The sequence below is a fragment of the Silurus aristotelis genome (assembly GCF_946808225.1).
Source record: "Silurus aristotelis genome assembly, chromosome: 5".
Classification (NCBI taxonomy): Eukaryota; Metazoa; Chordata; class Actinopteri; order Siluriformes; family Siluridae; genus Silurus; species Silurus aristotelis.
In genome coordinates this window covers 4,348,611-4,471,368 of record NC_139578.1, presented here as the reverse complement: position 1 = coordinate 4,471,368, position 122,758 = coordinate 4,348,611, and the positions used below count along the sequence as shown (strand labels likewise).

At 37.2% G+C, this 122,758-nt stretch overlaps 2 protein-coding genes, 3 long non-coding RNA genes and 1 pseudogene across 12 annotated transcripts; 4 read left to right on the top strand and 2 right to left on the bottom strand.

The window, feature by feature from the left end:
• The first annotated feature begins 8,449 nt into the window (after positions 1–8,449).
• On the top strand, positions 8,450–97,673 carry LOC310726375 (uncharacterized protein). Of its 5 annotated transcripts, none has more exons than XM_083541896.1 (5): positions 8,450–9,047; positions 9,466–10,043; positions 96,014–96,112; positions 96,877–96,936; positions 97,022–97,673. In XM_083541896.1, exons 2-5 carry the CDS (start codon positions 9,995–9,997, stop codon positions 97,282–97,284), a joined length of 471 nt encoding a protein of 156 aa, XP_083398022.1. In that variant the 5' UTR covers positions 8,450–9,047; positions 9,466–9,994; the 3' UTR covers positions 97,285–97,673. The 5 variants fall into 5 exon arrangements, 1 of the variants encoding a protein (XP_083398022.1); XR_014533704.1 differs by lacking the exons at positions 96,014–96,112; positions 96,877–96,936; positions 97,022–97,673 and adding exons at positions 10,546–10,612; positions 10,707–10,985 and having other exon boundaries at positions 8,453–8,756; positions 8,929–9,047; XR_014533705.1 differs by lacking the exons at positions 96,014–96,112; positions 96,877–96,936; positions 97,022–97,673 and adding exons at positions 10,546–10,612; positions 10,707–10,985 and having other exon boundaries at positions 8,456–9,047.
• LOC310726402 lies at positions 11,112–74,454 on the top strand. Of its 2 annotated transcripts, none has more exons than XR_014533735.1 (3): positions 11,112–11,229; positions 61,712–61,966; positions 74,275–74,454. It is a non-coding gene; the product is annotated as an uncharacterized lncRNA (long non-coding RNA). The 2 variants fall into 2 exon arrangements; XR_014533736.1 differs by lacking the exon at positions 74,275–74,454 and adding an exon at positions 62,060–62,442.
• On the bottom strand, positions 17,457–18,699 carry LOC310727028 (hatching enzyme 1.2-like). The gene is made up of 4 exons (XM_083543082.1): positions 18,544–18,699; positions 18,199–18,339; positions 17,993–18,110; positions 17,457–17,854 (listed from the first exon to the last, which is right to left on the bottom strand). The coding sequence occupies exons 1-4, from the start codon at positions 18,659–18,661 to the stop codon at positions 17,467–17,469; spliced, it is 765 nt and encodes a 254-aa protein (XP_083399208.1). The 5' UTR covers positions 18,662–18,699; the 3' UTR covers positions 17,457–17,466.
• LOC310726416 lies at positions 55,364–57,243 on the top strand. Its single transcript, XR_014533751.1, has 3 exons — positions 55,364–55,513; positions 55,667–56,327; positions 56,828–57,243. It is a non-coding gene; the product is annotated as an uncharacterized lncRNA (long non-coding RNA).
• Positions 92,587–95,766, top strand: LOC310726399. 2 transcript variants are annotated; one of them, XR_014533729.1, is made up of 4 exons: positions 92,587–92,654; positions 92,821–93,004; positions 93,382–93,494; positions 95,315–95,766. It is a non-coding gene; the product is annotated as an uncharacterized lncRNA (long non-coding RNA). The 2 variants fall into 2 exon arrangements; XR_014533730.1 differs by having other exon boundaries at positions 92,595–93,004.
• Positions 97,674–100,207: 2,534 nt separating the features above from the next.
• On the bottom strand, positions 100,208–101,359 carry LOC310725757 (hatching enzyme 1.2-like; annotated as a pseudogene). Its single transcript has 4 exons — positions 101,244–101,359; positions 100,937–101,080; positions 100,731–100,848; positions 100,208–100,593 (listed from the first exon to the last, which is right to left on the bottom strand). The product of its transcript is annotated as a hatching enzyme 1.2-like (transcript).
• Between the last annotated feature and the right edge of the window lie 21,399 nt (positions 101,360–122,758).

Sequence of the window (122,758 nt, the reverse complement as noted above, 5' to 3'; positions counted from 1 at the left end):
GTCTTCACTGGTATCAACAAAAACCTGGATCAAGACCAGAGTTTCTGCTGCTGATTGATGAAACAAGTGAACATGTCACAGAAGCTCAACCACCAAATCGACGATTGTCCATAAAACTTGACAAAACTAATAAGAAAGTGGATCTGCACATCTCCTCTGCTGCTGTATCAGACTCTGCACTGTACTACTGCGCTCTGACGCCCACAGTGACAGGAAACCCAACTCCACTGTACAAAAAGCACTACACATGACTGCAGCAGATTCATGCTTTTCTCACTAGATGGAGCTGTTTACATGTTTACCTCTGCATGCTCAAACTCCTGTCTATAATTTCAGCTTCTTTTTGAAGATCAACAATCATTAGGGTAATTTGCTGATGTATTTTATTTGTAAAACTTAAACTTTCTTTTATTTTCCTCATTAACAATAGATTTGGAAAAAATAAACTTGTATTAGTTCAGCAGTGTTTCCTACACAGGTGTTATTGAGGAATTCACAAATATATTGTGCCTTAATTAAGCACATGAAATTCAGCAGGAGATGAAGCTGAGACTAATCTTTCAAGTAGCCTGGATCAGTAATGTGTCCTAGAACTTTATGGAACACTGTAATTTTTGATGAATTTTATTTAACTGGAGCATCGTGATTTGATAGATTTATCATTCATACTTAGGATTTATCTGAAGTGATCAATCCATCAACTGGCATGGAGGGGAAAAGAAAAGGAGAATCTGGAGGACATGAGAAAAACTACAAAATAAAATGAATACGAAAGGAATTCAAAGCAATTAAAACATGCAATAGTTTACTCATTTTATTATATCTTTTAGTGTAGAGCAGAGATGCCCAAACTAGGGTCCGCAGGCTAAAGTTGGTCCCTGTTGACCTTTGATTTGGCCCATCATGTGTCATATATGGTAACAGGATAAAAAAGAGGAAGGAGGATGCCATTGCCACATAGATTCATAACTAAGTTACCATCACTTTTTTGTTTAAATTTTTAAGCTGCAAAGAAATTGCAGTATCTTCTTCTGTGAGCAAACTTTCAGTCAAAACTTTTGAATAATAAGGACCAGCTTCATGTCTCTCATTAGAGGTCACTGATATTGCAGTCATACGGCTTTATTGTTTATAGCTTGAATTATTGTTTTAAACTCTATAGTACTGTTAATGGAATTGTTTCTATGTTTGCATTGTGCTGATTCATTGAACTAGAAAGTGCAGAAAATAAAACTACATTAGCTGTTTTCTATTTATTTATTATTTAATATCTAAATATAATGAATTGATAAATGAAGGGGAATCATAGCAACTTTACATTTAATAATCATTTTGGCCCACAGTCCTCAATCAAGTTTAATTTTTAGCACTTCATAAGAAAAAGATGAGGTGTAGTCACATCAGTTCTGACATCAGGTTGGGTAACAATCCATTATTTTAAAGATTTTATTAAAATCAGTGGTAAATGATGATAATAAAGTTTAGAATATGCTGGTAATAATGAAGGCTTTGATTTTAATATGCAGCATTTAATAATGACTTTGATTAAAATGTGGACAGATTCCCCATGTGATGCTGAATGTAAAACCAGTGTGTTTCAGTAAGAATCAACAGTCTGTCAGTAACATTGGTGACTCTGTCATGTGATGCTGTAGGGAGGAGCTTCATGAACTCTAATCATGTTAACTGGTTAGAGCACAGAATATCTTCATTCAGCTAAAACCATTCATCATGTTCACTGTTATATTCATGTACCTGTGGATTTCTGTAGGTGAGTTATACATAGATTAAATTCTTGATGTTAAATGCTGATTCAATCGTATTTTTATTTTTATTTGTATTTTTTTATTATCATGCCTGATGCATGTAGTTTGAGCTTGATTGTGTAAAGGTTAAAAACATTATGTTTTTTTCTCTATGACAGGTGACTCCATGGCAGATTCAATAGAGCCACTTTTTACTCATAAAGTTGTAGATGAAGGTGATAATGTTACTCTGTCCTGCAGATACAAAACAAGTGCATTAACAAACATCAACCTGCACTGGTACAGACAACATTCAAAATCTAAACCTGAGTTCCTTCTTATCATTTTGCAAAGTGGAACTCTAGCTTCTGAAAAACCGGCACGAATGGATGCTAAAATTCGTGAAGATCAAGTGGATCTGATCATCTCCTCTGCTGCTGTATCAGACTCTTTACTATACTACTGTGCTCTGGTGCCCACAGTGACAGGAAATCCAGCAGCACTGTACAAAAACCTTCACACTGTTGTGTTACATTAAAGACAAAAAAATTAAATCGAAGTTCAATAATATTAAAGGATTAAATGTTGAACAAAGAATATCATTAGAAATAAAAAGTTGGATAGTGTAATAAATATATGTTAATTTTGTACATTCAGGATTACACTGCTTATTGGATGCTAAATACAATGATTTGTTTTAAATCAATGTTAAAGTATTAAACACAAAAAATCCACAGATGCAAAATGGAAAACCACAAATTGTACCCCATAAAAATCCACAGACGGCAGCAAACCATTCTAATTGCCCTCAGACATCATCATCAGCACCATTCTAACCTGACCCTACCAACCTCTGCACTCATTAATTTATAAAAAGCCCAAGTGTCTTCAACTCTGAGATTCTTGTAAGACACAACAAACACATCTGCCAATCAAACTATTGTATGAAATCAAGTATTGAAAAAATTTAATCACCTCGACAAACCTCATCATTAAAAATGCACAAACACACCACTAACAAACTTTTATATGTATTTTTAGTTTAGCATTAAAGTAACTACATCAAATATTATGAATCTTTTAATTCCTTAATTATTTCTATTATGCTCATATGATTGACTGTAAATGAAAAGAGAGCTCCTTTTAGACAGTTTATCTTTGATTGCATTTTGTACCACCAGAGGTTCCATTTTTACATACGTACAGTATACACATCTTCACACTCGAGAAGAACGTAGATTCTGTGTGTAGAAACGTGTGTTAGTAAACCTGAATCAATGCAAGGCAGGAATGGTAGTGAAATTCTTGTAAAACTGTGTAAAAGTAAACATTATGAAACTGCACATCTTTTGCTCATGAGTAGTTTCAGTTAATATCAATAAATTAAAATTAGTAAATGTGGACGGATTATATAGAGAATTTTTATATACACAATATCACTTTTTTAATAACCTGCTCAAATGCTTACCGTGTATTTAATTACAATCCAGTTACCAAATGCAGGAACACGAAAAAATGTGATGCAGTTAGCGTTTTAAACTGTGGAACAGACCTTTTAAAATAATGTGAAATCAAGCTTGCAGTAGTTTAATATAAATATGCAGCTGATAACCACAAAAACAAGCATTGGGAATTTCCTGTTTCGTTCATGTGATTTCAAGTAGTGTCATTTAAATAAAATATAATTGCCTATATAAAATAATAATTCATGAACTGTTACATATTAATTTGCAGCATTAGTTAATCTATGATGCTTTACTGCCATAGAGAAATGTTTATCACGCTACATTTTACACTTGAATCAGCAAAGGTGTAAGTATTGTAAGTTTGTAATTTCATAAGAACAGAAAACCAGAAGGAGGGACTGAGGGATTGATGACAGAATCGTCATGACTACACCTCAGTAAAAGTGGGCGGAGCTCGATGTGGTGAGATACAGTTTAGACAGTTTCACAGAGATACTGACATTTATATCTACTGCAAGACACAACCATCATGTTCCTCTTCTTTCTTTTCATAGTTGTTCAAATCATTGGTAAGTCTTTTATATTCTACACAAACTTTATGTGGATGCTGGAGATTTGTACTGAAACATAAACATGATGATGTAAAATGATGTTCTTAATAAATGACATTAGAAATATTTGTTGTTGTAATGTGTTTACAGCAGGAGCTGTTGGCAGCAGCATTACACCAGAACAAACCATGATATCTTCACCTGAAGGCAGTAACACCACACTGACCTGCACATATGATCAATCTGCTAACAGACTCTACTGGTATCGACAAACGCCTCAATCAGGACCAGAGTTTCTGATTATGATTCTTGTATCCACAAATCATGTCACTAAAGCTGATCAACCTGATCCACGACTATCAATCAGACAGAAAAATGGAAAAGTAGATCTGGAGATCTTTCCTGCTGCAGTATCAGACTCGGCACTGTACTACTGCGCCATGGAGCCCACAGTGACACAAAACTCATACACACTGTACAAAAACTAAAGCTTGACTCTATATATTGTTTTTGGTCAGTAGGGGGAGCTGTTCACCTGTTTCACCTAAATAAAATTTTGTTCCCAGACTCTGGTATGTATTTACCGTTAAATATCAACTATCATTTATTTGCCTACAGTAACAATCAATGAACTTCAGTTTAAGTTCAAGAACAAAATTGTGTGCATGTGTGCATGAGAAATGACTCTTCTGCAAACTCCTTATTGCACATGCAACTCTCTATAATAATAAATACCAACAGGATTAATGAAGCAGTGCTTATGTGAAGTATGTTGTGCATCCCTGAAGCTCACAAAACAATATTTCTGTTTCACCATGCTTCCTTTGACAAAGTAAAATGAACTTTCACGATGGCCCGATCTTGCAACATCACGACCCCGATGCTCCGTTTGTGGTATAGGTGGATGCCTCCAGTTGCAGGATTGGAGGCGTGCTCTCTTAATGCCTTGGCAACCCAGACAAGCTCCACCCAGGCACGTTCTTCTCAAGCAAACTGACCATGGCGGAGGAAAATTATAATGCAGGGAACTGAAAATTAAAATCCATTAAAGAAGCCCTAGAAGAATTGAGATATTGTCTTGAGGGGGTCGGATAACCGTTTCAGTTGATCACTGACCATAGATCTTCGGAACCCGAGCCAACCTCACATAGCACAGGGCACCTGGAGATCCACCGCACAACCAAGCTCATCCAGAATACTTTCTAGTGGCAATCATTAGTCTTTGACTTCAAGAACTATTATACAGAATCCTCACAGAGCTGTGTTCAGAAACGACTCAACTCTACACCTTACTGTACATAGTGAGATACACACCACTGATTCTCTTTATAATAGCAGGTATTTACTTTTCAATAATAAATTATTTACTTAATCATATTTATGTTTGATGCATTAGGCTATTTTTATATGTTTTAAGTGCTTATAAAATTTACTACAAAGATTTATTTTTTATTTTCTGTTTTACAGCAGGCTGTTTTGCAGATAAAATTGGACCGACTGATAAAGATGCCAACATCCTCAGGATAGAAACAGACACTGTTACTCTAAAATGTTCATTTGAGACTAAAATTGAAAGCATTTATCTTCACTGGTACAAACGATATCCTGACAAAGCACCACAGTTTTTATTATTTAAAGGTGCAAGGTTATATAGTGGTGGAAACACTCCTACTGACACTCGATTAGAGTCCAAAACAACCAGAGACTCTACTGAACTTATTATCAGAGGTCTAAAGATCTCAGATTCTGCTCTCTATCACTGCGCTTTTAAAGTAGGAGACACAGTAATACAGAGTCAGTGAAAGACTGTACAAAAACTCATCAAAGATATTTTCTTTACCTTCTTGTTATCAGTGATCCACAAACAGGAGAAACATTTGTGGTAACAGATGCAGCTGAATGAAATAGAAAATAAGAATAAAGAGGGATTAAAGATGCCAAACACCAAACACATCAATCACATTACAATCACAAATATACAGTTACTATACACATGTGGAATTAAATTAATTGACATTTTCAGTTGAGTTTTTTTTCTGATTCATTGTAAGTGATCTTTCTGCCTTTTCTGTATTCATACGCATGTGTATATAAATGCTGGATGTAAACTGCTTTTTACTTCCTGAAGGCAGAATTGAAGACTGAAAAACTCAAATGAGCAGAACTGAAAAGTGTAAAAATTGTGAATGAAAATAAAAATTGTGTCATTGTGCTAATATCTATTGACTCATCTGTATAAATTCATGGCCTTTTAGTGTTAGTGATTTTTATTAATGAAGTAAACTGAATAAGCAAAATGAACGAGTTGTGATGAATATGAATAAATATGAGTGGGCGGAGCTACATGTGGAGACATCAGAGACAATCTCACATACACAACCCTGATATTTATTTCTAAAGCTGGAGGTCTGAACTAAACACTCAGGATCACAATGTTACTCCTCTTCTTACTTTTCTTTACTATTGCTGATATTGGTAAGTTTTATATTACGTGAAATTATTATTTTTAATTAACAGAAACCACTTAAATGTATTATTTAAAAAAATGGTCATGATAATATTGTATGTTTTTTTTTTTTTATAGTAGAAGCTGCTGATTTCAGCATTAAACCAGAAGAAACCACTTTATCTGTAACTGAAGGCAGCAACATCACACTGTCCTGCACATATACTGGATCAGTTGATAGACTTCACTGGTATCAACAAGAACCTGGATCAAGACCAGAGTTTCTGCTGCTGATCTATGAAAGTGGTAATCAAGTCATAAAAGCTCAACCACCTCATCCACGATTGTCCATAAAACTTGATAAAATTAGTAAGAAAGTGGATCTGATCATCTCCTCTGCTGCTGTATCAGACTCTGCTCTATACTACTGCGCTCTGCAGCCCACAGTGACAGGAAATCCAGCTGCACTGTACAAAAACCTCTACACAGTTTTGTTATATTGAAGGCAGTTCTGGAAATTGACATGCCTTTGTTGGGGGATTCTACATTTATCCCTCTCAATATAAAGAGTTGATATCATTGGCACATTTCGCATCATTAAAAGAGAGCATTAATCCTTTAATAATTATTTTTCACTGGTCAGGATCATGGTGACTTTAAAGCCTGTACTGAGATCTGCTTAGTGTGAGGTGAGAATACACTCAGAATTGGATGTCAGTCTTCTGCAACACCCTGCACAAACCCTTTCACACACTCATTCACACGGAGGGACTTTTAATCCCAGCAAATTTCCTACTGTCATGTTTTGTTGGAAAACCACACATACACGGGGTGAAAACACAAAACTGCACACAAAACTGCACACAAACTGACAGTAACTTCACCTCAGCATCAAACTAGGAACCCTGGAGCTGTGATGCAGCAACACTACTCACTGTGTCACTGTGCTGCTACTTAATACATCACATTCTAAGATTTGTACATTTATTTTACTTCATGGATTTTCTTTAATGTGGTGTTACATTATACTTATACATTTGTAACCTCATGCTACAATTCCATGTAGCCAGAACACTAAAGACAAGACTCGCCTCAATCCTCATAGCAGAATTTTACAGTGAACTTGAGTTAAATTCTTTTTAATCTTGTCTAGACTGTGTGTCTGCAGTGTAAACTGTATGATGGGTAAAGAGCAGGTGGTGAAAACAGTAACACTGTTGGAAGATTTCTAAATCCTTGTTAGCTGAGGCAGAGTGCAGACTACAAGAATTAATCTCAGAATCACTTCCTCTTTCATACTACATGACTTTATGTTAAGGTTTTTCTCCTTAGTGAACACAAGATGGCGCAGTCACTTATCTTACTGTGGGAAAAGTACTAGAGCTCCACACAACCCTGCTCACATTCTCTGATGATGAATCCTCATTTTCACAATAAAACCTCTGTGATATAAACTACAGCTGTTCTTCTATCATACACACTGCACTAATATTATCCTCACTCCTGCCCTGATTACTCTTAGTAGCTCAACTCATTTATAGAGACACCATTCTGATAAAACTACACAACTGTCCACTACACACTAAACTGTCATAAGAATAAATACTCATTAATACTCATAACTCATACTTTTATTAGAGCTGAGCATCAAGAGTTTTAACAGTCATTAAGAGGGAAGTACAAAATATCTCTGTTAATCTCCTTATTCTCAATTAAGCTTATTATTTTTCTAATTCTTTCATAAAGTAATATATCTATTATACAGTAGCTGAAGTTCCACACTAAAATCTATAACTAATATATTTAGCCATGTAATTGTTATTATATGTTTTAATACCCTAAAATAATGTATTTAAATAATTACACCTGCTCACACTTTGTGTTTGCTGTCAGTAACATTGGTGACTCTGTCATGTGATGCTGTGGGGTGGACCTTCATGAAGCTTTATGATGTTCACATATTAGAGAACAGAAAGACCTCAGAATATTTTCATTCAGCCAAAACCATTCATCATGTTCACTGTTATATTCATGTGTCTGTGGCTTTCACTAGGTGAGTTATACACTAACATTTTGTTACTCAGAAACTTTAATAGTGATTTATCAGTGTGAGTGTGAGTCAGACTAATATAGTTTTAAATGTAAAACCCATTATGTTCTCTTCTCTATGACAGGTGACTCCATGGCAGATTCAATAGAGCCACTTTTCAATCATAAAGTTGTAGATGAAGGTGATAATGTTACTCTGTCCTGCAGATACCAACCAACCATCGCTACAGGAAACTACCTGCACTGGTACAGACAACATCCAAAATCTAATCCTAAATTCCTTCTTTATATTTCTCAAAGAGGAGATTTAAGTCCAGACAAACCCCCAGGAATGACTGCTAAAGTTGATGATGGTGATAAAAAACAAGTGGATCTGATCATCTCCTCTGCTGCTGTATCAGACTCTGCTCTATACTACTGTGCTCTGCAGCCCACAGTGACAGGAACTCCAGCTGCACTGTACAAAAACCTTGACTCAGTTTTGCTGTATGGAAAGCAGGTCTGTCAGTCATGTTAAGTACATTACATGCATTTTATGGGGAACTTTTGCTTCTTCCTTTTCTAATTTGTAAAGAGTGATGTGAATTTGTCATTTATTCAGTCTGCATATTCCTTTTTTTGCATGTACTATTACTATAAAGTTTAAAAGGTTTGGTTGTCGTTGTGCTTAGATCTTTCTTTAGATACTGAGATCATGATCAGTCACATGCTGTACCTCAAATTAGCCAAATGTTTTACTTTGAAAGTTGACTTTTAAAGAGAAGTTAAAGCAGTAGCACTGATCCAGCAGGTGAGTGAAGCCCATCATCTCTGCCTCACAGTTCTGCTATCACACCATCGACATTCATCATCTACTGCCTTAAAAATGAACAATAAATAAACAAAGATAATAAATAAATTACAAAAAGACATTTAAATCAGTCATTTGTTGATGGATGGCAGGTTATAAGAGCTCTATCAAGTTCCTATCATGAATCCATCTTGCACTCAAAAAACAAACAAATAAAACACCAACTTAGATTCCACCCCAGTGCACATACACATAGCCTTTAAATCACAGTCAAATAGGTTTTGGTCTCCCTGGTTTAGACACTAACAGCCAGCTAGCTCTTTTACACACTGTACTCAGTCATCCTAATATGCTAATTATGGTTTTGGTGAAATTTATTTTCCTGAGGAGATTTTATTTTTTGTACTTTGTCACATAGCAGTATATGGGACTGTTAACGCTAAATCAGAGTGCATTGTGGGTACACAGGAATGAATGAATGTAGTGAGCGAAGCTGTTTACTCAGAATTGAGACACCACTACAAAATGGCTGATACCCTCTATAGTGCACTATGTAGGAGATAGGGAGCGGTTTCAGACACAGCATGTGTCACCTTCACAGCCAGCAGCACTCTGATGACCTGCACCTGTACTCAATCACAGGTCAAGTATTTGACTATTTTATCACCTTCACCTCACACTTTGTTTTTGTTGCTTGTTGAGACCAAAACTTTGTGTTTTACAAAGTCTTATCAATATTCTATTTTTAATCATAATTTTCCAATTTTATGTTTTTGAAATTTCCTGAGCATTAATATGATGTTGTTCTTGATTATTTTTTTTTGTTTTCCCTAAATATATTAATTCACTTGTGTCTGTCCCTGTAGCCTAAAACGGACATTCTCACTATCCAAGACAAGTGTATTCATATGAGGGGGAATCCAAATGAAATTCTCTGACCATTATCTATGAATGAGATGTTGGCCATATCTCCCAACAGATTACAGGAAAAGAAGGGTAAGTATATGTCTTTCTTTAACTGTTATAAATTATAAATTGTGTTTCATGTTAAATGTTTATATATTTTAATATTTTATTACTAGCAGCATGATCAGGTGAGGACAGGAAGCAATGTAGGGAAAGCTTTTTATTTGTATTTATTAAAATTTGTAGTGGTCAGGTGGAGGACAAGTTACTATTTCTATTATTTTTTTCATTCACTTTGCTATTAGGCAAAGCAAAAGAATGGTAAATTACCTCTGCATTTCCTCTATTACAACTTTTAAAGGAAACTGCTCTTTACAAAATTGTAGTTCTGAATTGTAAAATGATCTGCTCTGCTCTCGCTTTTGACTCAGCCATTCTTTACAAGCTGTTACTATTTGTTTGGCTTTTTTCTTCTATAACCTTATTTTAAAACAATTAGTCAATTTATATTGCTATTTTGCACTGATGACTAATTACAGTAACCGGCCATACATTGGCCTTTCCTCATATTTTACCAATTCTATTCTTTTAGTTTTATCTGCCACACTGTCAACACCACCTGCTAACTGCAGGATTCTGCTGCAATATACAGTATGATGGTAAGTCACTAGATCCATACAGATTTCTTATGATATGTAAAGCTGAGAGTTGTACCATATTCAGTAATAATGCTTTGCTATCCACATCTTTTAGGTAATTTAACATCCTGGTGAAGAGCAGTTGGTACCAGGCAAAGTCCAGGAAGTTGGTGTAGGATCTCAACCATATGGACAATAGGGCAATTCTTAATGTTCTAATCATGGAACTGCTTCTGCTCCATGAAAGCCAGCAAAAAGTATGAAGTAGAGCAGCTTCTCACAGGCCATGTGGGGACTCAACCAGGAGAGTACTTAGAACTAGAGTATTAGTACTTTTGAACACTATGCACATCCCAACATTTCTGTTAATATAAACAGCATATTGTGTATTTTACTTCTACCACAGCATGTTTTGTATAAATCTACATTTTACACCACATAATTTCTTTTCTTTTACTACCATTCACTTAAATATTTTGTTTGTGAGAGAAACCATAACATGAAATTAAGCATGTTCTCTCTTTTTTTGCAGTTTGGAGACTTATGTCCTTTTCCCCAAGAGGTCATGTGTCTCTTGCAGACACCAGCAGGTCCCCCACAGTCAGAGGATGGTCATGGCTCCATGCGTGTACACAAAAGTAAAAACTTATTTGGGAATTGTTAGATACTTAATTATATTGCTTTTCCAGAAACCCCCTCGAATATTAACTACCGATGGAACTCCGTTCCAAACTCCAAGATCCTCACCAGTCTGAATTATAAGACACATGTTCCACAGAGACTGAAAAGCTACATGCTGCTGGATCTGCCAACATGTCATCAGTCCTTATCCTTCTTTATAGTTTATTCCTGTTCATTCTCCTACCTGGAATGTGTTATATCAGGTGACTTGGAGGGGATCCACATCTGTTTCACTCAGACTTTCCATTGACAGCACTTTAATTTTTTTTTTCAACTTGTAAGAATGCTATCAGTGTACATTCACATGCTATGTTGGTAGTTATTAGCATTACTGATGATTAGTGATAGTATATAGTTTATTTGATCCTGTTATCAGCATGCTCACACTTAGATCATTTTTTTTTTCCCATCAACATGTTGCAAAGAGAAAAGTGTCCAGTGCTCCTGTCCTTTTCTCCACTTTGGATCTGCCCAATTCATCCTGCTTGCCTTCCTCTAGATGGAGTCTCTTTAATTGGGTTGTAAAGTTAAATATATTTCCACATGACCAGCCTAAAGATCCATTAGGTTACTGAGGAAATCAAGAACATTCTACTACAATGGCTCAGGACAACAGGCTGCATTTAATCGCCCATCACTGCACACCTTTATGATGGAAGTGTAATGAATGGACATTTGATGCCACCCAAATAAGGATCAGTTCCCTTATGAATCTGGTTCCTCTAAAGAGATTATATCCTCATACCATCTCAGGAAGTTTTTCTTTGCTACCGTCACCACTGGCTCACTCATTAGGGATAAATGTAAAACAAACCAACTTTAACATTCCAGCTTTATAACCCCTTTCTCTCTGTAAACCTGTTTTTTGAAATGTCCATTGTTAAAAATGCGTGCGTGTGTCTGGACAACAGGTGAGGTCTGCTGACTCTGCAATCTCTGCTGCGCATGGTTGCTGGAATGATTGTTGCAACAGGTTGCTGGAAAAATAAATGTGAGCAATATTACTATCTTTAGGATGGTGGCCAAAAGTAGCCCGCAGCGGTGCTTGTAGTGTATTTAGCCCGACTTTTCAAAATTAATGGACCCCAGAGACAGCTGTGTTCATGTATATGACTGCCAGATGCTGTTGCGGTATAGGAATCATGCAACCACAAATCAGCATTATGTTATTCAGAATCTCTGCTACGAAGACCAGGCCCTCAGCCCTCTGTCACCTGCAGCCGGTGGCCTGGAGAGGGGGTGTCGGAAGCAGTGCTCGAGGAAGCAGAATCGCGGCAAGCAGGTGGGTATCCATGCAATCCTAAAGGCTAATCCTAGCCGGCCGGCTCTCCCGTCATTTCTACTTTCAAATGTCTGCTCCCTGGACAAAAACTTGTATTGCATCCGACTCAAAAGAGGCTCGTCATGAGGAACATCAAGACGCAGCCTCCATCTTCACTGGACCCTATGCAGTTTGGGTATTGTCAAACGCTCCACGGACCAGACGATGCTGTCTCCACAACCTTTCCTCTGGCCCTCACCCACCTGGACAACAAGGACAAGTACGTATGAATGCTGTTTATAGACTTCAGCTCAGCATTCAACATAATCATCCTTCAGCATCTGATCAATAAACTGGGCCTGAACACCTCCGTCTGTAACTGGATCCTGGAGTTCCTGACTGGGAGACCTCAGTCAGTCTGGATCGGGAACAGCATTTCCAGCACCACCACTGAGCACTGGGGCCCCTCAGGGCTGTGTGCTCTGCCCACTGCTGTTCACTCTGCTGACTCACGACTGTGTAGCAATGCACAGCTCGAACCACACATCAAGTTCGCCGATGACACGACAGTGGTGGGTCTCATCAGCACCAGCCTGGTGTGGAGCCAACAACCTGTCTCTGAACATTGACAAAACCAAAGAGAAGGTGGTGGACTTCAAGAGAGCGCAGAGCGGTCATTCTCCACTGATCAATGGATCCTCAGTGGAGATCGGCAAGAGCACCAAATTCCTTGTTCATTTGGCGGATAACCTCACTTGGTCACTCGACACCAGCTCCATTACCAAGAAAGCCCAGCAGCCTCTCTACTTCCTGATAAGGCTGAGGAAAGCTCATCTCCCTCCCCGCATCCTAACCATGTTCTACAGCGGGACCATTGAGAGCATCTGGAGCAGCTGCATCAATGCCTGGTTTGGGAATGGCACTGTCTCGGATCACAAGTCCTTACAGAGCATAGTGAGGACAGCTGAGCTCAGTCTCACTTCCTGTCCATCATGAACATTTACACTAAATGCAGCATCCACGAAGCCAACAGCATTGTGGAAGACCCCTCGCTGCACAGAGTCATCATTCTGGATCCACTGAATTGAGACTGATTGTCTCCCGAGCAAAACCAAAATGTAGGAATTCTCAGTCTGTTTGAGTAACCTGATTAACATTTAAATTAAATGAGACTTAATGCACTGCCAGCACCTCTGATCTAAAGATAGGACTGTTGAATATTTAGATCTCTCACGTCAAAAGTAAACTTACTATAAACGAAATTATTACCGACCAGGAGTTTAAAATGTGTTTGACAGAAATGTGGATTAAACCAAATGAATGTGTAGCATTAAATGAAGTGAGTCCTCCTGGGTATAGTATAGTATACATACACCAACCCCGTCTAAATGGCAGAGGAGGCGGAGTCGCAGCTATTTATAATAATAATCTAAGCGTCACAAAAAAAAAACACAAATGTAAAATATTTGAATTTCTTTACACCAACATAAAATATTCAGTGCCTAAAAGAAGGTCTATTCAGTCAATTCCACTAATTATTATTTTCTCATAGAATTTGCAGATTTCATCACAAATTTAGCTGCTACTTTAGACAAAGCATTAATTATTGGTGACTTTATTATTCATTTTGATAATCAGGAAGCCTCCTTAAGAGCAGCAGTTGTGCATTCTAGATTCAGTTGGAATTAATCAGAATGTTCTAGGACCCACTCATAGTGGTGGACACTCTCTTGATTTGTTAACATTTGGACTAAAAATAAAAAACTAATTCCACAGTCTGAAGCTATTTCAGATCATTATCTCATCTCTTTTAAATCTTTTTAAAAGAGGCAGATTAAAATTTAGTTATTACATTACTACCTCACCACGTTATCGCGTACTTTCACGTCAGCTACAGCAGCGCGTTTTATCAATAATCTTCCAGAAATTATGATATTAAATAGATCTCCGTCTGACCCCGCAGAGTTTGACCGGACCACTGAATACCTAGAATCAATGTTGCGTTATACTCTAGATGATGTAGCTCCCCTTAAGACCAAAATGATCAGGGAGAAAAAATTAGCACAGTGGTATAATGATCATACGCACACCTTAAAACAGAACACTCGGAAATTAGAACGTAAATGGCGTCAAACAAAATTAACAGTATTTCAAATACAATGGAAGGAGAGCCTCCTTAATTATAGAAAATCTCTGTGCTGCTAGATCAGCATATTTCTCCACCCTTATAGACAATAACAAGCATAATCCTAGATTTTTATTCAGCACGGTAGCAAAATTAAGGGGAAATAAATGCACTGCACTAACATGCACACCATCATTAGGTAGTTTGATTTTTTTATAATAAAATTGAAAACATCAGGCAAGAAATCTAGACGGTTAATATAAATCCAAATTATTTTACAAGTAACCCTGTAGACAGCAGTGTAATTATAACAATCAATTCATGAGAATGACTTAATTTAATTAATTTCCTCTTAAAAATCATCAACCTGCATTCTCAATCCCTTGCCTACAAGTTTCCTCAAACAGATAATTCCAGAGGTAATTGAACCTGTTTTAAAAATAATAAACTCTTCCATTAGCACAGGCTATGTAACTAAATCCTTCAAATGGGCAGTTATCAACCCCCTAATTAAGAAATCTAACCTTGACCCATGTCAGCTGTCCAACTACAGACCAATATCAAACCTCCCCTTTATATCCAAAATTTTAGAAAAGATTGTAGCACAGCAGTTATGCTCACATCTACTTATGAATAACATTTTTGAAATGTATCAGTCAGGATTTCGGCCTCATCATAGCACGGAGATGGCGCTAGTTAAGGTGGTAAATGACCTGCTATTGGCCTCTGATCAGGGTTTTGTCTCTTTACTTGTTTTGCTCGACCTTAGTGCAGCTTTTGACACCATTGATCACACTATACTGCTTGCTAGACTTGAGAACGTAGTTGGAATAAAGGGAACAGCTCTCTCTTGGCTCAGGTCTTACTTGACTGATCGCTATCAGTTTGTTGATGTAAATGGTGAGTTCTCCACACTCTCTGAGGTAAAGTTTGGTGTTCCTCAATGATCTGTCTTAGGCCCACTGCTTTTCTCTTTATATGTGCTGCCTCTGGGTGAAATTATACATAAACATGGTATTCACTTCCATTGCTATGCTGATGATACACAGTTGTATATTTCAGCAAAACCAGATGAGAGGGATCAGCTTAAGAATGTTGAGAAGTGTGTAAAGGACATTAGACAGTAGATGCTTGATAACGTTCTTCTGCTCAACTCCGATAAGACGGAAGTACTTTTACTAGGACCACATGCAGCTAGAAGCAAACTTTCCGATTACATAGTATTTCTGGATGGTGTTTCTGTTTCAGCGTGTACGTCTGTCAGACCATGGTGTTATTATTGAACTGGAATATTTGTATGCTCTCGTCCCCTCACTCTCACACGTTCACTCAGGTTTGTTGACGGAGGTGTGGTGGGTCGTCTCTTATCCCAGAGATCCCTCATGTTGGTGTTACCGTCTGGTTCTCCCTTTGAGCGATGCTGCCATAGCGAATCTTGCCAGAGTCCAGACTGCACAGTGATATTAACTTGCATACAACAATAAAGACACTTAATAATCCATATCCTTCTCTTCCTATCACCCTTCTTCTCTCTCTCTCTCTCTCTCTCTCTCGGCCGAGTTAAACATGCTCCTGAGGCTCCAGTGCCCACTGTTCCTGCCCCTCTCCCTTCCGTGGATCTTCCCACTTCGTCCGGCCTGCCTCTGGATAGTGTTATCTTCGAATGGAGGCCACTCTGTGCAGTTTGGGACGGTTTCTCATTAACGCCTTGGGTGGTTCCATGAAATTCCGGAGTAAGAACAAGAGCTTTGAGGATGGATTGGACTGTAGTTAATGTCAACAGACTGCTAACTTGACTCAGGACTACATTTTGCTTCACCATCACTGTACCCCGCAACGTTGTATATCTGCTATAAATCGGCATTTGGTGCAACCCAGATGAGGATGGGTTCCCTCTTGAGTCTGGTTCCTCTCAAGGTTTCGTCCTTATGCCATCTCGGGGAGTTTTTCCTTGCCACAGTCGCCACCGACTTGCTCATCAGGGACAAACTTACTTATAAAGAACATTTAACTTTTTATCACCACATTATCTGTGTAAAGCTGCTTTGAGACAATGTTCATTGGTAAGTGCTATACAAATAAAATTGAATTGTATTCTATCAAGGTCTCAAATGTTTAATTAAAATCAAGCAACATGATCAATTAGGACACGAGCCTAGGACACTCTGGAGAGACTATGTCTCCCGGCTGGCCTGGGAACTCCTCGGTGTCCCCCCCGGAAGAGCTGGAAGAAGTGTCTAGGGAGAGGGAAGTCTGGGCATCTCTGCTTAGACTACTGCCCCCGTGACCCAGCCTCGGATAAGCGGGAGAAGATGCGATGAGATGATCAATGAGGCACAGCCTTGATCAGAGACCAATACCAGTTTATATATATTACCACTTTAACCAGCGCCGTCTTTGTGCTTTGGTGTAGTGTAAATCCTGACTAATACATTTCATGATTATGTAGTCATGAGAAAAACTTCTGTGCTCGTATATTATGTTATGAAATTAGACACCTCTAAGTTCTGTTTAACTGACACCAAATGACATTCAATAAATTCACTAAACACAAATGATATTCAGGTCCATGATGATTTGACAATAATTGTTGTAGATTTATGATTATAGGAAACAGATTTCTGTTGTTTAGATTTAAGAAATAAAAGTACATAGTAAGCCAAACATGATTGTAGACATTTTATTGCATCATACATATGCATACATACTTGGTTACCACAGCGAGTGATGTCATCACTGTGTGTTGTATTTTTAACAGCAATACGATTTCAAAGTAAATTTAAATCAAGGCTAACATTCTGGACACGTTCAGCACTTGTAGAGAATGTTGATCCTCTTAATGTCGATAGTGGAAAGCTCTTGTCTCTGTCCAATCATCACAGAAGGATCAGGAGTAGGGGTGATGGTGTCCAGACCATTGATGGAGAAAGCTGTGTTTCCATAGTGCATCACAGAGGAGTAGTCGTACGTCGTGTTGAGGTTATTGGTGTTCATCAAATCAAAATTAGATGTTGTTGCTGGGTCGATGTTTTCCCAGTTGATGATGACATATTTATCACGGTCGCTTCGAACGTGCTCGTGGTAGAAACCGAGTGCATGGTTCAACTCGTGCTCGACGACGCCGTGGTAAACACAGCCCAACCTGCTGAGAGAGACGACCTGAGAACCGCCTGTTTTGCCCACGTAAGAGTAGCAGCTGAGAGGAAAGAGAGCAGATGTAATGAACTGACTGACACTAATGTCAACATACAAGAAAATAATTTATAAAGTATAAAGAACGTCAAAGTCATATCAAGCATGTATAGGGAATGTTAAACAATTTAATGAAGCTCACCCATCATTGTTCTTGATGCTTATGTAGTCAGTTTCACTTGTTCTGGGAACAAAACGAATGCAGGTTTTGTTGTGGAAACTCGCCATGGCATTGGCAATTACAGTTGTATCAGAAGAAGCTGTGAAGAAAATGGCCAATGCATTAATAAGAAATAAGTCAAGATGTGATGTACCTGAGTAATGTGAATTAAACGATATATTACTTACAGAAATCTGAGCTCAATGTGTAAGGAACCTTCACCAAGCCATTTGAAGACTTTTTCCAAAAACAGTTGTTGTAGAGGCAGACCAGAGAGTTCCTACTTCTTTTTGCGAGTATGTCTCCCTCCAGCAGCAGTTCACTGGATACTTCATACAGCGAAACAAAAAGTGATAACCTGCTGATGATTTAGAATCATATACAGTTCTTTGCCGATAAGATTTTGGCCACTGTCACTGATGCACACAACATTGAAACAAAAGAAAAAACATCTTAGAGCAGGTTCTATTCCCAAATGTACATAGCAGTTATGATGCTGGTCACGTGTGGTTGAGATCAGCAAGTTATCAGACCTTTGTTAATGGTGAGAATCCTAGTTGTGATGTCCTCCCCGTCAGGTTGGGTAAGATAGAGCGCTTGCGAGAAGCCAAGCAGCAGGGCTATAATGGAGATAGAAGTTCTGGACTCCATGAAGCTTCAGTGTGTAGAGGTGATCTAGATGCTCCTTCACTGTTGCTGGATGACTGCATACTGCCATACCTGATGTTTTATACACATGGACACACAGCAAAACAACATGGTGTAGATTTTTAGGAATTAAGGGAAGGCATTAGTGTTCATTGTCTAGTGTGTGGAACTAAAGGGTGGACCCTCTGAACAAGACTTACTTTAATACTGTACTGAAGCTGTGCTGGATTCAGGAGATTGTTTAGAGATTCTGTACTAATGGATGAAGTGTAGCTCTCAATGTTTGATTATTGGTCAAATTTCAGTGTCAATATCAAGACAGTGACATGTGTATGTTTAGGACTTACTGTTTACGTCAAGATAAACAACCTGGAAATCTTACAACGTGTTTTTGGACTAATTCTCCATTCTTACAAGGAGAGAAATGTAACCTCTATTGATAAGGAGGAAACGCAGTTTAAATGCATCTGTTGTATTTTACTATACAGAAACAGGACCTGCACATTATATTTATTTAAATATCCATTTAATTAATCAGGTAGAGTCAGTTGGAGTTGCTGCTTTGGCTATAATGGAATCTGTAGAATTACTGGCCATATTCAGCTCTTCTGTCTTGTGAACTATTCATTATGTGAAGCTTTACCCTTTTCCTTCCTCAACTCATTTATTTTCCCTTACACAAATACAGTAACACATGTCTTTTTTCTTACAGATGCTTCTCTGAATTGGGCAGAACAGTTGGTGTTCTGGTGGTCAGTCTGAGCAGATGTGGTTGTGGTTACTATGTTATTGTACCATGGTAAGATTGGATATTGATTCTGGAAAGCAAATAGTAGGATTTTTAGGCTGTTTATTATGAGTTAAACATTAAGCTCTTTAAATATACAAACCACTCCCTAAAAAGAGCAACAACGTCAGCTGACTTTAGTTCAGTGGTGGGCTGTCTGCTGGCCTAAACACTCTCAGAAGCACTGACCTTCATTTACAACCTAAATTCTAATATTTGTTCCATTAAATTGTATTAATTTATTCCCAACAGTTTATTCTTTTCATTTAGTAGTGTTTTTCTTGGCTGCACTGTTTCCAGTATGTGTATGTGGATGTTAGATTTTTTGTCCAATCAGATTTCAGCCTCTATGTGCTGCCATGTGAATCTAATCTGCCCAGGGCCTTCACAATCAGTACTGCTGGCCTTTTTACCTTAGTCTCTATTGGTAATAAATCTATTTCTTAAACCAATCAGATTTCAAATTTACCTCACAGGATACAGAATACAGAATAACATCAGCATTTTTCCGTCCTCTGATTGGTTGGTCAGAGCGAAACTGTTACAGCCAAGTTCGACTGGCAAAACATGTCTGTAGTGCTCTGCACACAGAAGAGAAATTTATTTGGGCTCGGAAATACTTAAAAATATATTTTCAAGAAAAGCAAGACACCATGAGCGGTACCACTGAGGAGTGGTGCAAATTATGAGTATGCACCTCTGGTGAGTAGGTTGTATTGTATTAATTTTCAAATGTTTTTGTCATATTATTAGAAAGTTTTTAATCTGAGCTGCTCCAGATGATGTAGGTGGCACAGTTGCGGTTGTAGTGAAGAGGTGTGGAGCTTGCTTTAGTAAAATGGTATTCACCCTCAATATGAAAAATGCCTCTCTCTCTGTAATGGCATGCATTGTTATACAGTGGAACCCGGTTATCTCGCCCTCGGTTACCTCGACAACCCTATTAAGTCGACGTTTTTGAAGTGGAACCGCCAAATTCTCGCATTTTTTATCGGTTATGTTGACTTTTTTTATGTCGCCGAACCCTGATATCTCGAGCACAAGGGGGGAAAAATTTGCCATTTAACGTCGGTTATCTCGGTGCAGCCGCAGAAGAACTCGCGGAAGTGGCGGAAAAATCAAGGCTTACAGCTGCTCCAGGTGTTGTATTGTATACTGGTGAATCTCTGCTGTTAGTTAGTGCTAGTGTTCGTAGTGTTAGTAGGGGCGCGGCGCGGCTTTGGGAAGAAAAGAGCAGCCGGTGAGAGAGTGCCGGTTGGAAGACACGTACCAGGAAACGCATGAGCGATAACAAGCGGCCGAGACAGCACCTGACATTCTGAAGGGGGCTGAAGGGGGCGTGGCAGGTGGATTCCTGACAGATAAACATGTACTGTATGTATTTTTATAGCATGCCTTCATCAAACAAATCGCAGCAACGCTGTTGTGTAAAAAAAACCTTTAAAAACACGTGCATGCACATTCTCATTTATTAACGCACATCATGTACATAAAGAAATTTCAAGCACGTTAGTATATTGCCGCCATTTTGATTTTCGTTTATCTCGATCATCGGTTACCTCGATGCTTTTTGGCAACCCCCTAGGACATCGACATAACCGGGTTCCACTGTATTGTGTTTTTGTATAGTATTGATGGTTTCTATAATTGTGACGTGATAGTGGTGGTATTGAGAGGTGAATTAAGTCACACTGATTAATCAATTCATCTGGGTACTCAGAACTTACAGATAAAAATCTAACTATATATATTCGCTATATCAAGATCAATAATAATTTAAATTGCAGAGTTGGGATTTTGAAGGCATTTTATTTGGTTTTAATGGTTGTTCAAAGACAGGACTGCTATAGTATTTCACATCAACTTGGGCAACATTGACCCAGCAATAGATTATCATTTGAACTTAAAGAGCAAGCATCTGACATCGGCATCTTGAGGATAAACTCACTCTCCAACTGCTAAACTTGTTCCGAATGTTTGGCTTGTTTTGTATCATTGTATTGCTACTACTCTTTCTTCTCTTAACTTCATGGTGTGACTGATCAACTTTATTCCCATGTAGTTACTGCATCTCCCTTAATCTTAAAAATTGGTATCAGCACACTCATTCTCCATTCCTCAGGCATTCTCTCACCATCCAAAATTTTGTTGAACAATCTGGTTAAAAACTCCACTTCCATCTCTTCTAAGCATCTCCATGCTTCTACCGGTATGTCATCTGGTCGCCCCAACTTTCCACTCTTCATCCTCTTAATAGCTTCTTTTACTTCCTCCTTAGTAATCCCCTCCACTTCCTGCTTACCAACTCAACATCATCCATCCTTCTCTCTCTCCTATTTTCCTCATTTATCAGCTGAAAATTCTCCCTCCATCTTCTCAACACACTCTCCTCACTAGTCAACACATTTCATCTCCATCCTTTATTGGAACTTGCAGCACATCCTCCCAGCTCGGTTCCTCTGCCTGGCCAATCTGTTTAAATATTTTTTTTCCTTCCTTAGTGTCCAACTTCTTATAAAGCTCCTCATATACCTTTTCTTTGGCTTTCGCCACATCCCTCTTTACATCTCCTTGTACTCCTGCCTACTTTTCTCATCTCTCTGTCAATCCCAATTCTGTTTTGCCAACCTCTTTCTTCTTATACTCTTCTGCACTTCCTCATTCCACCACCACATCTTTGTCACACCAAGTACCTTTGTAGCTGTCTCCCTTATCATTTCTGTAGTACTTGCCCCATCATCCAGCACCACTTCACCACCACCGAGCCCCTGATCTCTTCCCTGAAACTCACACTACAGTCTTCCTCCTTCAGGTTCCACCATCTTATTCTTTTTTCAGTCCTCACTTCTTCTTCCCCTCCAACACCATTCTACAAACCAGCAACCGATGCTGTCTAGCTACACTGTCCCCTGACAACAGTCTCCAATGTCTTTCAGGTTTCATCTCCTATATAGAATAAAGTCCACCTGTGTGCACCTTCCTCCACATTTATACATCACCTTAAAATCTTAATTTTTTTATGCTTCATTCTTTTAGCAAAATTTACAATTAAAGTCTGCGCCAATCGCCATTTTTTCACTCCTAGGTTCACTCTCAACCACTTCATCTAATTTTTATTCATCTCAAGACCACTTGTGTTGAAAAGGCACTGATGACATTTATCATGACCTTATCTACTTCCAGCTTCACGTTCATCACCCTATCAGAAACTCTCTTCACCTCCACTTCCTTCAGGATCACCCCTACACCATTTTTCTTCCCATCCACATCATGGTAGAACAGTTTAAACTGCCTTCAAATGTCCCTGGCCTTACTTCCTTTCCACTTGGTCTCCTGAACACACAACATATCTACCTTTCTCCTCTCAATCATATCAGCTCATAAGTGTCTCCCTTTACCAGTCATAATACCAGCATTTCACCTGCGCACCTCCAAACTCCTCCACTTCTCCTTTTCAGGATTTTGCCCTATACTAGACTACATTTCCAATCAATCATTGCACCTCCATGTTTCAAGTCACATGATACACTTATCACCCACATCTGTTTCCTGTTTTACCTAATTAGTGTTGTCTGGATGTTCTAATCTTTTCTCAGCTTGCTTTTATCCTTCCTGAAATGTCATTGTTTTCCTTAAGTTTATGGATTTCTTGTCAATGTTTCATATTAACAACTTTTTTATTTAGTTTTTATTCTATATTCTCCACAAAGCAAATACTTCTCTATGTTATGATCCTTATTTAGCAATAATGAAATAAATGCCCTCAAATCATAAGAAGAAAAATACATTTTCACATAAAAAACTTTCATAAAAAATAATTCATTGCTTTAATGAGTATCATATTTAAATTTCAAATAGAAAAATAATTTTACAGCAGCACTTCCTGGGTGTGGCCTTCTAGAGACGTGTTCCCTCATGTGTAAAGTTCAGCACATACAGCACTATTATACAGAATCCTCACAGAGCTGTGTTCAGAAATGACTCAACTCTACACCTTACTGTACATAGTGAGATACACACCACTGATTCTCACTGTAGCTACAGGTCATTCATATTCATCTGTAAATTCAGTGTAAATTTTTTAGCTTTAGTCTATTATTTTCTTAAGACAATGTTTCAGTGTGCTTAAAAATTACTTAAGATACTTAAACTACTCCTTTATTATTTTATTCTTTACAGCAGGCAGTTTTGCAGATAAAATTGGGCCAACAGATGAAGATGCCAATCGGAAGGAATCAGAAAATGTTACTTTGAAATGTTCATATGAGACAAATAGTCAATACATCCGGCTTTACTGGTACAAACAATATCCTAACAGTGAACCGCAGTTTTTACTGTATAAAGGTGCAAGGTCAGAAAGTTCTGAAAGGAGCACGTCTAATGATTGTCGATTAGAGTCCGAAACAACCAGAGACTCTACTGAACTTACTATCAGAGGTCTAAAGATCTCAGATTCTGCCCTCTATCACTGTGCTCTTAGAGACGTAGCACAGTAATACAGAGTCACTGAAAGACTGTACAAAAACCCATCAAATATATTTATTTTACCTGCTTCTTATCAGTAAAACACAGACACAAGAAACATTTGTGGTAACAGATGCAGGTGTATGAATTAGAAAAGAAGAATAAAGAGGAATTAAAGATGCCAAATACACATCAATCACATTACATTCACAAATATACAGTAGATTTACTCTTTACATGAGGAAATAAAAAAAAAAAATTAAGAAAGAAATCTGTTCAGTTTTTTTTTTCTGATTAATTGTAATACTTTTTCCTGCCTTCCTTCATTCATGTGCATGTGTATAAAAATTAATGTAACTTTGCTGGAAGTGAGCAGCTTTTTATTGCCTGAAGACAAATCTGAAGGCAGAAGACCCACAAATGAACAGAACTGAAGGCAGCTGCAGTAAAGAATCTCAAGGGAGGAAACTCAGTATTTGGTGATGTCCATGGGTTCCAGATTTCAGTCATTTACTGCGAAGGTTTTACATTTAAATATTTAAATAATCCATATGTTTATAATTATATTAGTTTGTATAATTTGTTTTGAGGCTGTGAAAGGGACTGCACAAAAAAAATCTTTGTAAATGTAATATTATATCAAACTCCTTAAATTAAAGCTGAAAGTCTACAGTTCAGTATCATCATTATTGTTCCCTTATTATTCAAATCCACTGTGGTGGTGTACAGAGGGGAAATTATACAAATTGAGTCAGTGTCCAAATATTTATGAAGTCACTTGTATTAATTCATGGCCTTTTACTATTAATGAATTTTATTACTGAAGCTGACTGAATAAACACAATGAATAAATCCTGTAACACAATAATCTGTCAGGCCGCTTTTACAGTATGAGATGAAGCAGAGTTGTGATGAATATGAATAAATATGAGTGGGCGGAGCTACATGTGGAGACATCAGGGACAATCTCACATACACAACCCTGATATTTATTTCTAAAGCTGGAGGTCTGAATTAAACACTCAGGATCACAATGTTACTCCTCTTCTTACTTTTCTTCACTATTGCTGATATTGGTAAGTTTTATATTACAGATGAAATTATTCATTTTTAATAAACAAAACAGATTCCACTTGAATTTATTATTAAAAAAATTTGCATGATATTATTGTTATTTATTTTATAGTAGAAGCTGCTGATTACAGCATTAAACCAGAAGAAACCACTTTATCTGTAACTGAAGGCAGCAACATCACACTGTCCTGCACATATACTGGATCAGTTTACAGTCTTCACTGGTATCAACAAAAACCTGTATCAAGACCAGAGTTTCTGCTGCTGATTGTTGAAGGAAGTGAACATGTCACAGAAGCTCAACCACCAAATCGACGATTGTCCATAAAACTTGACAAAACTAATAAGAAAGTGGATCTGCACATCTCCTCTGCTGCTGTATCAGACTCTGCACTGTACTACTGCGCTCTGACGCCCACAGTGACAGGAAACCCAACTCCACTGTACAAAAAGCACTACACATGACTGCAGCAGATTCATGCTTTTCTCACTAGATGGAGCTGTTTACATGTTTACCTCTGCATGCTCAAACTCCTGTCTATAATTTCAGCTTCTTTTTGAAGATCTACAATCATTAGGGTAATTTGCTGATGTATTTTATTTGTAAAACTTAAACTTTCTTTTATTTTCCTCATTAACAATAGATTTGGAAAAAATAAACTTGTATTAGTTCAGCAGTGTTTCCTACACAGGTGTTATTGAGGAATTCACAAATATATTGTGCCTTAATTAAGCAGATGGAATTCAGCAGGAGATGAAGCTGAGACTAATCTTTCAAGTAGCCTGAATCAGTAATGTGTCCTAGAACTTTATGGAACACTGTAACTTTGAGGAATTTTATTTAACTGGAGCATCGTGATTTAATAGATTTATCATTCATACTTAGGATTTATCTGAAGTGATCAATCCATCAACTGGCATGGAGGGGAAAAGAAAAGGAGAATCTGGAGGACATGAGAAAAACTACAAAATAAAATGAATACGAAAGGAATTCAAAGCAATTAAAACATGCAATAGTTTACTCATTTTATTATATCTTTTAGTGTAGAGCAGAGATGCCCAAACTAGGGTCCGCAGGCTAAAGTTGGTCCCTATTGACCTTTGATTTGGCCCATCATGTGTCATATATGATAACAGGATAAAAAAGAGGAAGGAGGATGCCATTGCCACATAGATTCATAACTAAGTTACCATCACTTTTTTGTTTAAATTTTTAAGCTGCAAAGAAATTGCAGTATCTTCTTCTGTGAGCAAACTTTCAGTCAAAACTTTTGAATAATAAGGACCAGCTTCATGTCTCTCATTAGAGGTCACTGATATTGCAGTCATATGGCTTTATTGTTTATAGCTTGATTCGTTGTTTTAAACTCTATAGTACTGTTAATGGAATTGTTTCTATGTTTGCATTGTGCTGTGATTCATTGAACTAGAAAGTGCAGAAAATAAAACTACATTAGCTGTTTTCTATTTATTTATTATTTAATATCCAAATATAATGAATTGATAAATGAAGGGGAATCATGGCAACTTTAAATTTAATAATCATTTTGGCCCACAGCCCTCAATCAAGTTTAATTTTTTAGCACTTCATAAGAAAAAGATGAGGTGTAGTCACATCAGTTCTGACATCAGGTTGGGTAACAATCCATTATTTTAAAGATTTCATTAAAATCAGTGGTAAATGATGATAATACAGTTTAGAATATGCTGGTAATAATGAAGGCTTTGATTTTAATATGCAGCATTTAATAAAGACTTTGATTAAAATGTGGACAGATTCCCCATGTGATGCTGAATGTAAAACCAGTGTTGTTTCAGTAAGAATCAACAGTCTGTCAGTAACATTGGTGACTCTGTCATGTGATGCTGTAGGGAGGAGCTTCATGAACTCTAATCATGTTAACTGGTTAGAGCACAGAATATCTTCATTCAGCTAAAACCATTCATCATGTTCACTGTTATATTCATGTACCTGTGGCTTTCTGTAGGTGAGTTATACATAGATTTATTTAATTATGTTAAATGCTGATTTAATAACCCTAACCCTAACCCTAGATTTAATTTTTTATTATGGCCTGATGCATGTAGTTTGAACTTGATTGTGTTAAGGCTAAAAGCATTATGTTCTCTTCTCTATGACAGGTGACTCCATGGCAGATTCAATAGAGCCACTTTTCACTCATAAACATGTAGATGAAGGTGAAAATGTTACTCTGTCCTGCAGATACAAAACAAGTGCAACCAACAGCTACCTGCACTGGTACAGACAACATCCAAAATCTAAACCTGAGTTCCTTCTTATTATTTTGCAAAGTGGAACTCTAGCTTCTGAAAAACCAGCACGAATGGATGCTAAAATTCGTGGAGATAAAGTGGATCTAATCATCTCCTCTGCTGCTGTATCAGACTCTGATCTATACTACTGTGCTCTGGCGCCCACAGTGACAGGAAATCCAGCTGCACTGTACAAAAACCTCTACACACTTTTATTACACTGAAAACAAATAAACTTCTAAATTTCTCAAAATTTCAGTCATTTGCAGCTCTTTAATCATAATTTACTGAATTCTTGTTTATATAGTAAAGACTATAATACAAATTAACTGATGTACACTGTTTACTAAAACTGGTATTTTTTTTTTATTATTATACAAGAGCAGTATTAAAAACAGATATCAATCCTTTATGGGTAAAATGTATCTATTCATCTATTCATTAATTCATTTTAAGGAACCACATACAGTAATTCAGACCTGTAACAATATAGAGTTCCTATAGTCCACCTACTGGCATGTGTTTGCAGGGAAGGAGTACTTCTTGATTAAGAAATTTGCTAAATTAAACTAAAGAAACCTACAGTAAAAACAGTGAGAAAACCGAGGGTCTGGTGATGCCTTTGGATCCCAGACTTCATGCAGTTATGACTGCAAAGGATTTAAATTCTTATATTAAAAATGCTAAATAAATGTATAATTATTGTAGTTTGACCACACACCTGTATGTGGAAAGTTAATAAGATAGTTATGTGTTAATATTTATTAGTAATCCTAAGAGTGTTACAGTCTTTCTCCAGAGGAAACACAAGATGGCGCTGTCAGTTATCTTATTGTAGGCCACATACTAGAGCTTCATACAACCCTGTTCACATCCTCCAGAGATGCTGATGACTTTAATCATGAATTTCTTAATATTCTCTGTAATATTGTTTGTCTCCTGCATGGAAAAGCACATGATGGTGCAGTAAATGAAATGGGATGAGATTCTGTTGTAATGGAGGTTTAACCCTAAACACTTCTAACTTTACTTGTGTACACAATGTTCATGTTTAAATGACAACCAACATTAATGGAATCAGATATAAAACTTTCACTTATCAGTTTTATTAAAATGTCATCTGCTTTCATCAACTGTAAGTCACTTTGGATAAAAGTGTAGATGTAATGCACAACGAGGAGGAAGAAAAACGAGCAATAGACATAAAACAGCCAGTTTACTGCATACTGCATTTGCAATGAACAAAATAATAATAATAGTAAATAATAATAAAAAAAAAAAAAAAAAAAACTTTTTTATTTTTTACTTTTTTTATTATTATTATTTTATTTTTATTTTTTTCTTCTTTAAATGTACTTAGGACAGATTATCTATGTGAGTCTGAATGTAGAGTCTGGATGCATCAGTAACTCAGCAGTCTGACAGTCACACTGGTGACACCATCATGTGATGCTGTGGGGTGGAGCTTCATGAGCCTGAATGATATTAACATATTAGAGTACAGAAAGAATATTTTCATTCAGCAAACACCATCATCATGTTCACTGTTATATTCATGTGTCTGTGGCTTTCACTGGGTGAGTTATACACTGACTTTTTGTCATTGCAGTAATGTGTTAAAGTCGTTATTAATTAATGTGTATTGATGAGAGAATGTATGAATAAATAAAGCCACCTCAAATGTAAATCTGGTTTAATTATTTCAAGAAAACATTATGTTCTCTTCATAAAGCCATGGATGAAGGTGAAAATGTTACTCTGTCCTGCAGATACAAACCAACCACCTCTTCTAAAGGAAACTACCTGCAGTGGTACAGACAACATACAAAATCTAAACCTGTGTTACTTCTTATTATTTCTCCAAGTGGAACTCTAATTTCCAAAGTCTCAACAAGAATGGACTCTAAAGTTGATGATGATGATAAGAAACAAGTGGATCTGATCATCTCCTCTGCTGCTGTATCAGACTCTGCTCTATACTACTGTGCTCTGGTGCCCACAGTGACAGGAAATCCAGCTGCACTGTACAAAAACCTTCACACGGTTTTGAAATAAGGAAAGAAGTTCTGCTGATGATTTTGTGTTATTTGCATGCAATCAGAAAGGAGCAATTTCTTTCTCTTGTAAATAAATGGAGTTGGATCTTTCGCATAAAAGTCTGATAAAGTGATAAACGTGAAGTTGGAAGTTGAAGGGGTGATGATAAATGTCAACAGTGCCTATGGTCCACAAGTGGGTTATGAGATGGAGGAGAAGGAAAAAATCTGAAGTGAGTTAGATGGAGTGGTGGAGAGTGAACCTAGGAAAGAACGATTGGTGATTGGGGCAGACTTTAATGGGCATGTAGGTGAAGGGAACAGAGGTGATGAGGAGGTGATGGGTAGGTATGGCCTTAAGGAGAGGAGGAAGTGAGAGCAGCAATTAAGAGGATGCAGAGTGGAAAGTCGTTAAGACCAGATGAAATACCAGTAAAAACATGGAGATGTTTAGGAGAGATGGCAGTGGAATTATTAATCAGGTTGTTCAAGAAGATTCTGGAAGGTGAGAGGATGCCTAAGGAATGGAGAAGGAGTGTGCTGGTACCGATGTATGTATATGTATGTAGTTTGTTTGTTTCTGTTGGTGTTTAACATTAGTCATTGTAAAGATTGTTGTAATTTGCTTTTGATTCGTGACTGCAACTACACTTTATATAATAATAATTATTATTATTAATGAATAATTATATTATTATTATTATTATTATTATTATTATTATTATTATTATTATTATTATTATTATTATTATTATTACATTTTATATTGTTATAAATTTTTTTTGATTTGTGATAGTAGGGTATCTGCAAGAATGAAAGGGAAAGTTTATAGGACTGTGGTGAGACCTGCGATGTTGTATGGATTAGAGATAGTGGCATTGAGTAAAAGACAGGAAGTGGAGCTGGAGGTAGCAGAGCTGACGATTTTAAGGTTTTCGTTGGGAGTGACGAGGATGGACAAGATTAGAAATGAGTTGATTAGAGGGACAGCACATGTAGGATGTTTTGGTGACAAGTTAAGGGAGGCGAGATTGAGATGGTTTGGACATGTGCAGAGAAGGGACATGAATTATATTGGTAGGAAAATGCTGAAGATGGAGCCACTAGGTAGGAGGAAACGAAGAAGGCCAAGGAGGAGGTTCATGGATGTGGTGAGGGAAGACATGCAGGTAGTTGGTGTGAAAGAGGCAGATGTAGAGGACAGGGTGGTATGGAGACGGATTATCCGCTGTGGCGACCCCTAATGGGAGCAGCCGAAAGAAGAAGAAGAAGAAGAAGAAGAAGAAGAAGAAGATTGTTATAAATTTTTATTTATCAATCACTTAAGACATTTGTTCTTTATAAATGCACATAGAAATGCATGTAACTTCGCTGGATGTCAGTTAATCCAGTGTCTTTTTTTCAGGATCATGGCCATGAAACAACTTTATCAGCCCCTGAAATCACATGACTTGGTCACATGTCTCTGATCACTCACACTTGTTTTTTCTCACCCTTAATTAACATATACAGTATATTTAGGCTCAACTCACAGTTTGTATCAGTATCTTACATGTTCTGACACAAGCCTTTCATAAATTCTCCAGCAATATATTACTTTTTTTTTATATTTTTGCGATGAATAAGTGCATGTTATAAAGGCACTAGATGTTATAAAATGTGACCTTTTCGAAAGCATTATAATGGAAAAATGTGACATCTTTGATTGTTGTGTGTTTGTAAAACAAGACAAAGACCAACTACAAAATAAAATAAACAACAAATATCTGTGCAGAAATGTCGAGTTGTTGAGAGGTGAGAGGAGAATGATCAGACTGACTGACGGTGACAGAAAAAAGCTTTTATATCTGAATAAAGCATCTCATTGCACAACACATACAACAGCAGAAGAACACATTAAGTAATAACAAGAATCTGAGGCTACACTGGAGACTTTCACAAGATTCTGTGCTGAACAAATATATTATAAATAATTAAAATATGTAAATAAAGTTTACTTATTGAGGGAGATAAATAGTGTCTTTGTTCAATCTAAAGACACAACACACATCTCTAACTCCAGCTGGGAATAAAAGGTGAAGTCAAATGCAATGTGTTGATCAGGAACAGTGGAATAGTTGTGTATTGTATTGAAGACTCATAAAGTGATGATCTGTACAGTGTTACACGACAACAGCAGCACTTCCTGGGTGTGGTCTTCTAGAGACGTGTTCCCTCATGTGTAAAGTTCAGCACATACAGCACTATTATACAGAATCCTCACAGAGCTGTGTTCAGAAATGACTCAACTCTACACCTTACTGTACATAGTGAGATACACAACACTGATTTTCCTTATAATAGCAGGTATTTACTTTTCAATAATAAATCATTTACTTAATCATATTTATGTTTGATGCATTAGGCTATTTTTATATGTTTTAAGCGCTTACAAAATTTACAACAAAGATTTTTTATTTTATTTTCTGTTTTACAGCAGGCAGTTTGGCAGATAAAATTGGGCCAACTGTACAGGAACAGGTTATTCATGTGATGCTAATTGCTAAATCAACATCACATCTGTCAGTAACATTGGTGACTCTGTCATGTGATGCTGAGGGGCGGAGCTTCATGAACCTTTATGATGTTAACTGGTTAGAGCACAGATATATTTCAGAATATTCTCAATCAGATAAAACCATTCATCATGTTCACTGTTATATTGATGTGTCTGTGGCTTTTACTAGGTGAGTTATACATAGATATTTATTACTCATTCAGAAATATTAAATTTTTATTTAATCAATAATTAGACAGTGTAGTGATGAAAAAGCTTAATATATGGTACATACTAATGTATGTAGTTGTAGCTTGATTGTGTAAAGGCTAAATCATTATGTTCTCTTCTCTATGACAGGTGACTCCATGGCAGATTCAATAGAGACACTTTTCACTCATAAAGTTGTAGATGAAGGTGAAAATGTTACTCTGTCCTGCAGATACAAAACAAGTGCAACAAGCAACAACCTGCACTGGTACAGACAACATCCAAAATCTAAACCTGAGATCCTTCTTATTATTTTGCAAAGTGGAACTCTAGCTTCTGACAAACCAGCACGAATGGATGCTAAAATTCGTAAAGATGAAGTGGATCTGATCATCTCCTCTGCTGCTGTATCAGACTCTGCTCTATACTACTGTGCTCTGCAGCCCACAGTGACAGGAAATCCAGCAGCACTGTACAAAAACCTTCACACTGGTATGCTAAACTGAAGACTGCCAACAGGGGGAGACTGTGGCTTAGTGATTGGTATGTTTGCGTTACAACTTTAAGATTGAGGATTTTTATCTCCACTGTGTGTAATGAAATTGTTTCCACTGTGCTTTAGAGGTTTCCACCAACACCTCAAATTCAAGACATGCCTTGTTGGCTAATTGTTACATCCACATGACCTGTATTATGTGAATGTGAGTGTGTATGATTGCACAATACAATGGGCTCTACAAAGCATTTATTTTCTTTAAACAAGTGACTAAAACAGGTTTCTTCACAAGTGCAGTGTTCAGTGTGAGAAAGTTTAAAGGAAAACATATGTATTATTTCTTAAACATGTGTTGGTTTAATAATGAGTGTGTTTTATTAATAATGTGTGACATGTAATAAATTTGTCTGCAGTATGAACAACACAATACAGCTGCGATAAATAAAATTGGTTCTGGTCAAGTTCTCTTCTAATGGAGGTCTTTGTGAGAGCGATATTGTAAATACTTAATTTTACTTAATTTACCTTGATTAAGATTTATTTATTTATTTATTTATTTATTTATTTATTGAAATGTCTTTGTAATCACACAGATTCATGTATAAATAATAACTCACAGTCATGAGATATGAATCATCACCACCACCTCACGTCAATGAATCACCTCAGATAAAGTTCAATTTAATAAAGCAATTTAATTATTACAAATCCAAAATATAAATCAATCACATTATAAATATACTAATAATAACTTGCTGTATTAAATGATTTATTATGACCTAAATGAGGCTGAAAACTCAGATACACCACTTATAAAAACATGAACACAGATTGAATTATTAGATCATGTTTTTGCAGACTAGAATGATTTCTGTGCTTTGAGTTCAGGGCAGGTTCCCCATGTGAGAGTGAATGTGAAGGATGTTGAATGAAGAATCAGCCATCTGTCAGTAACAAATTTCTATGAAGCAGTTTTAAGATTGTTAGATAGTTGTGTTAAAAGCCCTCTAGAATTTTTTTTATTTTAATTAAATTTTAGACCTTTTCATTTTAGAAACTATTATTGGGCAGTGGCAGCTCATGGAAAGGGGCAAATGGGGTCAAAACCAGCCATACATATCATCCATTCCACAAATGTTCATCATAAAGTCTTCATTAACAGCACTTCCTGAACTGTATTCTCATCATCCAATACAGGTTTTAATAAAATCATTTAAATAATGGTTTGTTTCCAAACCTGATTCCAGAATTGACATGACTACACCTCAGTAAAAGTGGGCGGAGCTAGCTGTGGCGAGATACCCTTTAGACAGTTTCACAGCGATACTGACATTTATATCTACTGCAAGAGAGGCACCATCATGTTTCACTTATTTCTTTTATGAGATACAATCATTGGTAAGACTTTTAAAAAACACAAACTTTATGTGGATGCTGGAGATTTGTACTAAAACCTGAATTGGTGACTGACCTCCTAAAGTACATAGAAATGTTGTTGTAATGTGTTCACAGCAGGAGCTGTTGGCAGCAGCATTACACCAGAACAAACCATCATATCTAAATCTGTAGGCCGTATCACCACACTGCAAATATGATGCATCAGCTGACTGTCTGCACTGGTATCGACAAAAGCCTCAATCAGGACCATTTACAAATTAAATCACTAGAGCTGAACAAACTGACCCGAGGCTATCCATCAAACTTCAGGAGGAGAGCTGTTCACCTGTTTCACTGAAATACAGTTTCATTTCCAGACCCCAGTATTTACAGCATCAACTATCCACAGTATCAACTAATTAAAATCAACTAATCTTCTACCTGCCTGTAGGTAATGTTTAATGGCTAGTTAGGTGAGATTAAGTCTGATGCAGTGGGCAGATTATTAAAAGTGAAATAGTCGTGTGTAAAACAGCAGCACTTCCTGGGTGTGGTCTTCTAGAGACGTGTTCCCTCATGTGTAAAGTTCAGCACATACAGCACTATTATACAGAATCCTCACAGAGCTGTGTTCAGAAATGACTCAACTCTACACCTTACTGTACATAGTGAGATACACAACACTGATTCTCACTGTAGCTACAGGTAATTACTAGATGTATTCATTATTATCTATGTAAAGAAATTAAACTATGTATGTCTTTAGACAATGTTTTACAGAATTACTTTATAAATGTATTTATTCATTTTTTTCTTTATTGCAGGGAGTTTCGCGGATAAAATTTTGCCGACTGATGCCAACATTGTTGGGAAGGAAACAGAAACTGTTACTCTGAAATGTTCATACGAGTCAAGTGTTGAATACATTCGACTTTACTGGTACAAACAATATCCTAACAGCACAATACAGTTTTTACTGCTTAAAGGTGCAAGGTGGGCATATGAAGAGCACAAACCCACTGACACTCGATTAGAGTTAAAAACTACCAGAGACTCTACTGAACTTACTATCAGAGGTCTAAAGCTCTCAGATTCTGCTCTCTATCACTGCGCTCTTAGAGACGTAGCACAGTAATACAGAGTCAGTAAAAGCCTGCACAAAAACCTAACAATGGTTTATATGAAGTGAATAAAACCACAGATTGAAGATAATCCTTTTATTAGTTTATCAGTCAACCACAGACAAATACAAATATAGTGGTAGCATGCAGCTGGAAGAAATTTAAAAAAATAAATAAATAAATCACACAAAATGTTTCTTGAATAAAAGTATTGTTTTGACTATAACAAAGCCATTATGTCAGCTGTTACTGGACTGTGTCATTTTTTATTAGAATAAATCTTTTCTGTTCAGTTTTCTTTATGAATCCTTATAATCATTATGTCTCAGTTAAACAATCAGTCACTAAAGTAATTTATTCTTCATGAATGCACACACAAATACATGTTACTTTACTGGATGTCAGTTAATGCAGTATCTTTTTGTCAGGATCATGGACATGAAATTTCTTTACCCATCAGCCTCTGAAATCACATGACTTGGTCACATGTTTTTGATCTCTCACACTTGTTCCTTCTCACCCTTAATTAACATGTATAGTATATTTAGGCTCAAATCACAGTTTGCCTCAGTATCTTACATGTCCTTTAACCTCTTAGCCTTCAGCACAGATTTTGGGACTCACAGCTGAAATGCTCTACCTAACTTTAAATGTTAACAGTTCCTACGCACGTGCTGCTTCGGCCAATAAGAGTTTATAAAAAGTAATAAAACTAAGATTCACACACGTTGAGAAAAAAATCCTCCCATATATCGTTAGAATCCTGCACTTATTTTTCATCAGTCATTTTGTTTCCATAATGCTACTGGCTGGAAATAAAAAGTTTGAAACGAGAGGCGGTGCATAAAATAAAAACATGAGACACCTGCAGAGAGAGTAGAGACTCACTATATTCTACCAGCCATATTTGTTTTTTACCAGCAAGATACGAAGGGTATTCCGAAATATATAAACACAAACACCAGCCGAAGTTCTGCTGATATCATATGAACCATGCAACAGAATAGTCATGACTACACCTCAGTAAAAGTGGGTGGAGCTCGATGTGGTGAGATACAGTTTAGACAGTTTCACAGAGATACTGACATTTATATCTACTGCAAGACACAACCATCATGTTCCTCTTCTTTCTTTTCATAGTTGTTCAAATCATTGGTAAGTCTTTTATATTCTACACAAACTTTATGTGGATGCTGGAGATTTGTACTGAAACATAAACATGATGATTCAGTTTGTCCTTAAGAAATGAAATTAGAAATATTTGTTGTTGTAATGTGTTTACAGCAGGAGCTGCTGGCAGCAGCATTACACCAGAACAAACCATCATATCTTCACCTGAAGGCAGTAACACCACACTGACCTGCACATATGATGACTCAGCTGTTTATCTCCACTGGTATCAACAAAACCCTCAATCAGGACCAGAGTTTCTGCTGATGATTCAAATATCCACAAATTATGTCACTAGAGCTGAACAACGTGACTCAAGAATATCCATCAGATTTCATAAAGACAAAAAGAAAGTAGATCTGGAGATCTTTCCTGCTGCAGTATCAGACTCTGCACTGTACTACTGCGTCATGGAGCCCACAGTGACACAAAACTTATACACACTGTACAAAAAGCCTTATTTCTCTCCCAGTAGGGGGAGCTGTTCACCTGTTTCACTTAAATACACTTCTCTGTCTTAGTTCCAGGAGATTCATGTTTATTTGACATGGTTGGACATCAACAATCATCATCTTACACATGCTAATAATGTGAATTGTTTAAACAATTAATAAAAAAAATGTCCCTATAGTGGATAAACTTATATACTGTGTACTAATAATGTACTATTTAGTATCAATTTATATCTTTAAAGCTGTTTTGAAACAATGTGCATTGTTAAAAGTGCTTTAGGAATATAAATGAATTAAATTGAAGAAATCAACTGAAAATGAATCTTAAAGTAAAAATAATGTGAATAAAGGAATAAAGATGTAATACTTCCATTATTATAAAAATCCAAAATAAAGTATTACATTAAAAATAGGGTTTCATTATAAACACTAATTATTTGGCATCTTACAAAATAGCACTTGATCCAGCACACTGATGTTACTCAACTTCATGTACCTCAATAGAAAGAAAGAAAGAAAGAAAGAAAGAAAGAAAGAAAGAAAGAAAGAAAGAAAGAAAGAAAGAAAGAAAGAAAGAAAGAAAGAAAAGGACATCGTTTTATGTTTGCTTTTTGCACTTCTTAAGTTTTATAGAAATTTCACTACCAAACATTTATATTTCTGCGAAAGGCCTCAAACTTCCAAATACAATTAAAGTCAGACGCAGTGTGTTGATTATCATTTTACACTGATACAGTAAAGTAATGATCTGTATATAGTTACACTACAACAGCAGCACTTCCTGGGTGTGGTCTTCTAGAGACGTGTTCCCTCATGTGTAAAGTTCAGCACATACAGCACTATTATACAGAATCCTCACAGAGCTGTGTTCAGAAATGACTCAACTCTACACCTTACTGTACATAGTGAGATACACACCACTGATTCTCACTGTAGTTACAGGTAATTCACCTGTAAAATCAGTGTATTAGTTCATATTTAGGTTTGATGTTTTAGTCTATTTATTTCTTAAAACAATGTTTTAGTGTGCTTACAAAATTACATGTTTATGATTTTCTTTACAGCAGGCAGTTTTGCAGATAAAATTGGTCCAACAGATGCAGACGCCAACAAGAAGGAAACAGAAACTGTTACTCTGAAATGTTCATATGAGACAGGCAATGAAATGATTCGGCTTTACTGGACCAAACAAAATCCTAACAGAGCTCCACAGTTTTCTCTGTATAAAGGTGCAGGGTTATGGGAAGGATCTGGGAGCACAAAAAAATAAAAATTACTAATTAAAATTAAAAAATAAATATGTACAACCTTTACATTAAAAAATGAAGCAAGTTCAGATGTCTATGAATAAATATGAGTGGGCGGAGCTACATGTGGAGACATCAGGGACAATCTCACATACACAACCCTGACATTTATTTCTAAAGCTGGAGGTCTGAATTAAACACTCAGGATCACAATGTTACTCCTCTTCTTACTTTTCTTCACTATTGCTGATATTGGTAAGTTTTATATTACATGTTGAATATTTTTTTTAATGAACAGAAACCACTTAAATGTATTATTTAAAAAATGGTCATAAAATTATTGTGTTTTTTATAGTAGAAGCTGCTGATTTCAGCATTAAACCAGAAGAAACCACTTTATCTGTAACTGAAGGCAGCAACATCACACTGTCCTGCACATATACTGGATCAGTTTACAGACTTCACTGGTATCAACAAAAACCTGGTTCAAGACCAGAGTTTCTGCTGCTGATTGATGAAAGCGGTAAACAAGTCATAGAAGCTCAACCACCTCATCCACGCTTGTCAATAATACTTGAAAAAATTAAAAAGAAAGTGGATCTGATCATCTCCTCTGCTGCTGTATCAGACTCTGATCTATACTACTGTGCTCTGACGCCCACAGTGACAGGAAATCCAGCTGCTCTGTACAAAAACACTGTCACAGTTTTGTTATATTGAAGGCAGGTTTGGAAATTGACATGCCTTTGTTGGGGGATTTACGGTGGCCGAGAAGTGCAAAACACATTAACAAATCCGAAAACAAATTAACAAATCCGAAAAAACAAAAAAACAAATTAGAAAACACTAACAAATCCAAAAACAAAATAACAAATCCGAAAACAAATTAACAAATCTAAAAAACACAACGACAAGCCAGACAAACCGGAAAAGGTAGGTATAGTTTGCGAATGGAAACTTACAGATCAATCGACAAGACACCTGTCAGTCAAGATATACAGGTGAGTGACAGGTGTCTCGTCCAATGATCTGTAATTTTCCATTCACAAACTATACCTACCTTTTCCGGTTTGTCTGGCTTGTCGTTGTGTTTTTTAGATTTGTTAATGTGTTTCGTGTAACGATTCAGACAAACCGGAAAAGGTAGGTATAGTTTGTGAACGGAAACTTACAGATCATTGGATGAGACACCTGTCATTCACCTGTATATCTTGACTGACAGGTGTCTTGTCCAATGATCTGTAAGTTTACGTTCACAAACTATACCTACCTTTTCCGATTTGTCTGGTTTGTCGTTGTGTTTTTTGGATTTGTTAATGTGTTTTTAAATTTGTTAATTTGTTTTTGGATTTGTTATTTTGTTTTTGGATTTGTTATTTTGTTTTTGGATTTGTTATTTTGTTTTTGGATTTGTTATTTTGTTTTTGGATTTGTTAGTGTTTTCTAATTTGTTCATTTGTTTTCGGATTTGTTAATGTGCTTTTGGATTTGTTGTTTTGTTTTTGAATTTGTTAATTTGTTTTTCGATTTGTTTATTTGTTTTTCAATTTGTTAATTTGTTTTTGGATTTGTTAATTTGTATTCGGATTTGTTAATTTGTTTTTGGATTTGTTAATTTGTATTCGGATTTGTTAATTTGTTTTTGGATTTGTTAATTTGTTTTGCACTTCTCGGCCACCGTAAAAACTACCAGAGACTTTATCACTTTTAGAGACATAGCACAGTTATGGAAAATTACTGAAAGGCTGCACAAAAACAAAGATATTTCCTTTATCTATTTGTTATCAGTAAACCACAAACACAAGAAACATTTGTAGTAACACATGCAGGTGTATGAAATAGAAAATAAATAAAGATGAATTAAAAGATCAGCAACTAGACATCAATCACATTACATTCACAAATGTAAACTTACTATACTATACATATATGGAATTCAATTCATTGACATTTGCTGTTCTGTTTTTTTTCTGATTTAATTTAATTTAACTGATACTTTTCTACTTCTTCTTCTGCTCCCATTAGGGGTTGCCACAGCAGATCATCTGTCTCTATACCCCCCTGTCCTCTACATCTGCCACTTTCAAACCAACTACCTGCATGTCTTCCCTCACCACATCCATAAACCTCCTCCTTGGTCTTTCTCTTTTCCTCCTTCCTGGTGGCTCCATCCTCAGCATTCAATAAACCCAAACCATCTCAATCTCGCCTCCCTCACCTTGTCTCTAAAACTAATATTAAATTAATTTAAAAATAATTATATAATATATTAAACTTATTAGTTTAGTGTCTGTGAAAATGAGGGGACTGTGTAAAAAAAACCACAATGTAAATGTAATATTTATATTATTCTACTTAAATAAAGCTGAAAGTCTACACTTCATTAACATCATTATTGCTTCATTATAATTAAAAAAATTGGTGGTGTACAGAGGCGAACATTTTCAAAATCGTCACTGTCCAAATATTTATGGAGACACTTGAATGAACGCATGGACTTTTAGAATGAATTAATTTCATTGATGAAGCAGACTGAATGAACAAAATGAATATATCCTGAACAAAATAATCTGTCAGGCTTTTACAGTATGAGATGAAGCAGAGTTGTGATGAATATGAATAATTATGAGTGGGCGGAGCTACATGTGGAGACATCAGAGACAATCTCACATACACAACCCTGATATTTATTTCTAAAGCTGAAGGTCTGAACTAAACATTCAGGATCACAATGTTACTCCTCTTCTTACTTTTCTTCACTATTGCTGATATTGGTAAGTTTTATATTACACATGGAATTATAACATTTTGGAAAGACCACAAGCACAATTGGCAATTAAAATACCCACATTTGTATAAATCTAGAAATGTCATAGTTTCATGCAGAAATATTTTGTTTTTGTTAAAAAGATTTTTCCCAAATGTGAACTATGTTGAATAAATACACATAGTTCACTTATCTAAATATATGTGCTTTAATTCTTACATTCTATAAAGTAGTCCGTTGTAAAAAGCACTATAGAAATAAACTTAATTGAATGGTTTTTATGTTTATTCTTTTTTACCACAGGCAGTTTTGCAGATAAAATATGGCCAACAGACAACAACATCGTTAGGAAAGAAACAGAAACTGTTACTCTGAAATGTTCATATGAGACTAACAGTGATAACATTTATCTTAACTGGTACAAACAATATCCTAACAGCACACCACAGTTTTTACTGTATAAAGGTGTAAAGTCAGCAAGTGGTGATGACTACAATCCCAGTGGATCTCGATTTAGTGCAGAAACAAACTCAGATGCTACTGAACTTATTATTAAAGACCTACAGATCTCAGATTCTGCTCTCTATCACTGCGCTCTAAGAGTAGCAGCAGCACAGTAATACAGAGTCACTGAACAACTGTACAAAAACCTAACCTTTGAAGAAACCACAGAAGATGACAGATATTTCCCTTAACCATTTGTTATTAGGTAACCACAGACACACACAAAAAATGTGGTAACATTCACAACTGAAATGAATAGAAAATAAAGTGAACAGGTGAACATTCAACACAGTAAATTCACAATTCAACATCTTTGATGCTCCAGAACATATTTTAAGAAAAATATCGAAGTGTTAATTCAAGCTTTCAAAATGCATTTATCCAGACTGCTTACACAATAAATTGGCTGTAACTGTGTGTATATTCCTGCTCTGTGCTCCATTTTAGTGAGAGAAGTTTAAGATTCACCACAATCCTGACCAGGAAGATGAAGGATTGAATGTAACTATTGTATGAATATGTTTCTTAAAGTGTCAAGTCAAGTCAAGTTTATTGCAATAGGACTTTCCACAACGGACAATGTCTCAAAGCAGCTTTTCAGAATTTAAGAGTTAAGGTGAACGATGTGTATATATCCCTGATGAACAGCCACCATCATAACATCTATAGGAGGTTTTCTTAGCCACAGTCACCATGACTTTGCTTTGCAACTTTAAGATTATGAGTTTTGTATCTCACTTTACTGTTTGTGCTGAATTTGCATGTTTAGCCATTCTTTAGAGGTTTTCTCCACCAGTCCAAAAACATGCCTTGTTGGCTAATTGTCCATATGATGTGCAGTATGTGAATGTGTGTGAGTGTGTATTATTGTGGCCCCTACGAAGCAATTTATTGTATTTGTAAACTGGCTTTTTCACAAGTACAGTGTTTCATCTTCTGCTCTTTTGCACAGTGGTTAATTTGAGAAATAAATCTTAACAATTTCTCAAAAATATACTGGCTTTAAAGTTACCATAACTTTTTTTGTTTGTTTGTTCGAATTTGTTTAAGCAGCAAAATCTTTGGCAGCACCTCCCTCTGTGAGGAGACGTTCAGTCTGATGAATTTAAAGAAGAATACAGTAAGAGATAAATTAACAAACTCCCACCTACATAATATCCTGAGTTTCCCTGAACTAGAAATGTTGAAAAGAAAACTGCATTAGCTCAGCATTTTTCCATTTCATTATTTCTAAATATTATGAATGCTTCTTGCAACTGCGCCCCCAAGAGGAACGCTGATGAGTAGAGAAAAGACTATTGGGAATCATTTTATACATATTTAGGAACAAAAATATATTAAAATGTAGTTCAGTAATTCTAAAAGAGACGCCCTGATGACCTGCCACTGATTTATAGAGACACCATTCTGATGACACTGTTCACTTCAGACTGCACTGTCATTAGAATAAATACTCATTAATATTCATCTGTTATTATTTTAACAATGCAAAGAAGCTGCTGTGTCTGAAACACTGAACTCACAATGGTGACTCTGTCATGTGATGCTGTGGGGTGGAGCTTCACAAACCTTCATGATATTACAGAATTAGAGCACAGAAAGCCCTCAAAACATTTTCATTCAGCTAAAACCATTCATCATGTTCACTGTTATATTTGTGTGTCTGTGGCTTTCACTAGGTGAGTTTTCTTTTTTTCATTTTATAAATATTACATGTTGAATTTAAGTGTAATTGATCTTTTTAGTCACAAAAAAAAAGCTAAATGTGTGTTTGACTTATGTAATAATTAATTACATAATTATGTTAAAGTTTTAACATTGTTTTCTTCTCTATGACAGGTGACTCCTTTGCAGATTCAATAGAGCCACTTTTTACTCATAAAGCTGCAGATGAAGGTGATGATGTTACTCTGAGCTGCAAGTACAAGACAAGTGATACAAACACCTACCTGCACTGGTACAGACAACATCCACAATCTAAACCTGTGTTCCTTCTTTATATTCATGAATCTACTAAATTGAAAAGTTACTCAATTCCACCACGTCTGGATGTTGAAGTTGATAAAAATAATAAACAAGTGGATCTGATCATCTCCTCTGCTGCTGTATCAGACTCTGATCTATACTACTGTGCTCTGCAGCCCACAGTGACAGAAAATCCAGCTGCACTGTACAAAAACCTTTACACTGTTTTGTTATACTAAAGACTGCCAACAGGGGGAGACAGTGGCTTAGTGGTTGGTATGTTTGCTTTGCACCTTTGAGATTCAGTATTTTGAATCTCACTTCCACGGTTTGTCCTGAATGTGGATTTTTTCATTGTGCTTTAAAGGTTTCCTTCACCAGTCCGAATCATGCTTTGTTGGCTAATTGTCATGTCTAATGATCTGTAGTATGTGAATTTGTGTGTAAATGTGTGACAATGTATTGTATTTTTAAATAATTGACTAAAACTAGTTTCTTCACGTGCAGTGTTTCATCTTCTGTTTTCAGTGTAAGAAAATTTGATGGAAAAAATCTGAATCGTTTCTCAAAAGTGTGAGACTTGATTCAGATCATTCACGGTTCCTGAGTTTAATCATCAATGCTTGAGGAAGAACAACCCTGGAATAAAGATCAGGTAAAAACATGTCTAATGTCTGCACCATGTGACTTTTTCTGTAGTTCTGTGTATCACTAAACTTTAATAATAAACAGATTCAATACTCAATAATCTGATTAAATACTAACTACATACTTCCTCACAACTCAATTCACTAATACAGAGAACATCTTAGGAAATGTGATGCAGTTCATCAGTTTCCTCCACAATAGAATATGTTTCTTAAAACAAAAAGAAAATAATGTTACATTTTTGTAGTTAATTATGTTTCACAGTTGAACACCTCAGAGAAAATTATATCTAAATACAATGGAATAAAGAGGCCTAATGAAGTAAAAACATACAAGAATGTCTATATATTAATGGACTCCTCATATTTTAAAGCATGTGCAGCATTTATGAGTCTATAGTGCTGCATTTCCACAAAAAAATACTATCACACTGTGCTGATATCATATTACCCACGATAAGTGAAACCACAAGAAGGCATAATTATAATTTTAGCAAAATTGTTATTATTTCTGACTTGTCATTGTTTATTTATTTGTTTGTTATAGTAGCAGATATTCATCGATACCACCTTTTCAGCATTATCAGAAATATCAATACAACATGGACTTGTCGTCATGACTACACCACAGTAAAAGTGGGCGGAGCTCGATGTGGTGAGATACAGTTTAGACAGTTTCACAGAGATACTGACATTTATATCTACTGCAAGACACAACCATCATGTTCCTCTTCTTTCTTTTCATAGTTGTTCAAATCATTGGTAAGTCTTTTATATTCTACACAAACTTTATGTGGATGCTGGAGATTTGTACTGAAACATAAACATGATGATTCAGTTGGTCCTTAAGAAATGACATTAGAAATATTTGTTGTTGTAATGTGTTTACAGCAGGAGCTGCTGGCAGCAGCATTACACCAGAACAAACCATCATATCTTCACCTGAAGGCAGTAACACCACACTGACCTGCACATATGATGACTCAGCTGTTTATCTCCACTGGTATCAACAAAAACCTCAATCAAGACCAGAGTTTCTGCTGATGATTAAAAAATCCTCAGATTATGTCACTAGAGCTGAACAACATGACCCAAGAATATCCATCAGACTTCATAAAGACAAAAAGAAAGTAGATCTGGAGATCTTTCCTGCTGCAGTATCAGACTCTGCACTGTACTACTGCGCCATGGAGCCCACAGTGACACAAAACTCATACACACTGTGCAAAAAGCCTTTTTCTCTCCCAGTAGGGGGAGCTGTTCACCTGTTTCACCTAAATACACTTCTCTGTCTCAGTTCCAGGAGATTCATGTTTATTTGATATGGTTGGACATCAACAATCATCATCTTACACATGCTAATAATGTGAATTGCTTAAACAATCAATCAAAAAATGTCCCTATAGTGAATAAACTTATATACTCATTTATACATTTAAATGTACTATTTATTATCTATTTATATCTTTATGATTATATTTAAATTACATTGAAGAAATCATGAAAAATAATGTTCTCTGCTGGTGATTGTGGTGACATGAAATCATATGAAATGATGGAATAAAGATGTAATACTTCTATTATTATAACAATTCAAAATAAAGTATTACATTAAAAATAGGGTTTTATTATAAACACTAATTATTTGGCATTTTATAGATTAGCACTTTACTCAACTTTAACAACCTCAAAAGAAATGTGGTAACATCTGAAACTGGAACGAACAGAAAACAAGCATATAGATGAATCAACACAACAGCTGCACACCAATCACACTGAATTCACAAATGTACATTTGTTAGTGCTCCAAAATACATTAAGGAAAAAATTACAGCCATTCTTTTATGTGTTTCTGATAATTCAATGTAATCAATTTTCTTTTCATTTAATTTATGCTTTTATTTAGCCAATATTTTAATTATACACATTTAACCTATTTACTCCAAGTAAAATTAAACTGATAGCCTGATACCAACACATGAAGCAGGATAGGGCCTCACTGATGCTCTGAATGTGTCGATAAAAAACAAAAAAAACATGTATGAGGCAGATTAAGTAGATTTATTGGTGAAGAAGAACTCGTAGGCCTTAGAAATTAGAGAAGACATAGGAGAAAATCAAGGTCAGCCTAAGTAGAAGGTATGGGAGGATAATACACAGGAGAAAGATTTGCAGCTGGAGATAGAAGTTGGAGGGAAGTTAGAGAATAATCAGTAGGAGACCAGTAGGCAAGATAGGGAGAAGATGTGGAATGAGAAGAGAGAGAGGAAAAAGTTGATGCATGTGTACGAAGGTCTTCAGAATCTTCAGTATCGGTCTGTGTCTTGTGGTGGAGAACAGCAGGGAGGTCAGGTGAGGTCTGTGTGCACATATCACGCGTAAAAGTACGCTGAACGATGCGAGGAGGCAGGAAGGGGTTTTCTGGGTAGAGAGATGCTCAATGAATTGTGCAACCTCGGTGGCTTGGGAGCAGAGGTGGTAAAAGTACAAAAGTACTTCTGTAATTTTATTTCCTGTAAACTTTTTTGTAAATTACTAAAATACATTCCATAATGGGTATAATTCTTCTCCTAGTCTGTATATTTATCGATATCATACAAATTGCCCTCTGCACAGACATAGATAACTGCTTTTTCACCTGGTTTTCTTAAGTCTTAAGCATTTAATTTACAGGTGCATCCCAATAAATTAGAATATTATTAAAAAGTTTATTTAATTAAGTTATTCAAAACAAAGAGTGAAACTCGTATATTATATAGATTCATCACACACAGACTGATATATTTCGAGTGTTCATTTCTTTTAATTTAGGTGATTTTGGCTTACAGGTAATGAAAACCCTAAATTCAGTATCTCAGACAATTAGAATATTGTGGAAAAGTTGAATATTGGAGACTCATGGTGTCACACTCTAATCAGCTCATTAAATCTAAACACCTGCAAAGGTTTCCTGAGCCGTTAAATGGTGTCTTAATCTGGTTCAGGCTACACAATCATTGGGGAAGACTGCTGACTTGACAGTTGTCCAGAAGAGGATCATGACAAACTGCACATGGAGGGTAAGACACAAAAGTTCATCGCTAAAGAAGTTGCTGTTTACAGAGTGCTGTGTCCAAGCACATTAATGGAAAGTTAAATGAAAGTTAAAAATGTGGTAGAAAAAGGTGAAAAGAAGCCCATTCAAGAATTTGGGAAGATTCACAAAGAGAGGACCGCAGCTTGAGTCAGTGCTTCAATAACCCATGGGCTACAACTGACTCATTCCTTGTGTCAAGCCACTCCTGAACCAGAGACAACATCACAGATGTCTTACCTGCGCAAAGGACAAAAAGGACTGGACTGTTGCTCAGTGGGCCAAAGTCATCTTTTCAGATAAAAGAAAAGAAAACTTTGCATTTTATTTGGAAATCAAGGTCCCAGAGTCTGGAGGAAGAGAGGAAAGGCACAGATTCCAAGTTGCTTGAGGTCCAGTGTAAAGTTAGCACAGTCAATGGTGGTCTGGGGAAACATGTCATCTGCTGGTAGTGGTCCACTGTTTTTTATCAAGTCCATAGTCAGCACAGCCGTCTACCAGAAAGCATTAGAGCCCTTCATGCTTCGCTCTGCTGACCAGCTTTATGGAGATGCTGATTTCATTTTTCAGCAGGATTTGGCACCTGCCCACACTGCCAAAAGCACCAAAAGTTGGTTAAATCACCATGGTGTTGGTGTGCTTGACAGGCCAGCAAACTTACCGACCTTCTCAAGAGGAAAATGAGAAACACAAAACCAAAAAAAATCTGGACTTCCATACCACCTCAGCAGTGCCACAGACTGATACCACGTCGAATTGAGGCAGTAATTAAAGCAAATTGAGCCCCTACCAAGTAAGCCAGAATAATAAAAAAATTAACAAACACTTGAAATACACTCACCGGCCACTTTATTAGGTACACCTTACTAGTACTGTGTTGGACCCCCTTTTGCCTTTAGAACTGCCTTAATCCTTCGTGGCATAGATTCAACAAGGAACTGGAAACATTCCTCAGAGATTTTGGTACATATTGACATGACAGCATCATGCAGTTGCTGCAGATTTGTCGGCTACACATCCATGATGCGAATCTCCCATTCCACCACATCCCAAAGGTGCTCTATTGGATTGAGATCTGGTGACTGTGGAGACCATTTGAGTACAGTAAACTCATTGTCAAGAAACCAGTCTGAGATGATTCGCGTTTTATGACATGGCGCGTTATCCTGCTGGAAGTAGCCATCAGAAGATGGGTACACTGTGGTCATAAAGGGATGGACATGGTCAGCAACAAAAAAGGCTGTGGCGTTGACACGATGCTCAATTGGTACTAATGGGCCCAAAGTGTGCCAACAAAATATCCCCCACACCATTACACCACCACCACCACCAGCCTGAACCGTTGATACAAGGCAGGATGGATCCATGCTTTCTTGTTGTTGAATGCCGAATTCTGACCCTGCCATCCGAATGTCGGAGCAGAAATTCGAGACTCATCAGACCAGGCAACGTTTTTCCAATCTTTTATTGTCCAATTTTGGTGAGCCTGTGCCAATTGTAGCCTCAGTTTCCTGTTCTTAGCTGTCAGGAGTGGCACCCGGTGTGGTTCTGCTACTGTAGCCCATCCGCCTCAAGGTTCGACGTGTTGTGCGTTCAGAGATGCTCTTCTGCATACCTCGGTTGTAATGAGTGGTTATTTGAGTTAATGTTGCTTTTCTATCAGCTTAAACCTGTCTGGCCATTCTCCTCTGACCTCTGGCATCAACAAGGCATTCGCGCCCAGAGAACTGCCGCTCACTGGATATTTTCTCTTTTTCGGACCATTCTCTGTAAACCCTAGAGATGGTTGTGCGTGAAAATCCCAGTAGATCAGCAGTTTCTGAAATACTCAGACCAGCCCGTCTGGCACCAACAACCATGCCACGTTCAAAGTCACTTAAATCACCTTTCTTCCCCATTCTGATGCTCAGTTTGAACTGCAGCAGATCGTTTTGACCATGTCTACATGCCAAAATGCATTCTCTGATGATGAATCCTCATTTTCACAATAAAACCTCTTTGATATAAACTACAGCTGTTCTTCTATCATACACACTGCACTCATATTATCATAACAATAAATACTCATTAATACTTCATTAATACTCATCTGTCATTACACTGCATTTATTCTCTTCTCTTCTCTTCTTCTCTTCTCTTCTCTTCTCTTCTCTTCTCTTCTCTTCTCTTCTCTTCTCTTCTCTTCTCTTCAGGTCGAGGCCTGTAAAATAGAGACACGACTAAAAAAACACAAGTTAAATATTTCAGAATCTAATTACTTGATTATATTTTTTATATATTAAAATGTCAGATGCATTTCATAATTTTATTAATTTCAGTTTTTGTTTGCTCAAATGTGCTCAGGACAGGTTCCACATGTGATGCTGAATGTGAATGTAAATCCAGGATGTCAGTAACATTGGTGACTCTGTCATGTGATGCTGTGGGGTGGAGCTTCATGAAGCTTTATGATATTATAGATTCAGAAAACTGAAAGACTGTAGAATATTCTCATTCAGCTAAAACCATTCATCATGTTCAGTGTTATATTCATGTGTTTATGGCTTTCACTTGGTGAGTACATTTTGTATTTTATTAATATTACATTTTGAAAGTGAATGTGATTATTAGTCTCTGTAGTGAATGTGGGTTTGATTATGTAATTCTGGTTTGATTGTGTAAAGGTTTAAAACATTATGTTCTCTTCTCTATGACAGGTGACTCCATGGCAGATTCAATAGAGTCACTTTTCACTCATAAAGCTGTAGATGAAGGGGATAATGTTACTCTGTCCTGCAGATACAAACCAACCAGCTCTTCTACAGGAAACAATCTGTTCTGGTACAGACAACATCTAAAATCTAAACCTGAGATCCTTCTTAATGTTATGCAAAGTGGAACTCTAATTTCCACAACACCAAGAATGGATGCTAAAGTTGATGATAAGAACAAACAAGTGGATCTGATCATCTCCTCTGCTGCTGTATCAGACTCTGCTCTATACTACTGTGCTCTGGTGCCCACAGTGACAGGAAATCCAGCTGCACTGTACAAAAACCTTCACAGTTTCTGCTATAAGGAAAGTAGTCATTTACATGTTATCAAGGAGCATTTCTTTCTCTTGTAAATTATTCTTTTGGAACTTGTCTTCATCTAACAGCCTGAAGGTCTCTGAAAAGTAGAAATATTACAAGAAATTCATTTATAAATATAGAATATGTTTTTACTGACTTTTGGTTATACGTTTTACTGTATTTCGCTTTTCATTGTTCTTTGAGTAGCCTTGAAAGACAATATGTATTTTAAAGCCTCCAACTTCCTGGATATTCCTTTCCATCCTTCTACCAGACTCTTCACTCCACCACTATAGCAGACAGTATCAGAACATCAGCCAGAGTTTTTAATGATTTCTTCCTCCAGACAGTCTCCCAAATCCACATTAATATATACATCAATTATATTGTAAAATAATCTATTTAATAAATATTTTAAACACTACATTCATCATCCCAAAAGATAAACATTTTTTGCATTTCAGGTATTTTTTTTTATATTATTATTAATATGCCTTAATATTCATATTTATATTGTATTCCATTTGGAAATCAGCAATCATCTTTTTACCAATCCATCTAATGATCATTGTTTGAACAGTCAATAAAGAAATTCTTTTGAAATCAGTGTTTCATGCGATTGTTTTAAATCCTGTTTTAAAGTCTTTCTCCACAAGGTGGTGCAGTCACTTATCTTATTGTCAGACATGTACCAGGATCCTGCCACATCTGTCAGCAATGTTGAGTTCTTTGATTATGAATTATACTTTGCACAACAATACACTTACACACACTCACACAAGTGAATACACACTGCAACCTTCACTGAACCAAGCAAACCTCCCACACTGTGCACTGTGCACACACTGGTATTACAAAGAGCAGCAGCTGGTTTGTTCCTCATCTTACTGAAATACCTAGAAAAAGGTTGGTTATCGTATTTAATAAACAGGATTTTTTACAGAAAAAATAAATAAATTAATGACAGTACTGTATAAAAAATTCACATAATTCACATAATTATTTACAATGACTTACTTATTCACTTATACTTATTATTACTTACATACTTATTCACAGCAATTTCTGTTGAGGCTGAAGCCCCCAATGCAGCGACACCACTTATAAACACAAATATAACAGAAAATGAAAATATGTAATAATTGAATCAGCTAATTATATTTTTACAGATTAAAATAATGCATTAATTCCGAATGCTTCATTAAGAATCAACAATCTGACAGTAACATTGGTGACTTGGTCATGTGATGCTGTGAGGTGGAGCTTCATGAACATTTATGATGATATGATTAAATAAATAATAATAATATTAATAATAATAATAATAATAATAATAATAATAATAATAATAATAATAATAATAATAATAATACATTTGACAATTTAAAGAATTACAGGTTTGTGCTGAGGAAATTTACATTGTAAATACAGTAATTATTTATTTGAAGTTATATATTTTTGTAAATTGTATAGAACATAGTGAATGTATATGATTTGTGATCTTATTGCAGTCTTGCACCAACCTTTGGACTTTGAGTTACATTTCTGATTATTTTATCATGCTGATTAATAAAAATGTTCAATTCATCTTCAATAGAAAGTATTGATTACTGTTTCTTTTACTACAACATTCACTCAATCCAGGACACATTACACACACTGTGCACACTTCCCTTTAAGCCCTAGAGGCTCACTGACATTTTTATAGTATTACTAAGAGCAGCAGCTGGTTTGTTTCACACCTCAGTAAAATACGATTCACATTTTTCAAATTACACAATTTTCACGCTTTGTGTTTGTTTATTATGTGCTCAGGACAGATTCCCCGTGTGATTCTGAATGTAAAGTCAGTATGTTTCAGTAAGAATCAACAATCTGTCAGTAACATTGGTGACTGTCATGTGATGCTGTGGGGTGGAGCTTCATAAACCTGTACGATGTTATGATGAACATATCAGAGAACATCAGAATATTTTCATTCAGCACACACATTCATCATGTTCACTGTTATATTCATGTGTCTGTGGCTTTCACTAGGTGAGTTATACATTGATATTTTTTGTTATTTCATTTATGTTTTGTGTTGAATTAGTGATAAATGTGTGTGTGGTGATTAGAAAAAGCAGAATTTAAGATTATTTATCCATTATTTGTGCACACATTAAAGGTTAAATGCATTATGTTCTCTTCTTTAACAGGTGACTCAATGGGAGATTCAATAAACCCAAGATTCACTCATAAAGTTGTAAATGAAGGTGATGATGTTACTCTGTCCTGCAGCTACAGCACAAGTGCTACATACAGCTACCTGCACTGGTACAGACAACATCCGAAATAATAATGATTTAAGTGGAGATAAAAGTGACTCCATTCCACCATGTCTGGATGTTAAAGTGGATAAAACTAATAAACAAGTGGATCTGATCATCTCCTCTGCTGCTGTATCAGACTCTGATCTATACTACTGTGCTCTGGCGCCCACAGTGACAGGAAATCCAGCTGCACTGTACAAAAACCAACACAGTTTTGTTACAATATTCCCTCTTATAAAGAAAACACTGTATTTCCATCAGTTCATTGATGTACACTGAGAATTTAATTGAAAATTAAACTTAAAAAATGTAACAAGAACAGCAAAAATATGTACATACAAAAACAAATCAATTCTTGGTGGTAAAACCCCTATCCATTTATCCATCCATCCATCCATCCATCCATCCATCCATCCATCTATCCATCCATCCATCCATCTATCCATCCATCTTCAGTAACACCTTTGCGCTGGTTAGGCACCACACATGTACAGTGATTCACACATATTGACTATTCAGAGTGGCCAAAGGCATGTTTTTGCCAGGATGAAATAAAAAATATAAAAAAACTTTGTCTGACAGAGTAGTTGTACTAAATTTGTCTTATTAGATGATATAATATCAGGTTTGAGGTGACTAACAGGGGACATTATAAATTATGAGTTAAAGGTTAGATTAAGCAAAACATGTGAATGTTAATGTCTCTTGGTTTTGTCTTCACTAGAAATCTAAACTCACACATATTTTATTGTTGTGTCAGTTCGACAATGTAACAGTCTTTAAAAATTTGTTATCAGCATCTTACATGAAACTAAAAAATAAATAAGAACTGATAAATAAAAACTTAAATTAATCTAAACCCACTTTACACCTTATCACTGAAATGTAGTATAAACACACCACTTTAAGCCCTTTCCTTATTGTATACTTTACAAAGCCAAAACCATAAAACACCAAAGAATTTTGGTCTTTAAAACTGCATTATAAGCAACCCAGCCATTAGGGTTGCACAAGCCAATGCACTCTTAGTGCTGGTCCCAAGCCCAGATAAATGGGGAGAGTTGCGTTATGAAGGGCATCCAGCGTAAAACATGTGCCAAATCAAATATGCAGATACAAATCAGAATTTCATACCGATTATGTCGAGACCTGGTTTCCATTAGACAACGGTACCGTTGGAAATTGGAAGATTGTAGTGTAGTACAAGAAGAAGACTGTAGTGTGAGATTCAGGGAGGAGGTCAGACAGGGGCTCGGTGGTGGTGAAGAGGTGCTGGATGATTGGGAAACTACTGCAGGAGTGATGAGGGTGGCAGCTAGAAAAGTACTTGGTGTGACATCTGAAAATATAAAGGAAGACCAAGAGACGGGGTAGTGGAATCAAGTACAGGAGAGCATAAGGAGAAAGAGGTTGTCAAAACAGAATTGGGATCGGCAGAGAGATGAGAAAAGTAGGCAGGAGTACAAGGAGATGTGGCAGCAGGTGAAGAGGGATATGGCAAAAGCAAAGAAAAAGGCATATGAGGAGCTGTATGAGAAATTGAACGCTAAGGAAGAAGAAAAGGATTTGTAGCGATTGGCCAGGCAGAGGGACCGAGCTGAGAAGAATGTGCTGCAAGTTAAAGCAATAAAGGATGGAGATGGAAATGTGTTGACTAGTGAGGAGAGTGTGTTGAGGAGATGGAGGGAGAATTTTAAGCAGCTGATGATTGAGGAACTTAGAGAGAGAAAAGGATGATGTGAAGATGGTGAAGCAGGTAGTGGATAGGATTAGTAAGGAGGAAGTGAGAAAAGCTATGGATGAACAGTGGAAAGTCGGTTGGCCCCAATGACATACCAGTAGATGCGTGGAGATGTTAAGGTGAGAGCATGCCTGAGGAATGGAGAAGGAGTGTGCTGGTTTTCAATAATATGGGAAATTTGCAGACCTGCAGTAACTACAGGGAAATAAAGTTGATTAGTCACACGATGAAGTTATGGGAACGAGTAGTGGAAGCCAGGCTGAGGGAAGATGTGACCATCTGTGAGCAACAGTGTTGTTTTATGCCGAGAAAGAGCACCACAGATACATTATTTGCTTTAAGAATTTTGAGGGAGAAGTATAGAGAAGGTCAGAAAGAGTTGCATTGTGTGCTTGTGGATTTAGAAAAAGCGTACAACAGGGTGCTGAGAGAGGATCTGTGGTATTGTATGAAGAAGTCAGGTGTGTCAGAGAAGTATGTGAGGGTTGGGCAGGACATGTATGAGAATAGTGTGACAGCAGTGAAGTGTGCAGTAGGAATGACAGACTGGTTTAAGGTGTAGGTTGGATTGCATCAAAAATCGACTCTGAGCCCTTTTCTGTTTGCAGTGGTAATGAACAGGTTGACGGATGAGGTCAGACAGGAGTCTCCATAGACTATTATGTTTGCAGATGATATTGTGATTTGTAGTGACTGTATGGAGCAGGTTAAGACGAGCCTGGAGAGCTGGAGGTACATGCTGAAGAGAAGGGGAATGAAAGTCAGTAGGAGTAAAACAGAGTATATGTGTGTGAATGAGAGGGAGGGCAGTGGAGTTGTGTGGTTGCAGGAAGAAGAGGTGGAGAAGGTGGAGGAGTTCAGGTACCTGGGGTCAACAGTGCAAAGTAATGGAGAGTGTGTTAGAGAAGTGAAGAAAACAGTGCAGGCAGGGTGGAGTGGGTGGAGAAAAATGGCATGAGTGATTTTTGATAGAAGAGAATCTGTGAGAGTGAAAGGAAAAGTTTAGAGGACTGTGGTGAGACCTGCGATGTTGTATGGTTTAGAGACAGTGGCATTGAGTAAAAGACAGGAGGTGGTGCTGGAGGTAGCAGAGCTGAAGATGTTAAGGTTTTCATTGGGAGTGATGAGGATGGACAAGATTAGAAACAAGTTTATTATAGACATATAATGCAGGTTTGAAAGAGGCAGATGTAGAGGATAGAGTAGTATGGAGGCAGATGATCCACTGTGGTGACCGTGGCATTTTTTTACTACATAATAAAAAACATGAAGAAAAATCACTCCAATACTTTACAGAATGATGTGCATGTAGATTTTATGTGAAAACTACATGCTTATTGTATTTATATTAGTGATGAAAAAGTTTTTTTATACAACAGCAGCACTTCCTGGGTGTGGCCTTCTAGAGACGTGTTCCCTCATGTGTAAAGTTCAGCACATACAGCACTATTATACAGAATCCTCACAGAGCTGTGTTCAGAAATGACTCAACTCTACAACTTACTGTACATAGTGAGATACACACCACTGATTCTCACTGTAGCTACAGGTACTTCATATTCATTTGTTTATTCTTTGTAATTACTAACATTATTATTATTATAATACTTAAATTCATAAGTTAATGTTTTGGGAATGTTTACAAAAATAGTTTAAAAATTAATTGATATGTTTCTATTTATTTATATTTTCTTTTCTACAGCAGGCAGTTTTGCAGATAAAATTGGGCCGAGAGATGAAGATGCCAATATTCTGAGGAAGGAAATAGACACTGTTACTCTGAAATGTTCATATGAGACAAACAGTAACAACATTTGGCTTTACTGGTACAAACAATATCCTCACAGCACACCACAGTTTTTACTGCTTAAAGGCGCAAGGTCAAGATCTGAAGACTACAATCCCAGTGGATCTCAATTCAGAGCAGAAACAACCTCAGATGCTACTGAACTTATTATTAAATACCTACAGATCTCAGATTCTGCTCTCTATCACTGCGCTCTAAGAGTAGCAGCAGCACAGTAATACAGAGTCACTGAGCGACTGTACAAAAACCTAACGTTTGTGGAAACCACAGAAGATGACAGATATTTCCTTTCCCTACTTGTTATCAATTAACCACAGACACAGGAAAAAAAATGTGGTAACATTTGCAACTGAAATAAAAAGAAAATAAATGTAAACAGGTGAACATTCAGAACAGGAAAATCACAATTCAACATTTTTGATGCTCCAGAACATATTTTAAGAAAAAAATCATAGCCATTGGGTGAAGTGTTACTGGTGCACAATATGTGGAAGTGTAATCATTTGACTTTCTTTACTTTATTCCTTCATTTATTTATTAATATGTCAATTATCCAGTATGTTCAACTGCATGTTTCATGTAAAGAGAAAACTCTTTGATGAACAGATGTGAGTTTTATTCAAACAAATACAAAGAAAAATCTCACTGGAATTTCCTTTTTATTTTATGACAATTTCTAATTATTTGATCATAGTACTCTTTTACTTTTAAGTTTCGATTCAAGCTTTCCAAATGTATTTATCCAGACTGCTTACACAATAAACTGGGTGTAACTGTGTGTATATTCCTGCTCTATGCTCCATTTTAGTGAGAGAAGTTTCAGATCCAAAACTATCATGGAAGATGAATGATTGAATGTAAGTGTGTATACTGTAAATATATTATTCTAAAAGTGTCGTCAAGTCAAGTTTATTGCAATAGCAGTTTTCACAATGGACATTGTCTCAAAGCAGCTTTACAGAATTTAAGAGTTAAGGTGAACGATGTGTATTTATCCCTGATGAGCATCCATGGTGACTGTGCCAAGGAAAAACTCCCGTAGATGTTATGAGAAAGAAACCTTGAGGGGAACCAGATTTAAAATTGAAACCCATCCTCATTTGGGTGACATCAAGAGTGTGATTATAGTCTTTAAAACAATACAGAACACTGGAGAGTGAGAACTAACATGAGCACCGGAATGTAAGATTGTGAGCAATGTCCTTTCTACAGTCTTAAACAGTTATTTGAAGTTATGGAACTAGGCGCTACTGAGCAACTCACAAAATAGTTTAACATTTGTGATCATCAAAGATTCAACACCAGCTTCTCCATGCCAGAGCCTTTAAACACTCAAAAAGTTCCAATGTCCAAACTCCACTTGAGGTGGAATCCAAATGGCACTGGTACGTCTCTAGATGGTTCGGGATGTTTGCAGGGTCGGCATCTACTTCTTTAAAGGTCCATAATCTTCATGAGTTAGGAGGTAACCGGAGCTGGTGCAACCTCGGGATGTCTCGGGATGGGTAGTGTCCAGGATAAAATGGTTACTAAATATGAATGATGGGTAAAAGTGTATAGTAAAGTGAACTTATCAGGAACTAATAATGTGCCAACCTTAAACTAAAGCTGGACTGATGATGATTTGTGTGTTAATAACATGTATTAAACATAATGATTTTATTACAATAATGAGTCAGATAGCAGATAGGCTTGATAGCATCTTTCCTGGGATTACAAAGAAGAACAGCTTTTTTTTTTTCGTCTGAACTCAGATAAATAACTGAGGAAATATTATAGTCAGTAACATTGATGACTCTGTGATGTGATGCTGTGAGGTGGAGCTTCATGAACCTTTATGATGTTAACAGGTTAAATTACAGAAACTTTTACTGAACTAAGAGCCTTCATCATGTTCACTGTTATATTCATGTGTTTGTTGCTTTCACTAGGTGAGTTATACACTAAAACATTTTAATTTCAGAAATATTAAGTAATTAATTGTGTGGTGTTTAGAAACAGTAGAATGTGAGTCTGACTGTATTTCTGGATTGGCCGTGTTCTCTTCTCTACGACAGGCGACTCCACTGCAAATCCAATAAGGTTTTTCTCTTTGGTGAACACAAGATGGCGCAGTCATTTATTTTATTGTGGGAAAAGTACTAGAGCTCCACACAACCCTGCTCACATTCTCTGATGATGAATCCTTATTTTCACAATAAAACCTCTGTGATATAAACTACAGCTGTTCTTCTATCATACACACTGCACTAATATTATCCTCACTCCTGCCCTGATTACTCTTAGTAGCTCAACTCATTTATAGAGACACCATTCTGATAAAACTACACAACTGTCCACTTCACACTAAACTGTCATAAGAATAAATACACATAACTACTCATAGCTCATTCTTTTGATAGATCTGAGCATCAAGAGGTTTAACAGTCATTGAAAGCAATTAAAAGATACATCACTATTCATTTCATTGTTCTGAGTCCTTATTTCTTTTCTAAAATATAAACTATAGTATATATATATATATATATATATATATATATATATATATATATATATATATATTAGTGTAATTGTTAAATTGATTGTGTGTTTTCTGTAAATAACATTGGTGAATGTCATGTGATCCTGTGGGGTGGAGCTTCATGAACCTTTATGATGTTCACATTTCAGAGAACAGTAAGACCTCAGAATATCTTCATTCAGCTAAAACCATTCATCATGTTCACTGTTATATTCATGTGTCTGTGGCTTTCACTAGGTGAGTTACACACTGACTATTTTACTCCAGAAATATTACTAGTGATTTATTAGTGTAATTGTGAGTTTGTGTAAAAGGTTTAATCATTATGTTCTCTTCTCTATGACAGGTGACTCCATGGCAGATTCAATAGAGCAGCTTTTCACTCATAAAGTTGTAGATGAAGGTGAAAATGTTACTCTGTCCTGCAGATACCAACCAACCAGTGCAACAACAAACTACCTGCACTGGTACAGACAACATCCAAAATCTAAACCTAAGTTCCTTCTTTATATTTATGATGCAACTGGAATTAAAAGTGGTTCAATTTCACCACGTCTGGATGTTGCAGTTAATAAAAATAATAAAAGAGTGGATCTGATCATCTCCTCTGCTGCTGTATCAGACTCTGCTCTATACTACTGTGCTCTGCAGCCCACAGTGACAGGAAATCCAGCTGCACTGTACAAAAACGTGACTGAAGACTGCAAACAGGGGGAGACAGTGGCTTAGTGGTTGGTTTTTTTGCTTTGCAACTTTGAGATCGATAATTTGAATCTTACCTCCACTGTGTGTGCTGAACTTGTATGGTTTCACACATTCTCCTAAAGCTTTACAGAAATAAATAGACTCAAAATATATATTTAAAATGTATAGATTATTAGTTTATCCTTAATGAATAAGCCAGTGGATCAAGAAACATAAAGAGAATTATTCTTTATCTGGGTGACACCAAATATCCATTCATTATAGTTTCAGCTTTGTTAAGGTTTTCAACTATTTATTGATGGAGACATGATTGAGCTCATTCAACTTTTAATGAGAATTGAAACATTAAATGTTGGTTGTTAATTATGTTTCACAGCTAAACACTTCAGAAAACAATTAATCTAATTTAAAAAAAATATTAGTTAAGATTGTCTTTTTTTTTTTATTTGAGCCAAAATTATCAAAATTTACAATATATATATATGTGTATGTTTATATATGGCCATATTTTGGATTTCCATATAGGGCATATGCAACTTTCATACACACTCTCTTAGAAACACTAAATATTGTTAAATATCAGCAGGATTCCTGAAAAAGTAGTGCAAATAGTTTATTTGCTCCATGTTGTGTCTCCCTGAGGCTCAAAAAACAAAATGGTTGTAAAATGTAAATAAAAAAATTAATGTTTTCTTTACTCTACTCCAATCTCTCACCATGCTGCTCCACATTGGGTCTGTTTATATACACCACCTCACAGTGCAGCAGCTGCAAAGGAAACAGACAATAAAAGACAATCAAAACTTTTTCACAATTCAAACGACACCGTTAAGAATCTCATTACCTGACTGAAATGTATATGTATGTGTATATAGCATTCATGTGGTTTCATTCATACGTACTGGAAATTAATAAATTATATAGCACTTTTATAATTATTATTAATATTATTATTCCTTAATATTAGGAAGTAGTGAGTCACATTACTACAATAGCATATGTAATGCACATACAAGATATGCTAATAGTGTACACAGAATGGTGTAAAAAACACAATCAAACATTACATGATACGATTTGATGGTGGTAACATCAGATAAGAAAGGTGAAAGGAGAATGTGCAGATTAGTTTGTGCTGAGATTAGGAAAACCTAAACCAAAGCCTCTAAATCAGATGCGGTGTGTTGATCAGCAACACTGTCACTGATACTGTAAAATCCTAGTAAAGTTACACTACAACAGCAGCACTTCCTGGGTGTGGTCTTCTAGAGACGTGTTCCCTCATGTGTAAAGTTCAGCACATACAGCACTATTATACAGAATCCTCACAGAGCTGTGTTCAGAAATGACTCAACTCTACACCTTACTGTACATAGTGAGATACACACCACTGATTCTCACTGTAGTTACAGGTACTTCATATTCATTTGTTTATTAATTTTATTATAGAAAATACATGCTTGTATTAATCTAATGATTTCCTAATTTTATATCTTAGTAATTTGTTTACAAAATCTACTTCATATTTTATTTATGTTAATATATTGTGGTTTGTTTGTTTCTTCTTTACAGCAGGCAGTTTTGCAGATAAAATTGGACCAGCAGATAAAGATTCCAACATCATCAGGAAAGAAACAGACACTGTTACTCTGAAATGTTCATATGAGACAAACAGTAATTACATTGATCTTTACTGGTACAAACAATATCCTAACAGCACACCACAGTTTTTACTGTATAAAGGCGCAAGATCAAGATCTGGTGAGGGGAGCAGTCCTGATGATCATCGATTAGAGTCAGAAACATCCAGAGACTCTACTAAACTTATTATCAGAGGTCTAAAGCTCTCAGATTCTGCTCTCTATCACTGCGCTCTTCAAGTTGTAGCACAGTAACACAAAGACACTAAAAGCCTTTACAAAAACATAACACTGGTATATAGGAAGCTTCTAAAACCACAGCAGATTAAAGGTGTTTGTTTTACCAAATTGTCAGTTAACCACAGACACAAAGAACATTTGTAGTAACAGATGCAGCTGAAAGAAGATAAAATAATAATGAGGGATTAAAACTGACATTTTCATCACAGTAGTTTACACATAAATAGGAATTTTAAGACGTTCCAAAATCTATTTAATTTACATTTCCAGATCTTTTGTGTCAGTAGTTACTAGTCTACACTGTGTGGAAATAAATTCATGAATAATTTAGTTTTTTTTTCTATAAACCACTGTAATTAATTTCCATCTGTTGATTCATGCATTTGTTCATGTGTTTATTATAAATGTATCTGTATATACTGTATGTTTATTTGAACAGACATAAATATGATCTTTCTGCTTCATGTGTGATGTTACTGGGCTTTAAATCCACCACAACCCTGACCAGGATGAAGCTGTTAATGAAGATGAAGGATGAATGTATATATGCAGTTAGAGAAGTGTGACCCTGATAAAATCATTACTGAAATAAATGAATGATAAATGAATGTACAGTTGTTTATGTATGAACTGAACATGGTCTATGTGACTTAATCCTGTTTCTTGTAGTATCTTTTAAAACCTGACTGATCTCTGCATCTGTGTAAATCACATTCATCTCATCAGTACAAACACTGTGACTAACAACATTTTCACCTCTGCCTGTGTTACCTGCTAATGGAACCACAGTAACTTCTGTCTCTCCTGCTTTGTCTCCTGTGGGTTGTTCTGCAGCAGCATCAGGGTTCCTCCCAACAGCTCCAGTCATGACCACAGGGGGTTTATCATGACAGACTCTATCATGGAGGGGGCGGATACATTCACAGTTGTCATGAATATGCATTAACATGCAGAAAAAAGGTGGAGCTTGAGGTGGAGAAGTTCAAATAGTCATCACTGTCATTTATTCTAAAGCTGGAGGTCTGAAGTAAACACTCAGGATCACAATGTTATTCTTCTTCTTGCTTTTCTTCACTGGTGCTGATATTGGTAAGTCTTATACATTACAGCTTAATTTATTATATTTTATAATCAACAAAAGCACAATTTCCATGTGAGTTATTGCCATTTTTTTTATAACAGAGGCTGCTGACATCAGCATTAAACCAGTCCAAACCCATGTATTTTCATCTAAAGGCAGCAACATCACACTGTCCTGCACATATACTGAAACAGCTTATGATCTCCACTGGTATCAACAAAAACCTGGATCAACACCAGACTTTCTGCTGATGATTGATGAATCTAGTGGACTTGTCACAGAAGCTCAACCTCCTCATCCTCATTTTTCCATCACAAATACTAAAACAGAGGAAAAGAAAGTGGATCTGCACATCTCCTCTGCTGCTGTATCAGACTCTGCACTGTACTACTGCGCTCTGACGCCCACAGTGACAGGAAACCCAACTCCACTGTACAAAAAGCACTACACATGACTGCAGCAGATTCATGCTTTTCTCACTAGATGGAGCTGTTTACATGTTTACCTCTGCATGCTCAACCTCCTGTTTATAATTTTAGCTTCGTTTTGAAGATCAACAATCATTAGGGTAATTTGCTGATGTATTTTATTTGTAAGATTTAAACTTTCTCTTATTTCCTTCATTAACAATAGATTTGGGAAAATAAATATTGTATTAGTTCAGCAGTGTTTCCTACACAGGTGTTATTGAGGAATTTACAAATATATTGTGCCTTAATGAAGCAGATGGAGTTTAGCAGGAGATGAAGCTGAGATTAATCTTTCAAGTAGCCTGGATCAGTAATGTGTCCTAGAACTTTATGGAACACTGTAACTTTAATGAATTTTATTTAACTGGAGCATCGTGATTTGATAGATTTAATTTTGTTTCACAGTTGATCACCTCAGAGAAAATTACATCTAAATACAATTAATTAAAGAGGTTAAAAAAAGTAAAGTAAAAATAAATAAACAATGTTTATGTTAATTGACTGTTAATTATTTAAAAGCACGTGCAGCATTTATGAGTCTATAGTGCTGCATTTTCACAGAAAAAAATCATATCACTTTGTGCTGATATCACATGAACCATGAGAAGTGAAACCACCAGGAAAGCACCATCACAATGTTATCATCATTGTTTTATGAGGTGTCTATATTTATTTATTATTTCTTCATTATAATAGCATATATGAATCTATACCACCTTTACAGCATCATCAGAAACTTCAATACAACATGGACATTAAGGAAATTAACACACATCATAACTCTGTATTTTCCTACATTTCATATTTACTTTAATTATTTGATTGAAAAAATAATAAAAATCCTTTTTTGTAATTTTAGGCCAGAATTCACACGACTACAAACTGAGGGATTGATGACAGAATGGTCATGACTCCACCTCAGTAAAAGTGGGCGGAGCTCGATGTGGTGAGATACAGTTTAGACAGTTTCACAGAGATACTGACATTTATATCTACTGCAAGACACAACCATCATGTTCCTCTTCTTTCTTTTCATAGTAGTTCAAATCATTGGTAAGTCTTTTATATTCTACACAAACTTTATGTGGATGCTGGAGATTTGTACTGAAACATAAACATGATGATTCAGTTGGTCCTTAAGAAATTACATTAGAAATATTTGTTGTTGTAATGTGTTTACAGCAGGAGCTGTTGGCAGCAGCATTACACCAGAACAAACCATCATATCTTCACCTGAAGGCAGTAACACCACACTGACCTGCACATATGACGACTCAGCTGATTATCTCCACTGGTATCAACAAAAACCTCAATCAGAGCCAAAGTTTTTGCTCCTGATTTATAAATCCTCAGAAAGTGTTACTAGAGATAAACAACTTGACCCAAGAATATCCATCAGACTTCATAAAGACAAAAAGAAAGTGGATCTGGAGATCTTTCCTGCTGCAGTATCAGACTCTGCACTGTACTACTGCGCCATGGAGCCCACAGTGACACAAAACTCATACACACTGTACATAAAGCCTTTTATCTCTCCCAGTAGGGGGAGCTGTTCACCTGTTTCACCTAAATACACTTCTTTGTCTCAGTTCCAGGAGTTTGATGTTTATTTGGTTTGTATATCAACAATAATCATCTTACACATGCTAATAATGTGTATTGTTTAAAAAAATAATCGATGCATTTCACAACAGTGGATAAAGTTATGGGACTATTTTATGAATTTCAAAATTAATTTTTGTTATCTGTTTATTTCTTTAAAGCTGCTTTGGGATAATGTGCACTGTTAAAAGTTCTTTACAGTACAAATAAAATGAAATCGAATTTTAGAAATCAACTGAAAACAAATCTTTAAGCAAAAATACTGATCTCCGCTGGTGATTTTGATTAAATGAAATAATGAATTTAAGATGTAATACTTCTATTATAAGGATGTAACAAAAGTCCAAAATTATTTCTTAAATTAAAAGTATGGTTTCATTATAAACACTAATTATTTGCCAGCTTATTAAATAGCACTTGATCCAGCACACTGACATTACAAACTTCACATACCTCGAAAGAAAGAAAGAAAGAAAGAAAGAAAGAAAGAAAGAAAGAAAGAAAGAAAGAAAGAAAGAAAGAAAGAAAGAAAGAAAGAAAGAAAGAAAGATTTTATATATATATATATATATATATATATATATATATATATATATATATATATATATATATATATATATATATATATATATATATATATATATATTTATATATATTTATATATTTGTAAATTAAAATATAATGAATTTTATATATAACATTTTATATTTATTTAATATGTTACAAATGCCCAGTTGTGTTTAATGTTAACTCCAGCAAAGTTATAATTTCCGACAGATAAAAATTATTTTTTGGAGGTCAGACTACAATAGAAAGCAGGAATCAATCAACCAATCAACTCAGCACCTGCCAAAAAGTGCTCTTTTCTCTCTGTAACCAAGTATCTTTCCTGTAGAGCCTTTAGGAGGTTTCACATCATCAGGGGTGAATCCTGAGACATTTAAACCTTTAATATTTTATTGGATTTTTTTCTTTCAAACTATATATATAAACTATATATAAAATAATACACAAAAAGGGAATGCGTGTTTATCTGTTTTGTAGGTTACATTCAGAATGTAGCTGCCAGATAAAATGCTGATGAAAAAATTCAAGTTATTTTAAATGTATCTGTAAAATGAGGTTAAAACCTGATCGACCAGTGAACTAAAACTTTCATTTATAGTCAAGTCAAGAGTCAAGAAGCTTTTATTGTCATTTCAACCATATATAGTTGATGCAGTACACCAGGGGTGGCCAACCAGTCAGAGACCGAGAGCCACATTTTTTACTGTGTTACCGCAAAGAGCCACATCATACACATGGGCACAAATTAACATCACTCATCCCTTCCTCTTACACACACACACACACACACACACACACACACACACACACACACACACACACACACACACACACACACACACACACACTCCCCTCTGCTCAGCCAGATTTATTGTAAATGTCACACCAACATAATGACACAAATTGACTCCTACAGTTCTAAGACCACAGGACAGTCATTTTCAACAATGAACATTGTGTGCACTCACACACACAAACTCTTAGTTTAACCAAGTCCACAAACAAAAATATAATAATTTACAATAGAGTTTTTCTTTTACTATGCATGTTACTTAGTGGGACTTTTGGCATTCCTTGCCTTAAACAATCCCCTTCAAATCTGCCTCGTATTCCGTTGTTGCCACTCGAAGCAATTCTTTCACATGTGTGTCAGTCAGAACAGATCGATGCTTTCCTTTTTACGTGTTTCAGGGTAGAAAACACAGACTTTGTGTTTTATTATTTTTTTATGTGCGTGTTCACTTCGCTTGAGTTCAATACGGTATTTTCGTCAAATGTGCATGTGCGTGAGATGAATATACCGCAGGGGGGGGCAATACATTTTTACAAGGGGCCACATGAGAAACCTGAATTGTGTCAGAGGGCCACACCAACGATAATATTTTAGGGATGCACCGAAATGAAAATTTAATTCAAAAGGCAATGAAATCCATATTTTTTTGTGTTATGCCTTTTGCCTTGGCACCATCACTGGAAAACTTTCCTGCCTTTTCAAAAACGTCCTCTACAGACGGAGTGCGCATGCTCAGATTGACTAATTTTCTGCGCCTCGTTCTTCTCATATTTAAAATAGCAATCGGGATGTTTGGATTTCAGGTGATAAATTAAACCCGACTTGGAGAAACTCTATGCAGATACACCCCCTCTTGATATTTCAACATTGCATGTTTTGCAAATCTCTATCCGCACACCGCAGACATGTTGCTCTTATCCAGATAACCGTGTGCTGGCTGCGCTTTTTTATTGCATCATTACAATTGTGTTTCTGCCATGTTGTTTCGGTAATTTAGGTATTTCGGCCGAAAATCTTCGGTGCATCCCTGTAATTTATGATTGGCCTCACGCGGGCCGGACAGGGACGTACAAAGGGCCGGAGTTTTCCCAGGTCTGATATACTGCAAAGTTTCCCAGTAGGGGCTAAGCTCATTTAAGTCTTAAAAATACCGAATTGAACTCAAGCGAAGCGAACACGCACATTAAAAAACAAACAAACACAAACTTCGATATGAACGTAAGAGCCGCATGAAACCAGCCAAAGAGCCGCCCCTGCAGTACACAGTGAAATGAAACAACGTTCCTCCTGAACCCAGGTGCTACATAAAACAACATAAAACAACATAAAACAACAGTCAGAGAACAGAAAAACACAGGGCCGAGAACTAAGATCCTCGCCACATATAGTGTTTATGGACTGACATCTATTTTTTTATAAATAAATCTATTTTTTTCATTATTTTCCTGTCAGTCTGACTCACAGATTCCCCATGTGAGATTGAATGTAATACCAATCTGCCAGCAACATCACCACCACTGTCATGTGATGCTTTGGGGGGTGGAGCTTCATGAACCTTCGAAATGTTAATTTCAAAAAGACCTCAGGAAATTTCATTCAGACAAAAACTATTGATCATGTTCACTGTTATATTCAAGTGTCTGTGGATTTCATTAGGTGAGTTTTACATTGACTTATTTATTAATGTAGTTATTAATTGCCTACTAATTTGTGTTTTATTACAAAAATCAGAATGTTATGTAACTAACTTGCTTGTTTGAAGGTTAAAAATGATTATGTTCTCTTCTCTATGACAGGTGACTCCATGGCAGATTCAATAGAGCCACTTTTCACTCATAAAGCTGTAGATGAAGGTGATGATGTGATTCTGTCCTGCAAATACAAGACTTCAGTAAACAACCTGCAATGGTACAAACAGCATCCAAAATCCAGACCTAAGTTCCTTTTTTTACATCACTCCATCTGGATATACAAGTTCCCTTCCACCACGTCTAAATGCTACAGTAAAAAATGAGCAAGTGGATCTGATCATCTCCTCTGCTGCTGTATCAGACTCTGATCTATACTACTGTGCTCTGGTGCCCACAGTGACAGGAAATCCAGCTGCACTGTACAAAAACCTTCACACTGTTTTGCTGAGTGAGTGAACAGTCAGCTTCTGTTTGGTTCTCTGTGAAAGCATAGAGGTAACACAATTCAGAATTCAATTCAATTCCATTTCCAACAGTAGTTTTAATATGTACATTTCATAAAAATGGTAACACTTTATAAATTGCAAAATTGAACTGAAAATATTTTACCCAAATTGATTTGATGTGTAACATGTCTGAGCAGAAATAATAGCAAAATGATCACTTAAGTAATTTGACCTAATTGCATTTTGACTCCCGATTAGGACACTTGCATTTTCAGCATAACGCTGTGTGATATTTGTCGCGTAATTCTGTGCATTTCAAAATGCATTCTAAAAAATAAATGGTATGGCAAAAAGAGCAAAATGTGTGATTTAAATGTCATTTTTAATGCATTGACACACACTTAAATATGTATTGTCAGTCAGTGCAGATCTGGGCAACAACAATCACCTGCACATTGGTGGGCTCAAACAAAAGGTTGGAAAGGCAGATGGTGGTAGATTTTAAAATAAGGATGAAAAAGGCAGTGGTGAATACTTATTTTAAGTATTAAAGGAGCAGCAGAGGGTGAAGTATAAGAGCAGAGGAAGATGCACACAGGTGGAATAACTACATTTTTATACCTGAGATGCCACCTGAAAGAGTTTGGAGACTGTAAGGCGTTGCTAGGGGACTGTGTAGCTAGCCAGCATTGGATGATGATCTGTAAAATGTCTTTGGAGCTGAAAAAGAAACTGAAGGAGGAAGAATGTAGTGTGAGATTCAGGAAAAAGGCCAGATAGGGACTAGGTGGTGGTGAAGAGATGCTTGGGCAACTAGTGTAGCTAAGGGAGACAGTTGGGAAGGTACTTGGTGAGACATCTCGAAAGAGAAAGGAAGACAAAGAGACGTGGTGGTGGAATGAGGAAGTGCAGGAAAGCATAAGGAGAAAGAGGCTGGTGAAACAGAATTGGGATTGGCAGAGAGATGAAAAAAAAAGTAGGCAGGAGTACAAGGAGATGCGGCAGCAGGTAAAAAGGGATGTGGCAAAAGCTAAGGAAAAGGCATATAGGATGAGCTATATATGAATAGTACAGTACGGTTTTCCTGCGGATTTGAAATGAAGTCAAATTGTGTGTTTCTGTTCAAATCCTACAGAAAAGAGAACACAAAAGTAAATGGTTCGTGCCTTTTCTTTACAATGTCCAGTTTATTCCTCATTCCACCACTGTCTTGTAAATGTCTGTGACCAAATTAATTTATCCTCTGTCAGCCATTGTGGAACAAAAAACAGCTATTAAAGCAGCAGCCTTCAATGATGAATATGAATAAATATGAGTGGGCGGAGCTTCATGTGGAGACATCAGAGACAATCTCACATACACAACCCTGACATTTATTTCTAAAGCTGGAGGTCTGAACTAAACATGATGTTACTCTTATTGCTTTTCTTCATTATTGCTGATATTGGTAAGTTTTATATTACACATTAAATTATTTGTAATAAACAGAAACAGATTCTATTTCAATTTATTATTAAAAAATGCTCATGATATTATTGTATTTTTTTTAAAGTAGTAACTGCTGATATCAGCATTAAACCAAAAGAAACCCATTTATCTGTAACTGAAGGCAGCAACACTACACTTCATTAAGTGCTGAGACTATGATTGCCTGGTGCACTTCTTCTTCTACATAACTTCATATTCTGACTAAACTATCCAGACATTCCACTCTAGAATCATCTCATCTAGACTTATTGTATTAATGTTTTTTCGCTACACAAACCCAGCCTCTTTAAACATCCTCTCATCACAAGCATAAACAAAGATAAACTTACCTCTCCTTTACCAGTCATATGCACATTGCTGCATTCTCTTACATTAATGCTCTCTGTTGTTTTGGGGGAAAGAGGGGCACTTCTACTCCACCTTCTGCAGCAACAGCATGGTTCCTCATTTGAAGAGATCAGTGGTAAAGAGCATCTGATCCTTAACTCTTTCGCATGAAACAACCCTAAGAACTGTCTATCAATAAATGCTGACTGAGAAATCAGAATTGTGTCCAGGTCTTTCACTGTGAATGTCACACTTTCATTACAGGTTTTTCTCCCTGGTGAACACAAGAGGGCACATCCACTTATCTTATTGTGAGAAACGTACTAGAGAGACACAGATCCCTGCTTACATTCTTTGATGATGAATCCTCATTTTCACAATAAAACCCATGTGTGTAGACACCTGTTCTTCTATCATGCACACCATATTAAACTTACCCTAACTCCAGTTCTATTCATGTAATTTTATATACAGTAGCTTTCCTCTTATGTTCTCCAACGCCTCACTCCAAAATATGTCATAAGTGTTCAGGTGGAGACACACTGAGTGTGTATGGAGGAGAAAACCTATAAAAACTATAAATAAGTAAATGTCTACTAACAACACTGAAGGTTAAGATTGTCACTTTCTTACAGATAACCACATAGAAGAAATATTTTATTTTATTTTAATGGTAATGTTAAATGCCTATACTTTGGTTTTTAATAAATATCAGAAAATTCAGCAAAACATGCAAAATACATGATTCATCTTTGATTTAATTCCTACTTTACCCTTGTAACTTCACATAACATTCACATTCAGAACGACTACACCTCAGTAAAAGTGGGCGGAGCTCGATGTGGTGAGTTACAGTTTAGACAGTTTCACAGAGATACTGACATTTATATCTACTGCAAGACACAACCATCATGTTCCTCTTCTTTCTTTTCATAGTTGTTCAAATCATTGGTAAGTCTTTTATATTCTACACAAACTTTATGTGGATGCTGGAGATTTGTAATGAAACCTAAACGTGATGATTCAGTTGGTAAAATATATGTATTCAAGCAATGACATTATACATATTTGTTGTTGTAATGTGTTTACAGCAGGAGCTGTTGGCAGCAGCATTACACCAGAACAAACCATCATATCTTCACCTGAAGGCAGTAACACCACACTGACCTGCACATATGATTCACAGTCTTCTAGATTTCTCCACTGGTATCGACACAAGCCTCAATCAGGACCAGAGTTTCTGCTGCTGGTTATTATATCTTCAAATGCTGTCACTAGAGCTAAACACGTTGACCCGAGAATATCCATCAAACTTCGTAAACAGGATAATAAAGTAGATCTGGAGATCTTTCCTGCTGCAGTATCAGACTCTGCACTGTACTACTGCACCATGGAGCCCACAGTGACACAAAACTCATACACACTGTACAAAAAGTGAAGCTTGATTTATTTTCCCCATCAGAAGGGGGAGCTGTTCACCTGTTTCATTTAAATACAGGTTACTTTCTTAGTTCAAAACTTTTATGTTTAATTGCTCAAAATATCAACAATTATCTTCTTACCTGTGTTGGGTGATGGTATTGTTTGACAAAACAATTAAGAAACCACCTGAAAATGAATCTTTAATCAGAAAGAATAGTTTCTGCTGAGGTTTGTTGATAATTTTCCTGATGAAAGATGTAATATTTAAAATTGCACTTGATCCTGCACACTGGTGTTAGTAAGTCAGGTTCTTAGGCAGCAATCTGTTCCTTCTGTTTATTGTTCCTCAGTGCTCTTGCTGCTATGTGGAGTCAGAATACAGAACTGACAGCACATGATGGTAATGGAATACTTTTAATGTCTTCAAAGTAAAATGTTACTCAGATTTACATTTAAAACAACCTATGAAGGACTATATGAACCTTCAACCACTTTTCTAAAATATCATGAATGTGATGTTTGGAAAAGTCAAGCTTAATTATTTTTATGATTAAAAAATTCTATTAGAATGATTAAAGACACAATTAGTCATGATAAATGATTAGGAATTGTTGTGTGTTGTATTTGGAGACTCAGTTCACTGTCACTGATACTGTGAAGTGATGATCTGTACACAGTTACACTACAACAGCAGCACTTCCTGGGTGTGGTCTTCTAGAGACGTGTTCCCTCATGTGTAAAGTTCAGCACATACAGCACTATTATACAGAATCCTCACAGAGCTGTGTTCAGAAATGACTCAACTCTACACCTTACTGTACATAGTGAGATACACAACACTGATTCTCACTGTAGCTACAGGTACTTCATATTCATCAGATTATCAACTGAATTTATTAATATCAACTACTTTAAGATTTAAACACTTAAGATTTATGTTTTAATTTTCGTTTTCACAGCAGGCAGTTTTGCAGATAAAATTGGACCGACAGACACCAAAATTGTCAGGAAAGTAGAAGACACTGTTAAGCTGAAATGTTCCTATGAGTCAAGCAATGCATATGTTTATCTTTACTGGTACAGACAATATTCTAACAGCGCACCTCAGTTTTTACTGTTTAAAGGCGCAAAGTCAGCAACAACACAATACAATCCCTCTGGATTAGAATCAGAAACAACGCCAGACTCTACAGAACTTACGATCAGAGGACTAAAGCTCTCAGATTCTGCTCTCTATCACTGTGCTCTTGGAGTAGGTGCACAGTGATACAGAGTCACTAAAACGCTGTACAAAAACACAACAATGGTACATCGAGTTTCTAAAACCGCAGATACTCACATTGCCAACTTATCAGTTACCCAAAGACGCAACAGCAGTTGTGGTAACATATGCAGCCAAAAGTGTGTATCAGGTGTTACTGCTGTGTTCTCTTTTGAAATAAATTTAGTTGTAATGTGTTGCCCTTGTGCAACCTACTTCTTAGTCCCATTGTTACTCAATTTTACATTTCAAACACTCTATAAAGGACATTCTACAACTTTCCTAAAATGTCATGAATATGAGGTAAAATCCTTTAACATGGATTAAAAACACACCCAGTCAACTCAGAATGAAAACAGATGGCTTTTGGTTTCTTCTTAACACAAAAACATAAAACCTACAATATTATTTTATATGTTCTGACACAAGCCTTTAATAAAATAAAACACTGCTTTATACACTATTTGATGCAGTGTGTTGATCACCAACAGTGGAATAGATGTGTATTATATTGTAGACCCAGTTCACAGTCATTAATGCTAAAGTGATGATCTGCACAGTCTTACACTACAACAGCAGCACTTCCTGGGTGGGGTCTTCTAGAGACGTGTTCCCTCATGTGTAAAGTTCAGCACATACAGCACTATTATACAGAATCCTCACAGAGATGTGTTCAGAAATGACTCAACTCTACACCTTACTGTACATAGTGAGATACACACCACTGATTCTCACTGTAGTTACAGGTACTTCATATTCATTTGTTTATTAATTTTATTATAGAAAATACATGCTTGTATTAATCTAATAATTTCTTAATTTTTTTATCTTAGTAATTTGTTTACAAAATCTACTTCATATTTTATTTCTGTTAATATATTGTGGTTTGTTTGTTTCTTCTTTACAGCAGGCAGTTTTGCAGATAAAATTGGACCAGCAGATAAAGATTCCAACATCATCAGGAAAGAAACAGACACTGTTACTCTGAAATGTTCATATGAGACAAACAGTAATTACATTGATCTTTACTGGTACAAACAATATCCTAACAGCACACCACAGTTTTTACTGTATAAAGGTGCAAGATCAAGATCTGGTGAGGGGAGCAGTCCTGATGATCATCGATTAGAGTCAGAAACATCCAGAGACTCTACTAAACTTATTATCAGAGGTCTAAAGCTCTCAGATTCTGCTCTCTATCACTGCGCTCTTCAAGTTGTAGCACAGTAACACAAAGTCACTAAAAGCCTTTACAAAAACACAACACTGGTATATAGGAAGCTTCTAAAACCACAGCAGATTAAAGGTGTTTGTTTTTTACCAAACACAAAGAACATTTACCAAACACAAAGAACCAAACACAAAGAACATTTGTAGTAACAGATGCAGCTGGAAGAAGATAAAATATTAATGAGGGATTAAAACTGACATTTTCATCACAGTAGTTTACACATAAATAGGAATTAATTTATTTAAGGTGTTCAAAAATATATTTTATTTACATTTCCAGATCTTTTGTGTCAGTAGTTACTAGTCTACACTGTGTGGAAAAAATTCATGAATAATTTAGTTTTTTTCCTATAAACCACTGTAATTAATTTTCCTCTGTTCATTCATGCATTTGTTCATGTGTTCATTATACATGTATCTGTAAATACTGTATGTTTATTTGAACAGGCATGAATTTAATATTAAATATATAAAAAGAATAAACAAATAAGTAAAAAAAATCCTTTTAAATGGCTAAAAGACACCACCTTTTGGCCCAGGACTCTTTTTTTTCTTATTTGCAATGTGATTAAAGCTTCAAACATGTATTTAGGTAAACTAGTGACACTGCATTGCCTGTAAGTCTGAATAAGTGTATAAATAATGTCCTGTGTTGGACTGGTATCACATCCAGAGTACATTTCTGCTTCATGTGTGGTGTTACTGGTCTCCAAATTCACCACAACCCTTTTATCATGACAGACTCCATCATGGAGGGGGCGGATACATTCACAGTTGTCATGAATATGCATTAACATGCAGAAATATGGTGGAGCTTGAGGTGGAGACGTTCACATAGTCATCACTGTGATTTATTCTAAAGCTGGAGGTCTGAACTAAACCCTTAGGATCACAATGTTATTCCTCTTCTTGCTTTTCTTTACTGTTGCTGATATCGGTAAGTCTTATACATTACACCTTAATTTAAAATCTTTAAAATCTCACAATGTTATTGTAATGTTTTTTTATATATATAACAGAGGCTGCTGACATCAGCATTAAACCAGTCCAAACCCATGTATTTTCAACTGAAGGCAGCAACATCACACTGTCCTGCTCATATACTGGATCAGCTTATGATCTCCACTGGTATCAACAAAAACCTGGATCAAGACCAGAGTTTCTGCTGCTGATTAATGAAGCTAGTGGACATGTCACAAATGCTCAACCACCTCATTCTCAATTTTCCATCACAAATACTAAAACAGAGGAAAAGAAAGTGGATCTGCACATCTCCTCTGCTGCTGAATCAGACTCTGCACTGTACTACTGCGCTCTGACGCCCACAGTGACAGGAAACCCAACTCCACTGTACAAAAAGCACTACACATGACTGCAGCAGATTCGTGCTTTTCTCACTAGATGGAGCTGTTTACATGTTTACCTCTGCATGCTCAAACTCCTGTAGTAATGTCAGTTTCTTTTCAACACTCATTAGTGTAATTTGCTAATGTATTTTATTTGTAAATAAAACCAACATTTTCATATTTTCCTTCATTAACAATAGATTTGGAAATATATATATCTATATATCAGACAACTTCTTTTTAAACTATTATTTTGGTTGTACCAGGATTTCTTTTCAGGACTTTTTCCATTTTCCTAAATAAAATCAGAGGGAAATATGAGACTAATCTTTAAAATATCATCAGTAGTGTGTCCTAGAACTGTATGGAACCCTTTTAATTAATTATATTAAAGCTTTAATATCATGATTTAACAGGTTTAACATTAACACTGAGGAGTTCTTCCTCTTCTTCTTCTTCTTCTTCTTCTTCTTCTGCTTCTTCTTCTTCTTCTTTCAGCTGCTCCTGTTAGGGGTCGCGACATCTGTCTTCATACTCTGTCATTCTCGTTTATGGGGAAAGATATGCAAAACATAAAATTGTTGATTGTTTTTATTATTTATTATTTAAGTGTATTATTTTTTTATTAATAAGTTGTTTATTATTAACATTTGTGAACATTAACACTTAACATTTCTAAAACTATTTTAAATAATATGACTGCTTTGTTAAATAATATATAAAATTATATTTGATATTTTTGGCTGCTCCCATTAGGGGTCGCCACAGTGGATCATCCGTCTCCATACTACTCTGTCCTCTACATCTGCTTCTTTCAAACCAACTACCTGCATGTCTTCCCTTATAACATCCATAAACCTCCTCCTTGTCCTTCCTCTGTTCCTCCTTCCTGGTGGCGAGGACACTTACTAGTCCTTAGCCCTGTTTTCGGTGTTTGTTGTTTTATGTAGCACCAGGGTTCAGGAGGAAAGTTGTTTTATTTCACTGTGTACTGCATCGGATATATATGGATAAAATGACAATAAAAGCTTCTTGACTTGACTTGGCTCCATCCTCAGCATTCTTCTACTGATATACCCCATGTCTCTTCTCTGCACGTACAAACTCTCTCAATCGCTCCTCTCTCACCCTGTCTCCAAAACGTCCTACATGTGCTGTCCCTATAATAAACTCATTTCTAATCCTGTCCATCCTCGTCACTTCCAACGAAGACCTCAACAACTTCAGCTCTGCTCCCTCCTGCTCCACCTCCTGTCTTTTTACTTTTCTCTGCTGTCACTGTCCTAATACATGTCCTGCACCACCCTCACATACTTCTCTGACACACCAAACTTCCTCATACAATACCACAACTCCTCTCTCTCACACCCTGTTGTACACTATCTCTAAATCCACAAAACACACAATGTCATTTACAGAGACACCATTCTGATAAAACTACACAACTGTCCACTTCACACTAAACTGTCATCAGAATAAATACTTATTAAGCAAATAGAAAATACAAAATAGAATTTTCTATTCATTTCCTTATTGTTAAAAACCTTATTCATTTCTAATTCCAACATGTTATACCTGAACCCCCTAATTTTAAGACAACACGAATATACACAACTGGAATATTTAATAGTGTAATTGTTAGATTATATTTTTATTAGCTAAAATGATTGTATTTAAATCATCACACCTGCCTACACTTTGTGTTTGCTGTCAGTAACACTGGTGACTTTGTCATCTGATGCTGTGGGGTGGAGCTTCATGAACCTTTAAGATGTTCATATATTCAGACCTCAAAATATTTTCTTTTAAATAAAGCCTTCATCATGTTCACTGTTATATTCATGTGTCTGTGGCTTTCACTAGGTGAGTTACACACTGACTTTTTATCACTCAGAAATATTAATAGTGATTTATCAGTGTGTGTGTGTGTGTGAGTCAGACTTTTATACTGTAGTTTTCAGTTTGATTATGTCAAATCTTAAAACGTATCTTCTCTATGACAGGTGGGTCCATGGCAGATTCAATAGAGCCACATTTTACCAATAAAGCTGTATATGAAGGTGAAAATGTTACTCTGTCCTGCAAGTATGAAACAAGTACTGCAAACACCTACCTGCACTGGTACAGACAACATCCAAAATCTAAACCTGAGTTCCTTCTTTATATCGATCTATTTGGAAGTAAAACTAACCCCATGCCACCACGTCTGGATGCTGAAGTGGATAAAACTAATAAACAAGTGGATCTGATCATCTCCTCTGCTGCTGTATCAGACTCTGATCTATACTACTGTGCTCTGGTGCCCACAGAGACAGGAAATCCAGCTGCACTGTACAAAAACCTCTACACAGTTTTATTGAATTGAAGGCAAAATAAACTACTAAAGTTCAATCATGTGCAGATCTTCAATACTAGTAGTACTGGATTTCCTCTTTTATAGTAAAGACTGTAATGAAAGTATTTAACAGTTAAGTAATGCACATGTAATTTAATGTGATTTAATATAATTTTTTATGGGTATCTTTTGGATTATTAAAGAGCAGCAACAGTTTAAAAAAAACAGATATCATTCCCTCGTGGTAAAAAATCATCTCTCCATTCATCAATCCATTTTAGTAGCCACATACAGTGATTCAGACAACCCAGCCATTAGGGGGGCACAAGCCAGTGTACTCTTAGTGCCGGTCCCAAGCCCGGGTAAATGGGGAGGGTTGCGTTAGGAAGGGCATCCAGCGTAAAACATGTGCCAAATCAAATATGCGGATCACAAATGAGAATTTCATACCGGATCGGTCGAGGCCCGGGTTAACAACGACCGCCACAGGTATCGTTAGCCGACAGGGTACCGGTGGAAATTGGGCTACTGTTGGCCGAAGGAGGAGAAGGAGAGGAGGAAGACGTCTACAGAGACGGCAGGAAAAGGAGCAGTGTAGGAGAGTAGAGGTTCGGGTTGGTACTTTAAATGTTGGTACTATGACGGGTAAAGGGCGAGAGATAGCTGATATGATGGAGAGGAGAAAGGTAGATGTGTTGTGTGTTCAGGAGACCAAGTGGAAAGGGAGTAAGGCCAGGAACATTGGAGGTGGGTTTAAACTGTTTTATCATGGTGTGGATGGGAAGAGAAATGGTGTAGGGGTGATTCTGAAGGAAGAGTACAGTAAGAGTGTAGTGGAGGTGAAGAGAGTTTCTGATAGGGTGATGATCGTGAAGGTGGAAGTTGAAGGGATGATGATAAATGTCATCAGTGCCTATGCTCCACAAGTTGGCTGTGAGATGGAGGAGAAGGAAAGATTCTGGAGTGAATTAGATGAAGTGGTAGATGGTGTACCTAGGAAAGAACGATTGGTGATTGGGGCAGACTTTAATGGGCATGTAGGTGAAGGGAACAGAGGTGATGAGGAGGTGATGGGTAGGTATGGTTTTAAGGAGAGGAATGTGGAAGGGCAGATGGTGGTAGATTTTGCTAAAAGGATGGAAATGGCAGTGGTGAACACGTATTTTAAGAAGAAGGAGGATCATAGGGTGACGTATAAGAGCGGAGGAAGGTGCACACAGGTGGATTATCTTCTGTGTAGGAGATGCAACCTGAAGGAGATTGGAGACTGTAAGGTGTTGGCGGGGGACAGTGTAGCTAGACAGCATCGAATGGTGGTCTGTAGGATGGTTTTGGAGGCGAAGAAGAAGAGGAGGAAAGTAAGGTTTGAAAGAAGAATAAGATGGTGGAAACTGAAGGAGGAAGAGTGTAGTGTGAGGTTCAGGGAAGAGGTCAGACAGGGGCTTGGTGGTGGTGAAGAGGTGCCGGATGATTGGGCAACTACCGCAGGAGTGATGAGGGAGGCAGCTAGAAAAGTACTTGGTGTGACATCTGGAAATAGGAAGCAAGACAAGGAGACGTGGTGGTGGAATGAGGAAGTGCAGGAGAGCATTAGGGGAAAGAGATTGGCAAAACAGAAGTGGGATCGACAGAGTGATGAGAAAAGTAGGCAGGAGTACAAGGAGATGCGGCAGCAGGTTAAAAGGGATGTGGCGAAAGCCAAGGAAAAGGCATATGAGGAACTGTATAAGAGGTTGGACACTAAGGAAGGAGAAAAGGATTTATACCGATTGGCCAAGCAGAGGGACCGAGCTGGGAAGGATGTACTGCAAGTTAGAGCAATAAAGGATGGAGAGGGAAATGTGTTGACTAGTGAGGAGAGTGTGTTGAGAAGATGGAGGGAGTATTTTGAGCAGCTGATGAATGAGGAAAATCAGAGAGAGAGAAGGTTGGAGGATGTGGAGTTGGTGAAGCAGGATGTAGATAGGATTAGTAAGGAGGAAGTGAGAGCAGCGATTAAGAGGATGAAGAATGGAAAGTCGGTTGGACCAGATGACATACCGGTAGAAGCGTGGAGATGTTTAGGAGAGATGGCAGTGGAGTTTTTAACCAGATTGTTTAACAGGATTCTGGAAGGGGAGAGGATGCCTGAGGAATGGAGAAGGAGTGTGCTGGTACCGATCTTTAAGCATAAGGGAGATGTGCAAACCTGCAGTAACTACAGGGGAATTAAGTTGATCAGTCACACCATGAAGTTATGGGAAAGAGTAGTGGAAGCCAGGCTGAGAGAAGAGGTGACCATCTGTGAGCAACAGTATGGTTTCATGCCGAGGAAGAGCACCACAGATGCCTTATTTGCTTTGAGGATGTTGATGGAGAAGTATAGAGAAGGACAGAAGGAGCTGCATTGTGTATTTGTGGATTTAGAGAAAGCGTACGACAGGGTGCCGAGAGAGGAGTTGTGGTATTGTATGAGGAAGTCAGGTGTGTCAGAGAAGTATGTGAGGGTGGTGCAGGACATGTATGAGGACAGTGTGACGGCAGTAAAGTGTGCAGTAGGTACGACAGACTGGTTCAGGGTGAAGGTTGGACTGCATCAAGGATCGGCCCTGAGCCCTTTCCTGTTTGCAGTGGTGATGGACAGGTTGACGGACGAGGTCAGACAGGAGTCTCCCTGGACTATGATGTTTGCAGATGATATTGTGATTTGTGGTGAGAGTAGAGAGCAGGTTGAGAAGAGCCTGGAGAGGTGGAGATATGCGCTGGAGAGAAGGGGAATGAAAGTCAGTAGGAGTAAGACAGAGTACATGTGTGTGAATGAGAGGGAGGGCAGTGGAGTGATGCGGTTGCAGGGAGAAGAGGTGGAGAAGGTGGAGGAGTTCAGGTACCTGGGGTCAACAGTGCAAAGTAATGGAGAGTGTGTTAGGGAAGTGAAGAAAAGAGTGCAGGCAGGGTGGAGTGGGTGGAGAAGAGTGACAGGAGTGATTTGTGATAGAAGAGTATCTGCAAGAATGAAAGGGAAAGTTTATAGGACTGTGGTGAGACCTGCGATGTTGTTTGGATTAGAGACAGTGGCATTGAGTAAAAGACAGGAGGTGGAGCTGGAGGTAGCAGAGCTGAAGATGTTGAGGTTTTCGTTGGGAGTGACAAGGATGGACAAGATTAGAAATGAGTTTATTAGAGGGACAGCGCATGTAGGATGTTTTGGTGACAAGGTGAGGGAGGCGAGATTGAGATGGTTTGGACATGTGCAGAGAAGGGACATGAATTATATTGGTAGAAAAATGCTGAAGATGGAGCCACCAGGTAGGAGGAAAAGAGGAAGGCCAAGGAGGAGGTTCATGGATGTGGTGAGGGAAGACATGCAGGTAGTTGGTGTGAAAGAGGCAGATATAGAGGACAGGGTGGTATGGAGACGGATGATCCGCTGTGGCGACCCCTAATGGGAGCAGCCGAAAGAAGAAGAAGAAGAAGATTAGATAACATATTTATATGTTGATGTATTTTTGTAAAACTGCTTTGTGACAATGTCAATTGCTTAAATCTCTTTACAAATTAAAAGTGACTTGAATTAAGCTACAGTAAAAACTTAATCAGTGAGAAACGAGGGTCTGGTGGTGCCTTTGTATTCCAGACTTCATGCATCAATGACTGCAAAGGATTCAGATTCTTGTGTTAAAAGTGCAAATTGAATTTATAATGATTGTAGTTTGACCACACCCCTGTATGTGATCTTAATATTTATCAGTTAAACTACAGGTGCATTTTAATAAATTAGAATATCATTAAAAATGTGATTTATTTTAGTAATTCAATACAAAAAGTGAAACTCGTATATTATATAGATTCATCACACACAGACTGATTTATTAAGTGTTTATTTCTTTACATTTTGATAATTCTGGCTCACAATTAACAAAAACCCACCAATTCTCAAAAAATGAGAATACTTCATAAGACCAATCAAAAAAAAAATTATTGGTCATGTTGGCAAATTTTTTGTGAATTGTTGGCCTTCTTTTTGCATTGAATTTCTGAAATAAATCAACTTTTTAATGATATTCACATTTATTGAGAGGGACCTGTAAGTGAGTCTTTCTTCTAGGGAAACACCAGATGGCGCTGTCAGTTATCTTATTATAGGCCATATACTAGCGCTTCATACAGCCCTCTTCACATCCTCCAGAGATACTGATGAATTTTATCATGAATTTCTTAATATTCTCTGTAATATTGTTTGTCTCCTGCATGAAAAAGCACATGATGGTGCAGTAAATGAAATGGGATGAGATTCTGTTGTAATGGAGGTTTAACCCTAAACACTTCTAACTTTACTTGTATATATATATATATATATATATATATATATATATATATATATATATATATATATATATATATATATATATATATATATATATATATATATATATATTTATTTATAATTTATTTGTTTGTTTTTTTCCCCTGCTACACTTGATGATGCCTGGTGGTGCTGAGGCCCATAATGTAGACACATTACCGAATCAAAATACATTGAAATAATCATTCTTAATAACTATATATTTGTTTTTAATGTACTCAGGACAGGATTCCTATGTGAGTCTGAATGTAAAGTCTGGATGCATCAGAAATCTGACAGTGACACATGTGACACCATCATGTGACGCTGTGGGGTGGAGCTTCATGAACCTTTATTATATTGACATACAGTTAATACAGTGAACATTACATACATGTACAGAAAGAATATTTTCATTCAGCTAAAACCATTCATCATGTTCACTGTTATATTCATGTGTCTGTGGCTTTCACTAGGTGAGTTACACACTGACTTTGTAATTCAAAATAATTTGTAATAAAAAGTTAAATGTAAATCTGTTCTGATTTTTACAACAATACATTATGTTCTCTTCTCTATGACAGGTGACTCCATGGCAAATTCAGTAGAGCCACTTTTCACTCATAAAGATGTAGATGAAGGTGATGATGTTATTCTGTCCTGCAACTACAAATCAACCAGTACTTCAGCATACAGCACCTACTTACACTGGTACAGACAATATCCAAAATCTAGACCTGACTTCCTTCTTTATATTACACAAAGTGGAGATCTAAGTCAGAACAAACCCCCAAGAATGTCTGCTACAGTTAATGGAGATCAAGTGGATCTGATCATCTCCTCTGCTGCTGTATCAGACTCTGATCTATACTACTGTGCCCTGGTCCCCACAGTGACAGGAAATCCAGCTGCTCTGTACAAAAACTCACAGTTTTAGCAGAGATAAGCCTAAAGCAGAGATACAAGCCTAAACCATGACACTACACAAACCATTACTGAACAAATAATCTCATGTTTCCACTGTTGATTTTTTTTCTTGACAGCTTTCAGTTTTTCTGTCATCATCTGCTGATGTGATCTTTGCCCAAACTTTTCAATGTCTAGTTGTTATTACTTTTTTAAGACATTGTTATACTGAAAATGCTCAAACCTTTTTTACAATGGCTTTGATAATTGTCCTCTTCTCTCCACTTCTAAATGACTCCAACAATAGACGGCTCTCTGAGTTCATGTTGGTTTACCTTTATAAGAACAAATGCAGTGTTCACAGCAGAAACCCATAATTCAAACTAAGCACATTTATAACATTTAAAGCTTTTATTTGTTACAGCTTAAATATCCATGAATTTACTGAGCAGCTCATGAACTATAAGGATTTGGACTTGGTTTAGACTGTAATTAATGTCAACAGTCTGCTACAATGTCTTAGGACCACAGTTTGCATGAACAGTCTGCATTTAAGTGGCCATCAACTGAACTTCACACCTCAACAATGATGGAACTATAATAAATGGTAATTCAGAACAGATGAGGATGGGTTCCCTTTTCAATCTGTTTCCTCTCAAGTTTTCTTCCTCATACCATCTCAGGGAGTTTTCTCCTTTACACTGGTTTGCTTGTTATAGATAAAGTTGTATCAAACGTCATTACCCTTTTGTCTCTGTGAAGCTGCTTTGGGACAATGTTCATTGTTTAATGCGCTGTACAAATAAAACTGAATTGAACTGAATTTATTGCCTAAACAATCAATCGAGCAGGATTCACCTAAACAAACAGCAAACTCTAGACATTTACAAAATCACTAACATTTTAAATGGTAGGTGGGTTTAAACTAAAGGTACAATGATGTTGATTTACAAATCAGGAAAATAAATTCTGAAGATCAAAATCATGTGAAAACTGAATCATTTTACTATATTATATATATATATTATTTTACTATATATTATATTGAGGAGGGTGGAAAACATTATAATTAATGCTGGGTTTTGCATCAAGTGACTTCACAGGTCACAAAAATATTCATTCGATTATGATAAAGAGTTTGTCATCAGTTTAATGTGATCACATTTCGCTGTGACATTTCAGAATGACAAATTGTGGTCACATTCAACTGTCACCCAGTAGCACTGGACTAAATTTTAATTTCACTGTCTGAATTGTGCCTATATAAATTGTGCATCAGACCCCCATATATTAGTATCTATCTTAAATAAATAAATTTTAAAAAATGATCAATTTAATCTAAACAAAGACACCAAAGTATGTGGAGACTTACAATATATACAGCACAGGCCTCCAAAATACACTGATCAGGAATAACTTTATGACCATCTGCCTAATATTGCTTTTATTGCCTGCTAAACCCAGTCCTGACCCGTTTAACATTAACAGCATTAACTTATTTAGCAATTTGAGCTTCAGGAGCTCGTCTGTTGGATCGGACCACACGGGACAGCCTTCACTCCCCACTTGTATCAGTGAGCCTTGACTGCCCACCACCCTGTCACTGGTTCACTGCTGTTTGTTTATCAAACCACTTTCAAAAGATACTGACCACTGCAGACCAGAAACAGCCAACAAGAGCTGCAGAGCTGCAGAGCTGCAGATACTCTTACCCGAGTCAGCCTTTATCAAATCTCAATTCTTTACGCAGGCCCATTTTTCCTGCTTCTGACACATATTGAACAAAATGTTCACTTGCTGCCTAATATATCGCACCCACTAACAGGTGGCATGATGAAGAGATAATCAGTGTTATTCACTTCACTCCTCATAATGCTATAATGTCAAAATGTTATTTCTGATTAGTTTATATGTGTGAGAGTTAAAGTCAGACACATTGTGTTGATCAGGAACAGTGGAATAGTTGTGTGTTTTATTGGTGTTACTCTAAAACAGCAGCATTTCCTGGGTTTGGCCTTCTAGAGACGTGTTCCCTCATGTGTAAAGTTCAGCACATACAGCACTATTATACAGAATCCTCACAGAGCTGTGTTCAGAAATGACTCAACTCTACACCTTACTGTACATAGTGAGACACACACCACTGATTCTCACTGTAGTTACAGGTCATTTATATTTACTTGTTATTTTTTAGTAATAACTACATATTTTATGCTTTAATTTATAAGTTGATGTCTTTATTTATTTTCATCTTTGAAGCAGGCGGTTTTGCAGATTAGATTTTCCCGACAGATGAAGATGACAATGTTGTGAGGAAAGAAACAGACACTGTTATTCTGAAATGTTCATATGAGACAAACAGCGATTTAATTGTACTTCACTGTTACAAACAATATCCTAACAGCACACCACAGTTTTTACTGTATAAAGGTGTAAAGTCAGCAAGTGGTTATGACTATAATCCCAGTGGATCTCGATTCAAAGCAGAAACAACCTCAGATGCTACTGAACTTATTATTAAAGACCTACAGATCTCAGATTCTGCTCTCTATCACTGCGCTCTACAAGTAGGAGCTACACAGTGATACAGAGTCACTGAAGGACTGTACAAAAACATAAACCACAGAAGATGACAGATCTTCTTTACCACTTTGTTATCAGTTAACCACAGACACATAGGGGGAAAAGTGTGTTACGTTTGCAACTGAAATAAATAGAAAATAAACGTAAACAGATAAACATTCATCACAGGAAATGCACAAAATTAACATTCCCTGTAGCCCATTTTTTTATGGTGCACTGAAACATAGTGGTAAAGATGAGGGGGGAAAACCTTGGTGTAGTCACTTCTATGAATTCAACCCCCTGTTTTAAAACACATTCACTTTTTTTCCTCCAGAAAGTAATTTAACAGACTTCAAAAATATGTATTTTATAATATTATATTGTGTTCCAACAGTCGAATGTGAACACAGTTTGTGGTTGTATTTCAGCAAGACATATTGTATTTACATGAACCTGTAAAACACTAACACTCCTTATAGCACATGTAAATCTCACACAGCTGTCTGAGAAACACACAATGTCTTTGTGCTCAATATAAGTAATAACTTCTTACTTTCTGTGTGGGAGCCTCAGAACATAGACATCATTTTAAAATCTCTAAATGGGAAATAGCGAGTAAATAAACAAGCTTAAAATAGCAATTATTAAAAATGGTTTATACAATGAATTTATGCAGGTAAATTACACTGAACTCTTCAAATCAATGTTGTACTTTTAATAGTGTATGTTGATGAGTGTTTTGACAAAATAATAGGAAAATTATCATCTGCTTCCCTTCATCATAATCTTCTCAGTATAACAAATAATAAAGAAAAAAAGCTAGAAAGACTCAGTTCACTGTGACTGATACTGTGTAGTGATGATCTGTACAGAGTTACACTACAACAGCAGCACTTCCTGGGTGTGGTCTTCTAGAGACGTGTTCCCTCATGTGTAAAGTTCAGCACATACAGCACTATTATACAGAATCCTCACAGAGCTGTGTTCAGAAATGACTCAACTCTACACATTACTGTACATAGTGAGATACACAACACTGATTCTCACTGTAGTTACAGGTACTTCATATTCACCAGTTTATTAGTTGTATTAAATAACAACAAATGTAATTAAAAAAATGTATTTATTCATTGTGTTGGTTATGTTAACAAAAGATATTCATGATTATTTTTTTCCTTATTTTTCTTTACAGCAGGCAGTTTTGCAGATCAAATTGGGCCAACAGATGAAGATGCCAATGTTGTGAGAAAAGAAACAGAAAATGTAACTCTGAAATGTTCATATGAGTCAAGCAGTGAATTTATTTGGCTTCATTGGTACAAACAATATCCTAACAGATCACCACAGTTTTTACTGTTTAAAGGTGCAAGGTCATATAGTTCTGCGAGCACTCCTAATGACACTCGATTACAGATACAAACAACCAGAAACTCGAATGAACTAACTATCAGAGGTCTAAAGCTCTCAGATTCTGCTCTCTTTTACTGCTCTCTAGCCATAACAGCACAGTGATACAAAGTCACTGAAAGGCTGTACAAAAACCTAAAGCTTGTGAAAACCACAGAAAATGACAGATATTTCCTTTAACCACTTGTTATCAGGAAACCACAGACATAAGGACAAATGTGATAACATATACAACTGAATCAACAGAACAACTGCACACCGTTCACACTGAATTCAAAAATGTACATTTTTAATGCAGCAGAATATATAATTTAAAGAAAAACAATACATGGCCATTGTATCATGTTACTGATGCACTTCATGTGGAATTAATTAATAGATTTCTGGTCAGATTTTCCACATGATACATAACAATCAGATTCCAGCCATTATAAATCATAGTACTTTGGATCATTAAGTACATCGAATCGGAAATAATTTTGTACTTTTACTCAAGTGCAAGTTTAAAGGAAGCACTTTTACTTTACTGTTGTAATGTTTTACCTACTGTATCTCTTTTTACTTTTACTCAGGTACATGGTTTGCGTACTTCGTCCACCACCGCTCGAGTCTATAATGTACTCAGAGACATTAACCTTCAGTAACTATTAATATATTCAACCAAAAGTGTAAAGGTTTATTTTTATAATCTTGTTTAGGCTGTGAATTAATCTGAGAATTACTCATTCTTTAATACTTCATGACTTTATGGTAAGTTTTCTTGATTTCTTCTTGTTGAACACAAGGTGGCACAGTCACCAATCTTATTGTGAGAAAAGTACTAGAGCTTAGTTATGTGCAGATCGATCCTAACGCATTGCTATTTTTATAGTATATAAATATTTATAATACTTAAATAGGAATGTCAATGAGAAAACAATAGGCCACTGTGGCAATACCAAAAATATGAAAAAGCATCTAAAAGTAAAATATAGAGCAGGACTGAGTACAGTTGAGGAGAGCAGAGGAGGTACTGTAACACAGACAAAACCCCCATCTTCTGGATTGAGGCAGAGCTCTCTAGTTGATTCGTTTCAGAGAGCTATACTTTATACCATACAGATTGTTTTAGATATAAAGATAAAACAGTATTTCATGTGGAGCAGAACATTACACTGCATATGAGTATAAATATTTCAACTGGACATTTTTTTAGCAGCAAGATTTTTATGAAAACATTTTTTACATATTTCATTGAAGTATCGGTATCAGTATCGACAATACTTATCTTGAAAGTTCTTGGTATTGGATCGAAAAGAAAATGATTGGTATCACCCATCCCTACTAGAGCTCCACACAACCCTGCTTACATTCACATTGGTGTCTCTGTTATGTGATGCTGTGGGGTGGAGCTTCATGAACCTTTATAATGTTAACATATTACAGTACAGACAAATCTGATCATTCAGAAAAACAGAAAAATATCTTTATTCAGCTAAAACCATTCATCATGTTCACTGTTATATTCATGTGTCTGTGGCTTGGTGAGTTACACACTGACTTTTTGTTACTTTAGAAATCTTAATAGTGATTTATCAATGTGGGTGAGAGTCAGATTTATGTCGTTTTGGTTTGATTATGTAAAAGTTTAAACATTGTTCTCTTCTCTATGACAGGTGACTCCATTGCAGATTCAATAGAGCCACTTTTCACTCATAAAGCTGTAGATGAAGGTGATGATGTTACTCTGTCCTGCAAATACAAAACAAGTGATACAACCTTCTACCTGCACTGGTACAGACAACATCCAAAATCTAAACCTGTGTTCCTTCTTTTTATTTATGATGCAACTGGAGGAAAAAGTGACTCAATTCCACCACGTATGGATGTTAAAGTTGATAAAAATAATAAACAAGTGGATCTGATCATCTCCTCTGCTGCTGTATCAGACTCTGATCTATACTACTGTGCTCTAGTGCCCACAGTGACAGGAAATCCAGCTGCACTGTACAAAATCCTTCACTCTGTCATGTTATACTAAAGACTGCCAACAGGGGGAGACAGTAGGTTAAAGTTTTGCTTATTTGCTTTGCACCTTTGAGATTGAAGGTTCTGAATCTCACCTCCACTGTGTGCAGTGTTGGGCAAAGTTACTTTTAAAAGTAATGCATTACAATATTGAGTTACTCCCCAAAAAAGTAACTAATTACGTTGCTTAGTTACTTTTTATGGAAAGTAATGCGTTATATTACTTTTGCGCTACTTGTATCTCTTTCACGCCTTACAGGTGTAACAGGTGTAATATAGATAATTGCCATTAAGAAATAAGTTATATTAGGGCAAAAGACATCTCAAACATTTAAAATGCTTAATAACATCTGAGAACAATAAGATGATCGAATAACTTTTGACCACAAGGCTGAACACTTTCCAGTCGCACTTCTGTACACTGCTTTTCAATCTGCCTTCGCCGTCAGAAATGTAACTATCGTTCGTGTTTATAAGGTTGAGGGTGTGGGCTGCACACCGGTGATGTGGAGGGAGAACATACCTTTCTCTGTCATCTCGTAAAACTTCATGCAATTCCGTAAATATGACCTCATCCTCGTCTACATCATTCACTGCTTCATCATCAGCTTGAAACATTCTGAACGCTTTTACAAAGTTTGCGCTTTTATCAGTGACCGCGGCAGTTTAAAACTTTTATTCTGAGCAGTCTATAGATCTGCAGTGGTGGAAAGTCTGCAAAAGTTTTCTATATTTCTGTCTCATTTTCCATATATACAACTTTGCACAATGTTGCATATATTCAACATTATAACCACACACACACACACACACACACACACACACACACACACACACACACACACACACACACACACACACACATCTGTAGTGCCGTGCTTTGCATGCAGATGTTTTTTTTGTTTTTTTTTAAGTGGTATTTTTTGCAGTTGACAAGAGCTTTTCACCAACACATAATCTACACTTAACCATTATTCCTTTCTCCTTTTCCTCGACTATTTCAAAATAATAAGAACACTTCCATCACAGTAATGTAATCCCTAGCTTGCCATCTCCGCTTCTGACCAGCTTCTGTTCACGCGGCTCGCACGTATGAGTGCGCGATTCTACGTGACTACGTTCATTTTAATTCAGTATTTATTTTTTTATGCAAAATAATTTAACTGAAAAGTAACTCGCATTACTTTAAAAAAAAGTAACTCAGAATTAGTGTGTTAATTTATAAAGTAACGCGCTACTTTACTCGTTATTTCAGAAAAGTAATATTATTACGTAAATCACGTTACTTGTAACGCGTTACCCCCAACACTGTTAAAGGATAGTATTTGGACTGAGTAAATAAAAAAAACAGGAACCAACCAGAGAAACAAACAAAATCTTGTCTTTCTTCTTTCTCCACAAGATGGTGCAGTGAGCTGACAAATTGTGCACCAAGTACTAGTACCCTGCTCACACCCAAAACAGAAATACTGATTTCTTTAATAAAAAGCACTACTGTGTACAAGAAATAGACTCAAACTGTTCTGCAGTTATTGATAAATAGTAATTTTAGTACTTAGTCAAGCACCTACATCTGAAAATGTCTCCTAAGAGCCTATTTAGAGGTTTCACATCAAAAGCGGTGAATTTTCAATTATAAACCTTTACATTGTTCATTGGTAATTATTCTTTTTCACACTATATTGATAAATAAATATTGATTTGTGTAAATTCATAATACAATCACCAACATGTAAGTTATATTTTGATAAAATGTAGTCTGATCATCTGTTTTGTGGGTGAAATGTTGAATTTTTTATTTGTACATGCATAATGTGATGCTGTGGGGTGGAGCCTCATGAACCTTTAAGATGTTAATGTCATAGAGCACAGAAAGATCTACAGAAAGATATTTTCATTCAGTTAAAACCATTCATCATGTTCACTGTTATATTCATGTGTTTGTGGCTTTCACTAGGTGAGTTATACACCGAATCTTTTTTTACCTGGAGATTAATTAGTCACTAATTTGTTTTTTTCCGACAATAAATCTGAATGTAATATAACTTGTTTGTTTAAAGGTTAAAATGTATTATGTTCTCTTCTCTATGACAGGTGACTCCATGGCAGATTCAATAGAGCCACTTTTTACTCATAAAGCTGTAGGTGAAGGTGATGATGTTACTCTGTCCTGCAGATACAGGAGTGTTTCACCAAACAACCTACAATGGTACAAACAATATCCAAAATCCAGACCTGAGTTCCTTCTTTTCATCTATCTAAGTGGAGATACAAGTTCCCTTCCACCACGTCTGAATGCTACAGTTAAAAATGAGCAAGTGGATCTGATCATCTCCTCTGCTGCTGTATCAGACTCTGCTCTATACTACTGTGCTCTGCAGCCCACAGTGACAGGAAATCCAGCTGCACTGTACAAAAACCTCTACATGGTTTTGTTGCTGAGCGAGTGAACAGTCAGGCTCTATTCTGTACTCAAGCTCAGGGTTGTTCATTGAAAGATACATTTCTGCAGAAAGGGGGCAGCAAAAAGCTACTATTTTCTATAGGAACTTGTCCCTTTCAATTAGAATATACACATATACTCAAAACTGTTGTCCATTTGCAAACTTTCAGAGGTGGAAAAAGTACACACATCCTTCACCTAAGTAGAAGCACAGGACTCATGTTTTAAAAGTTCAAGTTCTGGCTACACTTTTCACTCAAGTTAAAGTAAAGAGGTTTGGGTTCTTGCATGTACTTAAGTAAAAACAACTACCTGTTTTAGTGTCATGCTGGTAACTGGACCTCACATAATATAAATCTAATAATAATACAAAATCTCAACTTTTGTTGCCTAATGAATGCATCCAGGCTGAACATCCACCATATAGAACACAGGCAGAGAAAAGAAGATGATGATCAGGTGATCAGGAATGTCTCTGTTCTCAGTCATGTTAACATCACTGACTCCCTCTGTCTCATCCATGTTAACCCCAAACTTCTTGTTGCCTTCTGACTGCTCATTGCTTCGTAAACTAGTCTATGTCTGTGGTGTGAGAGCCAGGAAATGATACACCAGTGGTAGATAAAACAAGGCTGCACAATGACAAGAAACAGGTTAATGGGCTGGAAACGGCGGGTAAAGAGACGAAAAAATATTGACATTTCACCAGATAAATTTAAACTAAATTAACGAGCCTGTTTTAAAAATCTAAGTAAATGTAACATTTATCTTTATTTATAAATGTATGATTTATTAATTGGGGATTTGCTTTAATATATTAAACAAAAACTTATTACATTTTATAATTTGGAGTCATTTTTTGTTCATGTTTAATTAGAAGCATGTTGTTACAGTAAGTTCTAGTGAGCATCAAGTCATTTCTATCACTTAATTATATTACAGTGTGTCCCATTTGCTACATTATAGCTTTAGTTATTACTAATTAGACCATTTGCACCATGATTTCTGAAGAGGAATTCACACAGAGTGTAAATGTTTCAGTGACAATTGGGAGTGAAGGATGTTTTCCTGAACAATCTGACAATAACTGAGTTACAGATTTCAGTGGGAACTTAGTGTAAGTATATATACAGTAAAGGCAGTTATAAAGGATCAAAATCATGTGGAAACAGAATCATATTCCAAACTTACCTGCACCTGTTTAATTATTGTAATCACATATAATAAAACATGTTTAGAGTTTATTGGTTACAAACTGAAAGCAAATAAAATACTAAAGTTCAACCATTTGTGATCTCTTCAATCCAAACTTTACTGTATTTTATCTCTATATAGTATATACTGTATTTCTAACAATTAATTAATGTACACTGTTGACTTCATTTTTTTTTTTATTGGTGCCTTTCAAATTATACAACAGCAGCAATAAATAAATTACAAAATAATTAACAAAATAAAATTACATAGTGATGTATTTATTTTTTACTTAGTAGAAATGTACATTAGCTATAGTTAATTTTGCTAGTTTTCACATTGATAGACGCAAAATGTATTTAAAAAAAAAACAGAACCTTATAAAACAGATTCTTTAGTATCAGGTGATATAAGTTTTGGGATTAATTAAAATATCAAAGCTATTGTGTCAGGTGTTACTGATGCACACTATGTGGAACTGATTTGTCTTTTAGTGGTCAGTTTTTTTTTTTTTTTACCTCATTCCATGTGATCAATTTTCTTTCCTTCCTTCATTAATTTTGTTAATTCATTTTCTCATTCATGTGTTTATGATGTATGTAGATACAAATGCATGTTACTCTGCTGGTTGTAAATTTGTGAACACTGAACAGATGGAAAGTTGATTTTGAATTTGAACATCACTACAAAATGGCCGACACTCTAAATAGTGCACTACGTAGGGGATAAGGTGCAGTTTCAGACACAGCATGTGTCACCTTTAATCACCAGCACTCTGATGACCTGCACCTGTACTCAATCACAGATAAAGTATTTGACCTTTTTATCACCACCACCTCACATTTGTCTTTATTGCATTTTGAGACCAAACCTTTGTATGTTAACATTTTTTTACTTGTCAATTTTATGTTTTGCAATTTCCTGAGCACTGATTGTGTATTAATCCAGATTTTTGCTGAATATATTACTATCTTGTGTCTGTCCCTGTAGCCTAAAAATGATTTTGTTATGGGTCTGTGCTGTTTTCTGGCGTTTGCTCAGTCTTTAGCTCTCTGCTGTTATATATAGTTGAAATCACCTATATATAAAAAAAATGGGACCAATGAAGAGCATGAACCTGACCAGAGGAGGCAGAGACTGAGGATTAAAAGCAGCAATGTGAACGTTGCTAGTTTTGCTGTCTGCTAGCTTTGCTGTAATGCTAGCTCACTTGGTTTGAAAACAGGTAAGAATGTGTGCACCTATAGATTCCACCATGTAGGTCCCATCACTGTTAAGACACCCTAAATTAGAGGGCAGGTGCCACACCTTGTATTTTTAAGAGTGTAGATTAGTGTAGTCTGCTAGATTATTGTTGTTTGTTAGTTAGGTTAGCTTTCAAAATACAGCCTAGAGCAGTCCTTTTTCCTGAGTTCATTTCTTTGGCACTATCAATGTTCTCTTGCCTGTGTAAATCTAGTCGTCTTTTCACCCTTGAACTTTGTGGCATTCTGTTTAACCACCTTTACACTTGACCATTTAAAGCATTAACCACTAACGTCTGGTTCTTATACTTTTATTCAAACAACCCACAACAACTAAATTGTTCCTGCACTCCCCCAGGCTTAGCCAGAGTGGGAACTTAACCAGCATCAAGGATACAAATGAAATACTCTGACCATGATCAATAAATAAGATGCCACCTATCTCTCCAACCAAATTACAGGAAAAGACGTGTAAGTAAACTTTCTTTTACTGTTCTAAATATCCATTCAATACGTTTTAAGTGTTTATTTATTTTTCTTTGTTTTACCAGGAACATGATCAGACCAGGACTGTAAGTAATGTAATCATTTTTTATATATAATCAACTATAAATGTACAATTTCTATTACATTTTTCCAGTAAGTAGGTGAAGCAAGATTATGACCACTACATAGACTATACTACTACTTTTACACTGCTCTGTACAAAACTTTAGGTCTGATTTGTCAAATTCAGCATAATGGTTCAGTCCACTGTTCCAGACTTTACTCAGTCTGATTGTTGGAAAGCTGTAGATATTTGATTGGGTTTTTTTCCCATTACCTTAATTTCTAAAACTCAGGATGCCTGAGGAATGGAGAAGGAGTGTGCTGGTACCGATCTTTAAACATAAGGGAGATGTGCAGACCTGCAGTAACTACAGGGGAATTAAGTTGATCAGTCACACCATGAAGTTATGGGAAAGAGTAGTGGAAGCCAGGCTGAGAGAAGAGGTGACCATCTGTGAGCAACAGTATGGTTTCATGCCGAGGAAGAGCACCACAGATGCCTTATTTGCTTTGAGGATGTTGATGGAGAAGTATAGAAAAGGACAGAAGGAGCTGCATTGTGTATTTGTGGATTTAGAGAAAGCGTACGACAGGGTGCCGAGAGAGGAGTTGTGGTATTGTATGAGGAAGTCAGGTGTGTCAGAGAAGTATGTGAGGGTGGTGCAGGACATGTATGAGAACAGTGTGACGGCAGTGAAGTGTGCAGTAGGTACGACAGACTGGTTCAGGGTGAAGGTTGGACTGCATCAAGGATCGGCCCTGAGCCCTTTCCTGTTTGCAGTGGTGATGGACAGGTTGACGGACGAGGTCAGACAGGAGTCTCCCTGGACTATGATGTTTGCAGATGATATTGTGATTTGTGGTGAGAGTAGAGAGCAGGTTGAGAAGAGCCTGGAGAGGTGGAGGTATGCGCTTGAGAGAAGGGGAATGAAAGTCAGTAGGAGTAAGACAGAGTACATGTGTGTGAATGAGAGGGAGGGCAGTGGAGTGATGCGGTTGCAGGGAGAAGAGGTGGAGAAGGTGGAGGAGTTCAGGTACCTGGGGTCAACAGTGCAAAGTAATGGAGAATGTGTTAGAGAAGTAAAGAAAAGAGTGCAGGCAGGGTGGAGTGGGTGAAGAAGAGTGACAGGAGTAATTTGTGATAGTAGGGTATCTGCAAGAATGAAAGGGAAAGTTTATAGGACTGTGGTGAGACCTGCGATGTTGTATGGATTAGAGACAGTGGCATTGAGTAAAAGACAGGAGATGGAGCTGGAGGTAGCAGAGCTGAAGAGGTTAAGGTTTTCGTTGGGAGTGACGAGGATGGACAAGATTAGAAATGAGCTTATTAGAGGGACAGCACATGTAGGATGTTTTGGTGACAAGGTGAGGGAGGCGAGATTGAAATGGTTTGGACATGTGCAGAGAAGGGACACGAATTATATTGGTAGAAAAATGCTGAAGATGGAGCCACCAGGTAGGAGGAAAAGAGGAAGGCCAAGGAGGAGGTTCATGGATGTGGTGAGGGAAGACATGCAGGTAGTTGGTGTGAAAGAGGCAGATGTAGAGGACAGGGTGATATGGAGACGGATGATCCGCTGTGGCGACCCCTAATGGGAGCAGCCGAAAGAAGAAGACCTTAATTTCTAAAACAAATAAATCAACATTCTGCTTAGTCACTACATATACATAAATGATATGATCTGTAAAGCTGGGATTTGTACCATATTGAGTAATAATTATTTGCTGTCTGCATCATGCAGGCCATGTTAACATCCTGGGAAAGAGCGAGTGGTGCTGAACAAAGACCAGGAAGATGGTGTAGGATCTCGGCTATATGGACAATGGGATGCTTTTCACTGTTGTAAACAGGAACGTGCTTCTGCTCCCTGAAGGCCAGCAGAAAGTATAAAGTAGCGCTGCTTCTTGCAAACCATTTGGGTCCTCACCCAGGAGAGTACTTGGATCTACTAATACATGGATATAAACACAGACATTGGAGCATTTTTCGTAAGTTCACACAAACATTGCTGTTTATATACACAGCATATACAAACTCTCCTTAGTTCACAAACATTTACGAATATGAACAAACCTGGAACAAAGTAAAATTTTGTTCGGAGTTGAGAAAATTCAAAACCGAGTAGAGTAGAGACTAGCGCTAGCTAGCTGTCGACCATAACAAGTCTACATGATGCCCACTGGACTAGGGCGATTGAATAAAAAAAATTTTGTATTTTTTAATTATACTAAATGTTGTGCAGTGTTTTGATTTTTTGTATATATTATTGTTTTTTAGTGTTTATAGCTCTAACATCATATATAGAGATGCGATTTTTTTTTTTTTTTTTTTTTTATTTTTTATTATATAAACACCAAATATTTCACTGTCGTAATGTGTGTGAGAGAAACCGACCAAAAAAAAAATTAATTCTTCCCTACTTTGTTTCCCCTTTTGTTAGTTTTGCCTGCAGGTAGGAGACTAGTGGCCTTTCCCCAAAAGCTTGTCTTTTGCAGACACCAGCAGGTCCCCTACGTTCAGAAAATGGTTGTGGATCCATGTAAGTACACAAAACAAAAATGACCTTATTTGGAAATTGTCAATCGTCTAATATTGTACTGCTACTTCCACAAACCTGCTCTGGATCCCTTAATATCAACCACCAATAGAAATCACTTCCAAACTCCAAAATTATAACCTGTGACTTCAAAGCAGCATGTTTCTTTTATATTTTCTGTAGTTTTTGTTATTGTGAACCACAGTAAACTCTCAGGGGTCTTGGAAATGACTGCAAAGATGGCAAAAATATCCTACCTTCAAGTTCAGTTATATTGAGTGACTTTAAGAGGATGCACATTATTTCCACTGGTGTCCCACCAGATTCAGTACTTGGTTTCTTTATTTACAATAGAGTTCTCTGAAGTCATACCTTCACATAGGATTTCATAGAACTGATATGTGGAATAAAAATCCTAGAGTGCACATTTGTATGGTATTTTACAAATGTTATGCATGTATAACATATCAGAAATATTGAGTTGGCAATATTAGTATTACTGATGGTTAAAAAAAAAAGTTTATTTAATTGTGTTATTAGCATACTTACCCTGTCTCTTTCTATACTTAAGATCTGCATGAGTCCTCTTGATGCCCTACCTTTTAAATTAAGTTTTGTTCAATTAAAGACAACTCTGTGCAGCTGGGGTTGGTGGAAGTCTTATTATCCCAGCTACCACTAGTGTTTACGTTGTTTTTTACTGATTATCTTGTTTGTACTCGCTGTTGAAAATACTATATGGGTTGTGTCTCTCCCTTTGAGTGCAGGTGAGGATATGTTTGAGTTTGGAGCTGGAAGCCATGGAAAACCAGATCTGCAACCTCCAGGTAAGGCAGCCATCCTACTCACACCATCTCAACTCCATGTGTTTCTTTGCCCCGGACTAGCAAACCTAGGACGTAGCTCGCCCAGGTGGTGGTCCCTCCAGCACTGGGGCACTACGGATCCTTGGTCCAGCACTGCAAGATGCAAGCCAAGCCCTGGTTGAGGACATCTCCTCGTCTGCTGACTTCGAGATCTCCACCCAGAATTGCTTCGTTTATGCTGGCATGATCGACCCCAGGTGGAGGCAGATGGAGATCCGGAAATGCCTCTTGGTTGAAATGGTACAAAGCACATTTACCTACAACGAGGATTGTTTCAGAACCGCTTCCCACATAGCAAGGAGGAATTGAGAGGTTCAGTAGGCTTTTTGCTTTAAATATATGCTACAGTTATGGTGTCAAGAACACAAACTACTCTTTTCTGATATCTGGAATGTTTACTGAAAGTGTGTAAGTCTGAGGAGTGCACACCTGAGCAGAAATGGAGTGGTATCCCTCTAACATCAGGAACTGAGAATGAGCTTGGACTGTGATAACTGTCTACAACAATGGCTAAGGACAGCAGTTTTGCAAATGTTTTGAGTTTTGTACATCAAGATTTCTTTCTCATACCAGCTCAAATGTTTTCCCTACCACAATCACCACTAGACTGCTTAATAGGGGTAAACTTGGAAAACAACAAAAACAATCCCAGGTTCCTTTTCAGTACAGTAGCTAAATTAACAAATCAGGGCTCTGAAAAATGTTTCATCACAGTTTAGTATTGAGGACTGTTATTAAAAAAAACATTTGTGGCGGTCCAACCTCGGACAGCATCTCCTGACACAATCTCACCTAAAACTCCACAACTACACTGGTTTGCATGTATAGGACAGGTGTGATGTTATTACCAAAGCTAAATCAACATGTCAGTTAGATCCCAATTCCATCTAATGTATTGAAGGAAGTGTTACATAAAGTTGGTGAGACTCTTCTGAATATTATTAACTTAACTTATAAACCTAATTGGGATCCAAACATGCTATTAAATTGTACCCATTTCAAATATCCCATTTATGTATTAGATTTTAGAAAAGGTTGCTGCTGCCCACTTATTTTCCTACTTACAAGAGAACAATTTCTTTGAAGCGTTTCAGTCAGGTTTTAGGCCCCATCATAGCACAGAAACTGCTCTAGTTAAAAACACTAATGACCTGTTTTTAGCTTTAGACCAAGTCTTTTTCTCGATGTTTTTTACTAGATCTTAGTGCTGCATTCGACACTATAGATCATGATCTCCTCCCAGATCACTTACAAAATTACATCGGCATTCAGGGACACACGCTAACCTGGTTTAAATCCTATGTCTGATCGTTACCATTTTGTAGACTTAATTGGAGCGCTATCCAGGTTAATGCTAGAAAACTTATGGCATGCCACAAGGTTCAGTTCTAGGACCCCTGCTTTTCATAATATACATGCTTCCCTTAGGAAATATTATTAGAAGGCATGGAATTCAGCTTTGTGCAGTGCCAGTATCATAGCCTCTCTCATTGCTTTAAAATATCTAAATATCACTTTGATTTCCTGCATCCTTTACTTTCCGTTGGCTCTGTCTCGTCTATTTTTGCTTTCGGAAGAGCACTTTTTTCCTGTTTAAGGGTTCGAAAGCAGTGAGCGGAGGGCATTCCCACCAGAACTACGAACACGCATTACAGTAACCACATTAAGGTACGTCATTTCTCTGCTATGGCAAACATCCAGTTCATTCAGTGTGTGAAGTGACATGTTTAGTCAGTCTTTCTCCGTTGTTAGCGATAATTTTGTGAGAATTGTAAGCTAGTTTGTTCTTTGACGGAGAAGATCTTGGCATTAGAGGAGCACATCCAGAGTCTAGAGAGGTGTTAGAGCATGTCCAGGTTCTGCAGGGGAAAGTCTGGATGCCCTAGGTGAAGTTAATATTCCCCCGACTCCGGCATTACTACAGGCCAATATCAAACCTCAAGCGTTGTTGGAATAAAGCGAACAGCTCTCTCTTGGCTGAGATCTTATTTGACTGATCGCTATCAGTTTGTTGATTGTAAATTCTCCACACTCTGAGGTGAAGTTTGGTTTCTGCAAGGATCTGTCTTAGGCCCACTGCTTTTCTCTTTATATATGCTGCCTCTGGGTGAAATTATACATAAACATGGTATTTACTTCCATTGCTATGCTGATGATGCGCAGCTGTAAATTTTAGCAAAGCCAGATGAGAGAGAGATCAGCTTAACAATGTTGGAGTGTGTAAAGGACATTAGACAGTGGATGCTTAATAACTTTTTTTTCTGCTCAACTCGGATAAGATGGAAATATTTTTACTAGGACCACATGCAGCTAGAAGCAAACTTTCTGATTACGTAGCATCTCTGGATGGTGTTTCTGTCTGTGTGTACAGCAGTCAAAGACCTTGGTGTTATTATTGACCCTAGTCTTTACTTTGAGGCTCATGTGAATAATATTACCAGGATCGCCTTTTTTCACTTTAGAAATATTGCTAAAATAAAAAATATGATGTTACAGGATGCAGAATAAACTAGTTCATGCTTTTGTTACATCTAGATTAGAATACTGTAATGCTTTACTGTCTGGGTGTTTGAGTAAGAGCATAAATAAGCTTCTGTTAGTTCATAATGCAGCAGCCAGAGTCCTCATTAGATCTAGAAAATGACCATCACCCCTGTTTTTAATCAGTCTACACTGGCTCCCAATAAAATCTCGCATTGATTTTAAAATACTACTACTGACGTATAAAGCACATAACAGTCTCGCACCGCAGTATCTGAACCTTTTTATCAATATAATCCTCCATGCCTACTTGGATCAAAATTAAATTAAAATTTATTAAAATAAAGCAACCTGATCATTGAGGCACAGCCTTGATCAGAGACCAATACCAGTTTATTTACCACTTTAACCAGCGTCGCCTCTGTATTTTGATGTAGTGTAAATCCTGACTGATGCATTGCATTATTATTCTTATGTAGTCATGAGTAAAACTTGTGCTCCTATATTATGTTAAGTAATTAGACACCGCTACATTCCTGTTAAACTGATACCAAATTATATTCAGGTTCAGACATTGCTGATTTGACAATAATTGTTGTAGATTTGAGTGTAGGAAACAGATTTGTTTAGATTTGTGAAATAAAAGTACATAGTAAGTCAAACATGATTGTAGCCATTTTATTGCATCATTACATACATAGCAATATGATACTAAAGTAAATTTAAATCAAGGCTAACATTCTGGACATGTTTAGCAATTGTAGAGAATGTTGATCTTCTTATTGTGGATAGTGGAAAGCTCTTGTCTCTGTCCAATCATCACAGAAGGATCAGGAATAGGGGTGATGGTGTCCAGACCATTGATGGAGAAAGCTGTATTTCCATAGTGCATCACAGAGGAGTAGTCGTACGGTGTGTTAAGGTTGTTGGTGTTCTTCAAATAAAAATTAGACTGTTGTTGGGTCGATGTTTTCCCAGTTGATGGTGACATATTTATCACGGTCGCTTCTAACGTGCTCGTGGTAGAAACCGAGTGCATGGTTCAGCTCGTGTTCGACAACGCCGTGGTAAACACAGCCGAACCTGCTGAGAGAGACGACCTGAGAACCGCCTGTTTTGCCCACATCAGAGTAGCAGCTGAGAGAAAAGAGAGCAGATGTGAAGAACTGACTATGACACTAATGTCAACATACAAACGAGAATTTATAAAATATAAAGAATGTCAGTCATAAAAAGCATGTATAGGGAATGTTAAACAAGTTAATGGAGCTCACCCATCATTGCTTTTGATCCTGATTAAGTCAGTTTCATTTGTTCTGGGAACAAAACGAATGCAGGTTTTGTTGTGGAAACTCGCCATGGCATTGGCAATTACAGTTGTATCAGAAGAAGCTGTAAAGAAAATGGCCTATACATTAATAAGAAATAAGTAAAGATGTGATGTACCTGAGTAATGTGAATTAAACGATATATTACTTACAGAAATCTGAGCTCAATGTGTAAGGAACCTTCACCAATCCATTTGAAGACTTTTTCCAAAAACAGTTGTTGTTGTAGAGGCAGACCAGAGCGTTCCTGCTTCTTTTTGCGAGTATGTCTCCCTCCAGCAGCACTTCACTGGATCCTTCATACAGAGAAACAAAAAGTGATAACCTGCTGACAGATACAGTTCTTTGCCGATAAAATCACTGATGCACACAACATTGAATCAAAAGAAATAACATCTTAGAGCAGGTTCTATTCTCAAATGTACATCAAGTGTGGTTGAGATCAGCAAGCTATCAGACCTTTGTTGATGGTGAGAATCCTAGTTGTCATGTCCTCCCCGTCAGGTTGGGTGAGAGAGCGATTGCGAGAAGCCAAGCATCAGGGCTATAATGGAGATAGAAGCTCTGGACTCCATGATGATTCAGTGTGTAGAGATGATCTGGATGCTCCTTCACCATTGCTGGATGACTGCATGCTGCCATACCTGACGTTTTATACACATGGACACACATCAAAACAACATGGTGTAGAATTTTAGGAATTAATGGAAGCCATTAGAGTTCATTGTCTAGTGTGTGGAACTAAAGGGTGGACCCTCTGAACAACACTTACTTTAATACGGTACTGAAGCTGTGCTGGATTCAGGAGATTCTATACTAATGGACAGTGTAGCTCTTAATGTTTGATTATTTGTCTATGTTGCAGTGTCAATACCAAGGGAGTGACTTGTGTATGTTTAGGACTTACTGTTTACGTCAAGATAAACAACCTGGAAATCTTACAATGTGTTTTTGGACTAATTCTCCATTCTTACAAGGAGAGAAATGTAACCTCTATTGATAAGGAGGAAACGCAGTTTAAATGCATCTTTTGTCTTACTTTACAGTAGCAGGACCTGTACATTTATATTTATTCAAATATTCAGTTCATTGTTCAGGTAGAGTCAGTTGGAGTTGCTGCTTTGGCTATAATGGAATCTGTGGAATTACTGGCCATATTCAGCTCTTCTCTCTTGTGAACTATTAATGAGGTGAAGCTATACCCTTTTCCTTCCTTAACTCATTTATTTTCCCTTAACAAATATAGTAAAAAAAAAATTTTCTTACAGATGCTTCTCTGAATTGGGCAGAACAGTTGGTGTTCTGGTGGTCAGTCTCAGCAGATGTGGTTGTGGTTACTGTTATTGTACCATGGTAAGATTGGATATTGATTCTGGAAAGCAAATAGTAGGATTTTTAGGCTGTTTATCATGAGTTAACATTAAGCCCTTTAAATATACAAACCACTCCCTAAAAAGAGCAACGTCAGCTGACTTTAGCTCAGTGGTGGGCTGTCTGCTGGCCTAAACACTATCAGAAGCACTGACCTTCATTTACAACCTAAATTATAATATTTGTTCCAATAAATTGTATTAATTTATTCCCAACAGTTTATTCTCTTTATTTTGTAGCGTTTCTCTTGGCTGCACTGCTTCCAGTAAGTGTTTGTGGATGTTAGATTTTTTGTCCAATCAGATTTCAACCTCTGTGCTGCCATGTGAATCTAATCTGCCTTTTTACCTTAGTCTCTATTAGTAATAAATCTATTTCTTTAACCAATTAGATTTCAAATTCTCACAAGGCAGCTAGCTGGCCCAGAATATTATCAGCATTATTCCCTCCTCTGATTGGTTGGTCAGAGCGAAACTGTTACATCCAAGTTCGACTGGCAAAACATGTCTGTAGTGCTCTGCACACATTAATACACCCAATTTTTTTTTATGCCCTAAGAGAAATTAATTTGTTCTCGGACATACTTAAAAATACATTTTTAAGAAAAGCTAGACATCATGAGGAGAGATCGGCCAACCCCGATGCTAGCTATCTTATCTCAGCCCGGGAAAGGGTTTGTTCACTGCTTCCAGACCAGTGGCTATAAGCGGTACCACTGGCTTACAGCCTCTGAGGAGCGGTGCAAATTGAGTATGCATCTCTGGTGAGTAGGTGTCACCCTCAATATGCGAAATGCCTCTCTCTCTCTCTCTCTCTCTCTCTCTCTCTCTCTCTCTCTCTCTCATGGCATGTGTTATATTGTGTTTTTGTATCGTATTGATGGTTTTTATAATTGCTACGTGATAGTGGTGGTATTAAGAGGTGGATTAAATCAGGTAAGTCACACTAATTATTCAATTCATCTGGATACTCAGAACTTACGGATACAAATCAAACTATGTATATTCTCTATATCAAGATCAATAATAATTAAAATTGCAGAGTTGGGATTTCCTGCTTTGAAGGCATATTATTTGGTTTTAATGGTTGTTCAAAGACAGGACTGCTATAGTATGTCACATCAACTTGGGCAACATTGACCCAGCAATATATTATCATTTAAACTTAAAGAGCAAGCAGCCGACATCGGCATCTTGAGGATAAACTCACTCTCCAACTGCTGAACTTGTTCTGAATGTTTGGCTTTTTTGTAACATTGTATTACTACTACTCTATCCCATTACTTCATGGTGTGACTGATCAACTTTATTCCCCTGTAGTTACTGCAGTTCTGCACATCTCACCATCCAAAATTTTGTTGAACAATCTCGTTAAAAACTCCACTGTCATCTCTTCTAAGCATCTCCATGCTTCTACTGGTATGTCATCTGGTCCAACTAACTGTTCACTCTTCATCCTCTTATTAGCTGCTCTCACTTCCTCCCTAGTAATCCTATCCACTTCCTGCTTTACCATCGCCAAATCATCCAACCTTCTCTCTCTCTCTCTCTCTCTCATTTTTCTCATTTATCAGCTGCTCAAAATACTCCCTTTATCTTCTCAACACACTCTCTTTACTAGTCAACACATATCCATCTCCACCCTTTATTGTAACTTGCAGCACATCCTTCCCAACTCGGGCCCTCTACCTGGCCAATAAGTCTAAATCCTTTTCTTCTTTCATACTGTCCAACTTCTCATACAGCTCCTCATATGCCTTTTCTTTGGCTTTAGCCACAGTCCTCTTTACCTGCTGCTGCATCTCCTTGTACTCCTGCCTACTTTTTCCATCTCTTTGTCAATCCCAATTATGTTTTGCCAAGCTCTTTATCCTCATACTCTCCTGCACTTCCTCATTCCACCACCACATCTTAGTCTTCCTTTCTATTTCCAGATGTCACACCAAGTACGTTTTTTTATTTAGCTGTTTTCCTCATCACTTCTGCAGTACTTGCCCAATAAGCCAGCACATCTTCATCACCACCAAGCCCCTGATCTCGTACCTGAAACTCACACTACAGTCTTCCTCCTTCAGGTTCCACCATCTTATTGTTTTTTTTAGTCCTCGCTAGTTCTTTCCCTCCAACAACCATTCTACAAACCACCAACCGATGCTGTCTAGCTACACTGTCCCCTGACAACAGTCTCCAATCTCTTTTAGGTTCCATCTCCTACATAGAATATTGTCCACCTGTGTGCACCTTCCTGCACTCTTATACATCACCCAATGTTCCTCCTTTGAATTTAAATAAGTATTTCCTACTGCTATTTCATCCTTTTAGCAATATTTTCTATTGAAGTCTGAATCCATCACCATTCTTTCACTCCTAGGTTCTCTCCACCTCTTCATCTAACTCACTCCAGAATTTTTCCATCTCCTCCATCTCACAACCCACTTGTGGCACTGATGACATTTATCATGACCCCATCTACTTCCAGCTTCACGTTCATCACCCTATCAGAAACTCTCTTCACCTCCACTACAGTCGTCCTTCAATATCACCCCTACACCATTTCTCTTTCCATCCACACCATTGTAGAACAGTTTAAACTCCCTACAAATGTTCCTGGCCTTCCACTGTACAATAACATAACAATGGTGTAGAGGAAGATAAAGATGGTCCCTTTACTATGCTATGTTATTACTGCATTACTATGTTATGAGGTAGCCACAGAAACATGTGTGGTTGCACACACAGCTTGTGGCTTTGCACAAGATCAGGAGTTGAATAGAAGTTATGCTCTGTACATTCCTGTTTGGTAAATTTACAAATACTTTTTATTCCCAGCAGAGAACTGAAGCAAACTAAAGGATAGTATTTGGACTGGATAAATAAAAAAAACAGGAACCAACCAGAGAAACAAACAAAATCTTGTCTTTTTTCTTTGTCCACAAGATGGTGCAGTGAGCTGACAAATGATGCACCAAGTACAAGAACCCTGCTCACACCCAACTCAGAAATACTGATTTCTTAAATAAAGAGCACTACTGTGTACAAGAAATAGACTCGAACTGTTCTGCAGTTATTGATAAATAGTAATTTTAGTACTCAGTCAAGCACCTACATCTGAAAATGTCTCCTAAGAGCCTATTTAGAGGTTTCACATCAAAAGCGGTGAATTTTCAATTATAAACCTTTACATTGTTCATTGGTAATTATTCTTTTTCACACTATTAATAGGTATATATTGATTTATGTAAATTTATAATACAATCACCAACATGTAAGTTATATTTTGATAAAATGTAGTCTGATCGTCTGTTTTATGGGTGAAATGTTGCATTTTTAATTTGTACATTCAGAATGTAGCTGTGAAATAAAATGCTGATATATAGAAAAAATAAATGCATTTATTTAAGTAAAAATGTGTTTATCACTCTAAACCATATATGAACTAAAACTTTAATGTATAGTGTTTATGGATTGACAACCTTTTTTTTAATTACATATTTTATTTTCCTGTCAGTTGGACTCACAGATTCCCCATGTGAGATTAAATGTAATGCCATTCTGTCAGCAACATCATTACCACTGTAAAGACTGCTTCTGTCAGCAACCTGCAATGGTACAAACAATATCCAAAATCCAGACCTGAGGTACTTTTTTACATCCTTCCAAGTGGAGATACAAGTTCCTTTCCACCACGTCTAAATGCTACAGTTAAAAATGAGCAAGTGGATCTGATCATCTCCTCTGCTGCTGTATCAGACTCTGCTCTATACTACTGTGCTCTGGTGCCCACAGTGACAGGAAATCCAGCTGCACTGTACAAAAACCTCTACATGGTTTTGTTGCTGAGCGAGTAAACAGTCAGGTTCTGATCTGTACTCAAGCACAGGGTTATTTATTGAAAGATACAGTGCTGCAGAAAGGGGGCAGCAAAAAGCTACTATTCTCTGAGGGAACTTGTCCCTTTCAATTAGAATATACACATATACTCAAAACTGTTGTCTATTTGCAAACTTTCAGAGGTGGCAAACGTACACACATCCTTCACTTCAGTAGAAGCACGGATACTCCTGTTTTAAAAGACTCTGGTAAAAGTGCAAGTTCTGGCTACACTTTTTCACTCAAGCTACTCAAGTAAAGAGGTTTGGGCTCTGGCATGTACTTAAGTAAAAACAACTACCTGTTTTAGTGTCATGCTGGTAACTGGACCTCACATAATATAAATCTATAATAATAAAAAATCTCAACTTTTGTTGCCTAATGAATGCATCCAGGCTGAAGATCCACCATATAGAACACAGGCAGAGAAAAGAAGATGATGATCAGGTGATCAGGAATGTCTCTGTTCTCAGTCATGTTTACATCACTGACTCCCTCTGTCTCATCCACATTAACCCCAAACTTCTTGTTGCCTTCTGACTGCTCATTGTTTGCTTCATAAACTAGTCTACATCTGTGGTGTGAGAGAGTCAGGAAATACCACACCAGTGTTAGATTGAAAAAGCTGCACAATGACAAGAAACAGGTTAATGGGCTGAAAACGGTGTGTAAAGAGAAGAGAAAATATTGACATTTCACCAAATTAATTAAAATGTAAGAAGTAGAAATTACAGATATGTGAAACATTTTAATTGGTGAAAAAGTAAATAGTGAATTGAAGAACTGCTACGAAAACCCCCCAAAAATCACAAAAAAACAACGTTACTTAGTTTCTTCAATTTCTGCTGGTAGTCCAAAATACATTAACTTATAAAGCAGGATTTTTTTTTTTTATTGCTGAGAGACTCGAAGATACTTTAACTGAATAATTGCAACTGAATGCCTAATTATTTTGTCTAATTTAAGATGAATGTTATATATTACTCATACATATTATTGGTTTTATGTTTATTGTGTTTTTAATTCTATAAAGAAAGTAAATATATCACTAAATATCTATACAATAAATACAGATAGCAACGTTTCTTATTTCCCTGTGCAGTATGAGATGAAGCAGAGTTGTGATGAATATGAATAAATATGAGTGGGAGGAGCTACATGTGGAGACATCAGAGACAATCTCACATACACAACCCTGATATTTATTTCTAAAGCTGGAGGTCTGAATTAAACACTCAGGATCACAATGTTACTCCTCTTCTTACTTTTCTTCACTATTGCTGATATTGGTAAGTTTTATTCTGTACATTACATGTAAAATCTAATCAGTCTCCTAATGATAAAAAAGCAAAATTTACATTTGTATTTGTGAATTAATAAATGGAAATGATGTCATGGTAATGTCTTTATAGCAGAGGCTGCTGATATCAGCATTAAACCAATAGAAACCACTTTATCTGTAACTGAAGGCAGCAACATCACACTGTCCTGTACATATACTGGATCAGGTAACACACTTCACTGGTATAAACAAAAACCTGGATCAAGACCAGGGTTTCTGCTGCTAATTAATGAAGACAGTGAATATGTCAGAGAAGCTCAACCACCACATCCTGGAGTGTCCATAAAACTTGATAAAATGTATAAGAAAATAGAAAGGAAAGTGGATCTGCACATCTCCTCTGCTGCTGTATCAGACTCTGCACTGTACTACTGCGCTCTGACGCCCACAGTGACAGGAAACCCAACTCCACTGTACAAAAAGCACTACACATGACTGCAGCAGATTCATGCTTTTCTCACTAGATGGAGCTGTTTACATTCACTTCATCTCTCTCTGGGATATTATTGTTTATGAAGATCAGCCACCATCTTTCTACCACCAATAATTTATTTAGTTTAATACAGACTTCTTTATTCATTTCACTATAAAATGTATCTTTATTTATAAATATACACTTTGCTTTATTATTGGGGATTTTCTTCAACACATGAAACAAACAGTTATTATATTTCATAATTTGGAGTCATTTCTTATTTATGTTTAATTAGCAGCATGTTATTACAGTAGGTTCTAGTGAGCATCAAGTCATTTCTAACACTTAATAATATTACAATGTGTCGCATTTGATAAATTATAGCTTTAGTTATTACTAATTAGACCATTTGCACCATAGTTTCTGAAGAGGAACAAACAGAGAGTGTGAATCCTACAATGACAATTGGGAGTGAAGGATGTTTTCCTGAACAATCTGACAATAACTGAGGAACAGCTTTCAGTGGGAACTCAATGTAAGTATATATACAGTAAAGGCAGTTATGAAGGATCAAAATCATGTGGAAATGGAATAATTTTCCAAACTTACCTGCACCTGTTTATTTATTTATTGAAATCACATATAATTAAAGATTAATAGAGTTTATTGGTTACAAACTGAAAGCAAATAAAATAGGTTCAATAATTTATGTTCTTTTCAATACGAACTTTACTGAATTTCCTCTCTATATAGTATATACTGTATTTCTAACAATTAAATCATTCATTCACTGTTGAATTCATTTATTTTTTCTTGGTGCCTTTCAAATTATACAACATCAGCAATAAATAAATTAACCCAGCCGTTAGGGGGGCACAAGCCAGTGTACTCTTAGTGCCGGTCCCAAGCCCGGGTAAATGGGGAGGGTTGCGTTAGGAAGGGCATCCAGCGTAAAACATGTGCCAAATCAAATATGCGGATCACAAATGAGAATTTCATACCGGATCGGTCGAGGCCCGGGTTAACAACGACCGCCACAGGTATCGTTAGCCGACAGGGTACCGGTGGAAATTGGGCTACTGTTGGCCGAAGGAGGAGAAGGAGAGGAGGAAGGCGTCTACAGAGACGGCAGGAAAAGGAGCAGTGTAGGAGAGTAGAGGTTCGGGTTGGTACTTTAAATGTTGGTACTATGACGGGTAAAGGGAGAGAGATAGCTGATATGATGGAGAGGAGAAAGGTAGATGTGTTGTGTGTTCAGGAGACCAAGTGGAAAGGGAGTAAGGCCAGGAACATTGGAGGTGGGTTTAAACTGTTTTATCATGGTGTGGATGGGAAGAGAAATGGTGTAGGGGTGATTCTGAAGGAAGCGTACAGTAAGAGTGTAGTGGAGGTGAAGAGAGTTTCTGATAGGGTGATGATCGTGAAGGTGGAAGTTGAAGGGATGATGATAAATGTCATCAGTGCCTATGCTCCACAAGTTGGCTGTGAGATGGAGGAGAAAGAAAGATTCTGTGAATTAGATGAAGTGGTAGATGGTGTACCTAGGAAAGAACGATTGGTGATTGGGGCAGACTTTAATGGGCATGTAGGTGAAGGGAACAGAGGTGATGAGGAGGTGATGGGTAGGTATGGTTTTAGGGAGAGAAATGTGGAAGGGCAGATGGTGGTAGATTTTGCTAAAAGGATGGAAATGGCAGTGGTGAACACGTATTTTAAGAAGAAGGAGGATCATAGGGTGACGTATAAGAGTGGAGGAAGGTGCACACAGGTGGATTATCTTCTGTGTAGGAGATGCAACCTGAAGGAGATTGGAGACTGTAAGGTGTTGGCGGGGGACAGTGTAGCTAGACAGCATCGGATGGTGGTCTGTAGGATGGTTTTGGAGGCGAAGAAGAAGAGGAGGAAAGTAAGGTTTGAAAGAAGAATAAGATGGTGGAAACTGAAGGAGGAAGAGTGTAGTGTGAGGTTCAGGGAAGAGGTCAGACAGGGGCTTGGTGGTGGTGAAGAGGTGCCGGATGATTGGGCAACTACTGCAGGAGTGATGAGGGAGGCAGCTAGAAAAGTACTTGGTGTGACATCTGGAAATAGAAAGCAAGACAAGGAGACGTGGTGGTGGAATGAGGAAGTGCAGGAGAGCATTAGGGGAAAGAGATTGGCAAAACAGAAGTGGGATCGACAGAGTGATGAGAAGAGTAGGCAGGAGTACAAGGAGATGCGGCAGCAGGTTAAAAGGGATGTGGCGAAAGCCATGGAAAAGGCATATGAGGAACTGTATAAGAGGTTGGACACTAAGGAAGGAGAAAAGGATTTATACCGATTGGCCAAGCAGAGGGACCGAGCTGGAAAGGATGTACTGCAAGTTAGAGCAATAAAGGATGGAGAGGAAAATGTGTTGACTAGTGAGGAGAGTGTGTTGAGAAGATGGAGGGAGTATTTTGAGCAGCTGATGAATGAGGAAAATCAGAGAGAGAGAAGGTTGGAGGATGTGGAGTTGGTGAAGCAGGATGTAGATAGGATTAGTAAGGAGGAAGTGAGAGCAGCGATTAAGAGGATGAAGAATGAAAAGTCGGTTGGACCAGATGACATACGGGTAGAAGCGTGGAGATGTTTAGGAGAAATGGCAGTGGAGTTTTTAACCAGATTGTTTAACAGGATTCTGGAAGGGGAGAGGATGCCTGAGGAATGGAGAAGGAGTGTGCTGGTACCGATCTTTAAGCATAAGGGAGATGTGCAGACCTGCAGTAACTACAGGGGAATTAAGTTGATCAGTCACACCATGAAGTTATGGGAAAGAGTAGTGGAAGCCAGGCTGAGAGAAGAGGTGACCATCTGTGAGCAACAGTATGGTTTCATGCCGAGGAAGAGCACCACAGATGCCTTATTTGCTTTGAGGATGTTGATGGAGAAGTATAGAGAAGGACAGAAGGAGCTGCATTGTGTATTTGTGGATTTAGAGAAAGCGTACGACAGGGTGCCGAGAGAGGAGTTGTGGTATTGTATGAGGAAGTCAGGTGTGTCAGAGAAGTATGTGAGGGTGGTGCAGGACATGTATGAGGACAGTGTGACGGCAGTAAAGTGTGCAGTAGGTATGACAGACTGGTTCAGGGTGAAGGTTGGACTGCATCAAGGATCGGCCCTGAGCCCTTTCCTGTTTGCAGTGGTGATGGACAGGTTGACCAGGTCAGACAGGAGTCTCCGTGGACTATGATGTTTGCAGATGATATTGTGATTTGTGGTGAGATTAGAGAGCAGGTTAAGAAGAGCCTGGAGAGGTGGAGATATGCGCTGGAGAGAAGGGGAATGAAAGTCAGTAGGAGTAAGACAGAGTACATGTGTGTGAATGAGAGGGAGGGCAGTGGAGTGATGCGGTTGCAGGGAGAAGAGGTGGAGAAGGTGGAGGAGTTCAGGTACCTGGGGTCAACAGTGCAAAGTAATGGAGAGTGTGTTAGGGAAGTAAAGAAAAGAGTGCAGGCAGGGTGGAGTGGGTGGAGAAGAGTGACAGGAGTGATTTGTGATAGAAGAGTATCTGCAAGAATGAAAGGGAAAGTTTATAGGACTGTGGTGAGACCTGCAATGTTGTATGGATTAGAGACAGTGGCATTGAGTAAAAAACAGGAGGTGGAGTTGGAGGTAGCAGAACTGAAGATGTTGAGGTTTTCGTTGGGAGTGACGAGGATGGACAAGATTAGAAATGAGTTTATTAGAGGGACAGCACATGTAGGATGTTTTGGTGACAAGGTGAGGGAGGCGAGATTGAGATGGTTTGGACATGTGCAGAGAAGGGACATGAATTATATTGGTAGAAAAATGCTGAAGATGGAGCCACCAGGTAGGAGGAAAAGAGGAAGGCCAAGGAGGAGGTTCATGGATGTGGTGAGGTAAGACATGCAGGTAGTTGGTGTAAAAGAGGCAGATATAGAGGACAGGGTGGTATGGAGACGGATGATCCGCTGTGGCGACCCCTAATGGGAGCAGCCGAAAGAAGAAGAAGAAGAAGAAGAAGAAGAAGCAATAAATAAATTAATTAATTAACAAAATAAAATTACATAGTGATGTATTCATTTTTTACTTAGTAGAAATTTACATTAGCAATAGTTCTATAGTATATTAGTATAGTTAGTTGTTTGTTTTCAAATGGATAGACGCAAAATGTAAAAAAAAAATACAACCTTATGAAACAGATTATTTAGTATCAGGTGATATAAGTTTTGGGATTACTGAAAATATCACAGTTATTGTGTCAGGTGTTACTGATGCACACTATGTAGAACTGATTAGTCTTTTAGTGGTCAGTTGTTTTTTTTTATCTCATTCCATGTGATCAATTTTCTTTCCTTCCTTCATTAATTTTGTTAATTCATTCTTTCATTCATGTGTTTATGATGTATGTAGATACAAATGCATGTTACTCTGCTGGTTGTAAGTTTGTGAACACTGAACAGATGGAAAGTTGATTTTGAATTTGAACATCACTACAAAATGGCCGACACTCTAAATAGTGCACTATGTAGGGGATAAGGTGCAGTTTCAGACACAGCATGTGTCACCGTCAGTCACCAGCACTCTGATGACCTGCACCTGTACTCAATCACAGTTAAAGTATTGACTATTTTATCACCACCACCACTTTATTGCATTTTGAGACTAAACCTTTGTATCTTACTTTTTTTTTTTTCTTGTCAATTTTATGTTTTGTAATTTCCTGAGCACTGATTGTTTAATGATCCAGATTTTTGCTGAATATATTACTATCTTGTGTCTGTCCCTGTAGCCTAAAAAGGATTTTGTTATGGGTCTGTGTTGTTTTCTGGTGTTTGCTCAGTCTTTAGCTCTCTGCTGTTATATATAGTTGGTCACCTCTATATGAAAAAATGGGACCAATGAAGAGCATGAACCTGACCAGAGGAGGCAGAGACTGAGGATTAAAAGCAGCAATGTGAACATTGCTAGTTTTGCTGTCTGCTAGCTTTGCTGTAATGCTAGCTCACTTGGTTTGAAAACAGGTAAGAATGTGTGCACCTATAGATTCCACCATGTAGGTCCCATCACTGTTTAGACACCCTAAGTTAGAAGGCAGGTGCCACACCTTTGTATTTTTAAGTGTAGCTTAGTGTAGTCTGCTAGATTATTGCTGTTTGTTAGTTAGGTTAGCTTTCAAAATACAGCCCTGAGCAGTCCTTTATTTTCCTGAGTTAATTTCTTTGGCACTATCAATGTTCTCTTGGCTGTGTAAGTCTAGTCGTCTTTTCACCCTTGAACTTTGTGGCATTCTGTTAAACCACCTTTACACTTGACCATTTAAAGCGATAACCACTAACGTCTGGTTCTTATACTTTATCCAAACAACCTACAACAACTAAATAATTGTTCCTGTACTCCCCTAGGCTTAGCCAGAGTGGGAACTTAACCAGCATCAAGGATACAAATGAAATGCTCTGACCATGATCAATAAATAAGATGCTGCCCTTCTCTCCAACCAATTTACAGGAAAAGACGTGGAAGTAAACTTTCTTTTTTTTCTTTACTGTTCTAAATAACCATTCAATACGTTTTAAATTTTTTTATTTTTCTTTGTTTTACCAGGAACCTGATCAGGCCAGGACAGTAAGCAATGTAATCATTTTTTATATATAATTAACTATAAATATTCAATTTCTATTACATTTGTTCCAGTAAGTAGGTGAAGCAAGATTATGATTAACCACTACATAGACTATACTACTACTTTTACACTGCTCTGTACAAAACTTTAGGTCTGATTTGTCAAATTCAGCATAATGGTTCAGTCCACTGTTCCAGACTTTACTCAGTCTGATTGTTGGAAAGCTGTAGATATTTAATTTGGTTTTTTCCCCCATTACCTTAATTTCTAAAACAAATAAATCAACACATTCTGCTAAGTCACTACATATACATAAAGACTTATGATCTGTAAAGCTGGGATTTGTACCATATTGAGTAATAATTATTTGCTGTCTGCACCATTCAGGCCATGTTAGCATACTGGTGAAGAGCAAGTGGTGCTGAACAAAGGTCAGGAAGATGGTGTAGGATCTCGGCTATATGGACAATGGGACGCTTCTCCCTGATGGCCAGCAGAAAGTATAAAGTAGAGATGCTTCTCGCAAACCATTTGGGTCCTCACCCAGGAGAGTACTTGGATCTGTTAATACATGGACATAAACACAGACATTGGAGCGGTTTGCGCAAGTTCACACCCAAACATTGCTGTTTATATACACAGACTATACAGACTCTCCTCACTTTACAAACATTCGCGAATATGAACAAACCTAGAACAAAGTAAAATTTGTTCCTAGTTGAAGAAAATTCAAAACTAAGTAGAGTAGAGACTAGCGCTAGCTAGTTGTCTACCATAACAAGTCTACATGATGCCCACTGGACTAGGGCAATTTTTTTTTTTTTAATGAATTTGTATTCTTTTTTTATTACTTGTACAAAATAGCTCTAACATCATTAGTAGATATGCATAGTCAATATCAAACACTAACAACTTGGGAACAAATTCATGGTACGAACGGTCATTCAGAACGTAACTTGTTTGTAAGGTGGGGGCATCTGTACATGTATTTTGCATTTACCACAGCTCAACACTGCATACATCTGCATTTTATTCTATAGTTTTTTTTATTAAACACCAAATATATAATTGTCGTAATGTGTGTGAGAAAATAATTCTTCTCTACTTTGTCCCCCCTTTTGTTAGTTTTCCAGTACCCATTTCCCCAATAGCTTGTCTTTTGCAGACACCAGCAGGTTCCCCACGTTCAGAAGATGGTTGTGAATCCATGTAAGTACACAAAACAAAAATAAAACCTTATTTGGAAATTGTCAATCGTCTAATATTGTACTGCTACTTTCACAAACCTGCTCTGGATCCCTTAATATCAATCACCAATAGAAATCACTTCCAAACTACAAAATTATAACCTGTGACTTCAAAGCAGCATGTTCCTTTTATATTTTCTGTAGTTTGTTATTGTGAACCACAGTAAATTCTCAGGTGTCTTGGAAATGACTGCAAAGATGGCAAAGAATTTCCTACCTACAAGGTCAGTTATATTGGGTGACTTTTAGGGGATGCACATCTTTTCCACCATTTCCACTGTTGTCCCACAAGACTCAATACTTGGTTCTCTATTTACAATCGATTTCTCCAAAGTCATGCCTTCACATAGGATTTCATATTTCAACTGATATATGGAATAAAAATCCTATTGAGTACACATTTTATATGCTATTTTACAAATGTTATGCATGTATGACATTACAGAAATATTGAGTTGGCAATATTAGTATTACTGATGGTGACGCAAGATATTGGGAAAAAAATAGTTAATGTAATCCTGTTAGCATACTTACCCGTCCCTTTCTTCACTTAAGATCTGCAGAAGTCCTCTTGATACACTACCTTTGGATTGAGTGCTGTTCAATTAAAGACAACTCTGTGCAGCTGGGGGTTAGTGGAAGTCTTATTATCCCAGCTACCACTAGTGTTTACGTTGTCTCTCACCGATTATTTTGTTTGTACTCGCTGTTGAAAATACTTTATTGGTTGTGTCTCTGCCTTTGAGTACAGGTGAGGATAGTAGCTCTCAGAGGTGGTGTTCCCTATGGCACTGTGGTACCACAGACCCTGGGTCCAGCACCGAAAAATGCAAGCCAAGCCCTGGTCGAGGACATCTCCCCATCTGCTGACTTCGAGATCTCCACCCAGAATAGCTTCATCTCTGCTGGCATGTTCGACCCCAGGCAAAGGCAGATGGAAATCCTGAAGTGCCTCTTGGTTGAAATGATACAAAGCACATTTACCTACAATGAGGATTGTTTCAGAACCGGTTCCCACATACCAAGGAGGAATTGAGAGGTTCAGTAGACTTTTTGCTTTAAATATATGCTACAGTTATGGTGTCAAGAACACAAACTGCTCTTTTCTTATATCTGGAATGTTTACTGGGAGTGTTCAAGTCTGAGGAGTGTACACCTGAGCAGAAATGGAGTTGTAGCCATCTAACATCAGGAACTGAGAATAAGCTTGGACTGTAATAACTGTCTACAACAATGGCTAAGGACAGCAGTTTTGCAAGTGCCTATGGGCTTGTTTTGAGTTTTGTACCTCAAGATTTCTTGCTCATACCAGCTCAAATTTTTTTCCCTACCAGTCCCCACTAGACTGCTTAATAGGGGTAAACTTGGAGAAAACAACAAACAATCCCAGGTTCCTTTTCATTACAGTAGCTAAATTAACAAATCAGGTATCTGAAAAATGTGTTCCATCACAGTTTAGTGGTGAGGACTTTATGAATTTCTTCACTGAAAAAATTGATGGTATTAGAAAAACAATTGTGGTGGTCTGACAGCATCTCCTGACACAATCTCAGCTAAAACTACACTGGTTTGCATGTATAGGACAGGAAGAGCTGTATATTACCAAAGCTAAATCAAAATGTCAGTTAGATCCCATTCCAACTAATCTATTGAAGGAAGTGTTACATACAGCTGGTGAGTCTCTTCTCAATATTATTAACTCCTCACTATCGTTAGGTCACGTCCCTAAATCCCTCAAGTTAGCAGTTAAGCCCCTCATTTAAGAAACCTAATTTGGATCCAAATACACTATCAAATTACAGACCCATTTCAAATCTCCCATTTATGTCTAAGATTTTAGAAAAGATCCACCTACAAGAGAACAATATCTTTTAAAGGTTTGTCAGGTTTTAGGCCCCATCATAGCACAGAAACTGCTCTAGTTAAAATCACTAATGACTTGTTTTTAGCTTCAGACCAAGTCTTCATCTCACTGTTAATTTTACTAGATCTTAGTGCTGCATTCGACACTAGATCATGATCTCCTCCTAGATCACTTACAAAATTACATCGTTGTTCAGGGACAGGCATTAATCTGGTTTAAATCCTACCTGTCCGATCGTTACCATTTTGTAGACTTTAAATGACTGGATGACCCATAACTTTCTACTATTAAATTCTGATGAGATGGAGATTTTGCTCATCTGCCCAAAAACCAGTACACAGAAGCTCCAGCATTTCAACCTGCATTCAGACAGATGTTCTGTAACTACTAGTTAAACAGTAAAAGACCTGGGAGTTATTTTGGACAGCAAATTATCTTTTTAAAAAGCATAACATGTTACAAAAACAGGCTTCTTCCACCTTAGAAATATTTCTAAGCTAAGAAACATGTCTATCTGATGCAGAAAAGCTCGTCCATGCGTTCATGACCTCCAGAATAGACTATTGTAATGCATTACTAGGTGGATGTCCTGCATCATTAATAAACAAGCTCCAGTTAGTTTAGAATGCTGCAGCAAGAGTTCTTACAAGGTCAAGAAAATATGATCATATAACCTTCAAATGAAACGTATACTGGTTCGGGGATGTTTATGGGAGTATCTGATTGTGACAGCTATTTGATGAATTTAGGCAAACATAAGAACGTTAGTAAATTTGTATGAAGTGAAGTTTCGTGTGCCACATCAGAAATATAGTAAAACTTTGATGGTAAGGAATCAAGACTTGCCTGAAAATGTGACATTGGGGAATTTTAAAGAGATTTGGTGGGTTTGTGGTGATAAGGCATATATATTTGCCTTATGGATGGATAGGATGTTGTTACATGGCAAGGTTGAAACTTCCATATGTGGTTTTTGCTGTACAGAAGGGAGACGGACTTGATAGAAACCAGTCGAATGTTGTTTCTGCAAATAGGATCAAAAGGGAATTGGCACAGTTCCATAATTTGGAGTCCTATCATTGGAGGATAAGTATAGGAGAGAAGTGGGGTATACGACTGTTCCCATGGTGTGGTGTGACATTTTTAGCAGATCATATTGATAACATCACTTATACGCTACAGGGTTTCGCCAATGAAACCATAAAAGGGGTTTGATTTTCTGTCAAATACTCAAAGGAGTCATAGATTGACATTGCTAAAAAGCATGACATGGCTCTAGATTATATATTGGCTAAACAAGGTGGCCTATGCGTGGCTTTGAACTTAACTGGTGATGCTTGTTATACTCTAATCCCTGATAATTCTGACAATATGATTAGTGTTATAGAGGCATTGAGAAACATAAGAGATGCAGTTGGTCCATCAAAAGGAGCTTGATGGTCTGCAAATGCTTGGTTGCAGGACAAATTAGGATTTATAGAAGCAGTGCTGGTGTGAGTGAGTGAGTGAGTGAGTGAGTGAGTGAGTGAGTGAGTGAGTGAGTGAGTGAGTGAGTGAGTGAGTGAGTGAGTGAGTGAGTGAGTGAGTGAGTGAGTGAGTGAGTGAGTGAGTGAGTGGGTCGGTGGGTGGGTGGGTCGGTGGGTGGGTCGGTCGGTGGGTCGGTCGGTCGGTCGTGATCAGGCACCTGCTTTAAAAAGGGCAAAGGCAGCACACACAGTCCACCATGTCATGGAAGGATCAGACAGATAATGACAGTTCCACAGACTCTGCGATTCCTGCCCGCACGTGAACCTGGACCTCAACTGTGAAGTGGATGGACACACGAGAGGTCTCATTGTGTTCCACCATTCATTCTGCATATACAGGAGACACTGTGCAGAGGAGGGTGAAATTACAAAGTAAATGGGAAACGAAGACATTTCCATGCACTGCACTTGTAACTGCATACAACCACGTTGACTTGTCTGATCAACTGTTACAATACTACACAGCACAAAACAATGAAGTGGTACCGAAAGATTTTTCTACACTTCTCTACAGTTTCATTGTGCAGAAAGAACTGTATGGTAACGTGTCCCATAAAGAATTTGTGGAACAACTTATTGCTGAGCTTTGTAGCGTCACACAGAAAGTAGTGCCAAAACAGACCAACTCTGATCATGTACCAGTTCCAGGATCTGAACTGTCCTCTGATGTCAGAAATGTTGCCACTGCCGGCCGCAAGAGTTGTGTACATTGTAAAAAAAATTGCATGGTAAGCACCACAAAACACCATGGAAATGCCTGGCATGCGTTGTTCAACTACTCTACTGTATTATTGTTTTTGTTGTACTTTTTTTTTTTTTTTTTTTTTTATATACATACTGTACTTGATTGTTTTATTTTTACACAATTCCCTTTTTACTGCTGTCCTTGCTAATGTGTATTTTAAATAAACCATGAAGGAAACACATTATTTCTTGTAGTACTGTACTTCTCACTCAGATCCAGGCTCAGTGATCCACAGCTCATTATGCGACCCATTGTCTACAAAGCTGTCAGTCACAGCATGTCGACGCCTCTTCGCGTATGGCCTTTCAAAGTAGAAAGTGTTTTTAAATTTTTAATCAATGTATTGTTTAATGTGAATGAGCAGGCAGGATGATTTTTCACATGATAAAAAAAAAAAAAAAACCTACATTAGAAGATCTCTTCTCAAAAAGTCTTGTGAAAACATGTTTACTGGTTCTGTGGCCTTATTTCGGTGAGGGTGATATTATTATTTTTTTTTTTTTGCTTTTTCGAAAACCACACACAAACCTTATTTAGCCCAGTTTGTGCTGAATACAGTGTAATAAGTCTTTGTCAACAATATATTTAAAAGCAACTAAAAAGAAACAAATGTAAGAGTGTCAAAATCTCTCAAGGGGTCCAAAACACCCTCAGACTCTAGACTCCCTGATTATTTTATTAATTTAAAGAAAATACATTTTGTTTATATAGTGAGCATACACAAATGAAAGTAGACCCTTTACAGATTTAAATATTATTTTGACATGTTTGATCAAATATGACCGAGCAGTTCAAGCTCTTTTTGCTGGCATCTGGGGAAAAAAAAGCACGTTTGGGGCACTGGTGGCAAATCAGACTCCAGAGGGTTTAAACTACCCTCTCAGGTGCTAAATACTTTCTACACCTGCACCATTGAGAGCGTTCTGATGGGTAGCATCACTTCCTGGTTCGGGAACAGCACCATGCAGGACAGGCGAGCCCTCCAGAGGGTGGTGGAGGGTGGTCAGCTGAACCTACTATCCACACCAAGCTCCCTAACCTGCAGGACATTTACATTTGCGGCATTTGGCAGACGCCCTTATCCAGACTTACAACTGAGCAGGGGAGGGTTTTAGGGCTTTTGCTCAAGGGCCCAGCAGTGGCAGCTTGGTGGTGGTGGGATTTGAACCTGTGATCTTCTGATCCAAAGCCCAATGCCTTAACCACTGAGCTACCACCTCCTCCTTTCAGGACATCTACAGCACCCGGTGTAGGATGATTAGCCAGGAAGATTATGCAGCATTATGAAGCCATCCCAACAATGGATGACTCTTTTCTTTGTTGTGTTCAGGGAAACGCTTCCGCTCCCTGAAAGCGAACACAGAGAGAATGAGGAGGAGCTTCTTCCCACAGGCCATTCGGAGTTTAAACCAGGAGACAACCAGGATCTAAAAACTGGCCCACTCTCTCAATCACACTTTTTTCTCTGCACATATCTCAGTTTTCGCACTCGGACACTTTAAACTCTAGACTCGCAAAGCACAGTTCACTTTATATTTTTATACCACACGAAAACTTTACACCACACCATACCACACATGGACGCTTTATGGACAATCAAAAACCACCTTAAATTGTTTACTATTAACTCTTGTTTACTGTTTACTGCCATAAGCATATTTTGTATATATATATAAATATATATATATATATATATATATAAATATATATATATATATATATATATATATATATATATATATATATATATATATATATATATATATATATATATGTGTATATATTTTTTTTTTTCTCTATTTTATATTGTTTTTATAGTTTATTTATCTGCCTTCTTTTTCTATTCTTTTTTTTTTTCCTCCCCGTTCTATTCCCTCATGCTGGACTGTCGTAAAAAGCATTTCACTGCATGTCGTACCCTGTATGTATGTGTATGTGACAAATAAAATTTGATTTGATTTGATGTATCTATCCAGTCTTCTAACAAGCTATAGCAACGCTCACTGAGATCTCAAAACTCTGGACTTCTAGTAGTTCCTAGAATAGCAAAGTCCTCTGAAGGGGGTAGATCATTCTCACATTTAGCTCCTAAACTCTGGAATAGTCTTCTTGACAGTGTTCGGGGTTCAGACACACTCTCCCAGTTTAAATGCAGATTAAAAACTTATCTTTTTAGCAAAGCCTACACATAACACGTTTCACATCATAACCTTGTGCTCCAGAACATCTGATCACATGCACATTATCAACTTGTGCTGTTAATATCATGAACAGCAGCTACGCTAAATACTCTCCACTGCTTCTCTCTCTTTCTCCCCATCCCGAGGTATCCTGAGGTTTGGCCAGCTTCTGTCACGTCCCAACTAATGAAGATTATGGCTTTTTTAAAGAAGTAGTTGCCGAACTCGCAAATATCCCGTACCATCTAGGGACGTACCAGTGCCAATTGGATCCCACTACATCTGTGGAGTTTTGATATTGGACCTCCTGTAGTGTTTAAAGGCTCTGGCATGGAGAAGCTGGTGTTGGATCTATGATGATCTCAATTGTTGTTATGAATTGCTCAGTAGCTCCTAGTTTTATAACCATAATGACTGTATAAGACTGTAGAAAGAACATTACTTACAATCTTACACGTTAGTTCTCTCTCTCTCCAGTGTTCTGTATTGTTGAAAGATTTATGATCAAACTCTTGATGTCACCCAAACGAGAATGGGTTCCCCTTTTGAGTCTGGTTCCTCTCAAGGTTTCTTCCTCATAACATCTAAGGGGGTTTTTCCTTGCCACAGGCTTGCTCATCAGGGATAAATGCACACCATTCACCTTGACTGTTGATTTCTGTTAAGCTGCTTTGAGACAATGTCTGTTGTGAAAAGTGCTATTGAAATCAACTTGACTTGACTCACACAATAATTTTACATCACTTTGGCTAATCTTGGTTTCTAAATGTTTGTCTGGAATCATCTTCATATTTCTTTGAAAATTCCAACCAGATTTTCTTATCCTTAATAAGCTTTATTCTAATAGTGGATCATGCTACTGTACCTTCACCCCTGAGTTGTGGAGGCTGTGGCTGTGGACCCTAAAGGGGCACAGTTCGTAGCGGCTGGTCTCTCTACCGAGGTAGTAGAGACCCTTCTCCACTCCAGAGCTCCCTCCACAATGGCCTGGAACCTGTTAACTGCCCGATCGGTTTGGTTCTAGAGTTCTTATAGGAACAGTTTGCCGCAGGGTTAACCACTTCGACCCTGAAGGTATTTTACGTGTCCGCCATCGAGGCATATGGTACCCCGCCTGTGGGGCAGTCGCTGGGTAGGCACCCACTGGTGACACATTTCCTCCGCGGCACCCGGAGGCTGAGGCCCGGGACGTGACCCAGAGTGCCTGTCTGGGATCTGGCAGTTGTGCTGGTGGCTCTATCTGAGCCCCCCTTCGAGCCAATAGCTGGAGTGTCACTCCAGGACATCTGTGACGCTGCGGGTTGGTCCACCCCACTGACCTTTGTCAGGTTTTATGACCTTGACCTCAGAGCCACCCCGGGCTCCTCTGTCCTACGTGCTGGTGCCGAGGCCCTCACTCTCTAGGCAGGGTCTGGTTAGTGTGGCGTGATCGGACACTCGTTCCCATAGCGTTTCGACGCAGCTCGAGTTCCTGAAGGGGAACGTCTCTAGATTACGACCGTAACCCTAGTTCCCCAAGGGAACGAGACGCTGCGTCTCCGTGCCACAATCCCTGCATCCCTGCAGCGATTACCTTCTCCCGCAGGAGCTAGCGTCTTGTCCATCTCGCAGCCATTTGTAGCTTCCTGTTTATGCGATGTCGCCCGCTGATGACGTCACGTCCCAAACGCCTATTGGTCAGATTACACATGTGGTTCAGAGCGCGGTCATGCAGGGGCGTTCCCATAGCGTTTCGACGCAGCGTCTCGTTCCCTTGGGGAACTAGGATTACGTCGTAACCTAGAGACGTTTCTTGCTCTTCTGGGACACAGTA

Excerpts from the sequence above, each read along its gene's own strand:
- LOC310726375 (XM_083541896.1), top strand. The coding sequence starts at position 9,995 with ATGAATGAGATGTTGGCCATATCTCCCAACAGATTACAGGAAAAGAAG. Across the intron at positions 96,113-96,876 it reads GAAAATGGTTGTGGATCCAT|GTGAGGATATGTTTGAGTTT; the intron begins GTAAGTACACAA and ends CTTTGAGTGCAG. Across the intron at positions 96,937-97,021 it reads ACCAGATCTGCAACCTCCAG|GTGGTGGTCCCTCCAGCACT; the intron begins GTAAGGCAGCCA and ends TAGCTCGCCCAG.
- LOC310727028 (XM_083543082.1), bottom strand. The coding sequence starts at position 18,661 with ATGGAGTCCAGAACTTCTATCTCCATTATAGCCCTGCTGCTTGGCTTC. Across the intron at positions 18,340-18,543 it reads GATTCTCACCATTAACAAAG|TATCCAGTGAACTGCTGCTG; the intron begins GTCTGATAACTT and ends CGCTGTATGAAG. Across the intron at positions 18,111-18,198 it reads CACATTGAGCTCAGATTTCT|CTTCTTCTGATACAACTGTA; the intron begins GTAAGTAATATA and ends TTTTCTTCACAG.